We start from the raw sequence: 144,179 nt of genomic DNA on the forward strand, positions 1-144,179 counted from the left end.
TCAGTGTATTGCACTACTTGACTACATAAGGAGCAAACCCGTCTAATCCAATCCAGAGCGGGTCAGTAAATGATAAATTTTGTTTAGCTTGCAAGCATACTGATTTTCACAGTTCATTTACAGAAGAATCATGCATCTCTGTGTTTGAAGACACTCCATTTGTTGAAGTTGGCGTTTCTTAGCATTCCTAGTAAAATGTGCAAAATGAAAAATACTCTTTTAATGGCATATTATTGTGGAGATATTTTACATTGAGAAACAGGGAAAATGGTCTTGTATGGTTGACATAGAAACTATATATATTTTTTTTTAATATAATCAAGTGGTTTTATTTCATCTTGGCTTCTTAAAGCTTATTACAGTCACCTGGATGTGTGTCTGTCCTGCTTGCTGAAGACAGTCTGTTTCTAAATCCATGATAACAGGGTCTGTCTCTGCTTCCACCCAGCCTCTTATCGGTGTCCTCACTGAGTGAGAGACAAGCACCGGGGTGAGCTTGTTAGATGCTGGAGTTAGTCACCCTTGGTGGTTCTCGTCTTGTAGGGACAGGACTGTAACACTCACCTGAGTGGTGGGATGGTGTATTGGTAGAACATGTGCAGTTCTTCAGTTTTTATGTGTGGTGTTAGCATTTACTGTGATTGCTTTTTATTTAAACGGTAACTTTTTTTAGTGTTTGCTGCTACATGTGCAGCGTACTGTGTGTGCAAAGCTGAGGTTATGAGTGGGAGGAACACTCTCTTCAGTAGCCTGTGTTATTTAACATCTTGGCCAAGAGTGTAGATGTAGGTTGTAAATGACAATAAAAAGCTGTATATGCATGTATGTTTTATTTACTAGGGTAATTTCTAAAGCAGAGTATAGGTTGATAGCATTTCTGCTTGGTCACTGCTTTACCACCACTACCTCTTTCCCACTGAAGTGCATTATTCTCTGGGAACATGCTGCTGGACAATTAAATAATAACAATAAAATGTTTATTGCTCTTTTTAAAGACAAATGCTGTAAAGAAATCTAGCACAGTGAGCAAGAGCTGTTAGCCTATATACTGTCACATATGTGCATGCACTTTGAGTCTTTCCTTCCATTATTAAGATTAGTAGAAGACCATTTATGTTCTTACCTTTAGTATTTAGCATCCAAATGCTGTGGAAAATAGTGGTGAACGTTAACTCAATCCTTTGAAAGTATAAAGGAAAAATACATTTATCTTTGAGGTTATTCTGTTGAGTTTTCTCTCTGAAGTTGCAGGAAGTTATATCATTCATTGCAATAAGGCAGACTAGAGGATATTTTTAATAATTCTAAATAATCGCTGCAATCAATATACAATTTTAAACCAGCAGGATTTATAAATGTAGTAGTATGTGTAGTGTAGGGTAATGAATATATAGGTAATTATTGCACGTTATTGAAATACTGCAGGTTTCAGGGTGGGATTTTCCTGGCATTTCCAGAGTTATGGGAGAGAGCTGTGTTAAGTAAGGATCTTCCCTAACTCCTCTTGGCCATGGTTGTTTCCTTGACCATATGTTTCTGTTTGGAAGCTTATGGTTAGCTGTTGAGGAGGATTTCTCTGGGCTGTGATGTTTTGAGTCCTGGAGTAGATGCTTAGCAGTGATACCAGGAGTAAATCTCGCTTCTGCAGGTGGGGCAGGATCTTGGGGATGTAATAGGAGCATTTTTCTCTTACTATAAAGCAGTTAAATCACATTGTACAGTTTCTTCTTGTTGCTTACCCAGCAGAAAATAGGGCTTTCTTGAAACAGCTTTATCAAAGAGGTCAGTACTGTATTAACTATTAGCATTTATTGAGGTGGTGGAACAGGACTTTGTTCCAACAATGTTTTGGGTATTAAAGCCCTCTGTCCACTTTTCTCCATCCTGTCTCCTCTAAAATTTGATCTCTTTGAATACTCAAGATGATACTTGCAGAGAAACCAGAATTAGAAGGAACTGCTGGTGCTCTTTGTTTCTTCTCCTGCTGCCAGCCGTGGCTGGGGAGACGGGTGAATCAGAGCCATGGTCACAGAAGGGAGCATCTTCCATTGAATGCTGCCCTTCCTCTCAGCTATTTGACTGCCCCGAACATCCTGAATGATGTAAAAAGAGCCTCTTGCCAATCCAGCATGGTGGTAGAATGCCCCATTTCAAGCTATGAAATCTGCTTGTGTGGAACTGAGACTGGAGGAAGGGAGCAGAGCTGAGTTCAGGCTGGAATCAGCCTTTTAATCTTCATGGCGTGGGGTTTTATTGTGGTGGGGTTTAATTTTTTTTTAACAATGGAGTATATGCCTGAATAATTGGTAGGTCACTGTTCCCATTTTGAATTATAAGGGCACATTATTATAAATACTTGTCCTTGAAACATATGTGAACTTATTAAGCATTAACAATTTCTCTGTCACGTTGATCTCTGCTGAATTTAAGTTTCACTTCACTGGGCCACACAGTGGAACTGTTAATGATATCAGTTGTTTCCTTTTAACCTTGGGATTTAAGAATATATTGCCTTAGAGTTATTAAAAGGCAATTGAAAACATTTGCATTGAAAATATTTGTGCTATGTCACAGGGGATATATTTAAACATTGATTGAAATTACAGCAAGAGAGTAGCTTTGCTACCTGTGAAAGATGCTTGTTAAGTAAGCCTTAATTTTGAGCATTGGTGCAGGCTTCTGGACCATTCAGGTCTGCATCTGGCTTTTTAGGAAAACTCCTAATATTTTTGTACATAAATTGGCATTTGTTATACGCTAATGCTGGCTCAGACTCTTTCCTTTCCATCTGTCCTAGTTTTTGCTTGTGTTGACTAAATACATAGTGTGGTTTTTGACTGTGCAGTTAAATGTATGAAAATTGAGTATCTGCTTTAGGTAATCTAGGCGGACAGGATAGGTTTTTAAACTTTTCTCTGTTCTCTTTTGTATGAGGTTATGTATAAAGATGTGAATTGGATCATCTGTTAGCATAATGGCTTGTAAAGAGTAATGGGTGTCATTTATTCAGGGGTTCTAAGTGCTTTCCTGTAACTGTCTTTACAGTTAAGTTGAAGTCACCAAGGTACTGCGATTTAAAGCTTTCCCAAAAACCATAGATGAACCTGGTAGGTGAATATTAATATCAGATTATCTTTTCCAAACATGCTTTCCTGTTTCTAGATCTTATGGACTGGACACTTACAGTTGTTTAAATCAGTGGAAAATACTGCTGAGCAATACCTCCAGAAGGTTTAGTGGAAGCCCCTTGAAGGCTGCTATCAACTTGCAGCAGAGGAAAGGGAATCAGCAGCTAAGTTAAAAGACAGATTCCTAACCTGATTTTTTTGTTTGTTTGTTCTCCCGTTCAGGAGCTGAAATACTTGCTTTATGAACTAGTGCATGGATTAATTGATAGGTAAAAGGTTACATTTTATGGAAGCTCTGCTAAAAGTCATGCAGAATATTATCTGTGTGCTTGATTGTGTTGTTCCTTGTGTTTTCTTTTGTGGACAATGTCTTTTTAGTTTATTTAATTCAAAAACACTAAGAGGTGATGAGTCAGATATTTTGGAATCTTCAGGGAAACAATTTGCAGAGTATCCCGGTCCAGCTCTTCAGGTAGATATGTGTTGAATGGAGAGGATGACAGCCTACTACTGCTCTAAGTTTGGCGTATGAGAGGAGTAATGTTTGCTATTCCTTAAAAATGACATCCTGAATGTTAAATTGAGTGTAACTGTTGGAGTGGGAGTGAGTGCCAGTGAATGGAAATGGGGGAGAAATCTGTGTTGCTGTGTTTATGAATGAAGTGAATGCTTTAAAGATTATGCAAATGAGCAAATATGAAGAACTATATACTTTAAATCCTTTTAAACTTTGAGTGCCGAAATATCCAGAAATGTTAGCAGTGTGCAAATTGGCTGCATAGGGTTGGTAAGTGTTCACCTTGTGGTCTATCTAATGCTGCTTATGGCAGATTACTTCAAACACATTAAAATCTCCTACAATGTTAGCTATGAATTCTTAAGCGTTTTAAGATAACTTGTGTGTAGCTCACAAACTTTGCAAAGAGCTGTATGGGTTGTTATTTCATCTCTGCAGGTGGGGAGGCTTGCAGAGGTGAAGACAGATGCTAATGGTCAGGGGTGCTGTAAAGTCCTGAGGTTCACTGCAGCTTGTCACCCATCCTACCTCCCAGGGACAAAAGAGGAGGAAAGTGGTGTGTTAATTAATCTTTTGATTTTGAGTTGGTATCTCTAGATAGAACAGGGACCACTGCAGCTCTTTATTTTAGTACTGGCTTTCTTCTATGGAGCCTTGTATCCTCTGGCCAGACACATCTGGTCACCCAGCAGGACAATCCTGCTTCCCTGCGGCTGGAGCAGGAGCTGAGAAGGTGACCAGGGAGACCTTTGGGTCTCCTTTGTGGGAGAGGTATGACACAATGCTGAGCCTCTCTGCTGAGAATATTAAAATGGAGAAGTGTTTGATTCGTAACTTTAAGTGAATTGATTTCTTTGTTTTATCTGTTCTGTAACCTAATTTAAACCAGACAAACTAAGGCAACTTTAACAGGGAGAGGCTTATGTTTATCAACCATATGGTATATTGGGTTTTTAATGTATCCATTTCTAGCTTTCATGTTTTATCTTTTAAGATTTTTCTTACCTCTTTTTCCATTAAATTCTGAAGCAAGCTGCTGAGGACAGGAGGTTGTAGGTGATGCTGCCATATTAAAAAGGGGTGGGGAAGAGTTTACTGTAGAAATGAGAGTTTTACCTAAAAATTTGCAGAATTTTAGTTGAGGCTGAGTTGTGGTGGAAAATAACGATTGCTGCTTGTGTCTTGGAGTTTTTGCCACTAACAAGTGATGTGCAAGATGTAAGTTTTTAAGTCATCTTTATGTACAGTCATTGGTTTACAGGATAAAAAGCAAAGCTAAAGCTTGCAGAAGAGAAGGAGGGTAAACAAAACTAATTTAGCAACCAGGAAGGGAGGAAATACAGTTAAGAATAGAGGTAATTTAAATAAATTGCCTAATCCCTTCTAGGTTTGAAAGATTTTTGGGATAATGAGCAAAAACTTGAGATGCTGAAGTGGCTTAGCTGTTTCTGAGCTATAATCCTTAAGTTAAGGGAGGCATACAGAGGATCAAGTCACGTATCTGCTTAATAACCCTTTAATTTAGCCTACATCAGCTCTTTGACTTTGTTCATTGCAGGTCTGACAAATGGCTGTGCCAGCATCACCAAAGGAGGGAGTAAGTAGGTGAGGGTACAGGCTAAATCAGCATTGCTGCTGAAAAGCATCTGCGTAATGGAACCCCCAAATTTCAAAGTGATGGAGTCTTTGGGTGAAAACTATAATGGGAGTTTCTGAGGTTCATAGTCCTTCATGTGAGGTCTTCAACTGTGCAGTCCCCAGCATCCATTTGAGTATTTAAGTGTATGTTTTTAGCAATGTGCACCTCTTCCAGATAAAGATTTATTGATTCTACGGAGATGTTCTGGGTACTTGCTAGATTTGTATGCACATCATTAGTGATGTATGAACAGCCTCTATTTATATACTGAGCTTCTTCTACCAGAGAAAAATACGTGGTTTTTTGTTGTAGACTAAAGATCTTATTATTAGAGTTGGATCGGGTGACAGTTTACCTGGACCTGTGCTTAGGCCGGTGCTGGAGGCTGCAGAAGCTGTGGAGCCCAGTCCTGCTGCCCGTACCCTGCTGAGCTCTGTTCCCATCCTCACCCAGCTGCAATGGAAGGGCACTTAAATGTCTTTTTCTTCTTGACAAGATAAAGGGCAGCAGCTGCTCATGTGTAACACTTCTCCCATTCTTGGACATATACTTGTTAGTCTATTTTCTACTCTTGACTACGCAAGAGCTAGCTTTTGTCCCAGAAGTAGCTAAATTAATGTAAAATGGAGTTATTTTCCTCTTCCCCCTTGCTTTTGAGAGTCTGCATTCTCACATAGTGCTATTCATGTTGTTGCTTGTCTTGTGTCTTTCCTTTTCTAAAAATTCTGTTGAAATTATAATGGGAAAAGTGATGAAGCCCTACAGAGAACTGGCAAACAATTGGTGGAATCAAATACAGTTGCTGAAGCAGTTGCATATATGTGATAGTTTTCTTTTTGTATGTTTAGCTTAGTGTGTTTATAGATCTTGGAGTTTATCAATTTCTCACTATAATTGTTGTAACTATTGGATTTTGAATCTCATGTTGACCATCTTCACTATTGTATTGTTAAAGAAAATAAAAGTTTGTATTGCTCTGATAAAGAGCTGTGTTTCTAATGCTTTAAAAGCTGTAGTTTAGTTTACTTAAGCATCCTTTGTCCCTGATAAGCTTAACATGCAAACAGAATAGGTGTTATGTCTAACCATGCTACTCTTCTGTGGTTATTATGTGAAGAACAAGTAGGGTTTCCTCTCTTCCTATGGAGAATAATGAAAATGTGTGTCACTTGACATTTTGGTTTGTAGTCAGTTCTTCAGTGCCATGTGACTGGTTTGCACACTAAAATCCAGGTACTAAAGTTCCAGTATTTTATCAGATGCACTTGTAGACCAGAAGGCCCTTCTGCAGATGTGTCCTTCTACAGAAATGCTGAAATAAAAGTGAATCCTCCTCAAGGAACACACCATCCTCATCAAAAGCACAGCCCCCTGGAGTCCCTGCATGGAGAGGCGAGTGGTCTCAGCTTCTCTAAGAACTGGCCCTGTGCATCTGCTGTGCCCTGACCTGATGTGTGACACCACTGTTGCGTTTCCTCTGGAAGTGGTGATGGTGACACCTGGTGTCTCTCTATGAGGCACTGAGGTCTAGAAAAGGGTCGTGGACTTCCTGACCTTTTTCCATGTTTTCTTTAACAGTTTCCAGGAGAAGCATAACATCTTTTTCATGTTCATTACTCACTCAAGTCCCAGATTTCATGCAGCTTAATCAAGGCTGGTTGTAAGACTGAGATTTTTTTGACCTTGTCCCTGTCCAGTCTCAAGCATATTCTTGACTAGATCCATTTTGAGTTGATTGGTTTATTTTCAGATGAAAAGTTCCTAAGAACTTACTGTAAGTCTGTTTTCTGACTAGAATAACTGCAGTATTTATACCTATTTCTACAAGTATTTCCAGATGACTGCAAAGCAGCTTCTGTGGTTTTTTGGGGGGGGGCAAGGAGAAGGTGGGGGGACTGGCTTTTTTTGGCTTCTATCTTTGGTAAGAGAACAGAATGGCAACACTCAAGAGGCACCTGTCCTGAGTGTAACTTAACTGTTTTGATACGACTTGCTGATGTACTTCAGAGTTATAAAAGTTGCATAAGCTCCTTATCCAAAGCTAAGCAGCTTAAGGGAGTTGCAAAGCTCCACCACCTCATGCTTCTTGCTGTTGAGCTATTTCAATGTAGTCTTCTCTTCGTCTAGCATTTGAGCATCCTAATGTTACAAATATTGACACCTTGCATAGTTAACTGCTCATATATTTGTGTAATCCTGAAAGAACAAAAAGGTCCCAGACCTTTCACATAGTTATGATTTAAAAAAAAAAACAAAACAAACCACACAAAAAACCCAAAAAAACCAAATCAGTAAAAGTGTGTGAAACAGACAGAAAACAGTAGTAAAGTTTGGTGACATTAAACCTGGAGGTTCCTCCAGTCTGCTTTCATTCTGAGATGAACTCTCAAGCACTTAATGCAGAATATGCATGAGTTCTAAGGTCTGGGTTGTTTGAATTCACTTAATTCCTCATCAGGTATCCACTGCCTTTCTGGGAACCTTGGATGCTGTTGTAGAAATTTCCAGCTCTTCCCTGAGGCTTTTTACACCATAGTGCAAAAAGGATTACATTGTAGGCCTCAAACATATAAATTGCTAATAACATAAACATACTTTCCCTTTTGTGCTCTCTTTCCAGCAGATAACAGTTTACAGTGACATTTTTAAGAGAACCAGGCATGGAATTTGTAGTTGATGCATACAACATCATCCAGACGGGGAAAATAATGTTTTTTTCTCTGCAGGTATCTTGGCAGAATAAATAGAAGAAAATAATCTCCTTTATCCTTATGACCCTTTACAATACTATGACAAAGGGGGTCTTCTTCCAGCCCTTGGTTCCCTGCAGGAGGGAGGAGAGAATCAGCATTTCCACTATATTGTCAGAAAAAATTGAAGTGCATCAGCCTGGGGAATAAGCTCTGCAGGCAGTCTGCAACTCTAATTTAGATTTCCTCAAATTCTAAATTTATAAGGATCCACATTCTGCCTTTCTAAAAGACTCAGCAATTTGTCTGATAAGCCTAATTAATGTGATAATGAACATATAATTCTTGGATTATACCTGTACTTATCCCTATACTTCCTGGGATATGTATGTTAACATTAAATAGTGATTTGAACTAGCTAAATGGCATGTGTGAAAACCTGTTGGAGATACTAACAAGTATTGCAAGTATTGCACAAGAGTAATGTTAACATTGAGGTGATGTAACACACATTTACACTTTACATATGTTAAATTTAACCCATAGTGGACTAATGGAAATGCAACCTGTTACTCTGAACTGAGGGACAGGTACAAGTCATAGTGTGTCTTTTTCTTCTCTTTTTGCCCCTAACCAGGTCAGGTTTAGCTTTGGCAGCATAAATCACAATGAACTTTGACCCAGTCATTTTATAACCACCTTTTGCCATCGCTGACTGTTGACATCTCAGAGTTACCCTGCAAAGTCACAGCCCATATTTGGGTGGATGTTCTATGCAAACTGCCAACAGAGATTGCCTGGAGGATGGTGGGATGTACCTGGTGGGGTCTGTGTCCTTACGTCTGCTCAGTGGAGCCTGTTCCTCCCTCTGCCTCCAGCAGCATCAATCTGTGTCCTACAGTTCTGGCTCCAGCCCCTGTTTACTTTACAGACGCGGGCAACTATAATTCTGGGCATGCTTGTTATTTGTGTTATTTATCTGCTTTCTCTGTGAATCCCCCTGAGTCCTGAGTGATGGATTATTCTGATAAATTCCATGAGTTTTCTCTGCATTGTGTATATCTAAAAAATATGTCCCTTCTTTGTTTCACTGGGATGTATTTTACATACCTTAGACCTTTCTAAGTAAAAGAAGCTGGTACTTCATGAAACAAAATCCCAGCAAGGTTTCATCATCAGTTGACGAAGTTCTATTATGGTATTCTTCCTCTACAGTATGACAAATATATGTAGATCTAATTAATATTGTAGGAATGCGAAGAAGTATTGAAAGCCCTCTTTAACATTAGGCTTTGAAAAATCCTGCTTCCTGGATTCATTGTGTATGGTCAGATGAATTTAATGGTCTTGTTAGTCAAAAAAGGCTCCAAAAGCCTTTGAAGAATTAAAAATACTTTTTATGACTTAGAAACATATGCATTGTAATTACAGCTTCAGGTACTCTTGTTCAAGGCTTTCTGTAGATGAGTTTATGCTTTTTGTTCTTGGTTTAATGACACCATTTAAAGCCAGGCATAATATGTTCTGCAAGGGTCTGTTTCAGCATGCATTCCAATTTTCTCCTTCTCTGCCCTGTGCAATGAAGGATGCAGCAGTGTCCCAAATATTTTAGTAATTGCAGCATCTTTCATGCCATATGTCACAGATCTGATGATTTAAATTTCATATTCAACTTAGAATAACTTCTCCCCATAAAGAAGAGTAAGAACCCATCTGTGTGTTGAGACACACATGTGCCTGTTCTTCAGAGAGGATCTTTCCTCTTGATGAGGGTAACTCACAGAAAATGTGATGCAGAAGATCGCAGTTTCTGTAGGATCATTTGGAAGGTGCTAAGGGATGCTCCCCTTGGTCTTGGAGGATTAGGCGAAAGTGTTAGGTAGGGCTGTCCAGGAGCCTTTGTGCCTTTGGCTATAGCACGGGAAAATAAAAATTTGGTGATTGAAGTTATGTGGTGAGTCTCTGGTGTAGCTGTTCATAAATGATTTCTCTTGTCTTCTAGCCTCTTCTTTCCTAACTCAAAACACAGGTATGTTGTTAACTTATATAAACAGCTTCCACTCAGTACTTTAAATAAAAGGTGGTAGTGAATCTTGCTAAAGGGAGTAAAGCTGCTTGTAGCCCACTGCAGAAAGGCTGAGGTTTCTGGTTCAGTGGGTTTATTGGTTCTTAAAGAATTATGAATTTAGTTTAAAGTCATTTCTGTAGAAGTGCTTTCTCACGGTCTGCAGTACACGATTAAGAAAGAGAGCAATGCCAAGTGCATTAAGACATGAAGTGAACCTTGGAGATCCAAAAGAAAGACAGTGTCTTCTGGAGTCTGGGGCTTGTTGCTACTTTCCTGTAAGACAGCACAAAATTTTTATTCTCTGAGAAGAAGGTAAAGTGATATTTGGGAAGTGGAGTTTTTTGGTTACCAAAGCTTCAAGGGTATGTTTTCTGAAGCTGTATTTCAAACTTGCTTTGGTGTGATGAATAATTTCAGAGCAATATTATTATGAGGAGTGAATGAAACTCCTGAGCCTCAAAAATGAAATTTGGGGTTGTTTCTGCATCTGCCTCCCTGGTGCAAACTCCATGTGCTCTTTCTGTATGTCTCTTCTGCAGGTTTGTTTTCCTATTAGAGCATTTGGTATCAAGGTATTCTTAATACTTAAAAAGCCAATTAACCTCTCTCCCCATCTTCTTTTCCTTCCATGGATTTTGAACCTCTGTCAAACAGAGATTTCTGAATTTGAATTTAGTTCCTAAGTCAAGAAATTGATTTTTTTCATTACTTAGATATTCTTAGGTTCACTGTCACTGAATGTTATCTTGGTGTAGTGCTCTGCTCCTTCCAGTTGTGTTTTGGTTTTTTTAAAACCAAAGTTATCAAACTTATCCAGCAAAGCAGTGTAGTCTTTATTGCATCTAACCTTGTACATATTTAAAGAGATCTTGCTAAGTAATTTGAAAACTGTATTTCAACCTTCCCTTTTTTTTTGCTTGCCTGCAATTGAGGCTTCATTTTGTGGGAAGGATAGAAGGGGTGTTTCATGTGGTTTTTTGCTAGCAAGTCTGTTACTTTCTTTACTGCTTTTTGTGGCTATAGGTCAACTGTGGTTGCATGTGTTAATCTTGGGATAGACCTGAATATTCATGGAATCATTTTGGTTGTAAAAGACCCTCAAGAGTGAGTCCAACCATTAGCCTAACTCAAGCACTAACCCATGTCCCTAAAACCTTATCTATGTGTCTGTTCAACCCCTCCAGGGATGGTGACTCCACCACTGCCCTGGGCAGCTTGTTCCGATGCCTGACAACCCTTTCTGTGAAGGATTTTTCCTAATATCCAATCTGAACCTCCCCTGGTGCAACTTGAGGCCATTTCCTCTTGTCCTATCACTTCTTACTTGGGAGAAGAAACTAACACCCTCCATGCTACAACCTCCTTTCAGGTAGTTGTAGACAGCAATAAAGTCTCCCCTTGGTCTCCATTTCTCCAGGCTAAACAGACGCAGTTTTAAAAATTGTTCTTTTAGTATCAATGGAATAAAACTCAGTTGAAATTTAATCTCTAGTATTCCACTTTTTTTCAAATTGCGGTCTTATGCTGAGACTTGGTTTCCTGCCTGGAAACGTAACAAGGATACCCAAATATAAATATAATCTCTAAATTGTGCAAAACTGAGATTATCTGCTGTCATGTCACTGTTCATCATGTTTTCTCCTTCTTCCCCTTTACTATGCATCATAGAGGGCTGGGTATTGTCCTCTTCCAGTAGTGAGCTCACGAAGCAAGCGTGTACCTAAACTAATGTTGGAACTGATTTTGTAATATTGAAGGGGAGCTGGAGTGTGGGGGCAAAACAGAAACAGTGAGGAGTGTAAAGAGGTGGGGAAGTGTTCTATCAAAATAAAAATATTAATTAAAAATCCTACACATATTCTGTTGTCTTAATACCAGCCATAAAATTGTTCAATTCTGTTAAGCAGTGCACTGTTATGTGCAAGCTGATCAGCCATGCTAATGAACTGAACATCTGTAATGGCTTTATCATATTCTCCAGTGAGTATTATTCTCCCTGCTAGTTCAGTTTAAGTGGTTTGTTTTGTTTTGTTTTTCCCTTATAATATTACTTTGAGGTTAATAAATATCTCTGATACTAGTTTGAAATTTGGCTGAAATGCAATATTTAAGTTTTCGGGTAGTATCTCATAGTTTCTTTTTTTAAAAAAAAAAAAACAACAACTTTGTAGAAAAATATTTGAGCATTTGATTTCTATTCATAAGAGGGAAAGTCTCTTGGGCTGAATAACTTTTAAAGTAAAACTTCGTAGACATCAATGCAGATTAAGCTGCCTTGGTCTCAAGAAGTAGAAGGCAAAAAAAGTACTGAAATGGGTTCAGCAATAACCATTCAGCTGTGACTTTGAGCCTTTCTTTCCTTTCACACCAGTGCTCTCTGCTGCAGGGGATTATTTTCTTGCATGCGACTCCGAGTGAGATAATCACAGACAGGATAGATTAAGGGTACCTGTGGCCATATCTCCTGAAACTCAGTTCCTTTCTAAAATTGGTGAATTCATCTATCTCCTGCATTTCCAGGCTGTAGTTATTTCAAAAGAGTAAGAAGAGGCTGGTACAATTGTATATAAAACATACATTCACATTTTTTTACTTTTTTTTTTTTTCTTGTTTACTTATATACTTGAAGCAGTTATACCATTTTGCCCTTTCGATGTCTCACTCCATGGGAATTAATTTTTCTTTTACAGTTACACAGACAATACATCTCCTTACCCATCCTATCGTCTGTCAGGCTATAAACAAGAGTTGTGGCAGGAGCACGTGGGGAAATGGGGCTGATCCTTCAGCTTGTGGGGTGAGGTCTCAGCTGGGGACCACAATGGTGCTTTGCCCCAGAGCTGTTTTTGTCTGTGATCTTCAGCCATGCAGGGCAGTTTTATGTGAGTTACTCCCTGTGAGTAGCTCCCCTGATGTTGAGTGCTGTGCATGACCCAGCATGATGCTGATCTTCTCCATCACTGGAGGCAGCTTGAAGGATGCACTGAGCTTAGGGAAAGATGCTCCAGAGAAGCCTCTTGCTGTTGGCTTCCCCACCCAAACTGCTCCATATCTTAGCATTGAGTTAAATTTTCAATGGAATCTCTCCTATATGTGCAGAGTGATTTAAAGGCTGTTGTACTGGAAGGTGTGTTTTGACCTTAAAAACAAGAATTTACTGCTAGTACAACACCTCACCCTTGCCTACTGTGGCAAAAATTGTAGATGTCTAATAGCTAATAAAGAAACTACCAAGGATCCCCCTGTGTTCACGTGCAGGCTCTTTCCTCTGCTTATCTGACCATGAGGCAGAAAACAAGCCTGTGGGGTCTGTTTCAGGTCAGCTATGGCACTTATGTGTTCTCTTTTCCTATTGACTTAGGGGCTACCTGAACTCTAGTTTCTGGGAGTTGAAGCCTAATTAATGGTAGAATGTTGGTTGTCCTATACCATGATTTTATATAAATACTGCATTTCTATGTGGGAGAAATACGAAGGAGAATGACACATTGTGCTTATAAAATTATATTTGAGCTAGATAGTATTACTGCAGGCAATAGGATTATTGAAAATTCAGCAGTCTTTACAATTTTGATGAAGGGGGAACTGCAGACAAATTGCTTTAGGTAACACTTGAAGCCAGGTCAGCAAACCCTAATCAGCGTTTGCAGGGCTCCCAGCCGGGTGAGGCGATGCCCTGCGGGAGGTGGATGTTAATGCCAGCTGGGACAAGGAGAGATCAACTTTGTTCTGGCCAAGGAATATCAAAGTGAAATTATGTATGCAGTAGAAAGTGATGAGTTATATTTGGGCAACCATGCAGGATAAAAGAAGCTTTTGAAATTATGATATGTAGGAGATGGAACCAAAGGTGTTTTTGAAAGGAATGCTGTATTACTTGTACCTCATCGGAGACCTCTCTCTATATGTTAATACAAAGGCTCCTTACGTGGGAATGAGGAATGGCTAATAAAAGTAACCCTAACTGCCGAGGGTCAGTCTTATTTTCAGAGACTAAGTATTAGCTCATCAGCAACACCTCTTGCCGTGCTGATGGTCAGCAAGTACTCGAGCAGAGCTGGAGAGCTGGTGATGGAAATGCAGACATCATAGTCATCTGAGCTATGGAAACAGAAATCAGACAGTCAGGTCCCCTCTTTTCCCCCACTGCAGCTACATGAGGCGTGGTTCATCCGCCTTCATAGTTGATTTTTCCAACAGCTTTGATTTATTTATCATAATTGTAGAGCCTTATGTTATTTTGAAGTGACTTGTCTTTTCAGCTGTGTTCAAGGAATTTCTGCCCTGTGGAAGTTAAAGATGATGACCTATAATGTATATCAAAAGAATGTCTGAAATTGGTGAGGTACGGAGGAAAGCCTCAAACATACAAATTATAGGAACAGGGGCCTGAAAATACCAGAGGAAATACTTTACTTGTGACAGGTCACTCTTCTGGAAAACAAAAAAAACCAAGGCTCTTTGAAGTTGGTCATTGATTTGAATTATTGGTATTCCAAGAAAGAAAGAATTGATGGACAGAGCACAGGTCATGTCATCAAGGGTGCATTACAATTTTAACATTACAGTACATTAATTATAGGGTTTTGAAATGCAAGAGGCTCTTGTGCTGATGTTGTGTAGCATGGGCTGGTTAGGTATTTAATAATCTACTGAAGTACTGAGGCATGTATCTATATAACAGTTAATAAATGGAGTTAAAATAGCAGTGGAAGTTAGCTTTTGGCAATGACTGGGGAATGTGACTATATATATCTTTAAAATTTTAGTATTACTTTTAGGGAATTTCAAACTTTCTTTTAGCTAAATAGATGGAATTCCTGATTACTATAAGTAAAGAATTTTTACCAAGAAGTTTTGGCCTGAAAGCTATGGTATGTTGTAAAAATGCCTTGTGCTCCTGTGTGATTTGGAAGTACAATTTTGGCACTAAAAACAAGATTTTACTTGGAAACTGGAAGTGAGCTTGAGGGTAACTAGGGCACATGGTCTTTATGCAGATGAACACTGCAGCAAACCTGAAATTCTGCTGCTCAGGGCTCGAGGACCATCCCTCAGCAGCAAGGACAGAATGTGCTCTTGCATCTGTATTGGGACCGTGCTCTTGCCATTTGAGACCAGATTTCTTGGCTGGTGCCTGTGCAGTTAATATTGTCATAGCAGGTGTTTTGTGTAATGGATGTCTTAATTCTGTTTCTTCTGTGAGTACAGGTCTTGTTTGTTTTTAATACTAGTGGCTTATATAAGTACAGCTTTTCAAAATATTATGGGAAGAAAACATCGCATTTTTTTATTTGTTACTGAAAAACTGATTAATTCCAAGCCATGACTAGCTGAACAGAAAAAAAACCAAACAGTACCGAGATCAGCTTTAAGATCTTGAGAATGAACTTTTGTCTGAATCTGCTTTGTCTCATGAACTTTTGCATTTACTGATGTGTGGATGTTTCCTGAAGTAATGTAGAAAAGAGCAATATGATTCTTCTAATATCTATATTTCAGAGTAACACCTTCACTGTACCAAAACCAAAAAAAAAGACCTAATTTAGTTTTTAGTTACAATAACTAAACATATCATTGAATTTCACTGTGTTCAGAATGGGTCTTCTGTGTATTTTGGATCTGGAGTTACTGTTGCTTAAAAGACTTAATAACTTTAAATTGTATCATATAATTGATTAAATTGAAATAGTTAAAAGAGATTCTGAAACACATTCCTCTGTAAATCTAGGGAAAAATGTGAAGCTGGTTCTTTTGTGAAGTGTTCCCAGGGGCATCTGAAAATTGATGGAGGTGGGCTGTCTCCACAGGTGGTGCAGAGGAAAGATGTCTGGCAAGGTTTAAAGAGGCTCTCAGATTGTTGATACACAGAATTGTGGGAGGTGATCGTCTTGAAATAGAGTAGGATTCCTGAGGACTTTAAGATAAATGTCATTCCTTAATTATTTTATTTGTGCAACTTTGCTGCTTTTGTTGACATAAAATAACTCCCTGTGGTAAAAGGCTCAGCTGAGTTACGGCTTTGTTTAGTGGTTATAGCTCTTAAATGAAAGAACTGCAGATACAGAGTTCAGTAAACCTGTTGGTATATTCAGAGAGGATCTTAATGTTGTGACAAGTAAGAGGTATAAAGTGTAGAGGCTTGGTGACACTGTTCATAGAAAGATCGGTATACAGGGAGACTGGGCATTCAATTACTGCAAATGTTCTTCGCTCTGATGGGAAAAGGAGGGACTAAACTAAGTACAGGGCTGGGAAAGATGCTCTGGTAAACCAGAATTACTTGTGTTGTCTGTGTACCAGAGAGATTTAGATCAAGTGCAAGGGGTGATGGGCAGGTGAAGCATGGAACTGTGGTTGAAAGAGTCAATAAATGCAGGGAAACAAGAGAAGTTGTAATAAAACTCTCCACAGAACAGTTGCTAGTTCTATTTCAAGCTTTTGAAAATTAATTTTGTTTAAAATGGCGCTTTTAACTAAGTCTCTGCTAATGACACACTGGAGATAACTTTAATTCTATTTAGTGCTTAATAGTGGTAAAGTTTCTCTAAAACTTTTTGCACTTACAGTCCAACTTGATCAGGATGATTTGTCTATTGTTGGTATCCCTGTAGGGATGGGGAGGCTGAGGAAGAGCCACAGGCAGCCTCCCAACTGCTGCCTGCAAAAGCTGCCTGCTAATGAGTGGTGCCGCCATGCAGCTGTGGAACAAAGATCTAATGAGACCCCAAAGGAGTCAGAGCAACCAGGATTTTCCTTGGAGCACCATTTTAAACTTTTCTTTGGAACAAGCCACAGTATTGCTTAGCAGGTTTTTTTAAGACTGTTCTTTGTCGAGCTTAGCTTTTAACTGGTCAATTCTCGTTTATTTATAGTCTTTCAGGTGTGTTAGATGTATTTGCATTTCTTAGAGAAGTATGCTGCCAGTACTGACTCTCTAATATTCATTATTTCCTCCGTGTTTTGTTTTTTCAAAGCCTTTTCAATCTCTAACATTAAATTGCTCAGATACCTTAATCTCTAGATTTGCCTGTTGAATAATATCAGAGTGGAATTAACTATTTCCTTCCAAGTTACAGAAATCTCTTCTGAGTTCTCATCTGAAGCCGGCACCATGTCTGCATCAACAGAACAGATATAAGTTAAATTTTTTTTAGAAAAAAGTTCAACTCTAGCATTGTGTAAGTCTGCCTGTATCTTTACACTTCCGTGTACCTTTAGCGCTTTTGTCTTGGATTTGTCTTAACAGAGACAAATAACAGTGAACTGGGCTATCTTGGTATCAAAGCAAAGTCTGGAGCAAAGCATTAGAGAAAGACCAGCTTGATAAATTATGTGCAAATGTTAGGCTTCTATAGTGATTTTACTGTATTTTGCCTTTTCAAAAGCCTGCAATTGTAGCATCTTTGAATTTTCTTATTTTCAATTTTTTTTTTTTTACCAAGCATGTATAACTACACTCTTTTCCGAAGCTGGAATATTTTCGTCATGGCACTGGTTCCTGTCACTCTTAGAATACTGACTATAAGAGGCAGAGGCTTGGTTCAGTGATGTGGAAGATAAGAGTCCATCATGTAGGTTCCTCATTGAAACAAAGTATATTGGGTAATTTTTCATAGCAAGTAATTTTATTTTGAGGGAAATGAGATATAGGCATTTTCAGTCCGTCCGTCCGTGTGTCCCCCCCCATTAGAAATAGGCTTCTAAAGTTGAGGCATATTCCATGCTAATCAGTGCATCTTTTTATGATACTCTGTAGAGATGACTTTATTATTAACTAGAGTGTTAATCTCATAATTCATCAAGGTGAGATTGTAATAATTCTTTCCCTTTGCAAAGATACGCTGACCTCTCGTGTCAGTAAATCAGTTTATTTTGTGTTTTGTGGTTTGCGATCAATACAGAAAAATAAGTTCTAGGTCTCTGCAGCTCTCCTGAGTTCCAAGAATTTGTGATTAATTTAGACTCGGTGACATTACAAATTCCTCCAGCTCGAACTCGAAGTTTAACTTGAACTTGTCAGCCAGAGCTGACAAGTTCCATTTCTATATATAGTAATAAAAATTCCACCTTTAGGGAACTACTGCTTTTTACACTTGACTCTGGGTAGTAAAAATTAAGGTTGCTGAATAAAATTACTGACTCTTGAACCTTTCCCAAACACTCTTATTTCTTTCAGATGTTCTTGTCCATCACTTGTTATATGATCTGAAAGGGTACAGGTTTTAGAAAGCTAATTTTGAAGGAAGAAAAATCAAGTCAGATTTTTTTATGCATGTGTGCTTTCATCCTATGAAATTTGTTTAGCTGGTGCTTTTTTTTCCCCTCACCATCCAGTGGTTGTCTTCAGCAGATCTCTCAGAGGAACTCATGCAAATTTACTTATCTCTGAAAGTCAAGTAAATATATAATGAAAAAATGAAATATATTATTTTTTCCTGACGTGTTCGCACCACAGGTTTGCTTTCTTACTGTTTTGAAAAATCTGTCTTCTGAAAGCAGAACACTATCTAATACTAGGAAGCTTTCTAATTTTAAAAATATATTTACTTCCTTTTACATATTTTGGGGTATTACTCTCTTTGTTTCTTTAACATCTTTTCCAGCCACAGCAGGGGCTGCTTGTCTTTATTTTTTCTGGCCTTTACATAAAAACTGCTGAATTTCTGTGGAGGTTATTTAAGTCCATTTATTTCCAAAAGCACCAAAATGATGTTGTGGATCTGCCCCTTTGCTTCTGCAAAAGGAAGGGGAGGTAAAGTTATTCTTTGCTATTAATATTACATTAGTCTCCGTTTGTAAGATGTGACATATTTGAAAAATTACAATCAAATGGCAAGGAGCTGGGACTTTTTGGTGTGTGATCTTCCTCTCCTCTTTCTGAATGTGGATGATCTGAAAAATAGCCGGAATTACAGAGAAGACTTGAAGGTGACAGAGTTGCTCAATGTTGTAATCTAATTTTGAATCCCTGCATTGGCACTGAATAGGCTTTGATGCAGATTATTTTCACGTGCTAGATAATGGGAACACGTATATTATGAAACGTAACTCACTGTAACCTTTCTAATGTAATGGATTTTTATCTGTTACCTCTGATGAAGATCTACTTTTTAGATTAATAGGATAACCTTACAGTAAAGCTGAGCTGCAGTGGCATTCAATACTTGATTTTGGAGCCATTTCAAAGGAACAAGTTTAATCCAGGGACAAATTTCCCTTAAGGGTCTATAAGCAGCCTAATACCATCCTCCAGCTTGGTGGGGGCACCCTCAGTGCCACAGGGGAGGGCAGGGAGCCCATGGTGGGTCTCATACTTTGCAGCTGGGATGGCAACAGTAGAGAACCTTATCTTGGCTTTTCTTCTTTCATGGGAAGGCCATTGCTCAACAATGAACTGAGGGGGAATATCAAGAATTTTATACTTCGGTATTAAATTGGTGTGCATCTTCCTTTACAAAGAACTGACCTGTTATTGAGCATAAGAATACATTTATCTGGCTTAAAATTATAAATTCGAACACTACTAAGTGTCGTGTTTTAAAAATGAAATTTGGGGTATTTGGGAATAGATTCTAGAGTAACAAAATCTTACAGAACAGAGAGGAAAATACAGTGTTTAAAGTAACTTAAGTCTCAGAAGGTTAGCTAGCTGGTAACCATCATTGTGTCTTTTAGATTAAAATTTATTAAAATGTAATGTAGGTAGAGGTTGGGATGCAGTTTTATGATTTTTATACCCACATATAAAACTTTTCAATATTTTTTAGCTTCTACCAAAGCACTATTTTTCTGGCCTGAAATGGATCTGTCATGTGCTGCTTTGCCCGAAGCACTTAAAGAACAAAATGAAATTAATTTAGCTTTTCCATAGTGTGTAGATTGTGGTGGGTTTTTTTTCCCTTGTAAGACTGCAAGAAAGCTGACATGTAAGAGTGACCTACTTTAGTATTCCTACTCCACCTCCTCCCCTCTCCCCTTGCTGCCCTCTGGGCTGTCCTCACTGCTCAGGGCAAATGTTGCAGCGATGAAATCACTAGTTGCCATGGGCTGGGATGCTGATGCTTAGGCAGGTTACAGCACTGCAGCCCAAAACTGGGGTGTCTCGAGATGCTCCAGTGCCAGGCTGGTGTGGCACTGACACAGCCATGGTCACCGATGGCTGTGGGAGCAGCTGGTCCTCGAGCAGTGTATCTGTGTCCTCCATGGGTGTCTGTCCTGCCTCCGGTCTCTGGCTGCACACAGACACACTGCTTAGGGAAGGGCTTTGCAGGTGACCATTGGAAACATGGGGTGATGGGGAGAGTGACCAAACTCGAATTTTCAGTTTCAAGGACAAAGTATTTTTTTCATTTTCTGATTTTTGCAGCAGTTGTGGTTTTGGGGACTCTGTGTGTTGTGGTTTTTGGTTTGGATTTGTTTTGTTTTGTGTTTGGTTTGTTTGTTTGCTTGTTTTGAGTTTTTTGTGGGCTTTTTTGTTTTGTTTTAATAAAAAAGGTCTTGAACTGCAGATCTGATGCAAAACAAGTTTCTAACCTTCCTTCATGTGATCTCCTCAGTCCTATCCTCCTACATGCATCTGACCTTTGTATTTTTTGGCTCTGGGAAGGGAAGAATTATAACATTACCAAAACACTGGTGTGGATTTTTTTTAAATGTGAAAAATTACCAGAAATTATCATACTTACGACTCCTTTTTAAAACCAATGCTTTAGTGTCATATGCTGTTCTTTAGATCTTAGTCAATGAGAACTGGGTGTGTGGTTCCTCAGTCTGATCCAGAGAAGCTGCCTGGGGGTGAGATGTTCTCCCCTAGTTTTAGGTACCTGGGGATTGCTGTACCCCTGCAGTAAGCTTCCTTCTTGTACCAGCTTTGCTGGCAACAGATACCCGCTGAGCGATCAATACCTGTTACTTGATAGAAATGTTAGTGTTTGGTTTTGCTTGTTTTCTGCTTTAGAAAACACATGAAAGAAACAAAGCAATACCTCAGTACCTCTGCAAGGATGGTGGAGCGGATGCAGGAGCTGGTAGCACACCCTGCGTGAGCTGGGGTTGTGAGATGCAAAAAGATGCAGTTCTTGTGGCAAAGAACTATGTGATGTTTTTCTGGGGAGCTGAAATTCTACTGAGTCACAGGGTGGGAATGTATCAGAGTGTGGGATTTCTTTTTGTAGGGTGCTTAGCTTGAAATTCAGATACCTGACTTACAGCAGGATTGGAAACATTCAACTGTAATGTAAAATACAGCTCACATGGAAAAATCAAGTTCAGACATCTCAGATTTGGGTCCTCAGAATTAATGGTTGCTTTCTTGACCTTAATCTTTCTGTGCATTGATCCGTCAACTAATCCCAGAAGGAGCCATTTGATCTGGTCTGTGTATTGCAGAACCTCAAATTTTGCCCAGCTACCCTTCCTCTGAAGAAAAAGGATGCTGTGGAAGTGACAGGCAAAATATCAAGTTGTCATACAACTTAAGAAAATTTACTGTGAAGTTTTTTAGGAAAAAATAGAAGTAAAATAAGAATGTCATACCCAGGCTAGTAGACCTTGGCAAACAATTTATCATCTAGCTAGTAATAAAAGTAGGAGTGGAAGCTTAGCAATTAGTTCGTAGCATGTCATTACACCTGATGTACTGGAGTGCGATGTGCTCACTGGTGTTGTTTTTAGGTTGCTAGGTCTTCCTCTTCAGACTTCTACAATGGTATTATGCATATTGAGTATAGATCTAGTATGGAAAACAACAACAAAAAGGAGCAGGTTAGATGTGGATTTAATTAAATCAGTTATTGCACATGTTCAGATTGTTGCTAGCACAGTATATACAAGGCAAGTGCAATGCAAGCTGTTATTGTAATAAATGCATTAAAGTACTGTACTTTGTGTATGATTGCACCTAAGGTACCCTCTCTTTCTTTAAAATTATGGTTTCTTACAAATAAATGAATGCTGGAGATTGGTGAGAAGTATGAACTACAAAATTCACTTACCATCAGCTCTGCTTCTGCTGGGTTATATAGTTCCTAACACCTCATATACACACCTAAATGTGATATGTGTATGTACCTTCTGTTGAGGGTTAAGTCACGAGGAAAAAGACACATCAGAGGGTATGTCAACTTCATATTTATTAAAAAGTACATTAACAAGGAAACAAATTCTTAAGGAGCATCACGGGATTCAGTTTTATGTTTATTCTTTTAACAGGTTAAACCTTGCCACCTGGAACACTAAACATACCGTTCGTCTGAGACTGAACCTGAATTACTTAATTTAGTTGACTGAAGATGCTGCTACTGTGGAAACAGCTGTTCCTGGTGTCATTTGTTGGCTGTTTTGGAGGTAAAAACATACAATTGTAATCTCTAACTTCCAGTTTAGAGTTATGCAGAAATCTCCAGATTTGAACTGCACTTGAGGATAGAACCATGGAGACGTTGAAATGCAAATGTCGTGTAGAGTCTAGAAACCAAGCATGCAGTACATATTTTAAATAATACAAAATATTAACAGTAGATTAATTAAAATATTATTTTTTCCTCCAAAGTTACTACATAGGACTATGCTTTCAGAGCATGCAGAAGATATTTGAATACATTTAGAATATTATTAGCAAAGCGTGCATGGTAGATATGCTGATTTAATAGCTTCAACATGTATTTTTCTTTAACTGGAAACTTAAATTCTTGATGTAACTGGGGATGATGCTGCAGGTTTTGAGAAAGCTTTGTTTACTTTAGAATGGGTTTATTCATGAGGAGTAGTGCTTTGTTATCACTGCATCAATTCTGCAGTTCAGAGGTTTGTGTTTCCTACTACACCAGACAATTCTCAGTGTTTGGAACTTGTGCTGCTTTTTAGGTCCTTTCTCTCCTACCACATTAGCTCTTCTGAGTAATTTTTCTACATGTGATTGAGGTCAGTGCACATAGCAGCAGCAGTCCCTTGCTTTACTTTGTGATCTCTTCATTCAGCATGCATTCTGCTTGAGCATCCCTTGTAATGCCAAGGTTCACGTGAGGGGCAGTGGAGAGGCCCCTGTGCTGCCCTCAGGGGTTGACTCTTGGGAACTTTGGTGTGTGTTGGCATCACCAGGGCTGCAAAAAGCTGACGTAGCTGAGAATTGCCTGTGTGCATCCTCTTCAGAATGGTCATCGCTACTTTGGGAAGGAGCGTGCTTTAACTGAAGCATGTAAATCAAATGGTTTATAGCCTGGGTCTGTTGTGAATAGGTGTGTTTTCTTTGCAACAAGTCTAACACAGGGATGGATGGAGAGAGACCTTGATGCTGTGCCTGGCCTGTACAGCATCTTATCCCCCTTCCTCCTGTAACTCGTGCTTATGTTCTGGCTGCCCTCAGGAGTAGTGAATTCCTGCACGAGGTGCACAAAAATGCAACTGTGAGTAAGGATTTACCTTTATATGGGGACTCAGAAAGGCAGGATTTGCTTTTGGCTTAGTCAAAAACTTTGAAGAAACAGAAGCCATGTTATTAAACCAATCTGTAAAGTGAAAGGTGCTAATATTGCCTCTGTCAAATCCAGACGTTTTTATACAGAAAATTATTTTTCCTGCAGGACAGCTTTACTGATTGCTTTCTGAAAGAGGTCTTGTGCATTTCTGACGCTGAAACAATCATACAGGACTTGCACAGAATTATTGGTTAAAATAGAGTGGCTTTGCTTTTCTCCCCTTTAAACTGCTGGGAGCAAAGCTACCTTTGAATAATGCTTTTGAGTAGATACTGTCTTGCTGCTGCGTCTGTGCTTTCCCTGTGTCAGTCTGGCCCATCCTGCTGCCATGGTGTAAGCCATGTGGTGTGACTCCCTTTGAGCCTCAAAAATCCCAAAATATGGAGGGAGGAGATGACAGTGCGCTGTTTCCCTGTAGGAGGGATCAGAGTTAGTGCTTTGCGGTGTTCCTTGCTGCTGCTTTGGTACTTCCAGCTCTTCTTTTAGTAGCAAACGTGTGCAGCAGTGGTGCTGTGCAAAGGCAGGAGCGTGATGCTGTGAGCATCCTGCGCTAGGTAGAAACTGGAGCCGTCCCAGCCAGGGCTGTGCTGCTCTTTGGGCTGCATCTGGAAATACCTGAAGCTGAAAATATGCATGTAGTCTTCAAATAACTTGAAGGATGTAAGTCCACTCTCTGCAATACCTACTACACCTGCTATAGTTGGGGAATTACTTACAAGGCAAATCAGTGGCTGCTGCAAATTGGCAAAATTTGATGTTATAAATGTCAGCAAAACAACCTAGTGCTGCAGAATGTACGTATGTGCTTTTGAACGTCTCTTATGTAACTTTGGATTTCTGATGACTGTTTGGTACAGTTTTTATTAAAAGGAGAAATATTTGATAATGAAAATATAGACTAAGTATTGATACTAAAAAAACCTGTTTTGTAATCTGTTAAAAATAATTTATTCCTACAAGGTTTTGCATTTGATATAAGGTAAGGAAGATAAGGACTAATAACTTTTATCTTGCTATAGCTTTTGGTGACATTTATACAATTTAATAGTTATTCTTTGAATCATAACAAATATGGGAGATACAACTATTATGAGAGGCAGACTAAAACATCCCAATACTTCATTTGTAGATAGCACACAGTAAAATGTTATTTTGAAAAACAACAATCATTTTGCCTTTATTGAAGTTGTATCTTTTTTTAAATTGTGAAGCATGCAAATCTTCTCAATTGATGTGTTGTATTTAAATATGCCCTTTTTTTTAAAATGGAAAAAACCTTTGAGATAATATGTGAGGTAACATCGAGACCCAGGAGGGTAGGCACAGGGTTCTTCTGGTCTCACAGGCACTGCTGATATGAGTAGTAATATGGAGAAAGCTGTAAACATCACCGATTAGAGACTTGCAAACAAATACTTGGACTTTGAGCTGCAACATTTGCAAAACTATTGGTGTGACACCCTCAAAGCTTCACTCAGATCCCTTTGGCCTCCATAGCAGTTTATATGGAGAGGTACATAACCCTTTTCTACATGGATGAAAGGTTTTTCACCCATCTGTTGAAGAACTTTTTAATCCTTTAATCTTCCTTATATTTTTATTTCATGTCATCTCGGTTCTTTTGAGTCATATTTAAAAGGAACTTAGATGAAAGCAAGTTTTGTTTTTGCTGCCTATGAAGAAAGATAGCCTTAAGGATTGAGGATGAATGGAAAGGTTTCTTATGTTAAACTATATAAACACCAGGTCTACCAAATGACTTACTGAAAAAATGTAGTAATGAGTGTGTGGTTCTAAGCAAATGTAGCTGCAGAAAGAGACACTATGAAAGGAATGATGTTAGCTGCAAATTCATCAGTTCACATCTCTAAGTTCAATATTTTCAATAGCAAAGTTGGCATTGACTATCATTGAGTCTGCTAATAGAGAAGTGTTTGTTATTCAACCAGTTACTCTGCTAGTAGAATACTTCATTTCCCATCGCCATTGCAGTAACAAAGATAACGTTGCTAATGTTTTAAAGTGCAAATGATTCTGGTTCTCTGTAAGACTCTCCTCTTCCCATGTTCGTCATGCCAGCCCTTTTCTGTATCTAGTTCAGTTCATCTCCCTTCAATTAGGGTATGTTCCAAATGTGAGTTCAGTAGCTGTGGGGAGTTGGTAGACTGAAGGACCAGCAAGAAGGCAAGCAAAAAGCCAGATGGTTTGATGCAGCAAGATTCCTTTTTAATTTTTTATTTATTTTATTTTATTTTTATTTTTTTAATATGTATTTCCCTAACTTAATGTGTTTATGTTGCTGTCATTGAGATTTTTGCTTGGAGTTAGTCAGCACTTGCAGAGACAAGAATTTGAGCCAGATGTAATTTGCTGAACAGCCTGAATTGAGCATTTCCAGCTACCTAACCCATTTCACTCTAAACTCTGTGGAAGTTTTCAGTCCTTATATACAGTTCTGCTGTTCGGAGACTGGCATGTGTTTAATGCTAATGTTACCTCTTTGTTTCAACTGCTTGGTTGTTATTAGTAGACCTTTGGAGTGGTGTGCATCTAAAACCCACTGGGGAATCCTCTAGCTGAGTTTATTTCAAGACAGATGTTAGTGAAAGCACACTGTAAATGTAAGACAAGTTGTTAAACAATTTTGAGACTATTACTTTTAACCTATCATTAAGATAGATCGGCAGGTATTCTGACTCTCTAGAAACAATTTTTCTTGTGCTTTGCTTATGAGCAAAAAGGCTGTTCTTTCAAGACCTGTCTGCAGTTCAGTGTTCTGCAATAATATTATAGCTACAGAAATGGAGATGCTGCTGATATTGGCTTATAAACCTTAACGTTCTTTGTCCTTACAGATAAAGTATTTCAAACTAGTTCCCTTATTGCAATCTCCTATATTGAATTGCTTTTTGTTTATCCTATGTGAATTTTCACAGTTCATCAAAGTGGGGATGTTAGAATATCTAATAAAAAAAAAAAACAAAGACCTTTGGGTTTTTGTTTATTGATGTATGCTTATATCTGTATGATTAACAATCCTGTGGTCTTTTTTGTTCATTTACCTAAGGGAACTAAAAGATGATTATTTAGTGCTAAATATATATATATATATATATATACACACACACATATACATGGAGTTTCAAAATGTCTGTCTTGTTATGAAAGGAATTTCAAACCACATACTTTAGCGTTATGTTTAAATTACTCTAAAGAACAACTTCGAAGATCAAAATGAATAAAATATGCAAACCAACACGAACAATTAAAGTGCGAAACTAAGTGATCATCTGTGGCAAAGTCTTGAATTGATTACAAGTGCGTTAAAACTTCTCCTGACTCTGGTATAGACTTCCCTGTCCAGTGTGTCCCAGCTGATCCAGCTGATTTCACTGACTCTTTTGGGGAACTGGGTAGCGGTTCCTTCAGTTCTCGGGTGCTGCAGGCTGATGTGCTGCTGTTATGATGACTGGTGAATGTGCTGAACATCTCAGATAATTAAGGTAAACACCTATCATATGAAGCTGTGAACTGCTTCTCTGCAGTTGGCATGTCAGCTGGCTTTTCTCTACCCCTCGTGCCAATTTTGGCTTCGTTTTCCTGCCGCAGTTCATTGTGCTGCTGGGCTGGGAGCAGGAGGCGGCTCCACGGGCAGCGCGGGCTCCATCAGCCCCAGCTGGCACCTGTGCTCTGCATTTGCTCGCCCAGCCTTTCACAGCAGCCCTGGTGTGAGCATGGGAATTAGTTTCTTTTGCTTTCTCATAGTTTTCTACTGTTTTCAGCCGTTTTATGCTACTAAAGCTGATTGCTCTGTTCTCTTTGGAAAGGTATCTTTTACAAGTTTCTCCTGAGAATAAAGAGGAAAAGCAACTTTTGAAGGGGAAAGAAAGCTGTGAAGAAAGAGAAAGTTCAAAGAAATGAAACAATGAGAACTGTGTGTGTAAATGCATAATTTTTTTGTTCTTTGGGAGATGAAATGGCGCATTTCAAACAGTGTGTCCAGGGCGAGGCCTGTAGAATCCACTTGGACTTTCTTTGCTAAGCTTCTAACTCATTGCCACCACAAATAGGGTATCCTAACGCTGTCTTGACTGCACTTTTTTTGTTTTGCCCTATCCAGATAAATTGCCATTAAACTTATTTAACTCCAGCCACTACAAGCCTTTGCTAAAAAAAAAAAAAATTAAATTAAAATCCTATTGTAACCTACAGAAACTATTTATGCTGAAATTTGCCAACAAATAGGTTTTCCTTCTAATTCCTTATTTAATAGTCCATTTGAGTTTGAGATTAGATTATGTCATATCTATTTCTCTATATAAACTCAGAGTTTTAAATTGTTTTCATTTTCACTTTTTCATTTTGTTTTCTCAGTTAAATATAGAAGAAAATCTCTGTTAAACCCCCAGGCTCTGCAATGTCGTGTATCAGATCCACAGCTCTCCTCTTTATTAGTATTAAGAGACTTATGAAATTGGAAAGCATGATTTTTTCTTTAATTTTCTGAAGAGCATGAAAACCTTCCGTGTTCTTACTGATTTATTGTTGCTATTAAATCATGCCATAAGGAAAAGAGAAATGCTCTGTCTGGGAGGAGAGCTTGGCTTTCCATGCCTGGAATACCAGTTTATGAGGTGGTGGGTGATTTTCTTGATTTGATATGTTTAAAGGATCTCAGTCAGGTTCCTGTTTTGGCCTCCCACATTTTCTGTCCCATATTGATTTTGAGGAAGCAAAAAGAGCACCTTGCTGAAAACTGAGTGTAATATTATTGTGTTTGCCTTGGATCCCAAATACCAGCATCGTCTGAGATCATTGAGATGAATGAACAATATTCCTGTTCATGCTAGCATCCAGCATGATTGGAAAGAGGCTTGGATTTTTGTCAAATCCTTACAAGCCAGGTGATCAGGAAAAACCAGTACTGGGTTTACAGATGCACTAGTACATATATTTTCATAGAATAGTTCAGGTTGTAAGGAACCTTCAAAGCTCATCCAGTGCCACCCCTGCCATGAGCAGGGACATCTTCACCAGCTCAGGTTGCTCAGAGCCCCGTCCAGCCTGGCCTGGGATGTCTCCAGGGATGGGGCATCCACCACCTCTCTGAGCAACCTGGGCCAATGTCTCACCACCCTTGTTGTAAGAAAGTTCTTCCTCATGTCCAGCCTGAATCTCCCCTCCTTTAGTTGAAATCCATTACCCCTTGTCCTGTTGCAACAGGCCCTGCTAAAATGTCGGTTCCCATCTTCCTCATAGGCCCCTTTTAAATACTGAAAGGCTGCTCAGTCTGGGATTTGTTGTTGTTTCGGAGTGCTGCTGTAGGATCTGACCGCAGCAGGGAATGTGGCCTCAGTCCATGCTATCTTGCATTTATATGTGCAGTTTGTTTTAAGAGCTCAGTCGCTCACCCAATAATTCTGGGTGTGTCTGTCGTCTTAGTACGTGCTTATGTAGTGAGATGCTGTTGCCTTGTGGCTAAACATCTTTTGAAGGTACACGAGTGCTGCGGTTTTGTGTGTGTGTGTGTGTGGTTTCAACCAAGAGGTTTACCAAACACGAACATGTTGTTGATTTAATGTAGATAGATGAAAAAATAACTCGTGTTTCTGGTGAATGCTTTCATTGAAACTAATTGCACGTAGGAGTATATGTGCAGTCATAAATGTGTAATTCTTAGTGTAGGCTTCTTGGACTTTGGCAGAATGCCAGCAATACCTTCCTATGTGTGAAACAGATACAGCTCTTAAAATCTGCCATGATTTTGATTTAGTCTTTGGTGGGGAGTTTCTGTATGGGTGAGAATCCATTTGTAGTAAAAAAATAAACAGCTATCATCACTTACTACAGTGATACTGCTCTTGTTAAAATTCAGTTTTCATTAAGAGGTATGCTGTTCGGACAGAACCAGTCTGTATCTTAATGCATAATGGTTTTGCGTATTAATAGTAATATCCCTTTTGCACATTATACATGTATAGTCCTAATATTAAAATGCATCTATGCCAACAGGGACTGTCAGAATTGTTTAGCGAGTATTGCTAACAAGTTTCATTACACTGGTAGAAAATTTTGATGGCTTATTAGTTACAAAATGAGGAACAACTCTTAGAGTTCTGCTTTTCTATGAACTGCTTGATATCATGGGTGTTTCATACAGATGGGATATCAGAAAACAGAATTGCTGCTGTAAATCTGAAGATAACCCTTTACACTTAAACCCAACATACTATCAAGCCTAACTTCTCTGTTATGGTAAACAGCCTGGTACTTCGCCTCTGGGAGGCAAGAAGTTTGCCCCGCTGCAGGCATCTTTTGCCAATAAACTGACAGAAGGTGGTGACTTATTTGAGACCCAGTTTTACCTGTTGCTACGAACTGTGTAAATCTTGCATCTGCCTTCCTGCTGCAACTCTTGTTTTTAATACAACTGTAGTAGTCCGTACACCTGTGCCTTAGTCTTGTGAGCTTTTCTGTTTTCAGCCTACCAATGGAACACTCTAATTTTGAGAAAGGCTTTTTAGGGCTCATTTTCATTCTTTGTCAATATTGCAATAAGTTGAGCTGCAATAGAAAATGATGCTAATCCATTCCCTTGGAATTGACGTTAAAATGTAGTTTCCTTCATCAGGATCTTTTGGTTTTTTCTTGTTAACTATATATAAATATGCCATGCAGTGAGGGTAGGACAGGAACCTCTCCACAGGTGATTTTTGAGTTAGCGTGGTCCAACAGTGGCAACTCTGCCTTTCTGCAGAGGCGAGTTCTTGGAGGATGTTGCAGGACAGCTGTTTCCCACTGCGGCATCAGGCAGTCCTGCTGGCTGCCTCCAGGAGAGGCTGTCATCCGCTCTCTGCAAGCTGGGATCCCTCACTCTGCTTTCCTAAAGCATCAGCTTATCTCCTCTTCCTTGTCCCCCAGCAGCAGCTAGTAAAGTCATTCTTCTGTACTTGCTAGGCTGTCCCTACTGAAGAGATAAAAGCTTAGAGCTTGGCTGCTTTGCTTGTTTTCTGCTGGTTTGTGCAATGAAATGAAGATGAAGTTTTCACTCGTTACCTGAATAGCCATCCTGTTTTTTCCCTCTGCCTTTTGATAGCAAACCAGTCAGCAGCATCCCAGGCTTGCTCTTCAGCCATCTTCATTAATTAACCTGCCTTTTGAAGTATGTATCATTGGTTATTGCTGAAGAATAAATGATGACCAAGGCAGATGAATTATCTCATCTAGTCTGATAATTCCTAGAGGTTTGGGTACCACCTTTAATCTTCTATTTCTTACCTACAAAAAAGATGCAGTGCTGCTCATTGCTTTCTGGAGTCATTGCTTTATGAAAGCTGGATCTCTGCGGGTGAGACTCATGCTACAGAACTACCAAGGTGGGCAGGGGAAAAAGCCTTTTCTCTGCAAGCAGGAAGGTAAAAGACATAATTCACAAGGGAAAAGGAGTTGAGGAGAAGCTTGCTGCGCAGAACATGAGCTGTATCAGCCCCTCACTTGGGAAGCCCAGGGCACTGCAAGGAAAAGAAACATATTAAAGTGGTTGTGGATGACAGTTGAACACCAGAGAAGGTATACTGTGGTTGATATCTGAAGCTGAATAATTTAGCAGATGTTCTGGAAAACAACAGAACTGAGAATAAATATTTTGTTTTGTATTTTAAAGAGCCTTCCAGAAGAAACTGTTCTGATTTTGTTGATTTTTTTTTTTTTTTTTCTTAATTATCATGTTAAAAATGGATGCTTCAGATTTGTAATTTTTGGTACTTGTAAGTACACTACTTCAAGCCTCTTGCACACAAGCGGTTTTTTGCCACAATTAACTTTTCAGTTTCTTAACTACAAATGGGATAATTCTAGCTTTTAACTTTTCTGATACGGGATGTACATATCAGTGATGAGATTTTGGGGATCAGTATTTATCAGGGATCAGAACACAATTTTCACACTGGGTTTTCAGTAAAAAATAACTCAAGGTTGTAAACCAAAAGCTTAAACGCAGCTGTATTACTATACATGTTTGAAAACCTGAGCAAATAAAAGCTCATTTATATTCTTGTCTGATTAGCACAATCAGAACTTATTGATGCTAAAATGAACCAAATTTCCATAACTATAAACAGAATATTAAAATACAGCTGTCTAATGTAGCATAATATTTTTTTCCTTCTTGGGTGGAACATAGTTATGACTTTCTTGTTGACTTTTTAAGAGTATTTTAACAAAGTCAGAAGCATTTCAAACACATGCCTTTTTGGCAGGTAAGTAGATGTTTTTCTAGACAAGTGTTGCTTGTTCTCTTGGAAGAGAAAGCAGGTGATGACACACAGGTAAATGTGTTTGTGCTTGGCTGTCCTTTATCTTGTGTAGTTGAGGATCAGACATCCAGGAACTGAGAGCTCTGTGGAGAAACATTTGAATGTAGAAGCCACTTTACCTGAACCAGCCACTAGAAGTATTTGTAGTATTTTAATCCATCAGAGAACAGAAAGCCTTAGTGAAGAAGGGGAGTTATGGAGTGACTTTATGCAGTGATAAAGTAAGGAACTTTCTATACTGAAACCAACTGGATATTTCTCTGGTGTAAAATGAGGAACCTCCAATAGCTTAATGCAAAGGGTGCATGGCTGTGGGTTAAGGAAACCTGGGTTCAAACTGTGATAGCTGTGACCTTGCAGGTGACTTAAACTTCCATTCAAATCCCATGGAAAAAGCATAATAACGCTTGCAAGTTTTTGTGCAGTCCCAAGGGTCTGTGTGAAAAGAGTCACAAAACTGAGACTTACTGTGGTGTTATAAATACACTTTGGGATCTGTTCCTATCTCATAACTGTCATTTTGTTGAGAAGTACCAAGTGTGAGGAATTGATGGGTTATCGTCCCTTTTGTTTAGTTGAGGCTATGGATATGTCTGGAGCTTATTTTAAATAAGCAGAAAATTTCAGCACTCGTATGCCACCCCTTCACCATTGCGGACTTGAGTGGCTTGAAATGCCACCTTGTCCCCAGTGAGCTGCAAGTCGTGCCTTGCACACCAGGCACACACTTTGCCAAATAATTCAGTGCATCTGCGGGTGCTCTGCAGGAAGAGACAAAAAACTGCAAAGAAAAAAAGTAGCATTCATTTGCCTTTGGTGGTTGTTGTGCCATGAGAACTTCCAAATGTTTTAAAGCTGAATTGAAAACAGCTTAATTTGCATAGTCAAGGGTAATTAGTGTGTATTTTATCCTGGTTCCTCACACAACTATTTATAACTCTGAAAACAACATAGAAAATCCCCAATTAGTTCAATGTGTTAGATTCAGTTGAGGATTCTCCCATACTTCAGAGGTGGCAGATAAAGGTAGTGCTATTGATAAACAAATAAATGGCAGATTTTATGATATTGAAGGTAACGGGCAAATTCTGATGCTAACAGCCTTAGTACCAGACATGGGATTTGATTCACACTGATGTGGTTGTACCTCAACATAAATCTCTCAATGGCATCCTAAAGGAGGTTCACATCTGCTCCTTGGTGATTTTTAGGAGGCCTTTGCATAGCTTGAAAGAGCTAAAGTGCAAATAAGAACCAGTCTTTTAAAGCTCTGCTGTATGTTCAAAAATTTTTTATCTAGTTAATTCCAGATTACTTTGTGGTCTTCATGTTGCCAGAGATAATTCATTGGTAGAGACTTTATGAATTGGGTCTTTTAAAGTTTCATCACATTTCTCATTTTTAAGGTTCACTATGTAGGGGGATCATATGGCACATTATTTAATTGGTCAAGGTGGCTATGGGGATGTGTAATGGAAGGAAATGCATTTTCCCTACATTTTTCAGAATGTGAAGAAACGTTTATCCTGTTTTAACACCCTAAAAATGGAACAGATTCATTCCTTCCCATGATATTTTGTGCTAGCTGAGAAGTGATGGCAACAAGCTCTGATAAAAGACAGTGTTTATTTGAGATAAATTACTGACATTAATGGTGCCTTGACTTTCTGAGGAGAGGGGGTAGTGTGACAGTTCTCTCTGCCTTCAAAATTTATAAGAATTGGTTTTGATTGCATCTGTAGAAAACACCTAGACCTGAATTTACTTACTAGCCAATGTAAACTTAATTGCAGACCGTAGATTGTAGTTTAAAGAAATAAAATTACATGGCTGAATCTATTTTTTTAAATATATAAAATCTAAATGTTCGTTTCAAATTTTCCGTCTACATCCATTGCATTGATGTAGGGTGGGCAAATTACAGCTCTTACAAGAATTTACAAGTGAGTGACAATAATGAGCAACATATTGGCAAATATTCTGGGTTTTTTATCCTGACGTGAATTGTTGTGTTCTGTAAATAATATCTGAAGAGAAAATGAAATTACATAAAAGCATGGAGTAAATGAGGGAGAAAAAGCAGTCATTGCAGATCATAACCTTATCAGTTGGGGTGACTGTTTCAGTTCCATCTGAGTTCTCTCCAGTTCTCATCCTTTTTATATTGGATTAACTAAAAGTTTTTGTCTTCTTATTCCCATAGCAACCTTATCTTTTCTTTTTAAAAGGAAATCTGCTTGTGTCTTACTGTTTTTCAAAGCTTGCACATGAATGGCTTGTGAAGGAGGGGAGTGTTGTGAGGAGAGAGCATAGACTTTCTGCCATAGGAAATAATATTTTGGAGATAGACATGAAACTTTATTTTTTCTTTTGGTATCAAAAGCTTTTTATTGCATAATTTTTCAATGTAGATTTTTCATGAAGACTAAAACTTTCATGTTGTTGTGGCAGGCTGTCTGGGCAAAACTCTTTCAATTAGTTTAAGTCCCACCTACGTACCTAGCTGAAAATATAGGCTTAAAGACCTGCTGGTTGGTCCATGACCAGTGGCCCACGGCTCCACAGCTGGGGATGTCCTAACATGGGGAGGGTCTTTGGACCCTCCCTATCACCGGGCTGAGGCCCCAGTTGAGGTGCAAAACTGGTTTGTACAAAAGGGTTCATGTACTCTTTGAGTTGCATCTGCTTCTCATTGTAAGGCATTAAATGAGGTTGAAAAAAACAGCTGTTGCTTTGGCTCTCTATATCTTTTTCTCATATTAAATATTCCACATAATTGGACTTGCTTAATATAATAAGTGTCTGAACTGAAGTGCAATGGAAGATCGTTGTGTAAATTGATCTGAATCAGAAATTTTCCCCTCTATAGCTGTAATGGAGACATTAAACTGTCCACTGCCTCAGTCCCGATGGCTGCATCTGGCTGTGAACCAGAGATGCAGCTGGGCTGTGGCAGTGTTAGTACTGACACTAAGAAATAAGGATCTTGTGGAACTGCAGCTTTGTGTACACCTTGTTGTTCACCTGCTTTTGGTTGTCCACCACCTTTTATTAGGTACTGCCAGATCCTGCTGAGAGCAGCTTTTCTACCAAACCTCCTGTGCGTGTGCAAGGCATATTTATTGTCAGTGGGTGAGGAATGGACTGTTTATATTTTAGCTTATTCATGTTTCATCCTCATAATCTCCCTCGTTGATTTCTCTAATAGCTATTTACATTTTGGCAATAATTATTTTTGACTTAAACATTGATTTTGCTAACTTAGGTATTCTTTGGAGGACAATGATTTGTTTGCTGAAGTTATTTAGCACATGTAGCATCTAGTTCTTACATTGTAAAGTTATTTGGTTTTGGTGGTGGGATTTGGGGGGGAAGTTTTCTGTTTTGCGGGAGTTGTTTGTGTGGGTTTTTTAAGGCTTTGATAACCTAGAAGTTTTCTTTCAATGACAGAGTATTCATTAGGTATTTAGACTTTATGCCTGTATTCTTAAGAAAACTTTTGAAGTACTAGCTTCACTTTTATAGGTGTAAGAATTTTTATAAATAACTAACAATTTTGACATTTCCTGCATCAGCCTCCTCCCTCCTCCTGTGCCTCTTAAAGCTCTACATAAAATGTTTTCATTTTAAGTCTTGCAGATTTTGTGTTTGTTTCGTTTTAGAAGAGTGGTACCTTTCCTTAGGATTTTTGCACTTCAGGCCTGTTCTTAAACTTCTGGAATATGCCTTATTTGGGAAAATAGAGCTTACATTCACTGAAAAATCAAAGCAAGTCATTGCTAGGGAATTTCAGACCTTGTTTTGTTTGTCAGAACCACCCTAATGGGGTCTTGTTATCCCATTCAGCATATTAAAGATAATATTAAGATAATACTTAAAAGCATCTATATTACATTAATACCACATTAAGGGCCTGATCTAAAGCCCATTGAAGTTGTTAGGAATGTTCAGTAGGAATTTAATGCTTTGATCTTTCAAATGTAGTTTTACAACTTACAGAATCATACATAAAAATGTTTCAGTCAACATAAACACATCTGTGTTATCTGTGTTGTAGTTCACCCTTCATGGCTAATAAAACTGTTGGATTTGGAGCCTCAAACTGAAATAAGTACTTAAAATAATAACTCTGAATGCACTTTACAGCAACAAGTCCTGCAATAGAAAAAAATAGTGTTGCTAAAAGGCGTATAACAAGTGCAGTTGTCTTGTGATGTACCAAATTATACTAACACTCAATGAATATATGAATATATGTTAAGTTTTAACTGTGAGTAGCTCACAGCTGTAACACAATAAATGTCAGCTTTAGGAAGGATTGAGAATAACTGTTTAAATGTCTTCACTGTTTATCTTCTGACATTAAATGTACTTTTTCAGGGCTCTGATTTGCTGCCAACCTGCCTACTTTGCTTTCCCAATGTTTATCATTGGCATATCTACTTGCTAAGCAAAGTAGGTATTTTAACACCAAAGTGATGCATCTTGCAAAACTATTCCTGTTATGCTGCGTTGCTTCTGTCTTTATTTTTGTATCGATAATGTATTTATATAAGTGTTTCTAGAATGGTAGTGAGCAGTTACAGAGAGCACAGCCTGTGAATTGTGGGGAGTTTCATTTAATAACCAAGAAAATTCTCACTACATATGAGAAGAGATGCAGTACCTGCTTTTTATTTTCCTGTTATTACCTTTCTCAGCCCTATGCAGTGAGAGACTTTCTTTCTTTTTTATGAAACTATATTTCTTCAACCCACGGCTTTTTATTAAATTGTAGTTAACAATATGGTTTTGAGGATTACATCACCCTGTGCAGAGTAATTTGGCTTAGGCTGGGGATCAATCTGCACATAGAGCATCTGTCACTTAACGATTTTGCTTAGATACCAACAAAAAGATTTGAGGTCCCACTGTGTTTTGAGGGTTTTCTCCTTATGTATATGTCTCAGTCTATTAAACTTTCTTCAGTAGCACTGGTTTTATAAACAGAGTAGCAGAAGAACAGGTAGGTATTTCTGGGCACTTGTTTTCTTCCACGGCTGCAGCTCCTGTTGCTGAACGGTCTGATGCTGAATTTATTAATCTATGCAATTGCTCAGGTGTAATCCCTTGTTCAGCCACATTTATTCATCCACCGAAGGATGTGCGCATTGGTACATCATAGCATATTAAAGGTTTACTGCTGCCTGCCACAGCTGTCATCTCTTTGACCCTTCAGTAAACTAACAGTCTTCCACATAATTTTGCTTTCATTCAAGTGTAATGCCATTACTGCGGAGGCAGACAGAATGCAATTCTCTGAAGATCTTGTCTCATTCCCTTCTCTTCCAAGGAGGTTAATGTGCTCAAATGATCCCTGCATTTTCTTTTTTTCACTCTCTTGCTGCAAGAAGAGCAAAAAGAAAAGTGCTTTGGGTAGTCTGTTTGCACTAGATTTTGGGGGATGGAGTGAAGTGGAAGGTCTCTTTACCACTAGAATTTCAAATGCCTTCATTTGTTTCCTTACAACTTCTATTTTTGTAGCTTTTGACTTAAAGGTTATACAGAATTTTTTCTAATATTCCTTAGCATGAAAATAAGCAAGTCAAAACCTCTTTACCCAAAACCAGCTAAACCACATTTAAATGTTAATGATGTATGGGAGTAAATTATGACTTAAGTTTAATCAGTGTTTTGTTCATAGACATTTGTCTTATACAAATGGCACCATTTCAAAAGGAAAAAGAACGAAACAAAACAAACAAACAAACAAAATAACAACAAAAAACCTCCCCTAGCAACTTTATATTAATGTTTGCATTGCATTAGTACTTGCAGACAGTGCAGATAACCCTGTGATCTTGCAGAGCTGATGGAGAGCATGACAGTTTGTAGATGATGGGCTGAAACTGGTGTCTTGGGGGCATTGATTTAAAACCCCAGTGTGTGAGGCAGCAGCTGTTGTGTCATCGAGTGCAGTTTCTCTGTATGAACTCATTGTAATGTCTAGTGATTTGTATTTTCCTAGTGCTTTTATATTGATTACTTCTACTGTATGTACTAGTACTTTACCCAGTAATGAAGTTAAACAATCAAATGAGTCAGTGATTTATTGGGTTTCTTGGTTTAGACACTGGTTCTACACTTCCACAGCTTCTCTTAGAACTCTTGTACAGCACAGTACTTTTGATTAGTAATAATTAGATATTAATGGTTGTGTTTTGCATTTCCATATCTATTGTTCACACTCCTTTGCATTTGCTATTTTTGACTCTCTGATTTCTTAATACATATATCTTTTTCTGATTTTATTTCATATTCTTTTCAGAATATCTTTTTAATGTTCAGCTTCTTGGTTAACAAAGACTAGTATTTTTCTTCTTAGTATTTTGTAACTTTGGCTCTCAATAAGTTATGCTACTCTTAATTTACCCTTTTGTCTTTGTGTATAACTCTTCGGTGTGTTTCCATTTAAAAGTGACTATAGCCTCTCTTCAAGCCAGTTCTGTTTATCCATTCTGTATTTTTCTTTCCCCTAGCTTTTCTGATAGGAATCCAGCAGAATTACTATCTTGTTTTCTTTTAGAAGGCTTCTTGTCTGATAATAAATCCTCCTTTACTGAAAAAAATGTCTAGAGATTTCAGTTCTGATTGTAGTGTCTAAACTGTGGGACCTAAACATGCTTCCAGACTCCACGATTTCCTGGTTCCATGGCAAAAGTGAAATCGATTTCTCATATCCCAGTGAGAAGATGATGTTGATCCAGAGGCTGGCAAAGGGCTGCTGTCCATTACAACTGTTTTAACTTAAAGACACTGGGCCACACTGTGGTACTTGTCTGCTGCACACCCTTAATTGCATTGATGTGTCACTATTTAAGGTGCCAGAGTAGATGAAATTAGAGTCAATTCTTATCACATATCAGTGCTTTGTGTAATGAATTTATTCTAAGCGATGCTTGCAAAGGTCTTCTGTTCTTCCTCCAGACAATGCAGTATGAGATACCAATTCATTCTGAGTAAGACCAAATGCAATTTTATCATGTCTGTTTACCCATCTCTTTAATTGCATAACTATTATTGTTCCTGCTTTTATAAACCAAAACATGGGATTTGTTATCTGCATGGGATTATACTGCTTGTTTTTTAAATGTCTATTGTATCTGGATCAGAGCAGTGACTAATATCGAAAGAGGTTTTGTAACCAGACTGAAGCTCTGGTACATGTACTGAGGGGGACATTCTGGTTTTATAGAGGATATGAGGGGCAGAATTTACATGTGACAGAGCAAATGAAATTTTGACTTAATTGCAGTGGTAGACTTTGTCTGGAGCTTCAGTCAGGCCAATTAATGTGTATTTGTGTAGCTGGTAGGAACAAAGCAGTTCTTTGGTAAGATAAGAGGTAGCGTTTACAGTACTTTAGATTTGAGAAAATAAGCTGGGCCATAGGTTACAAGCCTAATAAAGTTGTTTACAATGAAAACATATTTCAGCGTAGATAAGTAGAACTAATGCAGCATGTCTTGCTGTGTGTGTTGGAACAACTGCAAGGATCCCTGCTCGTCGGGTTTCCTTAAACGCCCTACCACGAGCATAAAGTCAGAGCTCAGCAAGAGCTGCCATGCACTCCATGCCTGCTGCAGCTTGCCGTAGGTATGAAATAATTTGACACCTTCCACTGAACATTCAGACTCTTGAAAACTAATTAAATATACTCAGCAGCACTTGAGGAAAGGAGAGGTTTCCAGATAAGACAAGAAACTGGCTGCTCTAATAGCAGGAAACTGGTACAATCATTAGCCTCCCATACTGAGCAGGTCCAAATTGAAATGAGAATGCCTTGAGATGGCCTTCTGGCTGTTTCAGTTGAATTGACTCTTAGTCTTTGCTGTTCAAGAAACACCTCCATCAAATTCTGCTCCTTGAAGCTTCACTGCAGCATCCCCTTCTCCTTGTACCTTAATACAGACAAAAAAAATCCCTTTCTCAGTCTTCCCTGACATGTGAAGACTTATCAAAAGTATCCCCAAACTCTTGATTGCTCCCCTCACTCACTGTCTGTTGCTGTTTCTCTGTAATGCTCACCTAATGGAGTCTGGCGTTGCTGTTGAGGTGAGATGACCTGTCTTGAGTTCAGACCCTGGTAGCAAAAACTATGAAACACCTCTGGATTGAAAGAAAAAGCGTTGATGAATTTGATTGCAATGACTATCATGATCATAATTAAAAAGTAAGGAATTGGCAGAATGAGGTTTATGAGACTGTGGGTAAATGGATTTTAAGAAGAGTTGAAGAATGTGCTGCATCTGAGTGTTTTTAAGAGTTGAGCAGGCTGGAACTGGTAGGGAAGCAAAGATTGAAGGGGAAGCTGTTGAGAAGGGGGGGACAAACATAAAGGTGTATGAAGAATGGCAGAAACACATAGGAACTGCATCTCAAGCTGAAGTATGCCAGACCCCATGAGAGACCGTGGCACTGAGGCTTTCTGGAGCAGATGGCTTCAGTGTAGGTGGTTGTTCATGGGACCCCTGTTCATAACCTTCCTGGTGGCTTCTCTCCTGATAGCCTCAGTGCCTTTCCCAGCTGCAATGTGTCCCCAGCCAACAGGGGCCAAATACACACTCTCATCACAAGCCCTTGGTGCTGAAATCTCACAGGTTTGTTGTTTGTTTTGTTTTGTTTTTTTGTTTTGTTTTACTTCATTAATATTTGTGATCTTAAGCAACCTTAATTCTGGCATTTTCTAACTCCAAATAATTGAGTTTGCAACCTCAATATGTTATTTTAATTTTATTAGGGACTACAGAGTAATATGTTTGTACAAGAATACTGAATTAGGTTAAGCAGTGGTTTTTTTTAGAATTTGATTAAATAATTTTTTAAGAACTCATATTTGTGCTCAGGTTGAAGGTGTGGCTTCACGGGAAACTTTTCATTATTTGACTTTCATCTCCAGCATTCAAGAAGTGATCCTGCCACTTGGACTGCACAATGTCCTGTCTCCTAGTGATAAAGTTATATTTTTCATTTTTGCATATTTATGTGAACCTGGCTATTTTTTGTTGTTTTAAAGATCTTAACTGTCAGCATCAAATGATGGGTTTTTTCTTTTTTTCTGCTTTATCTGAAGTAGAATATACCAGTTTCCCTTGTCAGCTGCAAATGACATCATGGCTAGAGATGCATTTCACTGCATCCATGTTCCCTGGAGTCTGTAAGAAAGTTACTGCTTTAGCCACTTTTGGCTACTGTGAAGGAAGTGAACAAAATATATTCTGGTTTGCTTTGATGTGCTCCTGAACATCCATTAAGCTACAACTTCAGTGTTGCTATATGGTGCCTGGATAGAAAGAGGTAATTTTTCTTATCCTCTTCTCCTGAGCCTGTTAATATGGTCTAATCCTATCTAGTAACCTAAGAGATTTATAGTCATAAATGTTTGCAGCAGTTTTCCAGAATCTGTTTTATGCTGTGGCAACACCTTTGTACTTGGGTAGATACTGCAGCAGTTGCAGTGGAGCAGCCAGGGAAGTGTATTATATCCCTGTTTCAGATATGTTAAGGTTTGAACATTACAGAGGCAATTAATGTCATTACCATATGCTATATTCAGGATACTAAGTCTGAGTTACTTTACTTGTCAGATGTGAAAATTCACTTATCTGTTTCTTAAAATTGTTCTATGAGTAGTTAATACAATAAAGTAACAGCTCTTTCTCTACATGAACCAGGCAAATGTGCTGCTGTGAAAATGTATTACTTTTATTTCTGCCTCTGCATTTTTCATCTACCAGTAACTGGTAATAAAATTAAAAGTTTTAATTTCCTCTCAATTCCTCTGTAAATATTGTTTTCGATACAGTATTAATTCCTGTGCTTGCGCTCTGTTCCCTTTATGGCTTACTTGAAATAGGTTACTGGAATAACTTATGTAGAATAGTCATCTTCTCTAAGTTCACTTGTACTTCTTTTATTAAACTAAAGAGCTGTGTTATAATATACCTGACAAACCCATATGTTTTTACATTAAAAAAAACACTATACTGGAAAATTATTAAAATAAAACCAAAAAACAGAAACCTATTAGTGTTAGCTCTTCAGGATCCCAAACAATTCAAGTTAAAAATGCCAAACAGCAGCTGGAGCTACAGATAAAACCCAACTGATTCTGGAAAAGAAAATGGCAGAGGTGATTTTGGCAGGGTAGGTCATGAGTTAAGGTTTGCTCTCTTCTTCTAGGCAAGTTCCTCTAGTATTGTAGCTCATGGATGAGGAGATGCCTTGTTTCATTGCATCTGCCTGCTGGCTGCAAAGCTGGTGACAGAGAGACAGAAGAAGATAAAGCTACTTTAAACACAGCAAGAGTTTTAATTGTTGCAAGAAGCAGTGTCTCAGGGTTGTGAGCTTTGGAGAGCTTGATCTTCATAGACATGGTCCATAGGCTGTGGAAGCTGGAGGATCCTCTGGAGAGCTGGAGCAGCCCCATAAAGATGTTACAGTTTCCTCCAGGGGTTGTGTGTTTAATTAGTTGTGTTGGAATTAACGGCATTCCTAATTATCTTTGCAGCTCTGTATAAACTTGTACATTTCATAATATTTTGCTTAACCCAGGTAGTACACATATTTTGATGAGAACTATAAATATTTTGAAGGTCTGTGAATATTAGTTTTTTATGCTGACTAACAAGTTGGTGTGTTTTTACATGTGAAACAGCAGCTGTGATTAAGACATCTGTTGATAGGACACTTACTCATCTGTTATATCTGTTATTTGTCATCATTACATCTGTTATAGTCCACATGGCCCTAATTGAAGCAGTAGGGCTTTTGCCAGGTGCTCCATGCCAAGTGGGAATGGGGAAAATGATAGATTTTGGTTACCCATATCCTAGAAATACTTTCTGGTGACAATCCAGCTATATTCTGTAATGTTTGTGGGAGAATCTGTCCATTTCTTCAAGGAAGGTGAGTTTGCATGGACAGGTTTTGGTAGCAGGAGTGAGGGGCGACAGGTGTGGCTCCTGTGAGAAGCTGCCAGAAGCTTCCCATATGTCCAAGAGAGCCAATGCCAGATGGCTCCAAGACAGACCCACTGCTGGCCAGGGCCGAGACCATCAGTGATGGTGATAGCACCTCTGGGATAACATATGTCAGAAGGGAGAAAGAAACCTGTGTGACAGCAATTGCAGATGTAGAGAGGAGAGTGAGAATGTGTGACAGAAACAACTCTGCAGGCACCAAGGTCAGTAAAGGAGGAGGTGAACGTGCGCCAGGCTGCAGCCTGTGGTGCAGACCATGGTGGGGCGCTGTCCTTGCAGCCCATGGAGGACCATGGTGGAACAGATACCCTCCCAAAGCTCCAGGAGGACCACACAGCAGAGCAGGTGGATGCCTGAAGGAGGCTGTGACCCTGTGGGAAGCCCATGCTGGAGCAGGCTCTTGTGAAGAGAGGAGCCCACACTGGAGCAGGTTTGCCAGCAGGACTTGTGACTCCATGGGGTACCCATGATGGAGCAGTCTGGTCCTGAAGGACGGCACCCATGAAAGGGACACGTGCTGGAGCAATTTATGAAGAACTGCAGCCTATGGGAAGGATTCACCATGGAGAATTTTGTGGAGGACTGCCTCCTGTGGTGGAAACCCCACAGTGGAGTGTGAAGAGTATGAGTCCTCCTCCTCCTGAGGAGGAAGAAGTAGTAGAGACACATGATGAACTGACCATAACCCCATTCCCCATCCCCCTGCACCACTGGGGTGGGAGGAGATAGAAAATTCAGGAGTAAAGTTAAGCCTGAGAAAAAGGGAGATGTAGGGAGAAGGTGTTTTTAACATTTGGTTTTATTTCTCATTATCCTGCTCTGATTTGATTGGTAATAAACTAATTTCCCCAAGTCTGTTTTGCCTGTAAGGGTAATTGGTGAATGATCTCTCTGTCCTTACCTTGACCCACAAGCTTTCATTATATTTTCCTTCCCCTGTCCAGCTGAGGAGGGGAGTGACTGACTGATTGTGGTGGGTGTCTGGTGCCCAGTCAGGGTCAGCACAGGTGACTGTTTTTTGGAAAGATCAAGGAGTTAAGTAGGTGGCAGAAAAAAAAAATCTCGTTGTCATCAGCATGTTCCCAGTGCTTCAAGAGTGAACTGTTGGAGGACGGTTTTCATTGATTTATTGAAGAAAATCTTCCTGGAAATGCTGCCACTTAAACCTTCGGGTAACTAGACCTAGATCTGGCAAAGCATTTAGCCATTTATTAAAATGTGAATAGCCTGGTGTTCTTCACCATTGAACTGCTTTGTGGCCATGAGCAGTCAGTGATGGAGGTGCCTTACAGACTGTCAGGGTATTTTTAAGGATTTGCTTTAGAGAGGCAAAATCTGTGTTGCATCTGGGAACTCAGCTGTAGGATAATTTCCTTGAGCAAACATTTTCCCACCTCAGATAATTCTTAAATTACCTGAATTGCTTTGTTCAGTGCTATGTGTTTGCCTTGAGTTCAGTGATAATTCCCAGATAATATGAATTTATGGAAGGCATATTTTTTGAAATATTTGTTGGAGAATGTCTTTACTTCAAACCATGCATTTCCCTTCCAACGCTATGTTTCCAGTTCTATCAGTGCATTTTTGCCAATGCAAAACATGTTTAAAAAAAGATTCCCTCTTCATAAGATGTTGACTCAACTTTTATGCTATTAATGTTCTTCTACTGCTTTTTTTTATCCTGCTGTCTCTGGTCTCTTCAGTTCTAAACAACCCACAAAAGCATGTTGTGTCTTGCTGTCCCTATTTCTCCCTTGTTGCTGCAGACTCTTCTACCTCCTTCCATGCTGGAATCTCATGTTTACCGCATTCTGATACTGCATCTCTGCCAATTTCTTTATAGCGTTTCCTATTTGTGTTTATATAACACAGACCTTGTATAACTTTTAAATTATTCTCATTTAATTGGTGTAAATGTGTTAAATTCTTTCCTGGTTCATTTTTGCTGCACCCCAAGTGATATAAGGGGATGTGAAGAGTTTGAGAATCTTGTAAATAAATTTTTGATGCTGTTGGTTGGTACTGTTCAGCCCAGCTGGCTTTAGCAACCTGTTAGTCCCTACGCAACTTGCTCATTAGATATTCTGCTTTTCATGCAATGGAGAAATCCTGCAGGGTCTCTTCCCTGACCTGCCTGCTCTCTGTAGAAGTTTGCTGCATTTTATTAACAATATTTCTATGGATGCAAGATACAGACTCAGATGGGCATTGCTAAATGAGACTAATGTGAGCAGAGACAGGAGCAGTATTTTGAACTAAAAAACTCAAAATTGTCTAAGTACTGCTCTGGGTTGTGTGTAAAATTTACCTTGAGGGTGGGAGGTTGTTTCTGCTTGCTCTGTCCCTGAGGTTTTAGGGCACGCAGTGGCCAGGGCAGCGGGTCTGTACCAACAGCACTGGAGATGTTCTTCTCTTACCAAAATGGGCTTTAAAAAACATACTCTATAGTGTGTGTGTGTGTGTGTGTGTGTGTAACCTTGTGTGCTGTTACCTTCATACCGATAAGCATCGTACGACTAAAATGAAAGCTCAGCAGTGCGTCACAGCATTAAAGAGATTGTGTAGAAGTTGCTGAGAATTAAATGATTTCCCTGTAACACTAGCCTGACAAAAGTGAAACTGTGAAGATGGTTCCCCAGTAGCCAGCGAATCTTTTCTCAAGTGACAAAACAACATGATTCTCTGCATGCTTTGAGTAACGTTCACTTTTGCCCTGTTAATATTTTTGTCTTCTCTCCTTTCTACCTCTAACAATAATTGATGACTACGGTGATAATTTTTAGTCTTGCCCATCCTTCCCACCCCAGCATGATTCTCCCAACCTTGATCCGAAGCCCAGGGAAGGCGTCAGAAAGTCTCACTTGCTCCTGTGTAGCTCTACTGTGCATCTTCCAAGTGTTGTATGTCTGCAGGCACTGTGCTCGGGTTAACAGACTCTGTATCCCAACTGTTCTGTTGAGCAGATACAAGTATTTGTAAGAAGCTTAAAATTATGCTGAGTGTACATTCAGTTTCTGGTGTCTGTCTAAAGAAGTGTAAAATATGTGGTCATGGGAATGTCTTGGTATAACCAAGTTTGGGTGCAGAGTGATGTGGGAGGTGGTTTGCTTATGCAGTCGGTGACTTAAGTGATGGTGAATAGGTTTTTGTTTGTTTTTCAAATAAATAAATTTGCCTTATTCTGTTTCCTTCAGAAGCTGTCATTACCAGTGTAGCTATTACAACATGCTGAGGCTGTTATTTTTTTTTCCTTAAGAGTCAAGAGATTGCTATTTCATTTCATTTTAATAATGTGACTTTTACCAGGGCGAGCAGGTTGTGAATTAGTTCTTCCTTACGTGCTGACATCAAACAAAGTCCCCATCTCAGAATTACCTATTAAAGAAAGCAGTTAAGTGAGTCAGACAACCAGATCTTAGGTGCTTCAGCATCCTACCAGAAGAGAATTATACATAAAGTATATTTAACAAGTTCTGCTATTTTGAATAATAATGAGTCTAATGAATTAATGGAATAAACATTTTTGTTGCTCTTAAGGGACAATTATGTTTGTAGAGCCTGAACTCTTGTTCTGCAGTTATCAAAACACGGTAGAATTGCTAATAAGTGTGTGTTGACAGTAAGTATCAATCAGGGTAAATGTAGTAAGATGCTTCGGTGCTGCTTGGCTAGGAGTTGGAAACCTACGGAATCCTGCTTCTCTTCATGGAGTGAATGTATCCTGTGCATTACTTTAAAAAAATCAGAAAAATTCTAGCAGCCTCTAAAAATCCTATGAAGATCCTATGTACAGATATGTGTGACTAGGGGTGAAACATCCCACAGCTTTCACAAGATCTGTTTTACTTTCTACAGATGCTTCAGGAAGCATAATCCTCTCTCACCCCTGAAGTCATACATCAGTGTCTCTTAATAACTGTGGGTATCACATGAACTTCTATATGCTTCTGTTCCAAATGCATAAACAGTCATTGCAGGGCAGAGACAGTCAAAATGATGCTTGTGTTACTTTTACTTCATATTTTGAAATCTTTCTTAGCAATGTGCTTGAGACTTCAAACTTGGCTTATTAAATGGAAGGAGAGAACCCAATGGAATATGTGGTTTTCATATCCTTACTGTATGTGCAAGAACACGTTTCATTGTTCTCTTTTTTTGGAGCAGAATAAAAGATTTTTCAATAAAGCTGAATTACATTTTTGTGCTCCATTTTATTGCAATGACGTGTATTTCAGTTGATGTAACTTCATATACTTGGTACTAGAGCAATGAGGCAAACACGCATATTAGCATAGGAAGGGAGAGGAAAATGCTTTTTTCAGGTGTCAGAATAGTCTCAGTTGATAATTTTAAACTTTCCTTCTATATGGCAAGCTGTAAAGAGGCAATAAAAAATTTGATCTGCAAGTTACACAGCTTTATATTTAAGTTGACTATTTTTTTTTCTTGTGTAGTCAGGTTTTTGTAATGTTTTTACCAAAATATTTTCAGTTTAGTTTCAGATTAGAGACTTTGCCTGGTAGAGTTATGTAGTAAAGTTGCTTGTTTCCTACTGGAATGGTAGCATTTCAGATGAAAGGAAATAAGAGTGGGGCATAATAAATAATAATAAACACAAATAAGAAATTAAAATATGTAGGCAAGAAAAAATAATTAAAACACTTTATTTCGGTGACCAGTTTGAGAAAATTGTAGATAAAGTGTTAAAAAGCTGATGCTGAGAAAGACAATCCATAGATCAGTAGATAAAATGCAGAAGTACTTTACATATGTTTCTACCCTTTTCTTTCAAACAAAACAATGGGATGTTGTCACCCCATGGAGTGCTGAAAAGCGAGTTCTGTTCTGACTCATCGCTTCTCAAAACCATTTTCTGTCCTGTTCTTATAGTCATTCTTTGTTTCCAGTTATATTTTATCTATTAAGACACTTCAGCGGGATAAGAGCCTCTGATTTCAGAGATACAAATTGATCTGTAAAAGTAAACAGTCTTTTCTATTATTTGCCTACCTTTTACAGTGTTTTATTTACCCTGTCAGTTTTCTGAGAACTTAATGTTCCTTCCCAATGATTTCACGTAAAAGCAAGTTTTGTTAGAGATACAGCCCTTCTTCCTAGTGTTATTGCTGTGAGGATACTGGCTTTATAAAAAGCCAACCCCAAAGCCCCAACCAGCAAACCCAAACACCCAACAAAACACAAACAACAATGAACAAAATAAAAACACATTAACAACAACAAAAAAAACCAACTACAAACACCAATAAAAAACCTAAACCAATCTGTCCTGATATTCCACCAAACAGGATTGGCTTTGACCTCTAATACTCTGAAAATGCTACAGAGATGCCTGATAATCAGAGCAGAATCTCATAAATAGAAAGTACTTTCCAAGGTCAGAGGTTTGGACTTCTTTGTATTGTAGAGAAGGGTATTACTATTTTGCATTATGATTTTTAATAATTATTTTCAAAGTGGTGCCAGACAATGCGTAAAAAGAATGTACAAGTATGTAAATGAGTTAAGATGATATTTCTGCAGCTGTGTGATTATTCTGGTACTTAAACCACTCTAGAAGGTAGGATGGAGAGGTTCTTGCTAATGAGTGAAAAATTATTCTTTCATTGTACTATGCCTCATATTCTTTATTTTCTGATGGATTCTGCCTTGCTTCTTGTTACCCAAAAAGCTATTCCCCTGGGACATCCATCTTCATCTGCAATCAATGATTAATATAATAACTCCTGCAGTACCACATTGCAGCAGATCACCCTGCAGAGCTGCGGTGGGTCCTGCTGGGTACCCGCGGGTTAACAGGGATGTGCTATTGGAGCCCCTCGGCACAGCCCGCGGGTCACATCCCTTCCCCAGCCGCTCCCAGCCCCATCCCATCCTGCTCCGGTGGTGTATTGTGATAAATAAACATACATGCTTAGAAAGGAGAGATAAACCAGTTTATCTTAATAACAGAAATGATAGGTATTGCATAAGATTTATGACCACTTGGTTGTGATTTAAGAGGGAAAAATTTGGTCTAAATTAATTTTATATGCAAAATAGATTGATTTTCCTGAAAATTTTTAAATCCAATTTGCATAGCCATTTTCATTCTAGTGTAGAATAGCATGTCTCCACTTTTGTGAAGTACCAGCTAGAAGACCCAGACTTACTGTGTGCATGAATACATAGACCCTGACATGTCTCCAAGGAAATTCTATTGGAAAGCTGAAAAAGAGCCCTTTTAGGAAACCTTCCTATAAACTTTATGTGCAGCAACAAAAAGTAATAGAAGAGTATATTATTGCAATAATAAATGTGTTTTTTCAAATGAAGTATTGAAATTCTAATCACTTCTGCTTAGTGTTCTGACTGCAACAGCTGTTGCTTTTCAATATTCAAAAATATGTTTTGAGAAATAGCTGCTGTTGGTCATCTCACAACTCCTATTCTGTTTGGTTATAAAGGCAGCCTTAGTTTAAAGACAGTGTGTGTTTGTATCCTTTACAAGATCATAAACAGACTTTTTAAAAACAATAGTCTTCTGTTTAGTTTTATTATAGAAAAAATATACAGTTTATTAATGGAAAAATCTTTCTTAGTGTAGAACCACAGTTTGTATAGAATGTTATATCTAGCTTAATTCAAGGATATAATGAGGCCATACTTTCTTGGATCTTGAGTTGCTATTTAGAGCGAACATTCATGTAAACTTATTATAAAATACTGCTGCTCTGCACTTTTGCATTTATGTATACTCGGCAGCATTTGTTTCCCCTCTTACGCAGCTTAAGAAGCTCAGAGAAGACCTGAAGCCAGAGCGCTGGGTCAATATACCACCGTGCAAAGCACGTGCCCTCGCCCGAGCCTGGTGGTGTTACAAGGGATTCTGCTGCAGGGAGGTGGCTGAGGGATTTCTTTTCTGTGTGAAAAGATACATACCCATTTTCTGAATAGCTGTGCTGTTAGCGTTATTTTACGGTTGGTTGGAGGAACTCAGTAGGATGTCGATGCTATTTTCATCAGAGCCTTCATGTCGGAAGAAACAGTGGTTTAAAGACCTATTTTTAAGTTATGCTTATGTCTCCTTTTTGGTTATCAAAATTAGGGTAGCACAAGCCTAGCACAAGAACAAAATTAGCCATAGGATCTGTTTAATTATGTTCTTGTAAATTAGTTCACTTCAGCCCTAATTCTGTCATCCTCGCTCATGTTGAACAGCTATTTCTTTTGCAACTGATTCACTGAAATTGCTGAACTTAGTTGCATACTAGGAGACTCTATATCAGGGTTTGAGAACTTGAAACTCCTGTGTATTTGTATGATATTTTCTGTTTTCTAATGTCCGTCTCACCTTTATTTTGCCAACAGATCTTGAAAACTCCAGGACCAAGATGAGAAGCGCGGTGTCGGTTCGAGAGGGGCAGGGAGTCGTGCTGCTCTGCGGGCCGCCCCCCCGGGCGGGAGGTAAGGGACCCTCCAGGCTTCGCGCTTCAACCAGAGCTCATAGACTGCAAACTGCAATATCTGCCTGGAAATACAAGAGAAAGAACGTTCAGAGAGAGTAGGAAAAACACTTGGTTTTCATGTATTCATGTAAATACAGAGAAAAAGAATACAAACCCAAAAGTGGTGGAGGGAAGTACTTAGGAGGATTTACTTTTATCTTGAAATGCCTTTCTAGCTCCTAGTAATTTCTGATCTTGATTGTATTTCCAGTAATTAACTGAGTATCTTCTGGAGTTAAATTCTGCCCAATTTCACAACTGCCAAGCCTTAGCGAATCTGGTTTTCTCTATGACTAGACAATTGGAAAGAATAGATTGTTGTCTTTAATTATGCTAGTATCTGCCTGTTTTCTTGTAATCAAGGCATTTGATAATGTAATGTAATGATGCTGGCATAACTTAAAACACTGCTGTCTCAAGGGGGATGAGAAAATGGGATATATGGATTCTTGGCTGGCCAAAAGTTGGAATTACATTTCATAATTCATTCTGCATCTTCAGTCTTCGGCTAACTGCTATTGAGCCTCAAGTAATATTTTGAAAGTAACTGCTTTTATTTGTTTTTCATTGATATGGAGTCTCATTATTGAGGGGCTGTGATGGTAAATATTAGATTTGACTGCAAGGACAAGGTAATACAAACTAAACATTCAATACCATAGTATAGGTATTGTGGCCTCTTAAATTTGGCAGAGTCCAAGCAGACACAGCTGTAAATTGGCAATTTTACAACTGTCTGAGCTTGCAGAATTTTTCTCTCTCTAAACTGATACATACTCTTAAATCATCTTTATAGCCTTACAACAGCTTTGTCTTTTCAGCTGCTGAGAAAATAGGTCATTCTCCTAGCTATCTATAAGAATTAGAATGATTAAATTTTGCTTCTATATGCGGTCTAAAGTCTGAATTATCCTGGCCATTCTCATACTTGCATCCTGTGCGTGGGTATAGAGCCAGAGGTGGTCACCAAACTGACTACAGCTCTGCACTGAGTCTTGCAATGTTTAAGTTTTAGGTGTTAAAGAGAAGGTGATACAAAATATACGCATATTGCTAAAAGCAGAGGTTCAAATCAACACGTGGAAGAGGTGAGAGTTGTTCTCAGTCAGCAGATGGGATGTGATTGACACCCCCCACACTAACTGTATTATTCATGCAGAAAAAGAGCTGAGACCTCCCTGGATTATCAAATGGAATTGAGAATTGGTACCAGAATTATTTTAAATCCTTGGATTTGTCTGAGAGTTGAAGGATTAACCATTACGTTTTTCGAGAGACATGGAGCAAGTTAGAAAAAGTCCTTCTTTCTTCAGTTAAATAAACCTACAGCATAGTGATGTAAAACATACAGTGCCTCTAGCTCTGGCGTGGTAGGATGCAGGTCGGTAAGTTTTAGATATAATATCTGTCCATTAAGCAGAAGTAGTTTGTCAGGAATTGTAGGGATGGTTTAGGAACAACTGACCTGGCCTGAGGGCTCTGAGGGCTGTTTAGCCCTTTCCAGATCAGTGATTTGATTATTTTTTATTTGTTTCTGTATTTGTTGCACTGAGATAATTTAGGACAACACTAATTATAAAAACTTCCTCAAACAGCTAGTTTTCTTTTCCCCCTTAGCCCCCAAATTATTGCTCTGTTGTGTTTTGCCACGTTGTGCAATTTTTAAGTTCTTGCTAGTTTGATGGGGATTTTCACTTATTTCTTCCATTCTCTGTTAGGAGCCTTCAAGAAGAGACTTGGTTAAATTGTGATGAGTATTCCTCCATACACAGCACTCCAGTTACAATAGAAACCAATGTTCATCCTAAAAGAAATACCAGTTGCTTCCCTTCTACAACTTGGCATATTTTTTTCTTTGCTTGTCTTAGCCATAGATATTTAAATAAGCAATATAAGTATGCCCTTTCAAGGCTGAGAAAATTATTCACACAGTTAACAGTACATTTGTCCTTTTGAAGTTTGCAGTTCCATTTCCATCATGGTATGAACATCTACCATTTAAACTAGCATTGAAACTCCATTGAACTTAGAGAGTAGAAACACGGAATCATTTTGGTGAGAAAAGACCTTAAAGGTCTTCAGGTCCAACCATTAACCTGGCACTGCCAAGTCCACATCTAAACAATGTCCCTAGTCACCACCTCTACACATCTTTTAAACACCTGTAGAGATGGTGACTCAACCATTTCCCTGGGCAGCCAAGATGACATTTTTCTTAATATCTAATCTCAACCTGCCCTGGCACAACTTGAGGCCATTTCTTCTTGTCCTATCTATCACGTGTTACTTGGGAGAAGAGACCAACTCCCTCCATGCCACAACCTCCTTTCAGGTAGTTGTAGACAGTGATAAGGTCTCCCCTCAGCCTCCTTTTCTCCAGGCTGAACAGCCCCAGTTCCCTCAGCCGTTCCCATCACACTTGTGCTCCAGACCCCTCACCAGCTCTGTTCCCTTCTCCGAACTCTCTCCAGCACCTCAGTGTCTTTCTTGTCGTGAAGGGCCCAAAACTGAACCCAGGATTAGAGGTGCAGCCTCACCAGTGCCCAGTACATGGGGACGGTCACTGCCCTGGTCTGGCTGGTCACACAAGTGCTGATACAAGCCAGGATGTTCTTGGCTTTCTTGGCCACCTGGGCACAGGCTGTCTCAGCTACTGTTGACCAACACTCCTGGGTCGTTGTCCACCAGGCAGCTTTCGAGCCCCTCTTCCCCAAGCCTTTGTACACTTCATAAACTTCACATGCACATGGTCTCATATGCTGAGCTTGTATTTTAGCTTCGTTTCCGTGATGGCTGTTGCTGTGCAGGGGAAGGAGGACAGTGCTCAATATTTCCAGTTGAGGACGCACAAATCAGTCTTGTATTTCTGTCATTAAACATAAGCTGTATCACAAACCACTCCAGTATTTTCTTTAGAATTAGTGTGTTTTTCCTTTTGGCATTCCTTTTTTTAGTACTCTTGTTCAAGAGTTACTTAATGAGAGATTCAGTAAATGACTGGTTTTGCATGTGAAGACTTACTACCAAATGTTTTACTAATTCAACTGGTTTTTATGTTAGATGTATTATAATTAAACAGTGATTTTTGGATAATGAATATGGTCATCTGTCATTGCTCTGGATGACCATACTTCCGTATATAATTTTAATTCTGTTACAGGGAACCTGTTAAAATAACCTGGTTTTTTTCCACAAATCAGTAAATCATATACCCTACATACTCAAAAGATAAAACAACATCTAAAATTGATTTACGTCGCTCTCCTGCTATCTTTTTCAGTTGTTAATAACCATTGAATTCTGCTGAACTCTCTACAGCTACTTTGACTTTTGCTGTGTTACTGTTACGTCTTTGATGATCTTAAAGGACTGTCAATATAACAAACATCTCAACATACCAAATTTATTACTGGACACACTTAACATGCAGCTGGTTAAAAAACATCCATGCGATGCTAATTTCTTTCCATTCTGCCAACAATGCAAAAGGCTAAACATATGGGCATCTAAAAATGATTTTTCTCTTCTATTGATTTTGTTCCAAAATTGGTATCTAAGGAGTGACAAAGCCCTGAATGAAACAAATCTGCAGGTTCCTTTAGGGTTTCACCTGCTGTTACTACTGCATGTGTTTCTTGAGTATCATGTAACTTGTTGTAAGATACTACTTCTGTTTGCTAGGTATTATGATTTGTGTGTGTTTCATGCAGTCAGTTTTACTAATCTGACATTGATTTCGGATTTCAGAAAGTGTTGCTGATTTATGAGATGTGTTCTGTTCTTCATGAGAGGAGAAAGCAATGAGGCATAGCCCTTTTATATTGTCTGTGCTAGTTTTCAGGACTGCTTTACACACAGAGAAAAATATTATTTTTGATGGTACAATTGAAGATTTTTCTTGATGGTTATTCAAACTGTTCAAGGAATTCAGGCCTGCCTGGAAAAACTAGGTATTAGTTTTATGATGGTGGATATACTCCCTGTTATCTTGTTAGTATGTGGAGTAAGACTGTAAACCACAAGAACTTAAGTAAATGGCAAGAATGTTGTGGAGCTGACAAGCTGTTTCTTGGAAATTGAAAGTAAATTCTACTTGTCTTATATTCATAATTTGCCTCAAGTTATATGTGTTCCTATTTTGTGCAAAATGGCAAGAATATTTCTACATAAATAAAGCTGCAGGAATGTCCTTCATGTTCCTATCATGCCCTGAAAATTGTATACTTAATTGATGAATGAGATCATATTTGAAGGATGGGGATCAACCTGTCTTATAGATTATTATTTTGAAGTTGTGATATTCTGGTTTAAAATTGTTAGATCGTGGAAAAATAGATACAAATTTTGTTGCTCACTGGTTGGTATGACAAATCATTCAGTGAATAATGTCATGTCAGTCACAAATTATTATTTAGACTTGCAGATTTTTGCTCATGTCTCTTGTATTGCCATTTGGAGACCTGCAAGTTCCAGTGAGACTGTGATTCAAGAATAACATGGCATGGAAAGTATTTCATATGCCAGAAATATTTTGATTCTTTGATTATTTCTTTTCTATGACTCTTGAATATGCTATTTTTTGGGAACTGTAAATTTAATCAATTTTACTCACTTGGCTTTGGAAACATTTAATACCCTTAAAACAAAGCAAAACCAAACTGACAGAACTCCAGAATATGGTATCTATTCTACTAGTCACAGTGGGATTTCGGGAGGTAGAAAGCATCCTGGTTTTGCACCTCTACTTTTTGCTTTTGTTACACATTCTGGATGACACTCGTCGGAGCCTGAGGAATAAATCATATTTGCAGTAGGCACATTATGAGATTTTTGCACAAAAATGCATTCTAAGGAGAATAGTACCTTGAATATTATAAAAGCAATGGCCTTCAAAGTGGTTCCATAGTGTTCTCAAGCTGTTTGCAATATGCCAAGGAGAAATGGTATTTTTATTTAAAAATATATTTTGCAATATTCCTACTGGTGTAATTGTCATCATCTTCACAAATTTCAGCTGACAGTTTGAAATCAAATGGTACCTGACAGATGCTTATATTTGTCCATATGAGAGACAATAATACTTGTTCACAGCTGGATTTTACAATGAATTGTGTTTGTCAGGGTATTATTTTCACCACCAGTAACAAACCAGTGCTACAGAGACACTCTGGTCTGCATTTTATCAAATGCTGTCTTTCTAAAGCACTTTTTCTTTTGATAAACCCGTGTTCCAGACTGAAGTAAACCAGACTAAAATTAGCATATCCTTATTTATATATTTGTGTAACATCTACAGCTACTTTACGGTATGTGTTTTTCAGCTAGTGTGGAGGCTATAACTGGCCTAAGAAACTTGTAGCAAATGATGCATTATTCCAGTTTGGGAAAGGGCAAACTGGACAAGCAAGATATCACTCTGAATTCTTACGGAACTATTTGTTGACTTCGTGTTACACATCAGTGACACTGAACATCTTAATATATTAATATTTCTATTTTATTTCTTAGATATTTGGTCTTCTATCCTTTTAATAAGTCTTAGTTCAAGAGAGATATCTAGATTGTGAAGGATAGCTTCATAGCCAGGTAGTCAGTAGAGCATAAAGCCCAGAGACATCGATTATCGGTAATATTAACTTGTGTAAATTTTGTACCACATCTTGAATACCCATTACAAAATTATTGTGGGAATATTATGGCTTTTTTTTGGTTTTTTAAGGAAGGATTCTAACCTTCACTCCTTCATATATATATAGTTAGGATTTTTTATAGTAGCATTCCCAATTGTACAAATCAGAAAACCAAAAGAAAAAAAAAATAATCATCTCAGTATTTTAAAGCTAGGTAATTATTTTCATTAGTGTGGTGAGAGAGCATGTCAGAACCCATAGCCTGTGTAGTGGGGGGCATAATTTCACCTAAAGCCCAAGGAGGAGTTTTAGTAAGATTGGATCAGCACCTGCTAGCTGCAGTAAATTTGATTTGCACTGAAGATGCACTAAGATTTTAGTACATGTAGTAGTAGCATATATAATGTGAGTTGTTGTGGAAGAGAGCAAAGATTAGAGCAGACTTTGATGAGACTAATACTGCATAAGTTTCCTCAGCAAAACATTTGTGGGTACTCCAGAAGACCTCGAAAGACTATGAGATATGCGCTTTGTTGCTGCTACCTGCTTTCACTAGCCTATTCCTGAACCTGAATAAACTGCAAGAGGCAGCAACATGCAACAAGGGTGTTTTAATGTGGTGATGGGGGTATTTGTTGGAAGAAGGGGGAGATGGAAAGAAAGAGAGAGAGGTTGGTTAGGAAGAACAAAACTGCAAGAAAAAAGTCCAGGTCAAGCCCTTTCCCTTAGCTAGTCCCAGGTATCTCACGTATGCCTTGGGGAATAAGAGGAAAAAATTGAAGAAAATAACTGTCTTTGGCCCACTACCAAGATTGTTTTTATCCCTGAATTGTTACTGTGGGGTTTGGCTTCTCCAGTTCTTTATTATCTTCTCTAGTAAAGTGTTTGAGTTTCTCTTTGGAAACAGGATAATTGATTAGGAAGAGGCAGGAGGGAGATGGCTGCAGTCCCAGCACACAGTCATAGCTGATCATTACAGTCTTAACGAGTACGGAAAGTAATTTTTTGTTTTTCACAGGGTTTTACCGAGTACCTTCTCCTAAATGAGTGCAAGACTACTAAATGAAGTTTGTCACTAATCATTGCTTCAGCCTTTAAAGATTAGTATAATATGTTCCTCTTAAAATTGACACTTGGCTATTTCCATTAGTTTCCCTTAGTTTATCTTCCTAATATTTAACATTAAGGAGAAATCACATGTATTTTAGTTGAGCAATAAACTAAACTATCATCTTTTTATCCTCAAAATTATTATAGTCAGGAAGCAATTTAAAATACTTTAAACTCTTGAAAAAGCACAATAGAGTTGCTAGAAATGATCAGAGCAATTAAATGTAAAGTTCTAGGGAGGTGATTACAAGAACAATTTGTCATTTGAAATGGATATTGCTAATGGGTATGTATTTAAATATTGCTTCCTAAAGCAGTTTCTTACTTTTCTGCATACTGCCAGAGTACGAACAATTTGATTGGAGCCAGTACACTTTGAATGACACAGCTAGTGTGAAACAATTAGCTCAGAAATGTGATAAAGAGAAATGAATCCATCATCTTGCACTGCTACAGGGGAAGCAAAATTGGGGTTTTTTAATTCAGCAGGGGAACCCAAAAGGGCATTATGTTAGACTTTCTCATTAGCATCTGGATTTCCTTTAGAGCATCAAGGAACATTTAAGCTGCCAGTTGAGGAGCACTTTCATATTACAAGGTCATGTTTGGTTTGAAGCTTAACACTTAGTTAGTGGTCAAATCCCACTCGTGACAGGACTGAGGGGGGGAAAAAGGCAGGAAGCAAGGCCATATTGCTGAGCATCTTTTTCAGTAGATAGGCTGTTTGGAAATGTACTTAACGTGAGTTTTTCGGTTATATTAATGAAGAAATAACTCTGCTGGTCTCAAACATCTGAATTTCCCAAGGCTGAGCTTACAAGTTTTTGTTTTAATTACGATGGTGTACTTTGCTTTTGATGCTACTTTGAAAGACTTAGAAAAACTCTACAAATTGTTGAGTATAGTGAAAGACAGACCTTCAGTGGGCAATTTTACATCAACGGAGCTTTGTCACCTGGGGCACCCATTCAAAGGTAACCAGCTGGTTTGTGTGGGCCAGTCGAAGGTTGTGCTGCAGGTGGGAGGGCAATAGGGAAAAATGTAATTCATGCTGCAACTATGCTTAAGGAATTACATTTTTTTTTTACATCACGCTAGCTCATTTCAAAATCAGAGAATGAGTGGACTCTTACCATATTCCATTTAAAAATGAAAATTAGGTGTTAGCCTGAAGTAGGAACCTTGCAATTTCAGCTAAAATATTTCAATATTCTCATTAAATGCGTGGATTGAAATTGCAAGATATTACATGGGTCTCTTGCACTGCTCTTATTGTTTTGGGTTATTCCATACCCACAAGTTGCATGCCTGATTACCTGCACAGCATGCTGAAAATTGATCTTTTATATTTTATCTACAAAATAATTCACCTTTTATGCCAGAAAGATTAATGGTATACATTAGTTTCAAATCAGAGTGTTTCCATTATACTCTGGAACAAAATTGGTTTCTCGGGGTATATTCTTAACTTTTTGTAGCTGGACTTGGATTCCTATAATGCAATATACATTTTGTATAAACAAAAATATCTTCAGCCAAAAGAAGAGAGTCATTCTGAAGAGTCTGGGGAAATTTCAGAAGCATTTCTAAGTCTCTAAACTTTTTTCTCCAAGTTGGGAAGATGTTACAACTATTTTAAGCAGATACTCACCTTACTTCTGGTGACCACAATTCAAGCTCTATTATAGAGGTTTATTTTGTAATTTTCATTATTTTTATATACAAAACAGTAAGAAAAAGTAAACTACCAACCTACAGTTTATAGGTAGACTGTTCTCTGAAGTGTGACTGCAGCTAAAGACTTTTACATTATTGGTATAGCTACTTGTACACAAACAATTCAGGATCCCTCTTGGAAATACAGTCTGAGTTTTCTTCTGTTTTTCCTGGCTGCAAATACTTAGGAGAGTTTCTCAGTTTATGGGCATTTAATGTGCTCAAGAATAGACCCTAAAACTCTGTAATTATGTACAATTTATTTCTAATAAAATTCTCAAGAGTTTATCACTGCCAAAACTATCATTTTGGATAGTGGCACCTGAAGACATAATACCCAGTTTATGTATATGTTAGAGGATCCCATACTGGAGTACATAAACACCTAGTCTTATGCCTATGGTGCATAAGATTTTTATTTGTTAAATGACCTTTAAAATTTGCCGAAACAATGAGAAAGATATGATTTATTTTGTGTCAGACAGAAAGTATTACCTCTTTGTTTTGGTTGGCTGAAGTCCAGCAGCACGAGTGGCCTTGCAGCTGTTTTGCTGGCTTGCCAAAGGGAGGATGGGCTACTTGAGGCAGTGAACTAAGTGAAATAAAGTGGCCGGAGTTTTCCCAAGTGAGAAAGGAAAAGCAAGGAAGGAGGAGTTTGAAGGTGGTACATGTAAGTTAAACTGCATTATATCCCCTGGGGACACTCACATCCACAGGTACACTGACCTAAACCTATAGTAGTGTAATCCTCTAAGGATTAAGCTGCACTGAACTAAGGACAGTTGATGTCTAGGTTGAGAGCATCCTCTGTGAGTTTAATGTACTTTACCTCACACAGATTAATTTCAGATCTTTAAGTAACATGTTTGCACTTTCCCGGGGTTCCCATGCAGACAGTGGTTACAGAGCTGTTCTCAGAACTGTTGACAAAGTGACATTTCTGTGTGTGACTGCCCCACCAAACCACCCCCAATTGCTCCATGTCTTTGCCATGAGAGCTTGCTCATCCAGAGCGATGCTCATCCACAAAGCAAGAGGCTTTTCTCCATTTTCTGTCATTTCTTCACAGTTTGAGCTGAAATCAGGCCAAATGATGAAGTAATTGGTTTCTTTCTTAATTATGGAACCCATCATTATCCTCTCAAAATCAGTGTTACTTTTCCATTACTTTTAACTCTAAGGTAGATGATTCAAAATAGCTGGTTGTTACAAATTTCCATGTCTTTAATTGCAGTTTCTGTCATTGCTAAATTTTCTCTGATTACTTTCTTGCAAACGATTTTTTTTAAAGCCATATACCATCCTGTGGGTTAGGCAGAGTGCCAGTTGAGGAGAGAAAATACCAGGATATTCCAGCTTCCTCTTGCATCTTTATTACAGAATGTTGTAAAATCTGAATTAGAGAATTGTATGAAATAATATAGATTTGGGTATCAATGACTGACATGAAACTACTTTTTTTAAAAAAAAAAAAACCAACACCCTATTGTTATATCACCTCGATATGCTCAAAATCAAGTATTTTCATTTCAGGATTATTTATGGAAACATCTGCTTCACTAATTGAAATCCACTCAGTTTTGAACATAAGTTTAAATCAGTTTCTGAACAATATTGTTCACATCATTTACTTTTGGCTGTTCTAGAAATCTCATTTAGGTGTGAATTACAGGGCTAGTGCATACATATGAGGTAGAAGTATAGAAGCAGTGGTCTCAAACAAAAGGAACTAGAGATAGTGGGGAATGAAGAGCAGAGATGACCTTCAGAATTTGTGCCTTTAGTGTGTAAAATAAACTTCACGAGTTATTATCCTTCTCCTTTCAGTCCTAGGTCTAGATGCCCTTTTTTGGTTGTTTTGCTACATGTTTTCTTTGCTGACTTCCTGCATTTGTTTATAGTTTTGGATTCCCACAACTACTGTTAGGTGTTTACAAGAAATAAAATTGCCCTGCTTTCATTCTGTGGTCTCCTACTGATGTGGTGCAGCCTCTCTTAGATGAAATGCATAATGTAATTAAAAGTAATATTTTTAAAGCATGTAAATGGCCTAACTTTGAACTCAATTAAAAACCACTAAATGTGTGGGGCTTACTCCTTGATGTTCCTTTAACAATATTAAACTTTTGTTACATAGGCCCTGATGGTACGTTTTTCAAGGCTCATAGATGGCAAGAAATGACAGTGGCATATATAGAATGATACTGATTTTATTGTTGAATTTAAAAATAATCTAATTTTTTAAATGACAAGCAGTTTTGTGAGCTATTTGTAATGGAACACTTAGATGCACAAAGCACCTAGAGCAGTATGAGCATGCTGAGTATGTTGTGGCTTGTAGACTGTGCAGTAAATAATAATCAAATAATGCAAAATAAAGAGAGAAGCCAACCAAGATGTAGTAAACCAAGAAAAATTGAGTAATAACTGTGATTTCCAATGCCTTATCCATGTACAGTTGCCAAATAAGGAAAAAAATGCATTGGAAAGCAAAGGCTAAGATCTCTGAGGAAGCCCAGGAGAGACATATTACTTCCATTTATAACAGAAAATCAACTGAAAACTTGTAATTGACAGAAAGGAAGTGAGTTTATGTCCCTTGAGGTGCCCTAGGATCAGCAACAGGCAAATCATGTAAACATAATAAATCACAGAACAAGTTGTTTAATATAATTTTTTTTTTTGAACATAAGAACACAGTTTTGTAAAGTACAATAAATATAAAATGAGATATTGGCTGTGGTGCACTGGTAAAGAAACATGGTTTTTAAGAGAGCTCTGTTTTTTAAGAGAGTCAATGAAAATATATGTTGAATGGGAAATTAGGTTTCCAGGAGTGCTTATTCATAGGCTGTTGAAGGAACCAATTAAACTGAAATAAGCTTTGCTTGGCTTTCGTAATCATAATGGCTGATTTTAAAGAGTTTACTCTTGACTTAACCAAATATAATAGGAATGAAATCAAGCTGCTCATTTTCCTGCAGCATATCCAGATCTGTCCATCTCGTTTGCATGTTTTGAATGTCTTTTTAATTTTTCTTTTTTAGAATAAAATAATATTTTGAACTAAGGAAAACAAGTAATTCAATAAACACTAGAAAGAATGAGGTCTGACTTCCCACACTTGTGTGTCTCATGGATGTCTTGAGTTTGATGTAGTATTGGAAATACAGATTATTTTTTTTCTTACTTTTCCTGAATTGATGCCCAATTAGGTCTACAGCCTTGTAGCCACTCTCTTCATCCTGCTGCTCTGTAGAAATGGAATCATGCATTATTTTCAGGACTCTACCATTTAGCAAGATCATAAAATCTTTGTTTTCAAAGAGGTCATAGTCCCCTTCAGACTCTTCAGGTGTACTCTTTCTCCTTTTGTAAATTTATTTTTAATTTCTTTTTCTCTCTGAAGTGACTGATAGATATTGGATAGTGCCAGAGCACAGCCGGAACGGTGCACAGCTGCCCTCACCATGCTGCACCTCAACAAGCCCTCCCAGTTCAGCAGCCAAACATTGACACCAACCTCTTGGTATTTTTGTTGGAAAATAGGAGAATAACAGTACAGAATATTTTTTTGTTGTTGACTGTATTCTTTGCCTTGTGTGTGAGACTCTTGTGGCACATCTCGAAAGTCTTGCTGAAGTCACGGTAGAGCACAGGGTTTTACTGCACTAACTACTCTGTCTTTTCTTGGTGAATTGGCCTTCCTGATCATAAATTAAATAACACCTCTCATGCTATGTAGGAAGGAACATATAGAGAAATTCATTGTTTCACCTGAGGAGACACACTGCAAGTCCAGAAGATGCCTGTTTTCAACAATAAACATTTCTAAATATGACAAAAGTTTAACACTTGAGATAAGTCGTGAGACTGTTAATTGTTCATACTCACCAGTCCCACAAAATTATATTAATGAGAGGAGTTAAATATTGATAGAAGAAAATTAAATGCAATTATGATAAGCCATTTCATTTTATGCCCTTTTTGCATTAGCCAGTCCATAAATATTTTAATAATTTCATTTATTTTATGTATTTTTCATCTGCACAATCTTACCTTGTGTTAAATAGTCCTGTTGGCTGAGCGTTTTTCTGGCTGCATGTTCGTGCTCAGCAGTGAGGATTATGAAAATGCCTGCTCTCCATTTCATGACTGCATCCAAATTTACGCACTTTCAAATTAAACCTGTGGAATAATAGATAATCTCCATTTTGTAAGGGCAGTGTAAATGCTACAAGATATTTTAACTTGAAGGCAGGTCAATCAAGCTATAATCGTCTCTAATTAGCACTTGTAGAAGCTGTAATCTTTTTATAAACTTTCAACTGAGTGGCACTTGGGTGAAAAATTATTTCTTGCCTGGAAAACCATTAAAAATGAATTTCCTCTTATTCTGTAGGATATGAATGACACAAGCACATGGCCTTGCACAGGAAGGGGCTTTTGCCAATTAAAATTGGACACACATAGCTCAGAATGGTGTTCAGAAAAAAACAAATTGTAATGCAGTTTTTGCCAAATCTCTTAGTTTATCTTTTGAATTGTGGTTTTCCTTTCAAGTGACCATAATGAATGGTAGTGAAGGCTACTTTGCCATTACATAGACATTTATTTAAAATCAATTATTTATGGATTTTTGTATGAAAAAAAGTAGTTTTGCTGTGTGGTGAGCCCTACTGGGAATTTATGCTGCTTTTGACATTCCTTTCACTTGCATATACCTGTGCTGTTCCTATCTGCTAAGTATCTAGCTGAGTTCTTAGGTAGCTACCGAATGAATAGTGTTGTCATTTTAGCAAAGTTTGGTCTCAGTTTTTGCTGTCTCCTACTCTTTCCATGCATATTAAGCCTGGGAAAAAAATAGTAGATCAAAAAATCACCTTTCCATAAAACACTTTGAATTCCTTTCACCTTTGTCTTCTGCTGGAGGAGATACGGCTTTGGTGAAAAAATGGTTGGGTTTGTATTTCTTTGGTTTGGCTTGTTTCTGGTACCTTTAAATTTGTTTCTTTCCCTCATTGCCTCTCTGGTATTGTTTGTTACATAATGCAACACTATTGTATATTCAATATTGTATTATATATAATAAATTGGTCTTTGAAGAAAAAAAAAGTGAAAAACCATGCCAAATATGTTTATTTCGCTTTTATTACCAATTAGATCTGTCATTTGCTTGGATCTTCAATGAGTATCCGTCATTTGTACAAGAGGACAGTCGTCGATTTGTGTCTCAAGAGACCGGTCACCTCTACATAGCCAAAGTCGATCCATCGGATGTAGGAAATTACACCTGCGTTGTGACCAGCACTGTGACCAACAGCCAGGTTCTTGGGTCGCCAACTCCTCTAGTGCTGCGCACGGATGGTATGACTTCCCTTCTGTACCATCCATAAATAACACATCTAGTCACCAGTGAACATTTCTGCCTCTTACAGTGTAACCTTTCATGCATTCTCAGGATATTCATTGCTTTATAAGAAGATAAACTATTTTGTGTTGCATGCTTCTCTTCCTCTCCTATATCTGACAGTGGTTTCACTGGGAGATTTCTATGCTTGTCTTTCTACATGGAGTGCAAGGGATTAATTTTGAATTTAATGTGATGTAATGCTAAAGAGAGATAAAAGGCTTTGAAAATTAAAAATTGCCTTTTTCAATTGTCTCATATAGGTGTGATGGGAGAATATGAACCCAAAATAGAAGTGCAGTTTCCTGAGACACTTCCTGCAGCTAAAGGCTCCACCGTGAAGCTGGAATGCTTTGCACTAGGAAAGTAAGTTTTTGACTTCTCCCGTTCTGAAAGTTTAAGCACATTAGGGTTCATCTGCACAAGAGATGAGGAGTTCTGGCAGTCGTTTTGGTCGTGTTTTCTGAAGACTGTATTTGAGCATCACAACTATTTCCTTGGAATAAGATAGAAAAGATTCTTGGAGTAATTTTTCATAGAATCATAGAATACCAGGTTGAAAGAGACCCCAAGGATCACCTGTTTTAGCCTTTATTGGCAAAAGTGCAGTCTAGACAAGATGGCCCAGCACCCTGTCCAGCTGAATCTTAAAAGTGTCCTATGTTGGGGTATCCACCACTACTCTGAGTATATTATTCCAATGACTGTTCACATTGTGAAAAATTTCTCTCTTGTGTCCAATCAGAATCTCCTCAGAAGTAACTTGTACCCATTACCCCTTATCTTTTCCATGTGACTCCTTGTAAAAAGGGAGTCTCCTCCTTCTTTGTAGCCGCCCTTTAAATACTGAAACATGGTGATGGGGTCTCCTCTTAGCCTTCTTCTCTCAAGGCTGAACAAGCCCAATTCTCTCAGCCTTTCCTCATGTGGCAGCATCCCAGTCCTTTGATCATCTTTGTGGCTCTTCCCTGGGCCTTCTCCAGCCTGTCCACATCTTTTTTGTACAGTGGGGACCAAAACTGAACACAGTACTCCAGGTGTGGCCTTGCAAGCGCTGCGTAGAGCGGGATAATGACTTGTCTCTGCTGGTGATGCTCATGTTGATGCGGCCCAGCATCCCATTGGATTTCTTTGCCACAGCACCATGCTGGTCTCTCACATGGAGCTCACTGTCCACCAGGAGCCCAGGTCCCCTTCCACAGAGCTGCTCCTGTGCTGCACTCCTGGTGTATGTTTTTGATTTTGTTCAAAATTAAAATGTGTATGTTGGCAACACAGGAATTTACATTTCATTTCAAATTATCTTGAATAAGATCAGTGCAGTTTTGCATATATCCTTAGCCCTAGCTCTGCTTTCATTGTGTAGAAGGAATAGTTGTTGAAGTCACGGAGAATTTTGTTTGAATTTTACTGTTAAACGTACTTGAAGCTTTCATAATATTGTTCTTCCTTTATAGCTGAAATAAAGATGAAAATGCATTCCTCTTTTGAATGATATTTCACACAAAAGTGATACCTTTTCTCTTTCACAAATGATTGGAAAAAGCATTTATGTTTCTGTAAATGTATTTACTTACCACTTTGCTATTTATTTCCAGATAGCTTTGTCAGGTGTTTGTAATTTTAAGTGTGAGATTGATAACTTAATCACATGGTATTGCTTTGGTTCCCCAGCTGGGTGAGTGTAACTTTTAAAAGTGCAGAATGAATGGCTATTCTAGGCTGGAAATTTCAAAAGACTTGCCTTAATTCTCTTACGATGGAAGTCGCTGGTAAATGTCACCCATCTTTAGGGGAGGCCAGCTCATTTACAAGAAATTCTACAATCATTTGATATTCACACAGATATTCATTAAAAAATTGGTAGCACATCTAATAGCATATGAAACAGAACAGTACATGCAAATCAGTTGCCGTAGTGTCTGGCCATCTGTCATATACAGTATGAAAAACGCTTTTAACTCAAGCTTTTAGTCACTTCCAAATTTTGTTATATACTGAGAATGTAATTTTGACAAACAAGTACTTTAAGCAAAGCTGTTTAAAATCCTATGGTTTTCTTTTTAGCCCTGTGCCTCAGATTAACTGGAGAAGAACTGATGGTCTGCCATTTCCAAGTAAAATAAAGCTGAGGAAATCCAATGGCATGATTGAAATACCTAATTTCCAGCAAGAGGATGCAGGATTATATGAATGTATTACTGAAAATTCCAGAGGAAAAAACATCGCAAGGGGACGTCTCACTTACTATGGTAGGAAACTTTCTCTCTCCCTCTCTACCACCTTTCTTTACACATGAAATATAAACCACTCTGGGTATTTGGAGGTTTATAGCTTCTGCAGTACCCTCAAGGATTTGTGCTTAAGAATCTGTGGCATCTTAACTGCTCATAGAGAATGTGAACTTCTGCACCAGGTACCACTTGTAATAAATGCCTGGGCTCAAAAGGGTTGCTTAGTGTGGAAAGTGCTTGTACTTATTTTTCTATGATGGAAAGGCTTTTTTTTTAACACGTCTAATTGGTCCATTGGTGAAACCTTAGGTTTTCATTCAATTGGATTTATTTGTAGGATCATTTAGGCCTCATATTTATGGGAAATACAAATTTTGTCTTGTGTTAGGAAAAGATTAGTGGTGGATATTGTCAATCCTTTGCTTTCAAAATTGCCAGTTTTAGTTTAAAATGAGTAAATAAATGAGAGTATATAATCCAGTATAGGAAATGAAATAATATGAAATTTAATAGCTGGAAAACAGACAGAGTCTCTTGTGCATTTAAGGCTATAGAGTGAAATGAATTGGTGGAGTTTTAAAGCTAGAGTGATTTGCAACAAAATGGTAATTGGCAATTTTTGTTAAAGCCAGATCTCAGCAAATATAATTTTCTTTAGGTAAATGGCAATTTAAAGAGTGTTTCAGACTGTGCTTTGGGTTGCTGTTCCTCATGTAGGAATATTTGAGCAAAGATATTTATTTCTAAAGCTGTATGAAATAGCATAGAGCATAGCTACTGTGCAACTTAGTACAAATGTCCTTTCCATTTTCTACTTCTGTGTGGGAAGCTGCTGTTTACTAGAACTCAGGGAATGCAGCAGTGTGGATTTTAGTCAATGAAAGTTTTAATTTAATGCACAACAGATTTTATTAGGAGGAAGGAAAGAGGCTTCTACCCACCTCAACTTCCAAATGAACAGTTACACTGAATCAATGTCCTGTATTTGGAAATGTTTAAGGTTAGGTTACATGTGGAATTTTGAGCAACGTGAATTTTCAGTATACTAGTTGTACTTACAAGTGTTTGAGAAATCCTATGAATAACAGAGGGCAAAAGACCTAAGATGCTTCATCCACCAGGGTCATCTGTCATTCCAAACTTGGCACTATGCATTCGATTTTATAAAGTGACTTTTATTAGCTGCTTGAAAAGTTTCAAACAAGTTGTAGTTTGTTTAGCAGTTTGGCTCAGTAGTCCTATTCCAGTTTTACATCAGAGCAGTTGTGAGACTCATCAATGTAAACTACTTACAAAGTAGAGTAGATTTGTTCCTTAGTCCTTGTAATGTAATTGTGACAGTGAGCAATCTTGAGATATTTGACCTGCTTCCCAAGTTTTGTTTTGCTCATTAAAGGACACAGAGCTGAAACAAAGGATGTTGCTAGTCAATAAAAGCAAGTTGCAATTTTGGGACAAGTAAATCAGTGTGAACATTTTCATTAGAAATCCAGAAAGGGATTTGAACCCTGAGATAGGGTTCATGTTCCAGTATAAAGGTCTGCTCATATTAGATTCATCCCTAATATAGGTGTTTATCCTAAAAAGAATAATGAGACCTGTAAAGGCATTAATGGCACTCCAACTGTTTCATTTCATTTGTTCTGCTTAATGAAATCCATACTACAGAATTAAGTTAAGTAATCTTTCCTATTTTGTTACTTGCTTTGTTGTTGCTAATAGAGTGCCAACAAGTCTGTGTTCAGGATAGGATCATTTTAACGCTTTTTGATAATTTGAAGGATTTTAAATCTGCTTGTAGATTAATAATGTTCTATAACTGAAGATAATATCTTATGATGGATTGCCACTGTATCTGGTAACAAAGCTCAGAAATCTGTCTGGTAAAGAAACCTAACCATATGCCACTCAGTCTTCCAATGAAAGATCAATATTTAAGGAACTTGTTCTAAAAGCAGATGAGGATTTGGGGGAAATTAATGCAATATACTGAAGACTTGGAGTAAAAAACATCCATCTGCCAGAAGGTACCAGCTCTGGCAAAGATGACTCAAATCTGTGTGGTAATGTTAGTGGATGTTGACTGCTGTTAAGACATTTTATTAGTAGAAGTGAAAGACGTGAAAAATATACAAATGAATGAATTTGGTTTTATTTCAACAGTAAAAACATTTGTTTTTTCTGCTTGAACAAAGCACATTTCTGGCTTGCCCAAGAAAGAGTATAAGAAGAATTGGGGTTAACATTTTCCAAGTAGTCTTAGTGAAATAAGTGAAAAAATAAATCCCTTCAGGGGAAAAAAAATAGGCAAAGTTTTTCCATTTGACTGAAAATTAGAAGGTTTTCCTTTCTTTGCGGATTTTAAAGTTTCTTTCTAAATGAAACATAAAGCTAGTCCTAAGCAAAAGCTTGAAGCATTTCATTGCTTTGCAAGGAAGCAAAACACTCCTATTCTCCTGACTTGTTCTATGAGCTAGAACTGTTAAAATTTGAATTCTGAAAATTGGGTTTTTCAGTGCGTCAGTGGTTTGATTTAAAAAAAACAAAGTTTTCTGTTGCTATCCTGTGTCTTCTTGCAATAATGAATTATAGTCTTGAAACCACAAAGCACTTGAACATAGGCTCAACTTCAATCATATCCATAGTAATTTTCTCAAGAATGCTTATAAATTTTGTTTAGAAATTCTGTGCACATCTGTAACTTTCTTTATGGAAATGTCTGGTTTTTTCTAATTTCATTGTATGTTTTAAATACAAGTCTCAACCCTTAGTTGATGTTGATAATTAAAACAGTCTAAACCAGATATTTTGGGCTCTTTCATAACATTACTAACAGACGTCCTTTTTTTCTCCTGAAGGATTTTATCAAGAAAAGCCCAACATCAGATGTTCAGTTTTTTGTCCTTTATACTGTTCCAACATTTGCTTAATGACAGTTTTCTCCTCAGGGAATTTCAGAATGTGCTAAAAATAGGACAAGATTATCTAACTTTGATTTAATATAAAACCTGAACATATAAATGATTTGCTTTCGCTTTATTAGTATATTTGTTCGTCATCACTATTAGCCTTTTCCATAAAGAGAAAATAGAAGAAGAAAGAATCCATGGAGACATTTCATGGCATGGAAAAATCAGAAAAGATGAAACAATTACATTTTTGTATTTTAAGATGCAATTAAACATGTAACATAGTAGGGATACGTAAAGCAATTAATTTAAAGTATAATTGAAGAAAAAGAATCTTAATTAGCACATGCTGATTTAATGGAACTCATACTTGGCAGTATTGAGGTAAAATGTTTAACGGGGAGAAAAAATTTTGCTGTTGTTCTCCTTTTGCATTGATGATCTGCAACAGCAAAGCAAACCCCCCAGTAATACATAGACTTTACATATTTTTTTAGTATAGAAAAGAATACTTGTATATTTTGTTAATTACTTTGGTAATAATGTACCACCAAAATTATATTGAAACTGCATCATTAATATATATGGAAGAGCTTCACTGTTGAAAGCTTTTGTCTCATAGCCTCACTCCATCTTGTTCATAGAGATGTATTCAAAACATTAGCTACAAAACTACAAATGACTAAACAATATCAAGGAATTGCTGAGTTTGATTAACCTGGAGTTTAATTGTCGATGCGGTCTGATGGTTAATTTGCCTCGCTACAGAGAGAAATTGTTCATCTTTTTTACATACTAAAACTTTCCCCAATGATGTAGCAATTACCTGTTGCTTGAGAGCATTTTTATTTTTCAGTGGAAGCCGAACAGTGGACATCTTTAGGGATGTGTTAAATGCTTCTCTAGGCTCAGTTGTTTTATCAGGAAAAAGTTATTCATGCTTAAAGTCACATGGAGTTTTGAGATAAAATAAGGTGCATCACTGCTGTAGGCATCAGTATGGCTGTCATAGCCTGACTTTCAGATGGACTACCTAGAAAAATGAAGGTTACATTTCTGGTTGATTTTTTTCCCCAGTATGCTTCATAGCTGCTTTCTCTTGGATTGTGGAAAGTTTCTTTTGACTCTGATTTATTGCTCAACTGCTGAGCTATCCAGAGGTATTTTCAAAGGAGATTTCCAGTCTGGCTTTCTGACTGTAAATTTCAAAGTAAAGATTTGTATACAAAAAGACTGCATCTTCTGTGCAAGCCCCAATTAAGGGACCGTTATGGAGGAGCTTCCCGTAGCCTTCTGCCTGCAAGCAGAGCCATGGCAGACCCCAGTCTTCTCCAGGAGAGTGCAGTTTTTAGACCAAAGTCATGGGCCTGAAGCTCTGCTTTTCCTTCATGGTATTCCTATGGCTTACAGAATTAGGAGATTTTTATCAGTCTCCTACTCTGAAGGAAATCGTATCTAAAAATAGGTGTTGACATGCATCGTGCATGGTACCCCAGAAATTACTTACAAATTGGATCTCAGCTTCTGAAAAGTGTCAGCTTCTTTAGCCATTGCTTCCAGGAGCTTCGTTGCAGTCACACATTGCTGTTGGTCTACATTCACGTCAAATCCCAGAGCAGTCATCGTAAAGGGTTTCTTAAAAATCTAAAAAAATGGTTTTTGCTTTTCTTACGGCTCACAGGGATGCCCTAGAGTGTAGTAAAGCGACAGCTGTTTTCTTCAGGAAGACCTACTTGGACTAATTAGCTGGAAGAAAAGGGTGATCGTAGCCACCAAGAAAAACATGACTGAGTCTTCTCACTTGGATAGATTTTATGAAGTTATGCACTTGTATCACTTCTTGCCTGTGGGACCATGAGTACTGCAAGGAATATTTTAGGCAAAAACAAAATAGTCTGCTGCTTTTCTAAGTGACTGACCATGAGGCTGATGGCTAACCTTCTTCAGAAACTCAGTTGGCTGCAAGTATTTAGTCCCAAGGGAACTTTATATGAATCTTTTGTGAAGATATTAATACTACCACACAATACAAATTGCCATCACAGTCTCAAACCCTGCACTACAAACTCTATTAAATTAGCTTCCCACCTCTCAACTTACAGGACATTGTATTTTTTTCATCTCAATGAAGGTATGTTGCCTATTTGTCTGTTCCTTGTTTAGAGAGGAAGGAGTGGTCTCTCCTTGGGAAGACCTAACTAATACTCCAAGCCAATGCAGTAGCTTCTTCAGAGAATAAGGCTTTGTTACTAATTCATTAGTCTTCCTTCAAGAGCACAGATGTGGCAGTGGTGGTGTAATCAGATGTTCTAAACACATCATTTGTTTCACGTTGATTAGACTTCAAGAGGAATAAAGCCAATGTACAAAATCATTTGGCTACAGTCAAGCAGAGCTCAATAAAAAAGGTATATTGGGCTCTGAAAGTCGTGCTTATCTGTTGAGAGGATATATAGATCTACTGATAACATGACCTTCTGTCTAGTTTTCTCAGCTGGTGCAATGTGGACACCTTCAACTTGTCCAAAAGTCAAGAGTATTCAGTGGAATATTCTGAGCTGGAATTTCCCCAGTTTAGCTGCCTTTTCAATTTTGAGCTGGTTAGTTGAATTGTTCTTCTCAAACAGTTTCTAATACTTTTACAGCTACTTTTAAAGACTTCCAGATACGGCAGATTGAAGAGGAGATTTTTCTTTCTGCTGAATTCTTTCTTCAGTAATTTGAAGAGAAAAAGAGCCCTCCTCAAGAAAATGACTAAAGTCTACATCAGCACTCTGTTGCAAATGAACAAGCATCATAAATTTCTCACATTGTGGCTGAGGAAGCTCTTTCTGTTTGTTTCTGGTTTGAGTGCTTGTCTTGTTCCCACAATTTCCAAAATGACCCAGTTTGTCATATCTACTGTGGAGACTTGGGAAACCCTCCAATGGAGACCTGAAGGGTCCTAAAAATGAAGATTTATGGTGTAGACAATGTTTTTCTTATTAATGGAATTGAATCTAAGGTCTTGAACTTGAGAATAGACTATATTTAACTTACTTGCAAGTGGAGTTACGCAGCAGATGTGAAATATTACACATGTATGGATCCATCAGTAATCGAAGCACTGTTGCTTGTTGAATTCTAAAACCTCTAAAGTTAGTATCTCAGTGAATATATTTTAATAAGTTATTCTGTGAGAAGTTAATTGTAAGCATATATCTATCACTCATAAATAATATTAATCCTTGTCATAAAAGTATGGCACTGTACATGATCATGTTGAGATGTTATGGCTGTATTGCAGAATATATGATGGAGAGAAAATTTGTATGCTAGAAAAGAATTAATCTTTTAAAATGAAATTAATACCAAATCTCATCCAAACATTGGTCTGCTGGTCTTGTGCCTATGGCAATAGAACAGGTTCAGCTCTCAACTCCCCTTGAGGCCATAGGCAAGTCATTAATTTCCCTGGTCTGAATTAATTGCGGATGTAACTCCATTGTAGAGGGAAGTTGAGTGGGAATTAATCTGACCTTCTGTGCTTCCAAAACTCATTTATTAAATAATAATATTTTTCTGTATCACCAGGGACATTTTTTTTTCCTAGTTGTTTTGATATGAGACTATTATGAGTTTCCTAAATTATCAGTTTAATCAAATTGACTCTGGAAAATTCCTTTGCCCTTAGCTATATATTTGCAGCCAAATTTCATCCTGCTTTTTATCAGTCTTCTCTGTATGCAATGTCTAAAATATATATTTTCTTGGAAAAATACCATATCTTGGGATCATAAAATTTGTAGTAAATTGAACAAATTTGAAGAAAATTAAGACAAACTAGCTTTAAAACAGTGTTTTGCTGTTGTGTGCAATAGCACTAAAGGAATAAACTGCTGTTGTCTTTCATGCAGTGATGTTTATTTGCCAAGTGGGTTTTTTTTAAAAAAAAAAAAAACAAAACAAAACAACATGAAAGCTGTAACAGATACTTTGGACTCTATCTTTACACTTTTAATTGTATTTTAGGTAATTCTTCAGATTATATGTTATGAATACATCAATTTAAAAAACCTAGTCTTGTGGACTTTTTTAAGGTCATGTTCTGGTTTGCATCACTCAAATGCTGTGCTAATACTAATGCTTTCAAAAACAGTCTCATATATCAATATATGCATCCCGTTAAGTACCGACTAGCATTAGGAAACAATTCAAATGGTATTTAGAATAAAGGCTGAAATGCCGTTAAATCTTTTTTAGGACTTAGAAGATTCTCTTCGGTATTAATTTGATGATTTAGCTACCTCAATTATTTAATTCCAGTATTACCATTAATTTCTTTTTCTTATATTTACCTCAGTTTCAAAGTTGTGTTGTTTAATCATTAGTGATTTTAATATTGGTTTCACTAGTTCAGCTTTAGTAATCTCTAATCTCAATTTTCTTTTGGTTTACTGCTTGTAACAAAAATGTATAAAAGGACGAATGAGTAATTTCTTTCATTAGGTGACGTGAAGCAGAATCAGAGAGAATCTCTGATGGTACAAACCAGTCCATGCAGAAAACTGATGAGTGCTGGGCAAATTAACCCTTTGATTCTCATATGAAACAATAACTCATTATGGTCTTTGTTGCTGATGTGTATTTCATCTGCAGCAAAACCTCACTGGATCCAGACGATAAAAGATACTGAAGTTGCTGTAGAGGACACCTTATACTGGGATTGCAGAGCAAGTGGAAAGCCCAAACCATCGTATCGATGGGTGAAGAATGGAGAGCAGTTGTCAGTAGAGGTAACATTCTGTTTTGAAAACACGATACTGTGTAAAATTAACAGTACTTCACATAAGTATGAGAATTCACAAAAGTCCGTTTAGTTAGTCAAGAGAAATATTTGATATTTATTTTCATATGTTTGTCAGATGGAAACTTCAAAAGCGGTAATGCCAGAAACACAAAGACAAATGATGTTGCACAAAAATATCCTAGCTGAAAGGGGATTTAGAAGCAATGATAGAACCATGGAAATCGCTATGTGTGGAAAGGCTGGAGAAGGCAGTTTAGTTAAAGTTATACATTAAGAAACATAAATGACAGATAGAAAACTTAATTCCTATTGGCATTTCATTAAAGGTAATAAGAAAACATATTCAAGCTTCTTGATGGAAAAAAGACAACATTCCTAAAAATTCCTAGGTCACCATTACTTGATGCTTAGAACAAAATACTAACAGTAATGTAACATAAGTATTTGCTTTAATACAATTGTTAAAGTAAATTAGTGGAAAGTAATGCATTTGGTGACAGGGAAAAGACTGTGTACTGAGAGGATGAAATCTCCCAGATCAGAAACATGGAAAAGCATCAGATACTCATATTGATCTTAATTCTCACTGCTTCATTGGGAAAACTGCCCAGTTCAGGTAATCAGGAATATAAAGTATGGGCACTATCCCGTTGCAGGAAGGTATTTTGCCCTTGGCCAATGTGTTGTGTTTAACGTCATGGTTGAAGAAGAAAGAGCAACTGTTCAAGTGAATTCAGTGGATAGCTATGAAAAACGATCTAAGCACTGTAAAATGTTTCTTACCGTTCAGAGTGCTGTAGTTATATGCTCACTAAAAGGAATGGCAATGTTTTGTGGACAGGTTAAGTGAGGGAGTACAAAATCTCATCTCAGTGATTTAAGAGCATTGTTACCATATCACACGATGTCACTAAGGTAGTGCGCTTTTTTTATGTCAGTAAGTGCAAAAATACCTTCTCATTTGATCTTCCTTTTTCTCCACTTATGAGCATTGGTGTCCTGCCTTTTGGCATGGTGTGAGGGCATAAGCGTGACTTACTCTAGGAATATTTAAGGGCTCTAATCTATCGGACTAACTCTTTGAAAGCAGGCACTAAGGACACATCAGGAGTTCTCTGTGTATCGTTACCAGTTGTCGTGAGCTCCTTTACTGCAATAATCCTTCTTCATGGTGGGTCTTCCACAAAAATCTCTTGCTGGGGTTCTTCAGCTTAGCTCCCCTTCTCCTTAAACAAATTTCTTGTAAGAAGAGCAGTTTGGGATACTAGAGGAAGGACCAAGACGTGGCTGCTTAGGTTTGTTCCTCCTTGGGACTGGTTTTGTCCTTGGTCTAACTGACTGAGCACCTTGCAATAAACTGGGAGGGAACCTGTCAAGGAGGGAGCTGAGCTGGGTTGTCCTGGCTGCCCACAGGTGCCTGGAGTCACCTACAGTGGGGACAACTGTGAATACATGCCCTTAAAAGAAGGCAGAGTGAGTACCTTTGCCTCAGGGCTGGTGACCCACGTCTAGATTAAAAAAAAAAAATCAGAAAATGTTATTGAGTGTAGTTTGTTTTTTGTTTCTCATTGTTTCTCTGGTTTTCCCAAAAGGAGAAGCTCCTTTGGTTTTGTCATTAGGTCTTTTTCTCACCTGTTCCTGCCACTTCATCCTTCAAATGAGTCACTTCTTATAGTAATACATGTAGCTTCCCAAGAATAAGCAAGATGAGAAGATTCCTATGCTTCAGTAGCTTTCTCGGCTCTAAGGCACTTAAATATGTGTCTTCCATTTAATGACTGTTGGAAGTTTTTCTGCATAGCATTACAGAGATCTCATTAGCAAATGGCATGTGTGAAATCTCTAAATAGTATGAAATGCCAGTGCCATCTGTATAGTTTGGATACTGTGGTCTGTCATGAGGAACCTAATGTGATTTTGCCCATATTTGTGTGGAAATACAAATGTATTTGAGATTGCAGAGCCTCTGTGAAACTGAGCAAGTTTGAAGAATTGATTTCATACACTGTGTTGCCAACTCTCCTTATTTGAGCACTGATGCCATACCATGTCACTTATTTTAGAACTGTTGTAATGGTTACGCTGTTACATTTACCCCATTTATTGTATTTATACTGTCCTACTTATACTTCTTACTTATTTTAAATTTTTCACAGGAAATATATCATCAATAAAGATATTTTTCTTAATATTCAGGGAAGGATCCAAATTGAAAATGGTGCACTTACAATATCAAATCTAAATCTGACAGATTCTGGCAGATACCAGTGCATAGCTGAAAATAAACATGGTGTCATCTATTCGAGTGCAGAGCTCAGGGTTGTAGGTAAGATTTTCCTTTTTCACTAAAACACAAACCTCAGTCTCTTTCCTCACACACCCGCCACCTGCCTTGTATTCCACCTTGTTATGATGTCAAATTTAACTCCCTCAGATGCTGTCACTGAAACAAACGTTTTTGTCAGCCTAATATCTTTTTATCTGTCATGCTGAGAGGTTGACTCATCTGCTTCCAGCAGATTTGTAGACCAATCACTCATTGCTGTAAAACAGAACACAGCTAAATTATTAATGAGGGGAAGAGCGGAGATGGTAGCTTGGACACAGGCCTGGAGATTAGAACCTCTCATGTGGTCTGGAGGCCGCACTGGCTCCGCGCTTCTGCGCTCACCTTCTGCACCGCGGCTCCAGTGTTCCAGGGGACCAACACCACTGAAAAGCAATGGGCTGCTCTTGTGTACAGCCTTTCTTGATCGAGGGGACAAGGGCTTGTCATTTAGTCATTCAGTGTGTGCGTGAGTCTGAAATAGCGACAACCATTTGTTTGAGTGAAACACTGAACTTTTGGCTGCTTTATGCACTCAAACGCTTGTGTGATTTCTCCCTCCAACATAGACAGATTTCAAACTAAGCCTGTAAAAGCAGTGTGTTTTGGGGACGTAAGTTATTTTCTTTCTGTTGGTAAAGTTCCAGACAATCAGCAGACTGCTCTTTCAGCCTTGATCTCCTAAAATACTGAATTCTTCTCAAAGTTCAGTGCTAGTATGGATAGAAGCCATGTGCCTTTTCTAAACTGTTACCTAATGTAAACCGTACCCATTCAGAATGAGCCGTGCTGTAATTTTATGTCATCTGACATACCTGATCTGACATAGCACTCTCACACAAAACTGGAATCCAACCAGTTCCTTGAGTTTTAATGAACTGCTGGTGTTTGCTACCCTCCCTGGACTTAGACAAGTCATGTATGCTCATGTTCAGCAAAGCGTAAGGTTAGGCATGGGCTTAACGCTTGTTGGGTTCAGTGAGCTTCAGCTCATGTGAAGTCAGTGTGATCTTCTGGGCACGCCTCGTTAGGTGACCACTGCACAACCAAGATCTTTCTTTTTGTACCAGTATAAGGAGGAGAAACATATCATTGTCTACTGGAAGGTCCATTTCCACTATCTAATTAATGTTTTTAATGATGTTTGGAATCTGAGAAGTGTCATGTAAGTGCTAAATAGTAGTATCACTAATATAAAGAAAGGTGCTTTATTTCACTGTTACTATCCCTTCTGTTATAGCATCTGCTCCAGATTTTTCCAAGAATCCAATGAAGAAACTGATCCAGGTTCAAATAGGCAGCACAGTTGACTTTGAATGTAAACCCAAAGCTTCTCCTAAGGCCAAATGCTCCTGGAAGAAGGGAGGTGAGCAGCTACGTGAAAATGAAAGGTATCAAGTTACATTGGTTTATTTGTTTTAATTATACAAAAAGCTTATTTTTGTATTTCTATGCAGTAGTGTTATCTGTAGATCACAATATCTGTAAAGTTTCTGTCTAGCTGGCGGCGTTGTTTGGTTGTTTTGTAATTGTTACTGTATCTGAGCACTGAGACTACATGCATATTGCTTTCTTTAAGGTCAAAGGTGAGAGTTCATTTTCCATTTAATACAGAGTTTCCCCTGACTTAGAGAGAATTAGGAAACACAATATTTTTCATGGGTTCAAGTGTTTGGTAGATTAAGCATCTGTCATTCTAGAGCTTGACACAGTACCACAGTCTCACTGGCTGCATGCCTGCAAGCAGGCAAGCAAAATCTCATTCAAAATAAGCCTAGCTGTTTTTTTTTTAATATGTGAAACCTCTCATCACCTTGAAATGACATAATATCATATTGATAAATAAGTCCATAACACAGAGCCACGACATTCTCTAAAACTCATGTGAAACCTGTTGCTTTTTGATCGTTGTCACTTGTTTTTATTTTTATGGTTCACTTTTGTAAAGCACGTACATAAATTTGAAACACCTGATATTCTCCATTTAGGAAAAATCCTACTTTTTTGCCCCTATACTATTTCCATAAAAGGCAGGCAAGAAGAATCATATCCTTCATGCTCCTGCCTGTCCCTTGGAGCTGCCTGTCATCAGCCTTCAGATAACCTGTGTAGGTTTGATTCGTGATAGTCAAAGCTGCCAGGAATGCCTGGACCTTGGAAGGCTCCACACATGTCCAGGAGAAGAGCGTTGCAGACAGAACTCGTGCCTTGCTTTGTGAGATTTCTGTCTGGGAGAGGCATCAGGTCTGGTCTTAATGGTTGCTTTGGATTGCCCTTCAAAAGCAGTGCCCACCAGTTTCATTTGTGGTGACGGTGTCAGGCTAAAGAAAGTGACATTCGGTTTCTGAAAATGTATTGAGCATATATGATGCTGCCTGCTTAGAACATAAATTATGGCTTTTAGTTCTGCAAAGTGCAGGTATTTCCAAAATATGGCCTGAAGTGTCTCCTACTATATTTTTGACAGCACACTATAAATGGCTTTACAGAGGAAACACCATAACAAGCCAATAATCCCGAATTAATCTAAATGAAGGCCTTCAGAGAAAAGCAGAAATGTGATTCTTTGCAGAAAGCACTGGAGTTCATTACTGTCTGCTATGAATAATTGCAATTCATTAATTTCTTGCAGTTCTACAATTGTTGCAATTCAGGAAAGGGTTTCCAATTAACAGTACAGTTTTCAACCATTAACTGCGTTTCTAGTGGAGCAGTCTGTTGGGGAGGTGTCTTTTTTAATTGCGGAAACAAAGAGGAATGTGTTCCCAAAAGGGATAATGCTGGAGACAGAGGTCCAGCTTGCTCTTTACCTAGGAGAAGTAGGGGAGGCAGAATGAGCTTAATTACATTTGGAGCTCAAAGCTGCGGTAGGGTTCAGGCTCACAGAGTGCTCTGTAGGAGAGAGAGAGCCTGAGACTCCCCTCCTTTACAATTGCTATTTGCTTCTAAAGAGCGAGCGCGGACTTCAGAGTGCACAGCAAGTGATTTTGTCCCCATGAGTCAGTTCCTGCAAGGGAATAGCTCTCGCAGTGTATCGCACACAGATAAATACATGTATAGTTTCCCAAATCTGTTTGCCCTTGCGTTGTTAAAATCATATTCTTGTTGGTTTTGGTAGGTCTGCTTGTGGTGTCGTGGAGTTATTCAGCCTGGTTAGGGAACAGAAACAATGTAATCTTTTATTTTTCACCTAAACATACACAAATGTTGGAGCCTGTCATCTTCTAAGGACACATCAGCACACTCCACCAGCACTCTGGTAGAGACACCCTGGTTAGAACGTGCGCATTTGGGCTGTACCTGAACTGGAAAGGCTTTCTGGAAGGCTTAGAGGCCAAACATGGCTTAGCATGAGGGTGGAACTAGTTTTTTATGTCATCTGTAAAAGTGAAATGTCACACAAGACGCAACAACATGGATGGAATTGATAAATGTTAAGAAAACTCCCTTTTGAATTATAAAAATAAAGCACAAGTACACCATTATTTAGATGTATTCCTAGTATTTTGTCGTAAGAGAACGTATGTTTCACTGGAGGTAATGACCGCATTACTTTAGTAAAGCCTGAAAAGTTTTCATTTTGATGGCACTGTTGCTTGTGTTCTTAATTTATTTTTAAACAGTGCTGCGTTTTCAGTATGTAGAAGATTTGGATAATGACTCAGTAAATTTTAATTAAATGAGCTGAATATAATATGTCTTGTGGAGGGAAGAAAATATAATTCAAAATGGATTCATGGGCTCTGGACTGAGAAATCGCTCAACGTTGAAGAATGCAATCTTGCTTCTTGTTAGTTTTGCAAAGTATGTGATTTTTTTTTTTTAAGAATATCTTGAATAAAGACAGCTACATGGTGAAAAGCAGTGGAATACAGAGAGAATTGAAGGCATAGGGTCATTGTAGAACATGCAGAAGGAAAGACATAAAATGGGAACTAAATTATTTGGACACTGAAGGAAGAAATGCTTCCCACCAGAATGCAGTTTTGGACCTTTGAAATAAATATTTTGGGGTGATGTAATGAGGAAAATAATGTAGAATTTCCACAAAGTATTTCTCTACCATGTCTGCAGGTCACTACTGCTCAGCATTGCTGAGAAACTGAGATAAAAGTCTGCAAAGTGAGATGTCTCAGTTCACTTTCTAAACAAATACCAAGTTGATATGTACATGGGCTAAATCCTGCAGAGTCAGTTGTGCAAACGACCTATTGACTTCAATGCTTATGGAAAATCCCATTGCATCTTCATAAGAATGTTAGACAGTTATTTCAAAGTTATGATGCAAGAGCACACAAGGTAAACAACATAAGACAGTTGAAAATTATTCTAGATTCAGTCGGTGCAGCTGGAAAATATGGAGTCAATGTGAGATTTTTCTTTCACACGCACAAACATACCTATGCACACATATATATCTTAGAACATTGGTTCTACTGGCGTCCAAAATGGTGAGTAATACATCGATGGGTTCAAATTTGTTGTATATTGTCAGTGTATGGTTGAAAATTTTTCAAACACTAGGTTGGTAATTGATGCAGTTTGATACCTCTGAGGTAACCGTATAAGTATTAAAGCATTTTGTCTACAAACCAGTGCTGCAACTTTTAAAATATCTCCATTTTTTTAGGATCACGTTATTAAAGGATGGAGGATTAAGAATAGCCAATGTGACCAAAGCTGATGCTGGAAGCTACACATGCTTGGCAACAAACCAGTTTGGAACAGCCAGTGGCTCAACAAACTTAATAGTCACAGGTAGGTGAGCTGGAATGGGGTCATCTGTGAGGTGATGGAAATCGAATTGCAAACTCTGCAAAACAAGTCTGCAACCATGTGGAGTCTGAGTTTGCTTACTGAAAAATACTAAATGTGGTGGAGAGTAAAGATTGTGAGAACTTACGTATTTAACAATATATAAATGGATATTTGTTACAGATCTTTTATTGGTTGAGAGGAAAGAAACTGAGGGGTTTGCTCTCTTTGACCAAGATACTCCTCCAATATGAGGGAGTTCTGAACACTTTGCTTCCCTCTCTCGCTTATTTAAATACTACACAATGCAATTATGCTTTTCTTTTTTTTTTCCCCAATTTCTGGGAAAAAAAAATCATGGCAATTAAAAAAAATATTGGGAGTAATTTAAAATTCCAATCCACATCTGTTTAGCCCTAAAGAACTATATGCTGTTTGCTTATGGAAAAAGATGTAGCAGAAACTCCAGCTGCAGGCGCCCTCAGGGACTCCATGAGCAGTAAAGTCTAAAGTCTTTCAAAAGCAAATTGTATACGTAAGTGCTGCTAAAAGGGTTCTTGCCTTTTCCTCTATGTCATTCATTTGTAGCTGCTGTCTGAGATACTGGATTAATGGGACAAGTGGTCTGTGAAGTTTAGGTGAAGACTGTGTTTTCTCATGATGTCCTTTTTTTTAAAGACTGGAATATCAGAAAGATTTTCCAAACTCAGAATTCTCTAATATCCTACTGCATCACATATTCTATATATTTCATATATTCAAACAGAATTAACAGCTTTGCATTTTCAGTCTGTGCTCCTAAATGATTCATGTCCCTACAAATAATAGAATTAGATACAAAGGATTTCTACAAGGAAATTTTATTTCTACAGTATTTACAACAGTAGAAATTCTTTTCCATTAATGTGATTCTGGAATAAGAAGCAGCTGTTCTTAATGACACTATTTATGTTCTAGATGATATATGGACCTAAATATCCAATGCATTCTACCCTATGTGGATTTCCTCTAGTTTCCAGATTTTATTAGCTCCTTCTTTCTCTCCCACCTCTCAATCTTCCCAATGGCTGCTACTGCAGTTTCCTGCCCCAAAACCAGTGTTATTGCTGAGAACTGCACATGCTCTTGCATGGTAATTTCAGTGCTGTGGGTTGCAGTGTATTTAGCTTTGTAAAGCCTATTTGCCAGTACACAGCAGGTTAAAATTTACCTTGTCAGTCTCAAGTAGCTCCCACTAGTAAATGTGCAAGGACATGAAGCTCCAACAAGAGGGGTTGAGCAGTAGCATTTATAGTCCAGCTGCATAATTTGAATTGACTGTCATTAATCACATTTGAAGAACATAGTAGAATATTAGTAGCAAGCAAAGCTCAGCAATACAGGAATCCAATAACTGATGCTTCTGCTCTCAACAGAGCCAACCAGGATTATTTTGGCACCTTCCAGCATGGATGTCACTGTTGGAGAAAGTGTTGTCTTGCCTTGCCAGGTTCAGCATGATCCTATACTGGACATCAGCTTCACCTGGTATTTCAATGGAACACTCACCGATTTCAAGAAAGACGCTTCCCATTTTGAGAAGGTTGGAGGGGTAAGTGCCAAACACCTTCTCTTCACTTGCCTTAAGCAGCAGACTTACTTTTTTCTTCTTTCCACATGGTAAAATTAGGATGTTTCTTCTCTTTTGAGAATGTAGAATTTTCTTCTGTGTTGGAAGTCGTTCATTGAGCTTTCTTGCTGCCCATAACACCTTGTACTTTAGACCTGAAGTACTGCAAGTTCCTACTTCTGTTTCCACATCTGGCCCTACATGATCTTCCCCAAGATCACGTGCAACACAGTAATGACAGATTAAGCAACCTGACACAGACTTTTTGAGCTTCACCCTAAATCTGAACAAAAACATCCCATCTTTCCTTATTTTTCCTGCACTTGTATCCCAAGTGTATCACTCAACATTCCGCCTGAGCCTCCCTGGGTGAGAAGCTGATGTCTCATTAAATATTTGCTGTGCAGGATGCAGAGATGCTCCTGAGGGCTGGGGGTGGCAACATTAATGCTTTGTAGAATTTAGCCTTCTAATCAAAACATGAAAAGTAAAGCATTAAGAACAGATGAAGGATGTATCAAGAGAATGAAATCAATTACCGCAAAAGGCCTTATTACAGTGCAAGCCACGGCCGAGTGATAACAAAACAAATAGCTGAGCATCAGCATGAAACTGGCTATTATAAGCCTCCATAAAGTTTTCTTTCATATAATCTTGCCGTGTCTCCTGCTATAGAGGAATAGCTGTGGGTTAGATGCTACTGCCTGTGAAACTGTGACATTTCAGCACCTTTTTTCTTTTTTGCCTCTAAAACCTCAAAAGATTTAGCATTTAATCAGTAGGCACCAAACACACAGATTGTGCTGCAGTTTGCAATTGATTAAATACAAGTGCATGTGGAGATGATGAGATTTCCTTGTAGGAGCCATGAGATATTCATATATCATGTACATTTTCACCGAAATGTTTCGAGAATTACAAACTGACCATCTGTCATGCTGTAATGGGAATGCTCTGATTTCATAGCCTGTTACCTTCCAGTATTGCTACACGGACTTTATTTATTTAGTAATATTTCGCCCCAGCTGTACTCTGGTTGTATACACAAATAGTCATATTAGAAAGGAAAGGTTAAAAACACACCAAAGCCTGAATCTGACCATTTTACTGGCTCAATTAAGGCTTCATAAGCTAATTGGAAAATGCAATATTTCTTCTCGCTAAAAATTGTGGCTTTTTTCTCAAACAAACACACACAGGCATAATTCCAAGTAAAAGCCTCATTTAGGTGTCTTTTTGTTTTCTTTCCTTGAGGAGAAAAAACATCAAAATGTAGTTTTTCACAAAAAATTATCAGTGCTGATGAAAAAATCAGGGTGAGTATTGGCTCACTCAGAACTCTGAATCTAGAACATTCCACTTGGAAAATTGTCATAAGGGACAGAATTAGGAGGTTTTATGGAATGTAGACATTTAAGTTTTGGGGGTTTTTTTACACTCTTACTTGTGTCAAGAGGGATTGAAGCTTGTTAGTAGAAAACTTCATAGGTTACCAAATATTTTATGTCCTTTGTATCACATTAAGGTCAGTGGAATAATTTCATGTGGAGTTCTATGTGGGTCACGGTAAGTAAGACAGCATAAATACGTTGTCAGCCTTCCAGTAGTTGCAGTGTGTATTTGTTAAATGAAAATATCTGTGCAAAAATAACTTCATCTTTCTTGGTCATAACATGGCAAAAGGAATATTATTTTAAAATGGATACATTTCTCTGCAATGAAGTCCCTGTCACAAATGCCTGAGGTCTCTGACATGTAGTAGTTAGTGGGAACGTTACAGGACCACCACCTGGTCTTCCAGATGGTTAGGAAAATATAGGACGGAACACTGTCTTACTGCTCTATTTTTTTTTGTTAAACAGATGATTTATACAAAGAGTATGGCAAAGCAAGCAGATTCCAAAATTTTAAACAGACTGCCTCTAAACTGTTTCGGGTTTCACCTGCTTATAGAGCCCAGCAATGGCTGAGATAGTTCTGCAGTCAGGAGAAGCAAAAGCCATTTCAGCAGCTGTTCATACTGCATGAGGTAGTCTTTATTTCTGTTCTGTGTAGCACTGGAGAAAGGTCACCTGGACTTGTCCACACTGAGTAAGATTTAATCTGGGTAGGCAAGAATGTGGACACGCTGATGGTCTGCAGAGCCGTGGGAGGTGAGGGCGCCTTCTGTGTTGTAGCTTTTTGCTGCTGCAGGTTTCTGTGTTTTCCCCAGTACTTTGAGATTGTTCTCCAAAATATCCACAAATAATGTAAATACAGTGTTAAATTTTTTAGCTGGTTTTTATTTCAAGTAAAATTACTCTATTTGATAGTCCCTTCGTTCAGATGTTTAAAATTCAGTTTGTTAAAATAAATTAATATCTAGCATTATGAGTATGCATTGCTGCTGGTGGTCATTCCCTGAATATCTGCTTCCAATCACACAGATGGATTTTAGATTGCCTTCCACTTGCCTCCTATTGTATTGTAGGCAATCAGTGCTGAATTGTCCTGCAAATACTTACATCTTTGTTTTCATACAAGACCAGGTATTGTTGTTTTATTGTCACACGTGGAAGGGAATCAGATGGAATTTTCTTTGGGGTTTTGAGACAAATGGTCACAGGGCATTGACTTTCTTCATGGTTCCTAATAGCAGTGAGGAGGTACGTTCCCAGTATGAGTTAACCATGTTGTAGCTTCTCCCGTAAGAGGGATACTACCTCGTGTTTATTAGGAAAATGCTTACAAATAATTACCATGGAGCAGCTGATGGGTAATAACTTGCTATCCTTCAGGCTCTCTGCCAACGCAGTTTTTGAGCAACTTCATCTTTTCCATTTACAAATACAATCTTAATATTAAATTACAAGGTAGTACATTTATGTTAATAAGAACTTTGTATTTCCACAGAGTGCATCAGGAGATTTAATGATTAGAAACATTCAGCTGAAACATAGTGGAAAATATGTGTGTATGGTGAAGACAGAAGTGGATAGCGTAGCATCTGCAGCAGACCTTATTGTACGAGGTAAATTTCAGCTTCAGTTACCATGAATCATATTGTCTAACTTTTTTATATTGTAGATTGCAGAAACAAGTGATGTTGTTGATTACAAAACCAATTCATGACTTGAATTATGTGATGAATGACCATTATTTGAATTATGTCGTTCTGCCTTGCTGTTAGAGAGAATTTTAGCTCAATTTTTGGATGAAGGCTGATTTTTCCTAGAGAAATTAAGAGCTGGAGGATATAATATTGACTTCACATCTTTTCTCACTGACAGTCCTTTGAGTCACTGGTGAGAGGGAACTCAGTATTGGCAGCTGTGAGTCGGGAGTTGCTGCCACCGCAAACTGAAGAGTTGAGGTTGGTGACTCCAGAATCCTTCCTGTGAAATGGGCAACTGCTGCCAGAGCCTCGGAGGGGTTTTCTCCTAGGGACACACTGGAGTTGTTTAAATCATATAAGGCAGGCTTTTTCCTTTTCATTCAGACCTTGAATGTTTACAGTTAAGCAAGAACCGTAGCTCTTTGCTGATGATACAGCTACTTGTATTGCAAGGGAAAAGCTATAATCCAGAAAAGCACATTATGTGATCAACACTTATTGAATATATTTGAAAATATAGCAGATATTTTTTAATTGTCTGTGTACTGATAGTTATTTCAACCCCCTTTGCTGGTGCAAGTGAGACAAAATGCAGCATTTTTTCCAGGCTGCCCAGAATCAGGATTTTCCAGCAGGCAGCAGAAAGCTCGCCTGACTGAATTGCTGCTCAGGGTGCTGATCAGATGTTGTGCTGAAAAATTGCTACAGTGCATCATACAATAAAACAGCTGTAGATAACAAATTGGCAGACTACAGAGATGTATTAGTAGATTAAAAGAGGACATTGAGGACCAAAGTAAAAGACACTGGAAAGATAGAGGGATCATACTGAACAAAGTTTCTTAAAAAACAAACCAAAAACAAACAAACAAAAACCAAAAACCACAACAGAACCCTGTCATCTGTGCAGCAGTTCAGGGTATTTCAGAATTAGATTGAGTTAAGTTTAGTGAATGTAAAACAATAATTACAGTTGTTCTTTTATTCCAAGCTGAATTGTTTTCTTCCTCCCACGGCGCTGATGAAATGGGAATCCATACTGCTGTGTTAGTGATTTCCAGGGTACTGGCTTTACAAGACACTGTGTATTTTTCAATCTGATTCTAGGCTCACCTGGCCCCCCCGAACATGTGAAAGTGGATGAAATAACTGATACCACAGCTCAGATCTCCTGGCAAGAAGGCACAGATAATCACAGCCCAGTGACCACTTACACCATACAAGCAAGGACACCCTTTTCAGTTGGCTGGCAGCGAGTTACAACAGGTAAACACCATTTTTATTACAGGCTCTGTTGAAATGTGTTTCACCAGGAACATCATGTTCTCAGTTTCTATTCTTTTCTTCCTTTTTGTTTTTTAATAGTTCCAGATGTGATCGATGGAAAAACATTCACAACCACAGTAGTGGATTTAAATCCTTGGGTTGAATATGAATTTCGTGTAGTTGCCAGTAACAAAATAGGAGGTGGAGAACCTAGTTTACCCTCAGAAAAAGTAAGAACCGAAGAGGCAGGTTAGTGGGTTCTTCTATTATTTGTTTTTAATTCAAGAACCTTGAATATTAACAAAAAAAAAAAAAAGGAGTGTTCACATCCTTGGCTCTTTGCAAATAAGCTTGGAATTGCCATTGAATATAACTAGTTTAATAATTATTTTTTCCATTTGGCTGTAGGACAGTTTGTGTTGCATTAATGAACATCAAGAAGCGTAACATATATTTAAACTCTCTTTAGTATGCCAAAGTCTGTCAGTTCAGGCAGTGCTGCAAAGTCTGAAGGTATTAATGGATGGAAAGAGGTTAATTTTGACAGGGTTTTTCATTCCTAGTGTTTGATCAGTGTACGCCTTCCGTGTAACAAGCATGTGGCTCAGAACACCACATCAGTTAAGACCCCAGGAGTTTTTACTTGGAATAAGGCCATTGCCCAATACAGCTGCATAAGTTAACCTTATTAAAAAAATGAAGCATGCCTCAAATTTCCAGAAGTTCATAACCATTAGCACAGGTGGTTCAGTCTGAGCTAGTGAGGTTCTTCCAGCGCTCAGAAGAACATCAGCCTGCCCCAGTGGTGGAAAGCAACAAGGGGAACGCAGGACAGGGCTGGGGCTTTCCAGGACTGCCCACCCGGCCTCGAAAAGCATTTACCTTGATTTGCCAAAGCTATATGAATGCAGTGGGTTAGCGTCATTATATGATGTTATGTCTTGTATCTACACTGTGCAGACAGCTGTACATTTCCTTTTCACAGTTCCCGAAATTCCCCCATCTGAAGTCAGTGGGGGAGGAGGCAGCAGGTCTGAACTGGTCATAACGTGGGATGTAAGTTCTCTGGCAAGCAATTTTCTTCAGAGAATGATTGTTTTCATTCAAACTCTGCTTAAAAGATGAATTTCCCTGGCTGCAGCAGCTTCTCATCTAGGATGTATATGTGCTCGGTAACATTTTGTAACATGAGCTATGCACGTTTGCCTTCCCTCTTTCGCTTTCCTCTGTTACTGTGCTAGATGGCAATCAGTAGAAAATTTAGTTAGTCTGTGATTGCTTCTGTTCTTAAACAAATATTAACGCTAAAAAGGGGGCATGAGGGTGGGGGAATAGGAGGGGATAATGCTCAAAGGTTAGAGGCAAAGAATTATGCTTTTCAGTGCAAATTTGCTGTTCTTGCTTTCCTACCATTAGCTCTGCATGCATGTGCCAGCCAATACGATCAATCAGGTGCTACTTCATATTATGTATCCCCTTTTTAATGATTAAAAAATGTTAATGTTTTGTTATTAACATTGACAACTCTGTGTGATTTACCTACTCATAATCACATCAGAGGATGGTATAAACCACTGTATAAAGGTAGTATTTGATTCTGTCATAGCTGACTAAGCAATTAATTATTAATTGTTCATGAACTATGGATTGTAAAATTGAAAAATACTTGTAGTTACTGAAGAGTCTCCTAAAACAGTATACTTAGTAGAAAACAAAGAATATACCTAAAAGTTGTTGTCTTCTTGAAGTGCAAATGTTAAAATAGGTTCAAAAGAACATATTTTGCTCTGCTGTACCAGAGTTAATTGGCTGATGGAATGATGCCAAATGCAGTACCAGAACCTGGTTACAATCATGTAATTTAGTTGGTACTTTCTTCCTGCAAAACATGACAAGTACTGTATGCAACATCAGAGATTTCTGTTGTCTCTTGCTTTTCTCACAGCCCATACCAGAAGAATTACAAAATGGAGAAGGATTTGGCTATGTTGTTGCTTTCCGCCCCTATGGCACCACAACATGGATACAGACTGTGGTCACCTCTCCTGACACACCAAGATATGTCTTTAGGAATGAAAGCATCTTGCCCTTTTCACCATATGAAGTCAAAGTTGGTGTCTATAACAATAAAGGAGAAGGGCCGTTTAGTTCAGTAACCACAGTTTTTTCAGCTGAAGAAGGTATGTGAGCAATTTATCTCCAGATTGATTGAGTTATCTCCTCCAGATATTTTAACAGGAGATGTTTCATCAGAGAATACAGCAACAGTTAATTGAAGTGAGGTCACTTTGAATATGCACATGTTTATTTCCAGTTCTGCTGATATCTCATTGATTTCCAAATACAGAGCCCAGCATAGCACCCTCCGGTGTCTCTGCGACAAGTCTCTCGTCCTCGGTCATCGAGGTCTCCTGGACGGCCATTCCCTGGAAGATGAGTAGTGGAAGGTTACTGGGCTACGAGGTAAGCTCCCCTAAAATAAACTCCCATTTGTAAAGGGTCAGGAGCCGGGAGGGTCATGCAGGCTGCAGGACAGCAGCACAGATTTACAGAGGATTACCACATATCTTGGTTTCTTCCTGCCCCACCCACACTCAGAAGGATATTTTCTCTACGTATCTTTGAAAACAAAGAACACAGAACGAAATTGTGCTTTGCTTCCTGGGCTGATAGTCATGTGTCTAACAGTATTTTTGAACTGACATATTTTTCCAGAATTATATTTACTTCCAAAGAAAGTATTTTGTAAGGTACAATTTTCTGAGTTTAACTTGATTATTTTTTACATGAAGTAATGGTTTTTCCTCCTGTCATTTTTTAATTCAAGCAAGTTCTAATATTTCACTTCCCTTTGTCCTACAGTCACATTAAAAAGAGCAGCAAGCGTGAAAAGCAGATGGATAAGTTTTTTTTCTACATAGTAAACATATTTTTGAAACTTTAATGTATTTCTACCTTTTTCAGATGAGGAAAAAATGCACTTGAAGGAGTCAAATGCAATGCTGTGGGTGAACAGCCCTATACCATACAAGATTTCATCTGGTTTTGGTTTATGTCTACTAGGTTAGGTACTGGAATAATGGTGGAAAAGAAGAATCTTCAAACAGAGTGAAAGCTGCAGGGAACGAGACATCAATAAGAATAACAGGTTTGAAGAGCAACTTGGCGTACTACACAGCTGTCCGTGCTTACAACAGCGCTGGGGCAGGTCCCTTCAGTGCCACAGTAAACGCTACCACAAAAAAGACACGTAAGTATCTTGAATTTAAAGTAAGGAGAGACGTAATGGTGTGTTAGGACTTACAGGCAAATGAAAAATAGGTGCATTACGGGGAATCACAATATGCATAAATGACCTGAATTTTCATACAGACTAGACAAGTTACACTATTAAACTGATCATAGATCTTTCATATGCTACCGTCTGCTACTTTACCAGGATGAGTAAGTAAAACTCAGCTATGCCAGTGGAGCGTAGAAACTTTATTATTCTTCCAGGGGCTGGAAGAATTCTGAAATAACAAATTCTGGGGTTTGGAAGGAAAAAAAAAAACCAGAGACTTGTTGAATTTTTCAGGGTTTTATAACATATTTATAAGTTCTCTAGGGCATGGCTTTTGAAATGCAATGTTCCTTATACACTTCATGCAAAACAATTCTTCATGTCCATTGTTTCCCCTTAACAAATTACACAAGAGGCCACTTTACTATTAAAAGGAAAAATTAAGCTCGAGAACAGATTGTCAAAGGCTGCACTAATTTTTCTACAAATGGAAATATTTTTAGTATGCTCTTGCATTGTAATAAAATGTAGAATCAGGGTCATCAATCTTGAAGTATTTCTGTCAGACTCACAGGAATGTACAATTAAATGTGTCTGAAAGGTCAAATTCCCCGGAATAGTTATTAACATCCTTCTACAAAAGTAGTCACATCATGAATATTATGAAATAATCTAGTTTATCAGAAATGATTATGTGCAGAAATGAGTGTCACACTCTGTCACTGAGGACTAAACCAACTCAGATTAACATATTTCCTAGAGCTTAAATATATTATATGCACAGCTACCATTAATTGGCTGATATGAAGTAATTCATTGCCTGCAACCTGTACCAGATATGTGATGAATAGTTTTTCTCTAATTAATTATATATGTGGCTACTGGCTGCTCACTAGATGTTGTGCCAGCCTGGTCAGTGATATCTCAGTCTTTTTTTTAGTGACCACCTGCCTTTGGGATGTGTGAACAAGAACTGGACAAGCACCCGATCCCATGGATCTGGGTCAGGCCCTTAGACAAGATCGCAGCTATTTGGAATAATTGAAAAGAAAAGTCAGTTGCCCTATGTCCATGGATCTTGCTACTGAATAAAGAGAGCAAAACCACCGCAGTACAGTATAATGTCAATCTGAAGGATTTTGCTAACTATTAGTTGAGTTAACTGACACAAATATTCTCTGTACTGCTGAAGTAGAAACTGATTTTTTTCATTCAAATGTGTGATGTTCGATCAATCCTAATTTCTACCTTAATTTGAATTTTTGCGATTGATGTGTTTTTCACAGTGAAAAATTTCTGTGCACGCTGCATTTACATTCACCCACATGACCTGCAAGATACCTCTTAGTAACTACTAACCATAATCTTAGGTTCGATTTGCAGTATATTACAAGACTGAAAATTCAGTGTTTATCTTTGACCATTAAAGTAGGTTTGCTGTTATATTTGAAATAAATATTCATGTTCATATTCCAAAATAAGAAGTGTAGGTTTGTTTTATAAAATATTGCTATATAAAATGGAAAATAACCAGGGAAGACTTGCCTAAGTTTATAGGCAAGATTTTACAATTATTACATATTTAGAAAGTCTTAAAGTACAGCAAAATGTTCTGTCTGTTGGCTGCAGTTCACAGAAATACTGCTGTATATGGCCAACTTAAAGCATCCTGGAGAGAAACCCATTTAGCTGTTTGCACAAGTAGCACTGGACATGGAGTTAACATGATGTGGTGGTTCAGGATCTATTAGAAATGAAGTTCTGAACACTGGAGATTACTGGAGATTTTGGTATCTAAAGTGAACTGCACCCTTCTGAATCATTTCCATAAGTCAAGTGGTAGATAGAGGCTTACAGTTTTTTATATAGAATTACTCTTCATTTTTACAGATGTCGCATTAATATTTTGTTGTGGATTTAAAAGAATGACTCATTTCTTTTGAAATTCAGTTTTTAATATGTCAGTGTGGAAACTATTAATAAATGCTGTGATACTTAATTCTCAGGAGTAAAACAATCTCCTCTTACATTTACAAGAAGTGGCCATTAGCGCATCATTCTAAATCCTACTTAGCACATAGAACAAAGCACATACTGAAAAAAACCCCAACAAGACCTGAGTGTGCTTACTTGACTTTAGAATAATTCTTTTAAGTCAAGTCTTGTCCTTACATTTTTGTGTCTACTTCATGTTAAGAAGTATAATGAGCTGGGCCTTGATCTGACTACTCACACAAGGAAGGTAGGGAGCCACCTGTGTGAAAGAGTTTAACAGGAAAAACAAAACAAAACCCAACCCATAAGTATGTGCGTAGGTGTTTAAAACCACTGTCGGTGTTTGACACTGGAACCTTCAGCATCAAAGCACAGTGCAGTCCACCTAAGCAGCGGTTGCCTCCACTAGGTGACAGCAGCAGTAAATCGTTTTCCTTAACACATTTAGAAAAGATTTTAATCATTGGTTGTGTCACTGCATGACCCGTTTTTGGGGAGCCCAACTTGAGGCATCTTACTTACCTTCACCTTCCCTAAAAGCTTGGCAGTTTCAAGATATATTGAAGTGTACAGCCCAAAGCACACTGCTTCTTTTGAAAATAACAGTCTCAAATTGTTAATGAACAAAAATCCCCAGTAGATTTCCTTGGCTGAATCCCACTATTGTTCCAAATGCAGATAGTGAAATGGCACCAACTGCATTTTGAAATCACACCTTGAGTTAAAAGAACAAAAAAACCCTGTCAAGTGCTTTTATATTACAAACACGTTAAAGTAAATCAGCATTGTGTGTAGATTTGAATATTCACTAAGGCTAAATTTGTCTAACAAATAATCTATTGTGAAGTATTTGCTTATTCTTGACAATATACTAAAACCAGAAAATGGCTGTTGCCATCATTTGCTTCATTAGACTTTGTTCTAATTGATCACCCATGTCCTAAGATATATGCTTTTGTTTGGCTGTATTTAATGAAGGACCATCAACAGATAATACAAATCCAGAAATAACATTTATGTGCCATTCTATTTTTCCTTCCTTCTGTTTTCCCAATTCAGTCTCTGAACCATAAAGTATACAGGCTACAATTCAGTTGCTTTTGCATCTGAAATGTAATGACAGTCAATTACCTGAACTATTATTTCCTGCTGCAGAATAAATCAGTAATGCCAATTAAATTAAAGTCATGCTTTTATTATGCATTTGAAGCACCCAGTCAACCACCAGGAAATGTCATGTGGAATGTCACCGACTCCAGAGTAATCCTCAGCTGGGAGGAAGTAAGAGCTATGGAGAACGAGTCTGAGGTGACTGGGTATAAGGTAAGTGGAAACAGACCAGAAAACTACCTGAAAGCAATCCCCAGTGTGCTTTTGCTTGCCTCCTTGCTCAGCAGAAAGTTCAGAGGATTCACAATACCACATCTAAACCATCTCAGTAGTGCCTCCTTTTTATAGCTGTTGGTCATATTCTAACAGTGTCTCATAAACCGTGAGCCTTTTACCATTCATAGTGCAACTAAATGCCTTCTCCTCCTCATGCAAACAAAGACAGGAGCTGCAGGCATTGCAGCCAGCTCTTGGGATCCCATTCATCCCAGTGTTTTAACACTTGGATGTGTGTTATATGTGTATAACATGTAGCACATGCATAATACTTATTATAAATGTTTATCGCTTATAAATGTATAACACTTACCCAAACATATAACATTTTAAAAGAAACCAAATAAGCCAAGATTTATCTAGTGGGTAGAGTGTCCATTGCTGGCCAGGTGTATGTATTAGTATCACATATATCAAACTGATATTCTTAAAGCTTTTTCTTCTTACCTACTATAGGACATGCTCATTGTCTTGATAGAAATTAAATTGCTACATCTACTCTAATCTGATGAGCACACAAATGTACAAGTATTTAAATATGTCATATATCTTTAAAAGAATAGCTGAGGATGTCTTGATGAGCTGTGTACAGCTGGATCCCACATGATATATTTCTGCATAAAAGATTTATGCTAAAGATGTGACTATGCAGCGTTCTGAGTTGTATTGGCAAGAAATACATGTTTACAGCTTAGGTAAGGCACTGAGCTTCGTAGACAGTCGCTGACCTAAAAACTCACCAAGTAGAATTTCAAACACAGTACTGCTCTTAAATGCCTCCACTTGCCTGATCACATTGTGCAGCAAGCTGTGACGTTCAGGTGTAGCTCCCATTCTTTAAAATGTACGACACCAAATGCAGTTCAAGTTTCATGATGGAATAATGACTTGGCACTTGCAGAACATCTTCCAACACGGTCTGTAACGTTGATTAGTTTTGTCCTTCCCAAACTACATATTGGCATAAGCAGTTGACCTAGATAATGACAAGATTCCAAATGGTGAGATAATTTATAGAATGATGATTAATTATTAAGATACTCAACAGAATATATTATTCATTTGTTACCATTATACATTGTGCCATTTTAGATTAAAGCTGGAATAAAAGAGCTTGATTGATGTTACCTTCTTCCTTTAAATGTAATTTTGCCCTATACTATTAACCAAAAAACAGATCTCTCATCACATCTTTTTAAAACCTGAAAGCTTGTTTCTAAGAAACACAAAAATTGCAGGGCAGGTCCTAGTGGAAGAACTGATGCCATACAGCTCTGTGCTTGTGCTGCAGGTTTTGTACAGGACCAGCAGTCAGACCAACATGAACGTGCTGAACACAGACAAGACAACTGCTGAACTTTTCCTCCAGTTTAATGAAGATTACATCATAGAAGTAAAAGCAACAACCGATGGTGGGGATGGCACTAGCAGTGATCAGATCCTGATTCCCAGACTAGCCAGTAGGTTGATGCTGAATTACTGTTATTTCCTCACGTGTTTATAAGGGTCCCCAACCAATATCAGAACCTCCTTTTTACAGAGAAACATGTCTCTGCCTTGGTGCAGGAAATCATTTCTAAATTTGCAGCTGACACCCAGCAGTTGTCACAGCTTGTCTTTGTGGGAATTAAAAGTCCAGATTGACTAGGGGGGGGGAGAATTAATGCTTGTATGTCATATGGTAATAAGGTAATAAAAAGAAAAGCAATTAACAGTCTTCATGCCCATATGCATGACAAGCTTCATTCTATTGAACTGGTGAATTACCATGTAAATCAGTATTAAAACATTAGACTTTTTACTTTTCTCCTTTTTGTTATTATTACCTTGAAAGTAAAGACTGTTTATACAGTGTCATCATTTTGCAATAAATTTCTGTAGTTTTAAAATAGTGTATTTTTATAAATTTTAATTCCTTCTCAGAAATTAAAATTTGCAATCATTTTTGTTTAGCATCTAGGAAGAGCAGTAATTTTTCAGAGCAGATACTCATGCTTTCATTTAATCCTGACCTTCTTGATTTGTCACAGGTATGGATGCAAGAGGTTCTGGTCCCTCAGTCTTGAATATCTTCAGTGTATCCAGCTTCTTACCAACAATATTCTCTTTGACTCTAAATTCAGTGTTGTGATGATACATTTGCATTTGCTGGGGGCAGGGGGGAAGAGAATCGGTTACTAAAGTGCTTTTTTTAAAAAAACAAAACGCAGTGGTTAATGCATGTTTTTCTTCTATCCTTACGTGTTTTTAAATTCTTTATATTTCACTGTAGGTCAAAGTAAAAATAACATGTAAAGTTTAGCAAATCCTTTAAAAAGGAATCTAAAATGCCTTAATACTTGAACCAAAGGAGTTTACATATTACATACTTCAGATACAAAGTAAGAGAGAGGGAAAGCAATGGCACTATGATAGAGCTACGAGGAAGAGCTTAGCTCAGTGAGAATCTCCATTTCGGCAGTGACACTCAATTGTTTTGGGTACATTCTGCGTACGAAAGATGAAATCAGAGACATGGCACTTCAATCAGATGATAACATGTTGACCAAGCGGCCATTCTTAAGACAGTCTCATAATCCAGTAGGTTTGGATTGGTTTTCTTACTATTCTTTATATAAATTATTCTAAGTCTAGCAAGAAATCAAAGCTGGAATGCAGAGAAAAGTGACAGTTTGGACATTAGTTTTGCACAGTCCATGCTAGGGTGTCCAAGAGGCAGGGTTTCCACTACTGCTCCTAAGAAATGATTTCACAGCCATGTCACAAAGAACGTGCTCTGTTTTATCTCAGCGTACATTTATGTACCTTTTCAAGCACCTGACCTTCCTCTCCACCAATAGACTTCAAAGTTAATTTCCTTATATCCCCACCCTGTAGTTCTTAACCAGATTCTTTATTCATAAACAAGTTCTCCCACCTTCAGGCACATTTTTATCATCCTTCTCTGAACTCCTATTAGTGTGTTTCACTAACAGAAGTGCCCAGTTGAAATCCAGTTGCACCATGGCCTTACAAAAAGGGACTACTACCACCTCCCTACCTTGTGATGTGGTGCTTCCAAATATGCAGCGGCCAAACCATCTTGCTCTTTTGTCTACCACACCGCCCTGTAAACTCATCCTTAATTCAGTGTTACATTCACAACTCTCCTCCCTGCTGCTCTTTAACCAATTCAAAGCTATTTCACATGGTCTGGCACTCCCGTGCGCCCCACTACTGTCACATGATTCTGCTAAGTTTATGGCAATACTATAGACTATTATTAAAAAAAATTACACAAAGACACTTCAGGCTTGCTATTCTAGAGAAGTCTATGCTTTCTTTCATAGCAATATATTAAAGATACATTAAACCTGGTATTTGACTTCTACAGTTGTGCGTTTAGTCAACTCAGCCTTTTAGACACCTTTTAAAGAGCTGCCCACACATGGCAGAGCAAGTGTTCATGTGACATGAAGCACATCCTTTTACAGAATTTTTTTGTTAAATCTCAGAGTATTATTACAACACATAGAAACATAAGGGGACAGAACCAGGACTCATGAAATTGTGGTAGCACTGTAGGAAAAAAATACTTTGATATGCATTCAAATAGCAAATTACCTTATGAGTATCACATTCAGAAGAAAATACACGCTAACTGTTGAAGCAAGAAAGATCTGTATATACTGTACATATATAGTTATAAATGGCTAGTTGCTTTTCCATGTGGCTAACCAGTGATGTTTTCAGACACTTGCTAATGGGGGGCGGGTGGGAGATGGAAAACAGGTGTTACTAGTGAGTATATAGTTATGTTTCATGCAAAGGGTGACTCTTTCTAGTTGCACAAAACTGTAATCCATGTTCCTGTATTGCCATTTTCATGCGATGACATTGTATTATTTAATTTCTAGTTATATATCTCCATGAGATATGTACGGAGTACCTTGTTTCATATTGAAAAGTTCGAAATTTATCCTTAAACCTCCAGTTGTGTGTGTATCCTATGGTTATCTGTATGCATTTTTTTCTATTCCTCTAATAAAATATTTATTACATTGAGGGATACTAGAATATTTCAAAGTAGTATTGCTTCTCCGTATTACATATTTACACGCATGGGCATTTACTGCATCTAAAAATCCTTGTCTGTGTTCTTCACAGTATTTCTGCTAACTGGCACTTCTGGGCAGGATAGGGGTGGTTTCCCTCACAATAGCTTTGCTGCTGAAAGACTAAAGTCCCAACACAAGTCTATTTTTATGCAAAGCAGAGCAAGAGGGAGCAGTAAGGACATAAATACATCCCAGTCTGTCCCCAGAGGAGTCAGGCACACCTGGGGCAGGGACCCGAAGTTGTGCTTGAGCTTCTGAGCTCCGCCTCTGCCCAAGGCTTTGCAACACGATGGACAAAACCCTCCTTCATTTCCCTGACTCAGTTTCCCATCTATCCAATTAGGCTATTTCGCCGAAATGAAAGAAAAAAATACATTGAAAAAGAGAGTTCTTTATAACGATTTATATAGTATATCACTATTTAGCATTAAATTGCATGGCCTGTTCTCCCCTCTGAATTGTGTATTCCTGACAGACTGCAGCTTCCTGTAACGCCAGAGACTTTCTTGCACCAAAACCCTCTCACTGGCAACACAGGCAAAGCAGAACTATGTATTTTAAGCTTTTAAAGCATGGCTCTCACCTGTGTAATAGGGAGCTGATTCAGCTGCTGCAATAAGGGTTAATAATAAACACAACACATATACAAGTGTATACACAAGAGGCTCAACTGTCAAGTTTTCCCTTTCAGATGGCTGGAGCTGGACACCTGCCTTGCTCTGTATTTCCCCCAGTGTTCAGACTAGTCTTCCTTTAATCTGACCTCTGTTCCTCATCCCATGTTAATCCAGTGAATGTTAATTGCAGTAATAAAACTAACTTGATACTCCAGGGAGAGCTGGGAAAAAATAAGGTGTTATTGAGAAAGAACAGGAGGAAAAGGTGAAGAGCCAGTAAGGGATAAGGTGAGGGGTCCCCGAGCCAGCCTACCTCTTGCAAGCTCTTCCAGAGCAGCTTCTGTGACCAAGCTCAACAATTCAGTCCTGGGGAGGGAGAAGAAGAAATAAAAAAATCAATGATAACGAAAAAAAAGTGAAAAACACTGTGTGTATGAGTAGAACTGCAGATGGTGAGGAATGTATTTCTGCCATTCCACTTCTGCTTGTACTTGCACCAAAAATAGTCAGCACTTTATCACTCACAATTGCTCTTATTTGAAATCCAGTAAGAAAGAATAGCAGGCTTGAGTCATAGTTTTTAGGAAAACACTAATTTAAAGTGTATTTTTTTTTACTATGCTATACAAAAATGTAGCTGAATCCCTCCAAGCTGCCCAGGAATGGTGAAGGCTACCATAGACCAAGGCCAAAACCTGGGCAGGGGCAGAGGAGGAGCAGGGGGAGCAAGGAAGGTGAACACCCAGAGGGACGAGCCCGGCCTTTCCGGGCTCCCTGCAGCGTTTGGGGTGAGATGTGGGTGCTGCGAGGAGGGTGAGCTCCCACAACAGCATCACCCTGCGGATTTCCAGGGCTTTTGTTGGAAACCGCTAGTGCCACAAAAAACTGGGTGACTTGCTGGGTGTTTTGGGCAGTGAGTCAACTGTCATTGTGCAAAGGAGGAAACATACAAGAGTCCTGTCACCAGCTGGATGCACACAAAGAAAAAGGCAATTGATACAGCTTTAAAAAAAGATTTGCAACTGTGTTTGCCTGCTCTGGAAGCTGTAATGGCTTTTGCTGGCAATCGGAGTGCTGGGACTTGGTATTTCGAGGGTGAGGGCTGTTTGGGTTTAAAGTTTTTTACCCTGCACCAGTATGCCCCAAGATTTTGTTTTCTAAAGGTGTTCTTGTGCCACCTGAGTAACGTAGGGTTTTTTCATTCTTTCCTGGCACCTGTTTATATGACAGGATTTGATGACTCCTGTACTTCTGAAGCCCAAATTTCTCAGAGGTAGCTGGTATAAGAATTAAAAACCCCCTTTTTCTTTTGACAGTTTACTCTGTTGGATATGTTGCAAACATGCAGGATCCTCTATGAATACAAAATCAGTTAAAAACTAATAACCCTTTAGCCCTAAGAAATAACTGGAGATCTCGATTTTCTACTTAATTTGCCTTTCACTGGTGAAATGCAGAAGTGGGCAGTGCCTGTCAGGTTATATATGTTATAGCTTAATAACAGGCAATAAAGCAAGCTGTCCTGCATGAGGGAGTGCATTAGTCTGACAGCTTTCTGTCTGAAATAAATAACAATGGAATATTGTGAAAATAAAATGAGTTTGTACACAGGCACTCGATCTCTTAGGAAAAACAACCTCCTCGATTGTTTTATGCTAATGTTTTGAACTCCTGAAAAGCAATAAAAAAGGATATGTTTAGCAGAGATATAACTGAATGTATGTTATTTTGTTTTATCAAGCCTGCTTGATAAAAAGAGCCACTACTTTTCTTTAAATGTGATGCATATATAGTGCAAGCTCCAACATGATGGGGGGAGACGGGACACCACTTATACTGTATATGCAGATATCAGTCTTATCCTCTTGGAAAATAAGCTTTTCTGCAAATACTTTTCACAGTTCACAGCTGCCTCCCTGGCGCGCATACAGCTTGGGTCTCACTGGGAAGCAGGATGTACAGCCTATAAAAAAAGGACAGGCATTGTCTTTTTCCAAGCTTAAGATCTATTTCAACAGCCTCAGCAAGCGAAGGCTGCCTGCACCCAGTGCGTGTAGGAGCTGTTTCTCAGAGGTGCTATTAATGTCTCACCTTCGGCGTGGAGCTCTTTCCCAAGGTCAGCTAAAGATGTGGACATCTTGTTATCATCACCGGTGACCACTGCTCCATCAAAGTGCAGGATGCAGGATGAGGAGGTGCAGACAGATGCTCTCTGGGCAGGTCCCCCAAAGGCCAGCGTGTCCCCCAGTGCTGCCCACAGCAGGGGACATTCCTCTCCAGGACAGACCTGCCGTCCTCCCTGTCCAGCCTCTCGGCAGGGACCTGCTCTGCTCCGGCACATTTCTTCTCGCGTCCACAGCCAGCGCAGTGGGTGTGACCTGAGTACCAGGCAGCGTCTCATCTTTGCCAGAGAAATACAGCGATCTCTAGGAGAGACCCTCAGAACACATATGTCTGTGCACAAGTACAGTTTCCACAAACACAGATAGCTGGCAGTCTAAAATACCCCTTGCCTGACACCCATTTTGAGTCTATTTTCATGTTTTCCTCCTGTTGCAGGTGGCTGGGTGCTGCCAGTGCTCTGGCTCTCTCCTGCCTTGTGTCAGGTGTTCCCCTCCCCAACAGTTTGGTATTTCAGTAAGCAGATATCTGGCCTTTTCTTTCATGGGACTTCATCAGTTTTAATACTGAGCGTGTGATCCCACACACTGCCACCCTTCAGTGTCTGCAATGGCACTTATTATAATTCATACCACGCTCTTCGTTTGCTTTGGTTTTGAACTGTTTTGAGACTTTTCAGTTTGTGCATGGGAGAGTGTTTCAGTGCACCTTTCCTTTCTTTGTCCCATCTCTAAGAGTCAAGAAAACTTCATACACTCATTTTGTATTAAATTTGTTTTCTTGAGCTCCTGGCTGATCTTTATGAGGTCAAGAAGTATCTTTGAAAGTCTCTTTGTTCTTTTTATTTTTTAACGCACAAATATAGGAGACATGCCAGTAGCCCTGTCTATCATTACTAAGACACTTTCCTCCCAATGTACCCAAGATTATTTTCTTACCCTTTAAGAGCATAATTAGACCTATGAGGTCTGGACCATGCCTGCTCTCTGTGCTGTGCTCTTCATTCCATCCCAGTGATTAAATTCCATTGGGTGGGAGAACATCAAGGCAGTGGCAAATACTGAAAAAGGAAGAACCAAAAGCATCCTGTTAGGAGCTCATAGAAAGGACGCAACTTCAAGATGCTCATTAATTTGACCCATGATAATTTAAACTCAAAGCAGCTGCTATGACAGGGGGGACATCCCAGAATTGTCCATCAGGAAAGAGCAACTTGCTCCTTGCTGCCCTCTCAGCCTCCAGGCTCCCAAATCCCACACTGCTCGGGATGCAGAACAACCCAGCTGCAAGAGGAGAAGCAACTCAGAGTCGCTTCCCCGCTCCATTGGCAGCGGAGCGTGCGGGACTGGAATCCTCCAGCAGCACACGGGCAGGGTTTGCACACCCTTGGTCAAAGGTGGGACCTAAAACCAGCTACCAAACCAGCTGTGCGCTAATAATGCAAACATAAAACCATATCTTTTGAATGCAAGCGGCTGGCAGCCGCTCTCGCCAAGCACTTAACTGCTGCATCCTCCTGCTCGGGACCCGAGGGGCCTTGGAGCTCTGCCCACCCCACTGCAGTCACAGCACACGTGGGCAGGTGCTGCAAAACACATGCAGGGACTTATTTTTAGGCACTGTGAACTCACTGCTCTGCAGCCCTAAATAGAAGTGCAGAGTGATTGTATGTCACCTCCAGGGAAAGTGCTGTGAACACTCCCCTGAGATTTGAGCACCTAAATGTGCTCCCTGTCCCCATTAATTTAGAAGGAATATTGACAGGCAGGAAAGTAATTCGTTGGGATTGCTCTCCCCGGTGATTTCATTTTAGGGGATCTTTCCATTTTATGCTGGAACACAAGCAATGACCTGTTACATCAGTTAGAGACATAAAAAGAAACGAGTCAGAGAAAATAAGGGAAAGCCCTCTCTTTCATGCCCTTTATGATACAAATAATAAATCATTTTCCCAACTGAGGACCTGTAAAGGAGTCTATCAAAAAGGATGTGTGTTTAAACAAGAATTTCTCTCATTAGCAAGCCAAGAAGGGCCATGGTTAAAGCAGACAAATAATTTAATTTTTGTCACACTTCCTAACATTGCCACCAAACTGAGGCATTTAAAGTAACACTTGTCACAACACTAATTATCTATTTGAACAGCAGAGCTCTCAGCTGATTGAATGAGTTGTTCTGCACTGAGAACAGATCATCAGCTGCATCTGATCGTCATTACTTTTCAGATATAGGATGTAAATTGACTGTAAAGACAGAAAATATGGCTTTGGTACCTTTACAGCAGCTTCATATGAGACAGAGGGGAACTCTCCTGCAGTGGCCAAAAGCTTCTGCTCATGTACTGGAAAACAATGTCTTGGGGTTTTGTGTTGCCTTGGAAACATGAAAAATAAAGCACTGTTAATTATCTATTTTCAAGCAACCAGAGTATCTGGTGCTGAGGGCCTGATCCAAGGCTAATGAAACCCTTACCCCGATTTCAGCAAACTTTGATCGATCAGCCCTTCTAAACAAGGAGAGGACCGAGGCAGAACAAAGCTCGGCCGAGTTTTACTTGTGACTGTGTTTCCAGAGGAGTTGCCAGGCGGGTTCAGGCAGACACTCCAAGTGGTGGTTCGCAGGGGTTCCCTTCTTGCCTTCACATCCATGACTTTCTTAACATTGTTGTCTGTTTATTTTTTTAACTATATGCCCTCTTTTTTCAAAGAGATGGATCTGATAAACATCCATGCAAACATACATACAAGACCTATGTAAATCCCACGTATACCTTTTCTCCAGATAGGAAATCTTGCCAGTATTCCCGGCCATTGGCACAGAAGCATGAGTTCAGCCAGACCTTCTGCTATCATTTTTCTGCCCAAAACACTGCCAAATAACAAAGTATCCGCTATTATATCTTCTGTATAATCATTTTTAACTGTTAATTAAACAATTTTAAACTGCAGAGTGCTTGCCTCCTTTCCTCCCATTAGTAGTCGTGCTTTGGTCCTAATTATATATCTCTATGAAACAGGTAAAGGTTGCAATCAACTTCTTCTTGTGGGTGTTCAAAGTTGTCCTAAAATTTTATTTTCGAAAACTGTTCACCCCCTGCCAGCACAGCCCAAAGCAATCAGCTGAAACTCCAGCCACAAAGGCATGGAAGGATAAAAATAATTCCAGTAAAATCTTCTTAATTTTCTCTAGGAATTCTCTCATTTACGAACCATGCTAAGTGTCTCTTCTTTTTCATTTACAATGAATATTAATCTTTGCCTATCAACACAATTTTAGAGTATTTTCCACTCATTCATATTCACAACATTGACTGTCATTGCTAAAGAACTTTGATTATCTGGTTTTGGATTTAGGCTGGGTTTTAACACAGCAGTACTTGACACCAGTGGAAGTATTTCATTAAGTAGGTGCTGGAGCAGGGTGAAGCCCTATGTGCTGCACAGCCTGTCCAAAGACAAGCACACACTGATGAGCTGGAGAAACACCCGAGCCCAAGACTCCAGCCTTTACAGCCACGGTGGTGACCTCGTGCAGTGGCTGGAAAATGAGCCCACAACAGGGTACAGAGAAACACAGAGCACACGGGGGGCTTCTGCACCAAGGGGACCCTGCTGTGGTCCCCGGCCACTTCCTTGGGGCATACAGGGGACACAGTGAAGACCTGTCAGCTCTCTGCAATGGTGTGTCGGGCACATCTCATCCCCTCCAAACACACTGACCCTTCTTGTCTCCATGGGCAAGACCGAGCTCCAACCTCACCTTCAGAGCAGTGGGTGCTAAGAAGGGCACAGTTCAGCCACAAACCCAAAGCTGACTTCAGCACGTAAGCCCAGAAGCCTGACACACCTAATTCCAGCCATACCCACAGCTTTCCCATCATGCGTATGAACTCCTACAGAATCACAGAATCATTTAGGAAAAGACCTTCAAGGTCATCAAGTCCAATCATTAACCTGCCAAGTCCACCACTAAACCATGTCCCTATAAGGGACACTGCCCCATGACCATTGGCATTATATGAAGTTCAAGCCCCATTTCAGTGCTCGCAGGCAAAACCTACCACGCTGCAGGGAAAAGCAACACTTTCATCTTGTAACACTATGCAAACATGGCAAATGCTATTTTTACATTTGGACCCAGCTATTTTAAGCAAAGATTTGCTTAAAAAAAACACTGAAAGACAACCTTTTCCTTTAGTTAGCCATCCATTTCTAAATGAGCTGTTTGTATTGGTAATTTTGAGTTTTCTTTTCTCTCTCCAGTTTTCCTAAGGAATAATGCCACTGGCAATCTCCATGAATCTCTTTTGACTGTTTCTGAAGGTTAAACTGACTACAAGAAAGCTGGATCAAAGGAGAAGAAAACACTTTACTCTAGAAGCACAGAAATATTTACATAACACAAGATAAGTTAGAATTTCTCATTCCTACCATGTAGACACGCTTGTAAGAAAGTGTATAAAAATAAGCCATTTTTAGTTCATTTGGGAGGAAAAGAGGTATTTTGTAGCTCATGTAAGAAAAGAGAAACAAGGCTGGCAATCAGCACAGTTTGTAATGCATCTAATTGAAAAGATCCAGAGCTTTCAGGGTTTCCTGCCTGAAGGAGAAGAATCTCTTAGAGCCATTTTCATGCACGAGAGGAAAAGAGAATAAAACATCCCACCGCAGCCTGGGGCTGACACCTCCTCCAAGGAGCAAAGCAAGAGTCTGGCTAAATAACCAAAGGTTCAAACGTCAAATGACAAAGCTGACTATTGATTGGGAAATGACTGCCAGAAACAATCAGGTTGATGCAGGCAGCCCTCAGAAAGCAAGACGAGAGCTTTATTTCAACCTTCTCTTCTGAGCTGCTCTCAGAGCTCCTCAGCTGGGACCACAAATGTCTGCAGGAGTCTACTGAGAGAACTGATGAGATATAATACAAATCGACCTGGGCTTGGTCATTGCAGAGCAATAATAAAAACGAGATAAAAGAGACATTTTCTCCCAACATGCTTCTCAAGAATTGGCTTCTTTTTGGCCAGCTGTAGTAAACTCAGAATAATGGGAAGTTCAATACACTTATTGATATTTATTCTAACAAGTTCATCATCTCTCCTCACCGATGCGCTGAAACAAACCCATAAATGTTTCAGTATCAAACACCCACTTCTGCCTGCCCTCAGAGGAGCAGAGCTATTCATTTTGCAGCTAATTAGTTACCTCTAGGAAGAAAAAAGAAAAGCCATGCTTCAAATTAGACCCATCTGGTAAAGGCTTTCTTGAAAAGATTAGACTTATGTCATGTTCTGGAGCTATCGGAGGCAGAGCTTTCCCAGCAGAGGCCATCTGTCTCAGATAAATGCTGCCAGGCCTCAAGATTATCAATTAGTCCATAATGATTGTTTATATGAAAAAGGTGACTGAAGGGTCAGGAGGCTGACCTCTGAGTGTGAACAAGCCCAGGTACTGAGAAGAAGAGGGGGACATCACCAACACCTCCCTTCAAGGAAACTGCAGGACTCTTGCTCCTCTTCAAGTAAGAACTGAGATGCTGCTGCTCCTTAACAAAACTTGCACTAGAAAGCATGCAGCAGGTTCAGGTCCATTCCCTGCCCGAGGGGTTTTAACCCAATATGTCTAATTTTCTTGAAGCCTCATGGATTAGAGCCCTCTCCTACATCCTCCACTGACCATAGCTCACTGAACTCCCATCTCCACACCTGCAATGCTTTCAGAGATGAAGATACCATGATTTCTAGACCCAGACTAGCGTGCTAATTAGGCTCCACTATGCACAGCCCACAGCATGGTCACAGCCACAGCTTCTAGACTAAATTGCCACAAACTGCACTTCCCAAATCTCAGAGGAGTCTCAGACCACAGCCAGATTTGGATTTGTGTTTCCACCCCTATTTTATGCTGTTTCAATTAATTTCCAAAGTGCCACGTGCTGTACTCTCTGTTCACAGCGCAGCTGAAGTGCAGTCACATGAGTCCCATGTTACTGAAGCAGCTTCTGTCTCGCTGCTCTTATCAGGGCAGCACAGGGCTGGGACCAGCTTGTAAGGAGAGAAATTGCTTACATAATTTATGATGTCTCTTGTTGTCAAAATAATGAGACAACCTTAAAAATATAAGCAGACCCTGTGAGGATCAATATGCTTAAAATGTTGAATTATATGGTAGTGGCATAAAATGGGAAATACTTGAAATTAGAAGAGAATAAAAGTGTAATGTATTAGAAAAATGTCAAACGTTTTTCTATATCCCAGTCATCAATAATGCATCACACATTGTTTTAAAGACAGAAGATTATGACATCCAGGTGGCTCAAGGAAGATACTTGTAGCGCCAAATAAACGTTATTGCAGCAAAGGGACTCCACTGCTGGCATGTCGTGCCTGTGACCTCCAAGGAAGGGACCTGTCAGGCAGTTGCTGTACATGTGCTTCTTACGCATTTTTCATTAGAGATAAGAAAAAAAGCATTTGGACATCTATTTCTCTATGCGTGCAGAACACCTAAGTTATGTGAGCACAGAAATTCATACACAAAAAGATGCTCAAACAGACATGCTATAACACCACTGGTCACAGGAGGAAAATCTTCCCCTGCACATCTGCAGCAGGGCAGGACTCCTGGCTCTCAACTTGAGGACCCACTCACTTAAATAGATGATGACCAACATATAAAGTATATACACAGAAAACTGAGAATGTGGCTGGTTGTTTTCTAAACACCAGCAGCAGAGAAGATGCTGATCAGCAGGCTGCAGATAGACACCACACATATTAGAATTAAAACTACAAGTTGTTGGGGTGTTCATTGTGCCTTTTTTTTTTACCACATCAGTTGGATTTCTGTCTGTGGGAAACCTTTCCTCAGAGAGGCTCTTGTCACAGAAACAACAAGGTATGGAGTGGTAACAGTGTGAAATGAGAGATCCTGAAAAGCAGCACCGTTCTGCAGGAAGCCCTGCATTTGCATGTTAAGCTACATCTATTCCCTGAATGCTCAGACACATGAAAGCAACCTCAGATTTTTAGTTAGCAGCAGATCTTTTAGCTCCAGCCTGACTTTAAAGGTCATGCATGTTTAGGGTTGATTTTTTGTGCTCAGCTGGAGCTGAGCTGGTTCCACAGCTCTCCGGAGGAACAGAGGTGAGAAAAGTGCTGGCTGAGCTGTGCCAGGACGTCAGGGTCACCGTCCCATCTGTAGCAAACAGTGTCTGACATCGGCCCCCGTTCCCAGTGACGGTGGCCCCGATACACTGGGATGTTGTACAAGAGACACTTCTCTGATATCGGTGACCTTAACAAGAGCTTTTTAGCACTTGTCAGGGCTATGACAGCTGGATCTTTTTAGGCATGTAAATGCAGCGCGAGCAGAAAGCAACTGAACAAAACCCACTGTCCTTTTCACAAAACACAGCCCCGAGGGAAGTTCAAAACATTTAAACTCAATTTTAACCTTTCTCATCTTCAAAAATCAAACTTATTTTTGACCAGGCTGAAGGTTTTCTACCTTACGTGGCAATTCTGCCCTTTGGCTTTGCACTGTGCGGCTGGAGGGGTGGGCAGGGCTGACACCCACCATCCTCCCATCACCATCAGCAGGTACCACCTCACCAGCCCCAGCCAGGGCTGCAGGGCACAGATGCTCAGCTGCGCTTCTCACTCCTCCTCATCCTCCCAGGATGCCCTGACAAACAGTTGAGCATTGCAAGGTTTTCATCAACACCACCGAGCTCCCCAGCATGCTGTTCCCTCTCCTCCTTCGGCATTCAGAAGCAGGTGAAGTGGGAGATAAAGAATAAAATTATGGCTCTTGTCATCAGCTTCCAAATGAGAAGCACTGATGTGGCTGAATATTTGAATGTTCAGGAAAGGGGCAGACCTACACAATGGATTTACTGACATAAATGTTGGCCTCAGCTACTGAATTCCCAGTGCTGAAGAAGGCTGAAGAAAAATTATCTGCATATAGAATGGATAAGATGCGAGGGCTTTTTTTTTGCCTGCCAGTATATACAGAAATCGAATATTTCCTTTTTTATTTAGGGTGTGTGATTAGATAGATATGGCTTATACCTAATTATACTGCTGATATAGACAAGCAATTAAATAGCAATAGAAGCAAAGCACTTTACTTTCACCTGAAATGCACTGGGGAGCCAGTAGGGTAAGATCCCTGGAGAGACGGATTTAGCTCCAGAAGGGAGAGGATACCCTCCAGAGGGTTATTATTTCAGTTCTTCTGCACTGGTCATTTATTTTGCACATGCTGGCAAGACAGCACATGGTCCCACCTCCTCTGGAGGTGAGGCACAACTTCTGAAGCCACAAGGTAGGGAGCAGACAGAAGTGGGAACAGCTCTGGTCTCACGTCCCCCATCAGCAACACACACCCCAACACCAAGAGCAGAGGCTCAAACCCTCCAACTTCCCAGCACAACTGCATGCACTGGAACTTACACAGACCTGTTGCAGGATGCCCTCCTTCCCCCACCTCTTCTTCCTCTCATGGTACTGAGAGGCACTTTCTCACATAACTGAAGGAAAGTGCCGAACCTCAGAAGAATATTATTTCAAAGATGAACATGTCTTACTCAGAAATCTCAGATGTACTTGTTCAGCGCTTCATGGAAGGGTGAGTTCAGGTACGACAGTAGCTACCCACAGGGATACCAGTGTTACACAGGGACAGGGGGTAAGACACAGCTGTTGTCACCTGGCAAGCAGACTTGCTTAGCAAGGCAAAACATCCACCTGGGGCTTTGGAAGACTGAGGTTCTGGCCTCCCAGTTCTCTTGCACGAATGCGTTTACGCTTTGCTCTGTTGCCTTCACAACTGCTGACGGAGGCACCTGCTGTGCTGAGACTACTTATCCTGATGATGAATGTGACAAAATTGCTTGGGGTTTGGGGTTTTTTAGCTGCTTGTTTGTCTGTATCTAGGTGAGTCCCTTATCTTACAGCTGGAGGAAGTTTTCTGTTACTTTCTGCCTGTAAACCTCCTACCCAACAGAATCTTCTTTGAGTATCACAATCCCCAGGACATCTATTAGCAACAGTATTTGACACTGTGAAGTCTCAGAGGTTTGCTCTGGCTTATGGCATCTGATGCTACTTTGCACCCCTTTGCATTCACCAAGTAAGACTTGGTCCTTGGGCAGGTCATAAATCTGTTGCCATTCTGGGACTCAAATGCCACCAATGTGTATCACAGAACTTCCTCAGCACCCATCTCCTTTTCAACTATATCCTCTTTCTGCGTGTTGCATTAAGTTAGCTAAGGTTTACTACTATGTTTAGGGTACAGAGGAGAAGTTACATGAAGTAGCAGCAGCCCAATGTGTGAGGCAAAATTGACCTCATATACAGGATGGAAACATCTGTAGCTCACAACAGCCACCTGAAATGGAGCTATATAAAATTGCAGATAGTACCAAAAATTTCAAAATAGAGAAAAAATTTTCTCTGACACACCTATAAAATGGAGATATTGCATATTACTTTTAAATGCGTTATTTTATGAGAAATGTGGTCACACTGCATTTAAATGTGTAACTATCTCAGGATTTAGTGCATCATTTGAAAATTTTCATGGTCAAGATAAAAAAATAATTAAAAAGCTCTGAATCAGAGTGGCTCACCTTTGGCATGCTCATTTGGGTCTGCTCGGGCTTTCAGGCACCAACAGCTCCGTATCTTACAACACGTTAATGGCGAAGTCAGGGAAGATTGCCGCTGGAAAGAGAAGCAAGAAAAAGCAGCTGAAGCACCACAGAGACTCAGTATTTGGGAAATATTGAAGAGTAATTGTCAATAAGGCAGCCTAAAGCATAGGCAACACAAGCATGTGCAGAGGCTGCAGAGTATGCAGCTGATGTTTGCATCTGCATATAAAATATAAGTGATTTTTTTTTTACAAGGTATGGGCAGCTTGGATGCAACGGAAGTTAGGAAGTCTGCTGTCTGCTCCATACACAATTTTGGTCAAGTCCCCTTCTCCTTCATGTTTCCCAGCAAAAAATACCAGGTTACCCTCATGGGCTACTGCAATATGGATGACTTAATATTTTGTATAGCACTCTGCAGATTCAACACTTATTATTAAACCTTTTCCAGATAGTCTCACATGAGTGGCATATAATTCTGAATGATCTCTTCCATTCACAAAAAAGGAAAATGTCTCAGTGAGGCTACACAAACAGGAATTTATCAAGTTATTGATTTTGGCAGAAAAATGCTAATTCCTTAAAAAAGAATTTTTAGAAGCAAAAGTGCTCCCAATTAACAAGAGAATGAGGGAAAACTGACAAAGCCATTTAATTCCAGTTTTCACCATGGAAAGCCTGTAATTAAACTCCTGCCCTGCATCTCTTGTTCATGTTTCCATTAAAAAAAAAGTTCACTTTTGTATTCCACAGGGGGATGATAGGCACATCCACCACAATCACCATTTTTTCTGTCAGATTGGTATTTTTTTGCTGCTTGCATTGTTGCATTTCCATTTGTGCGCTGCTCCCCACAGAACTGTGCTTCAATCTACTGGTCCAGCGGCATGTTGTTACAGATCACTAAGCACCGCAGCAGTGCTCTACACTGTATATCCAGGAAACAAAACTTCACCAGGACCCACTAATCTATTATAGAATCTTTTAAAAAATATATATAAAAAAATCACAAACTGACCCAGTGCTCTTATACATGAGTCTGAGACCACTAAAATATTTGTACATCCCTGATTTTCTATAGCATTTTTGTATCATCAGTATAAACATCATTTATCATTTGGAATGAAAACATCAAAATTTGATGGCCTTTAACAAAGGACCCACTAAGCCTTAAGCTGAATGCAACTGCATATTTGCTATCCTGCAAAGGATCATCCAAACCTTGGCCAACGTGCTCCATCCTAAACAAATGAACTTGGCCCATGCAAATGTGTCCTGAGAGTGGGCTCCATTCTGAATATGGGTGAGGAACCTGTGGCCACAGCCCCAAACTGGCTTCCCTATGAGGTACTGCCATGCACATGGAGTTTAAAATTAAATAGTACAAAATGTGCATAGCTATAAATGTTCTTATGCCAACAGTTTTTACTGCAGACTTCTGTAATACAGAAGCAGCTTAGAAATGTTTTGTGTATGAAAATGCAAAGCAAGCACTTGCAATCTTAGGCTGACATTCTTATGAAGAAGCTCTTGACAATATCTTGTTCTTTTAGTGAAAGTTCAAAGCCCACAGATGAAGCCTTGGCCTATCACAGAAATATGGGAATTACTTTTATAATTAGGATTTTTTAAATTATTCTCATTGTAGGCTATTAGGCTGAGGGCTCCACATTTGTTATTCATGCTTATAATTTAATTATTTACATAACGGACAAAAACCTAAAAGCAAATAAGACATAGAGTAGAAATATTTGTGGTTTCTTATTAAAGTAAAATAAGACGACTTCAAAATACAGTTTAAAAAATGAAGGCCAAGATTATTTCTAGAGGCACAGCTTCTAATGGTCTCAAAAACACACACTCAAAACTAAATCATGATAAGCAAATGTCGGAGATGCAATACATAACATTCTGGACTAATATACATGCAAGACAACAGTCTGAATTGGGAATTCTTGCCCTGAAGCCATAATGCCTTTGCATCTGTCTCCTTTCCCTTTACCTGGAAGGGTAATAGAAAGCCCAGGCAAGAAAAAGGGCTATTTAGTGACCATCCGCATTGTCCTTTTCTTAAACATATGTAAAGCTGAATGAACAAAAGACAAAAATAAAGGCTGATGTGTCCTGTGTTTCCTATTTCAGCCTTAACTCTGTCTTCTCATCATGCATGCATTGTTAATGGAGTAACACATGGGGCTGAAAATTACCAAGCAGGTGTTTAAAAGACATCCGTAAGCAGTTCTGCTATAGTCTAATTAGTGTTCTAATACATATTACAGTGCAGAGTCATCATTATTTCCTCTTCATTAGATGCTGATATATAATGCATCTCCCCAAAAAAAAAAAAAAAAGTCTAGCCCGTTTTCTTTTTTTTTTAAATAACACAAAAAGGAGTGCTTATTTCTCCCATTAACATAACAAAGACAATAGGAATATGATTAATGCATGCCATCTAAACTATGTGCATTAAACATTAAAAACCAATGCACCATCTCAGCCTAATATGCATTTGCAAATTGTAAAATATGCTTGTCTATATTAACATTTGCACCAAATGAAATGCTGTTTTAGAAAGAAAAGAACATAAACCAAACCTTTTCACCTACCTATCTCTTTTTACCTGCTGATCCCTATTCCTCTATTCTTTGGAAGAAAGACTACCAAGTCCACCAGAATGCATCTGGATAATTTGAGGCGTGGTCTGACCTGGTGGGTGGAGAGCTCCAGGATGTATCTTGTAGTCACTCCCATGAGAGCAATCTGTGTCTACACAGTTTTACATTAGTTTTGGTTAACAATAGTGTGCTCTCTGCCCGAGCCTACAGCTGTAGGATGGAGAAATCACTCAAAGGCTGCTGTTCCTTCCAGGTTCCTCAACGGCCTTCGCAGTTGCACTGTGTTCAGTGCAGCTGAACTCCTCACCAGGATCCCAGCTGGGTAAACCACCCTCACAGCAACACAGAAAATCTTTAGAGCTTGGGCCTGCCAAATACTGATGCGTATCCCTAGGAGCACCTCTGTCCATTAGACATCCTTGATACCTCTCCCCACTAGGACAACCTGTGCCAAGGTCATCTCCAAGCTTGTGGCCCAGGTTTCTTTACATTTTGGAAATTTAACAGCTACCAAAGTGGAAGAGACTGAAGTGCTCCCTTCCTAGAAATCATCTTACATCTGCCAAAGATATTCATCCTGGAAATCTCTGTATTTACTTTGATTTTCCCTACCCAGCTGGCAGCTGAGCTTCTCTTCCAGTGGGAATTCCAGCCGTGGCTATCGGTGAACCCAGTGGTACAGAACATTTGGTTGTTGATGTTGAACAACCAGGGGTACAGTCTCTCACCAGCCTGTCCTGTCCTGCTGTCAGCACATTCCCCTAGAGAGGCCTGATGATAATTTGGGAGATGGAGCATTAAATCAAGGACACAGCTTTTCCTCCCACGCCTGCACAGACAGGATACCCACAGAAGAGCACTAAGGGATACCAAGGTCTCACTAAAATAAGACATTCCCTTTTTCATCTTGGAATTCAATTCTCCATCAAATGTTAAAAATTAAGATGAACTTGCCAGAGGGTACAACAGCTGAGGAAAGTACATTTTTATGCCTCTCTGGCCTTTGACAGCAGCCCTTTAATTACAGCACATGGCAAGTCTTCAGCAACTTGCCAATTATGCCTGATCCCCCAAACTCAGCTTAAAGTTTCTCTGCAGTTCTGCTCTCCACCTTCTCCGACAGAGCAATAACAGATGCTTCACAAACCAATCCCTCATGAAATGTAACACCAAGTCTATAATGAGGTTTTACTACAACAATAACAGATTTTACTCTTCCTCTAGAGATCTACAGAAACCTGGTCAATTTTTAGAAGAATGCAAGCTTTGGGGAGCAAAAACCCAAAGCTGACACCAGTCATGCAAGTGATGCAAGCAGCAGTGATGTCAGAGCTAGGGGGCCATGTCCTCTCACCTGCCCTGCACTCAGCAGACACAGATTTAGACCTTGAGATAAAAGACAGCGGGTGAATTCACACCCTGCCAAAGCTCACTGCCATCTCACCAGTGGCTTGGCACCATGGTGTCACTATGTCCTCACAGAGGATGAGCCAGGTCTGTATCAAAACAATGAAGCGGCTGGCAATAGCCCCAGGATTTGCTGGGCATGTTTCTGTCCATGCACAAGGAGATGTGCTCCTTGGGCTGCCCAAGCACGTCACCTGCTGTGCTGCAGACATGGCAGAGGCAAGAAGAGGAGCCCACCTGTGGCTGTCTCCTTGCTGAGGAACACAGCGCCTCACGCCACCTTGTGTGGCACCAGTGGGGAGTCCAAGTCCCCTGTTCCCACAATGCGATGAAAAGGGGGACTCACCAGCAACATGGGCAAAGCCAAGCCAGGAGCAATTCCCTGCAGTGTACTCTCCTGTCTCAGCACAGCCACGCTTCATTGCAATGTTCTGGAGCGTTGTGTTTCAAAAGCATCACACAAATGCAAGACAACAAGTGCTGTGACTAATGCTATGGGTAGGTGAGGCTTAATGCCTTCACTTTCAAGTCAGGGAATCAGCAGCAAACAGGTTAAACAATTTCGTACAAGTTGTTCAATAAATCAGTTGCAGAGCCTGGGTTGGAATCCAGAGACCTCGTCTCCTGCTATCATCTTGATTTAACTTTGCTAGAACCAGGCTAATTACTCTGTCTTCTTGTTATAGGCAAAAACTCAAGCATAGGAAATAATATAAAGCACTGCAATGCTGAAAAGAAAGCTTGATGTGATTTTGTCTCCTTTCCTGTGAATACCCAGGACAAGGACCAGAAGGTTGAAAAGTAGATGGGCCCACTGAGCTTTCTTGTTTTGTTTTTACAGTTTTTTCCTGATATTTTTTATTAGCCAAGAAAACTCCGAAGTTTCCAAAGGAAAAGGGTAATGGTGTCAAGAAAATTTAACATGTATTTGAGACAAATTCAATGCAGCTCTATTAGCTTTAGGTTGGCTTCTTTTTTTTTTTTAAGACATGTTTACATCTCAGCTCAAAGACACTATTGAACCACATATAACTGGAATGGTGTGTTATACCTTGAGGCATATTAAAGTAGCCAAGAAGCACAGTAGTTTCATAATGTCTTCATGCATCATGGACATAGCATTTGATTCCATATATTGATCACTCCATATACAATTAGTTGAGCAAGTACAAGTTTACAATTGATGCTGCTCCTTACTCATGTTTTCTGTAGTGAATAAAACTGACTGAAGCATAAGTGTGGGAAAGCAATTGTGTTTTCTGACCTTAGAAGTGACATCCATCCACAGTAATGAATCATGAAGGCTTTTTAAAATCATGCAGAAGGGCAGTCCATTGGAGTTATGCTGATTGGTCTCAACCTATGATTTCAGATTATTTTAAATTTATGCTTAAAGAAACATGATTTTATTATTTTTTAAAAATTGAGATTAACCTCCAGCTTTAAAAAAGAGAAAGAGTGACTAGTTGCTCAGATCCAGTTCCAGACACATTCCTATTTGACAAGTAAAAATTGCAAAATGTTTAATGTATTTGAAGGCAATAATAAAGATTTTCTTCCTCTTTGGTCTGATTCAAGGTTGCAGATATTTATATTGTATTCTAATTGCTGGTTACTCAACAAATATAGAAAAAAGTCTTTTATCACTGAGGCTTTTGAAGATGTTATTTTGACATTCCCACTCGGACAGAAGTAACTGTAAAATCAATTAATTCAACAGTTATTTCTGCAGCCTAAAGTGTAATTACCCATGAAATGTTGATGTTTTTCAGGATAGCAGAAATTCATCATTCATGCTTAACCTGGACCATCTTTTCCCTCCATCCATCCAAGAAGCAGAGCTTGGATGTGCAGACAGAAAAGGGCAGATGCAGGTGAGCGGGTTCTCACCTACTCTGGACCAGTTAAAACATTGTTTAAACACTTAGAAGGTGTGGTGGAGCACAGGCAGGTCTCCAGACACAAACTGAAATGAAAACCAGATCCCTACCACTAAAAACAACTTGTCCCCTCAGTAATGCCTCATTTTTTTGCCTATTTCCACCCTTCCCCAGCTTCTCATCCCACTACCAGAGGATGTGCCTGTAGACTAGGAGGCTTCTGAGTAATTTCTGTGAATACCTGCAGGGAGCCATCTCCTACCTCAATGAACATGGGCTTTCACGGCTTCAGCTCCACAGCAGCACGTTACCACCTGCCAGACTTCAAGGACATGCAATGGGGCTGGCTTTTCAAAAGCTCTCCTCACCCACCACACAGAGCTATGTTAAGAAGTTTGCTCCTGTTATGGATGCTGGTTATTAACAACAACTCTAAACATAATAATTAGTTCATCTATCTCAGGCTTACAGTAGCTTTTGTGTAAAAGTATTTTACAGTTGAATAACTTTGATTTTTTTTAGCTCTATGTAAAACAGGCAGCATCAGAATAATCCTTAGAATCTAATAATGATTCCATCAGTGTAAAATCATTATCCTTAGGCAAGAAGGAAACCAATTCAATTATTATGTCAGTTGAAAAATCGAGGGTGAAAAGTTGTAGTACATATTAAACTTGAGGCTGGGGAAGTTGTAGTACATATTAAAATGGTTACTACAAAATTTGTGCATCCAGGCTAACAAATGCTAATATGTTCTTTTGTTACCTTCTGATTTATATGATTCATGTAAGCCTACAGGAAGAAAAACTTGTTTTAAAATTCATCTACATTAAAAAATAGCAATGCAATGAATTGTAAAGTTATTAGCATTCATGTCTGGTTGTGTTATTAAGCTGTACACATCAAATCTGGTAGTACAAGTATAGAAATGTCATAATGAAGTAGAACAGCATTTAATCAGAAGAAATTCTAAAGGTCATCAGAGCATCATATAAATTCATCCATGCATGACAGCAATATGAAATAAATAACTGAAGGAACACAATAAGAATAAACTTCAATCTTTTAGCTTTGTTTCCAACAGTAGAAGAATTAGTCAGATTTTATGCTGAGAGAACAGCTAACAAAAAAATACTGAATTCTGTAGCTTTAATTAATGAGAGACTAATAAGACACAGATAAGGAATTTTACACAAGGGAGCTAACGAGGTATGTACAGTGATAGCTTCCTGTGAACAGCTGATCTCATATATCTCTGTAAAACTGAAGTGTTCAGTTCAGTTTCTTCTTCCTCATTAGGCAGATGAGCCCTAAATGATTCTGTTTAAATAACCAATCATTTGTTAATATTTTTTTGCACTCATAACAACAGTCTGACTGCATTAGAACGTGTATTATAGGCCTGACACGTGGCAGCTCCACACGCTGGAGCCATTTCAGTATTTCATGTTAATATAGTGACAGCTTCCATTTTCCTCACTGTGTGATGCTCCAGGACAGTCAGAGAAGATGCCGTGGTTACCCAGGGCCAGGCTCTGGTACCCACAGTCACGTTCAGCAGTGCTTTGCTCTGCACAAAACCTAATTGATTTCACTGGGACACTTCCCAGAATAAAGTTCAATTCACAGTGACTAAAGGCACCAGGATTTGGCTCAGAAGGTGCATTCACATGGTCTGGGAAGGTGAAATAGTGCAATGGCACACAAGTGTAACAAGGCAGGCTAAATAACTAATTCATCAAAGACTGTGTGTACCCCTGGCTTTCACCTAATTAGTTGTCTTGGGCAGAAAAAATAAGAGGACCTTTGTATTGAGCTGGTTGCCAGCCCCAGGCACCGCCAGCATGAGGGGTGATGAGCCCCATCTCCCTTCCCTGAGCCGCCACTTTTGGGCAGCATCAGGAGCACTGCATTGGGGACCGAATCCTTCATTCTCTTTGAATGGGATCACTGCTATGTTTTAACAATAAAGATTCTTTTTCATAATGGTAGTTCTTTTTTAGATATCAAGCAAATCATATTCCTGGTGCTGCAGTAACAGTATCCGTACTGGCAAAGAGAAATCAGATAAAGTGCTTTACTACTTCCATGTATTTCAGGTGGCCAAACCTCCTAGCACAGAAAAGCCTATAAAATCTCTGGGCTTTCTTAGCCTAATTGCAAATGGGAATTTCTTACAAAGCAACTACGTTGCTCCTGCTGGTCCCCTAAATCCTCTGAGTGTCATGTGCGCATCCATGCCTGTGTTGGCCCTTTCCCTTTGAAAGGAGCACTGAAAATCACGGAGGACACTTGGAACTTGGCACTATAGCAGAGACAAAATACAGATACTATATATTTCTACGGTGGCAAACCTACTAGATTATCTGTGTGATTTTGTGCATCACCAAGAGAGAAAGAGAACATGCTACTCTACATTTCAGACTAATTTGGAGAATCAGCCATTGAAGAAGTGCTTGTTTCTCAGCATAGCTCCCAGCACCTTCTCTTCTCCATTCTCGTCCTCAGCTCTGGCAACACTTGTTGCCTGTGCTGTGGCCCCAGTGGGGACTGAACATACAGCTTCAATTCACTGAAGCAATTACTACACTGGATAATAATACCAAAATCTCACACACTGGGTCACAATACTAAAATCTTAATCCATACATCACCCATCTACTAAGGCAGGACATGTCACACAAAACGAGGATGTTACACTGCCATTTTTCACCTCCTTATTTCATGTTCCCTCTAGGTCGTATCAAGAGAATAATTTCATTTATTTTTTTTAACTTCTAATAAACAACTGCAAAAGCAACAGACAACTCCAGAGGCTGAGTATGGTCTCATGCATCATTTTCATATTTTTTTTTAAATTCATTAGTGTCTGCACTAAATGAAAGAATTTATAATCACATGCGGGTTTCCTGAGAAATCATCCCAGCAGCATGTTTACCGAAACAGCAGGAAAGACGAATAAACAAAATGAAATCAGAAAATAAGAAGCAGTATCTAAATGAAAGCTAGAGGAGCTGAAAAGAACCATGAGATTATAATCTTAAATTAAAACTGCAGTGAGGGTAATATAAAAGATATTTTAATCACTACATCCAATTAAATGAAGTAAATCACTAAAGCACCTTAAGTGCCTTAACTATTATAATAATTAAGAATCAAACAGAAATCAAGCATCTTTGAAAGACTGATGATGCACATTAGTGAACAGGGAATGCTGGTTCTCATTCAAATGCAGAGGCAGAGCAGAAAACACCAGAGATTTCCCCCCTGCCTAAAGCAAACAGAGGTGCGAAGGTGGGTGTCCTGCATGGAAATCCTCACCAGGACATGAGGTGGCCTCGTCCCCACGTGCAAACGATGTTCTGCTCCCAAGGTAAATGGCATCTGAGACCTCTGCCCCACTCCTGCACAGGAACAGCAGCACCACGGTTCCTACAGAGCCCTGTGTCCTACAGAGGACTCCCACTGCAACCTCTTCTGCTGCACAGCACCTGCCAGCCCCTCTTTTCTGCTCCGTCCTCCTCAAGGAGACACACGAAGAGAGATCTGATGAGAAAGTCCATGAAAAACATGATACTTAAACCACAATGCTCTAGGCAAACACTGCTTTGTACATTTTATGGTCTTCTTGTCTGAAGTTGCAAAGAAAACATATTAATTAGAATCATAGAATAGTTCAGGTTGGAAGGGACCTTCAAAGCTCATCCAGTCCAACCCCTGCCATGAGCAGGGACATCTTCACCCAGCTCAGATTGCTCAGAGCCCCGTCCAGCCGAGCCTGGGATGTCTCCACCACCTCTCTGGGCAACCTGGACCAGTGTCTCACCACCCTCAGTGTAAAAGATGTCTTCCTTATATTTAGTCTGAATTTAACCGCTTTTAGTTTAAAATCGTTACCTCTTGTCCTATCGACATAGGTTCCTCCAATGTAGAATGGCACCCGATGGCTCAGAGATGGCATTACTGAACACTTCTGTAGAAATGTGTGTTATTGTCTCAATTCACCCAGTACACATGTAATACCTCTCCAGCACTGGAATGTTCCAGCCCTGATGCAGTGATAGATTACAGCACAACCATTCAGATAAGAATCTGCAGTTCATGTACAACTCCTCGTTAAATTAAAGACAGTCATCTTCTTATTCTAAATCAGTCTGAAGCTGTGCATGGGTGATAGATATTTTAATTAGTAAAATTAGCAACCAAGAAGTACAATTTAGATACAAGATTTATCTGCAAACGATAATTCCACAACTTTTCTGCAATAGCTGGAGCTAAGCTTTCTGAATATGAAGCACTGTTACTGTGCTAGGCTAAAATAGCAGCACACACACCGGCCTCACAGATGACCCCTCTACTTTCAGAGAGGTTTCAATAAATCTTTTTTTTTAGAGTTAGAGCATCCTTGCTAATACAGGACTGGTTTTTACTAAATTCCACGTATCTGGCGTTTCCTTGCCTTCAGAAAGCTAAGCTAAATATTGCAGGACAGTAGAAATTACAAGAACTCAAAAACTGGAGTCAAAAGTGTGATTTGCCTAAGCAAAATGTATTCATATTTGGAAAGAAAGGCTACAGATGGCTTCAAAGGGATGGAAACTTCCCCTGCTGCACCAGACACCCTGCAGCACAGCGGGATGTTTTCATGAGATGCGGTGAGCACAGGGAACAACGCACTGTGTTTTCTCCTTGTTTCACTAATGCCATTAGCTCTGATGATTATAAATAAATCTAACAGTTTATTTAGCTACATTGCCCTGCACTTCAGGGAGGAGGAACAGCATTTGAAGGATTAAAACCATAACACATTTTAAGAGCATGTAAGTAATTATTTTTAACTGTTCTCCCTCCATTTTCACTTTGCACATCCCTTCTGCATGGCAGAGGTTTCTAAATGAAAAACACACTAAGAAAAAGCAAAACTGAACAAAAGAAGCAGTGAGTTTTGTTCCCGTTCTTGTTCATATTTGTTTTCCCTGTAAGGAAAATGCATTGAAGTGCTCAGTGTGGGATTTCATATGTTGCAATTTTGTCTCAGGAAAGTAATCTCTCCCACACCGCATTGTATGAAAAGGAAGAGAATACAGCAGTAATGTGTGGTGGTCTTTTTTGGTGTGTTTGTTTGTTTTTTTTTCCTCCTATAACTTCTTTATTGCCAGCAAGTAAATACACTTACACATTTTGCACAACAATACATGCCAAAACCATAAAATATCTGCAGTATATCTAAGTCTATTTGAGAACTGTCAAGCCTCCATTCAGGCAAAGAAGAAGAAAAGAGAAAACAGTTAAGGCAAGGCGAGCTCCTGGGCTGTTCTGGCAGCAGGGAAGGACTCAGACAGGAATATGAGCAATCTGCAACCTGCAAAGGCCAGACCACCACTTACCCAGCACCAAAAGTTTTATTAACAGGCTGTAACGCTCCCTACTCTGCAATTGCATTTGCAATATTACTTTTAGAAAGCTCATTTTCACTGAGGCCAGCTCATAATCACTTTTGTGTCTTGAACCATAGAACTATTACAATTTTACAGTACTGGACTAAGTATAGGTATTTCATTGGCAAGACTGATGCTTGAATTCTTCCTTTACTATTTGCCCAATGCATAACCCACTCTGACCCCAGCGTTAAGAGGTCCTGAGAGCCTTCAGCAGATTGCCCCCCAAAAATGGTACTTATGTCCTGACTACAAAGGGCCAGCAGCCTCACCCACCTCTCCCAAGCAGACGCTCCCAGCCCGGCCAGCGATGCTCAGCCCAGCTCCCACCACCATGGGCTGGAGTTTCTTGGCCCCTGCACAAATACGAGATAAAATACAAAAATGCATTCAAGAACACAGCCTTGCAAAAGTCAGGTGAGTTGATCTGATTCAAACCACGAGAAGGGATGAACGAACTATCGTGATATGAAAATCCAGTGCTAGAGCTTGCTGCAGAGAGACACATAAGGGGTTTCACTAAGGCCTGCCAGCTAAAATCCATGAGCACCAGGCTCATTTCCCAGTGGATATGGATGTATTGCCACGTTCTCAAACCATGTGCTGTTCTCAGCCATAGCTTTCAGACCAGGCCCGCAGCAAAATGTAGTTCTGAGGGGATTTGCAGTATGATGCTGCATTAAGAAAACCCTCAAGAAGTGAAAGACAAAAAGTAACAACAACAAAGTAACAACATTAATCCAAAAAGGCTCAGCAAAGGAATCTCTTCAAAATAGATATTCTTAGCCACAATCCAGTTCAAACTTTCCCAATTTTAGCACAAATTGTTGCAAACTACATGGGGAAAAAAAATACCAGAGCCTCAGAAACAGCCTTGTTCTTCCTAAGTCTCCACTTTAATAGGAGGATTCTTTTTTCCAGGGCTGCTCCTGGGCTTCTGTGGCTTCCCTGTGGCTTCCTCCCTTGGCCAAAGCGATGCTTCAGTCCCTCCTGCCCTTTCACGACCACCTCAGCAGGAGAGTTCGGCACTAGACCCACTCCTGAGGGTGACTATTCACCTCCAGTGGGCCCTCACAACCCACCTCTTCCATTATCTGTATCATGTAAGTCTTCAAACTCTCATCCCCAAAGATTTAACCAGCCTAACAGGTCTTTCTAACAGCTCCTCACTCAAGAGCCTCTACGTGTCTGTGGAAATATTTTGTCTTTCACCATAGATTTTTCTTTGTTTGAACTTTTAGTTTGCTTTACTTTATCTTCTAACATATACCTCTGTGTTTTGTACCATTCCTGGTTATACTATTATGCATTTGAGCACGTCTCCCCGAAGGAATGACCTTATCTACAGGTATTAGAGCTTGACAGCTTTCAGCTCTTCTTTTACTGCTGGATTTGTTCTTTGGGCTGGGGAAGGGGAAGGCCAAGTTCAACAGATAACCAGTAAATATCTGCTGAGATCTCCCTGCCCAGATTTGACCCTTTTCACAGGCTCTGCCTATAAAGTGTTAGATAATTACTTTGTCTTTTCTTTCCCCAAATTATCCCCTTTTTTGCAGATCTAGCAATATTTTAGAGGTCTGGCATTTCAGAAATTAGGATTGCTTCCCCAAATGCAGAAAAGGATTTAACCAGAGCAGTGGTCTGCATGCGTGATTACTCTCCCATATCAGAGACGCTGACCAACCACTTCAGACAAAGATGCTAACAATGCAGAAGGCACTGACTGGCCTCAAAATGGGCTTCAACCAGGAGTTAATTTAGAAAATTTATTTTTCCATCTAGTTTTATAGCTATTCAAAAATATATCCTTATTAATGGAAGTCTAGGTGTTCTCATTATATATTCTGCTTTTTAGCCACAGTAATTTGTGATCCTGAACGCTGCCTAGTGACAATAAGTTTTTTAGGGTTCTTGTACACAGCACTGCTCTTCCCATTAAATTTCCAATAAAGTATTTCCATTTTTGTATCTGAAATCCAAGAAATGGCACTAGAGAAACCTAGCATTTTACTCTTAAATTTAATACAAACTATTTCACTCAGTGTGAAAGCATTTTAAAACAACTCCAGTGTAGATCGTGCTTCAGTGTTGTATTTGGTGAGCTTAGTATGTCCATGGCAACTGATGAATATTACTACTGCTATTGCTATAAATAACAAACCTATTTGGCAAAGTCTGAGATGTAAATATTAAATCCAGCACAAAGGCAATTTTCTGTTCCTTCTTTTGCTCCCTTCTGTGTTAGGGACCGATACTTGCATGTCAGTAGACTATTTCCAAATAGGTCTGCAGGTGTCACAATATTGCAGAAACCAGCAATTTTGATCAACATTGCTTTCAACAAGAACTACACGTCTGGGGTCAGGTGCAGGAGTGATGCTGTGTCACACCAGGCTGGCTGGAGCAGCAACACTCCCTGTAAATCACAAGCGCTCCCCAGTCCCAGAGACAGTACAAACAGAGAGCACATATTTTGGAGAACCATCAAAATTCATGCCCATTTGTGGCTTCATTTTCAGAAAGTTTAAGTCAGAGCCTAACCTGCCGTAGCATATGTGCAACTGGGTCACTACTTTGCATGTGCAAATTAGGCATGAGGGCATGCAAATGGACCTAACAACCTTTCAACAGATGGTACCGCTGACCATGAGCCTCTGTTTGGAAACACACTCCTTTGGAGGGACTGCCAGAAACCATACACGTGATTAGGAGAACTGAGCACAGTTACATTGGCCGGTGCATTTGGGAAGTCATGTACTATCAAATCTCTACACATTTCTCTGCTCCTCTTGGTCGCTTTCCCACTCCTGGCAAGGGAGAGGGGGACACCCCTGATATGTGCCTGTGCAACAACGCTGGGATGGAGCACGGCAGGAGTGCTCCTGTAATTGCGCTCTGGTTAGCTGAGGATAGTGGCAGTGTGCCACAGTTCCTCCCCATGAGCCTGGTGACCCCTTGGTGAGGCATGGATGGAGAGTAGACCTGTCACCTCCTCGGCAGTGCCCCCGGCACCGCTGCAGCCAAGCTCTGGCAGGGATGCTAATTGCTTTTGAGCTGCCACTTCATATGAAGAATTCAGATGAACTGTAGAAGCACTTCGCCTCAGCTGTCTTTCTGGGCTCTGCCAGGAACGCTGCTGGCTGTTGTATCTCTCAAGTAGTTAAGACTGCTGACTCGACTGCAAAGTGGCAACTCTCCACTAAGGGGTGGTCAGAAGCAGCTTCCTACATCATCTCACAGTCACTATTCTGGCCCCCACTGCCCATCGGACTGTCTTCCCTCCCACCTCTGGGATGTGGAGGCTCTATAGAGATGGCATACAGAACTACCTATATTTAATGGGCATGGCAAGTGAGGAGTTGGGGAGCAAACTTGAGCCTAGATGCAGGTCAGATATTAGCTGTAACTGCAGCAAATGCAACGTTCTCATTCCTGACCTCACTTTCCCCATGCATTCACTCTCAACAGCACTTGAAAGGGGATCAGTGTGTTGTGTCCCAGCCACATCTCACCTTCCTGCCATTCCACCAAAACAGCACCAAGTCGCTGGGACGCTGCAGCTCCACAGCTCTGCTGCACTAAGTCACCCCAGGGGCCACACCAAGACAGCAGCCAGCTGCGCCTTATTCAAAGGCACACTGAAATATCCTTTGACACGTCATCAGAAAAATCAGTCCTGAAACCACTTAATTCAGAATAAAAATAGCAGCATCAGCATAGACCTCTCCTCTGCCCAGGAATTCACTTTGCAATCTTAGTTAAATCTCGTCTTGTTGGGCACAACAAGGCACTAAGGTGTGCCGCTCTTGACATTTCAGGCTGTGGGTAAACAAGGTAAACAAGAGCGTAGGAGAAATAAATGGGAATGTGAGAGAATTGCTGCTCAGATACAGTGCTAAACCCTCCAGCACCGAATGCTACAATTCCTTGTAATAAACACACATCAATTACAGTGTTTATATCAAAGTTCTCAATATATTATACTATTATTATAAAAATGACAGCTGTCGTGCAACACATACAGCACTGTGACGATTTCTGAGCCTACAACAAAAACATTGGGTTCAATCCTGCAGAACTCAGGTATGTGCTTGGGCAAATGGTTGATAAAATTCAAGGAAACTACTTAGCTACATAAAGACCTCAAAAGCAGTGCCAAAACCATGCTATGTAATGCAATATAAATACATTATTCTCAAGCAACTTAATTAATTCTTAACATAATAAAAACAACAAGTAATTAAATTTTAAATGTGAGCAACTACGGGTTTTTCAGTGTAGGTAATATAACATCTACAACAGCAGAATCACTGTGAAGTTCACTGGACCCGTCTGTAACCTGGCCTGGTAAAGCTGCTTTACACATAGGGATCAAACCTCTTTGCCTTCAGCTGCTCTTACAGCCAGACACTCACTCTTGAAAGTGAAGCCTTAGAAAACAATACATTTAGACTTTTGTACCCGTAGGTGAAGAATGCACTTAGGGAAACACATGATGTGCTGGCTGGAGGGCACAGTGACAACCACAGCCATGACCTTACAGAGATGCACCTCAAACCAAAGGCGAGCATGCGATATTGAACCTCATCACCAAGTGCTCATGCAACACACTTATAAAAGTCCTCCAGTTGTTGGAAATGTAGAGGGTGAGGCTTGAGGAGCCTTGAAAGGGGCTCTGGGCAGCACCCGGAATTCAGAGAAAGCGCTGGATTTAGAGCTAATATTCTGCAGTATGATGTCAATCAGAGGTAAACATGTTAAAGTAAAGATGGATGAAGGCAGAGGGAGGATCAGTCTGGCTGTCCAGCCCTCAAACATAGTCAGCTCGTGCTGCAAGCGCCTATAGAAACACACTGCAATCCTTGTTATGCCTCCCTAGATGCAACTGCATTATACATATGGTTGTGTAGCCATGCAAATAATTTTAAACAACTGAGCCATTAAGCTCTGTATTTACCACCTACAGTTGAGCAATAAGACTATGTCCATGACTGCTGGGAGAATAATTCATTATGGACTATAACTGCTGGTTTGTCACAGGGGCAATTTGTTGGAAAAGAATAAGCTCTGGGTTTCTTTATAATTCTTAAAGCTGATAGCTTAAAAAAAAAAAAAAAAGGCAAAAAAACTAACCAACCAACCAAAAGAACCCCCAAAGTATTATTACACTAATTTATTTTAAAGACTTTAGAAAAAAAGCTATTTTCTTCACAAAGGTAATTGGATGGACAGGGAAAATACAGACTTTTCTAGCAATGACTCCTCTATAAATTGCCTCAATAGAATGGATGGGACATTTCAGGAATTCAGGGTCTGGGATATGGCTTGGGCAGCTGTCCTGGGAAATTAAATACAAATTGGGGTGGAGAAGAGGTAAAACCATTGATTCTAGAAATGCAAACATCAACTAAAATCCACTATGAAAAAATGTACATGAAAAGCATTTTAATTTGCATGTTCGGGCAGTAGCCTCCTCCTTACATGTGTAAATGGGTCGGGGAGGGAAGAAATAATTCATCCACATATAACACCAACTAAATTTCTTGTATAATTTTTTACTATAATGATTTATTCTCATTGAGAAATCTGCACTTGGGAACCTATTTACTGCCAAAAGTTAAAAGAAGCTGTCATTCAGCTTGTTCTCCAAGGTAAATCCTTGCAGTAATAGAGAACTTCTGACAACAGAAAACTCTGAGTTGAGATTTCACTCAGGAAAAGCTCCTTTGATGCTTGCTGTCACCTACAGGTGCTGTGTCTAAGGCAATGTAAAGCCCAACAATAAATGCAGTATCTGCATGTTTCCAGACTCTCTTCCACTGAGAGTGGAAGATTTGAGGTGGTCTATAGCCATGGAAAACATGACATCTGTTCCTTCATTTAATTACAATTAAATGCAATCAATTCAAAGAAAACTCACCCCCCACATAGAGCAAGCAGTGAGGCTCAAGGTGAGGATGTGGTTTCTACAAAGGTTTAAATCCTGTTGCACTCATCAAAGCTGACACACTTAAATCCTCCTCTGAATCTTGCCCTGGGCCATTTTAAATGCACAAACAGATGCAGAATGAGTCTTCCCACCTCTCAAGAGCCTAACCACCTTCCAAACAGCTTTGCATTTTGTTTATTGAGTTTTATTGTCCCTCCTTCCCATGTGCCTGCTTTTAAAATCTTTGCTGCTTCCTCTACTGTTGCTAATTTTACCGGTTTGGGCTATTGTAACTTTCTTTCTGCCAACAAATGTCTTTGAATTCTCTATTAATGCCAAAATATCCACATCATACTCTCACAGACATTCCCAAATCAGTAGTTCTAAAAATCTTTTCCATTCTGCTGCACACACGCTGCTGGTTTTGCCCTTCCTGCTCGCCCCAGCAGGACCCATTCCCGTCTGCCGGGGTCTGGGGTGCAATAAGGACTTTGTTATTTTGCAAACCTTCTTTTATCTCCAAGTTTCTGAGAGCGTACGGAAGCCTTTCAGAGGAAAGAGGTTTTACTGTCACAGACACTAAGGAAAATCAATTTATCTTTGTTCTTATCTATAGCCTTATCTGCAAGAAAATACCAGCCCAATATTTCAATACACTGTTGCCAGTTATCATTGTTGTGTTCAAACACTCCAATTTTTCCATAAATTGACACACTTCAAATATTTTATTGCCAGTGTTGGAAATTGAAAGGTCCCATTGTTTAAAAAAAAAAAAAGATCACCTATGCAGTACTAGACGGTATTGTTGCTTTATTAACAGAACCAAAACAAGCCCAAGAGAGAAATTCCCACCATCAGGAGCACCTGCAGCAGAGACCTCATGCCCTAAAGCCAAATTAATCTCCATCCATTTACGATTGTTTTTTGTTTCCACCCCCGCCCCTAAATTACAGGGGACCAGAAAGGAATCTGAAAAGGCAAGAGGTAGCTGAATAGGAGTTAAAACTAGACCTGGCAGCCAGCTAGAGTTGCCCCTCGCACAGGGTACATTGGTGTCCCAGGCTCAGCCCCACCAGCACACCTTGCCCTGGGACCAGGGCAGTGCCAGCCCTGCCCTCCAAATGAGCAGCAGCACGAAGGAAACAATCAGGCTCTCCCCAGGGCTGCAAACTTGATGTTTCCACCATTTGGGTCCAGAATAGGTCCATGTGTGTCAAACGGAGAAGAACTAACCCAAATGCTGGCTTTGTAGGAAGGGGAATGTGATGGGGAAGCAGGACGTGGGAGCAGACCCAGCTGCCATCGACTGTCACAGCTGCAAATACCGTAACCCAGTGTGGGTGCAAATCCTCCAAGCTGGGTGTGAACTCACTAACCCAGTGCCCAGGCAATTAGTTGTTTTGATGTAAAAGTGATCTAATCATAGCTGGTGCTGCTACCTCCCATTATTGGAGTTTGTTTCTGTTTACATGATATTTACATAACTGTATAGGCCTATTAAGCACTTGCACCCAATTAAAAGCTGAATCATTCACTGGATAATTCGCAGGCACTGACCAAGCTGCTCCACTCACAAGCTGGCAGAGCACCGGGACTATCGCTATTTGCCACAACAATCCTGCTTTCCCTTGCAGCTGGGGAAGGAGCCCATAGCACCTCTCCCAGCACAACACTCACACGTCGCTTTGCATTTCCAAATGTACAACAGTGTTTTCTGATCTCTGCGCTGTATGTCCTGAAATTGCTTTACACTCCATAAATTCCATAATGTGCCAAAGTAAAGATCTACAAACCGTCATCATTTAGGATGATATACATTTAATTTCATCCAATAAAGCTGCTAGCACTCACTACAGCGCCTTTCCTAGAAAACAACTTGGTGTCATCTAAACAGCATGTCTCCTGCCTGCAGCTTTCATCCAGCATGGAGCCAGGGGAGATGGGGCCAAATCTGATCTCGGAAAAACACAAACTCTGTCAAGACAGAAGAGCTGCAGCTGCTCACGCTGAGCCTGAACCAGCAGAGGCGGTGCTGGATCCGCGCAGCTCCGGACAGGCTGCCCTGCAGAATAAAGCAAAGGCAGAAAGGTCTGAGGCAAATGTTCAAGCCAGACATATATTTCTCCTGAGCGAATTATCATGCTGACAGCTCACACTGTCTTCTGAGCTCACGCTGTCAGCCTGCTCACTACCTTGTCTGAAACAGGTAGAAAAACTTGGGTCCAAGTGGTATTTGGACCTTTCATCTTTCAAACCTGCAAGGGGCTCCCGTTTTACATTTCCCCTAGATGCCTTGTTATAATTTCTAGCTGCTGTCCTCACGATCAGTGGTTTCCATGTGGTGAGGACATCAGGTTTCTGTTCCAGCCGATGATATGGAGGCTGCAAAACCGATACCCCGTGCCAGGACGCGGCAGCACAGTCTTGGGCTGCAGAAAAGCCAGATACATGCACTCCAGCCCTGCAAACTCAACAGACCCTAAAGGCCTCCCATATCCAGGACCTACACAGGAGACAGAGCCTGTGTCCAGATCTTGTCCAAATCCCAGGTCTGCCATACAAACAACACAGCAGGAAGGATGTAGGACCACAGGACGTGCAGGCAAACTTCAGCCTCCTGGTGCAGACATCAGGAACAGTGAAGAGCTGAGCTGCACAGGCTACCAGGCCAATAGCAAATGCTGTTAGAAAGGACAAAAAATACCCAAACCCTGACATATGAATGAATAGCAGCCATACATGAATTCGTAACAAAATAAAGCACAAAATCCGTGCCACACGTCTTCCTGCCTTGATAACTTGCCCTTTTACTTTTCCAGAGTAGCCATGTTATGCCATTTTCCTGTGGTGAACCCCTCCTTCCAGCACGCTTTTATACGTTTCAGGCCTAACTTGCAGTCAAATTTATTTCCATAAATTCACTGAACTGTAGATTACTTCACAGTAAAATGTTTCCTTTGCTAGCTAATATCTCCCATGTGTTTGAGTATTTAAAGCCACTTTTAAGCAAGCTTTGCTATCTCTCCTCAGCATGTGCAGCAAAGTCCCTGCACAGGGTTTTCGGTGTGAAAGAGTCTAGCACGGAAAGAAGCTAAACAGAGAAATACTGTCACCAAAGAGGGAAAAAAAATAAAGAAGAGAGAAGCTGACAAGAAGAAAAACTGACACTGGAGAAATGCCAGCCCTGTACAGTCAATCTTTGGGTTGGCAGCAGAAATGCCATTAAGTGCAGAAGGAAGAGGGTCTCTGATGACGGATGTATGCACAGGCTTAACACAGGGTTGATTAAAAAATAAACACCAATAAAAAAGTCACATTTCTCTCTACTTAATGTTAGTAACAATCTATTGCAATTCACAGACACGACTGTGCAGAAGTTTATAGCAGGCAGTCAAAGAGAGCCTTTTGCCCAGCCTCATGGATCAGAGAAGACACGAAAAACCATCCAGCCCAAAACACTTGGTTTTCTTCAGCATTAGCTTTTTTTTTCCCCTTCTCTGGGGCAAATCCTCCTCTCAGCACCAAACTGAAAGAAAATTTTTTGCAAGAGCAGGTCCAGCCTTGGCAATTTCGGTAGCTTTGGGTGCAGCAGTTCTCCTCCACCACAAGCATCCCACAGGGTGCATCACCCTCATCCCAGCTCTGTCCATGGAAACTTTCCAGTGATGGATCCATTGGCACTGGAGAGTCCTAAGAGAGCACCCAAGCTCTTGCACCTTTGCGCAAGGTCTTTACTTCTAGGGAAAAAGCAAACCTTGTTCATTTTACCACATAGTTGGCAGAAATGTTCTTTATTTATCAGTATCACTCTATGCTGCTATACTTCAAAAAATATCTTTGTCACAGAAAGGGAAACCGTTTTCAAAAAAGCCCATTCCAAATTCAATTTTAGGATCTTTTCCTGATGATTATGATGCTTAATCTTTTTTTCAGAAATACCTATATGAACCAAGATCTTAAGCTGTTAAAAGTGATGTGGATTCATTAAATGATTTCAAACAAATGGGACTAGAAAATTAAGCTTTTAAATGCTAGATATAAAAAAAGTATTTAGAAGCCTAAGGATGCAGACAGTCACCCAGCAGGATTTTTCTTTTGACTGCATCTGTCAGTATTTAAATATCTATGAAAACTGGCCCATTGCCACATTATAGCAATAGGAATTTGCAGCAAGATCTTTAAAAGACTTTAAATACCCAACTCCCATACATTTTGTCCACAGCTCCTAAATCATTGTGTGGTTTTGAAATGTTTATCTTCCAGCTAAACAGTATCAGTTGTCTGAAAACCATAAATGCAACAAATATCTGCCATGGTAAATTACCCAAGTAGTACAGCTAGTGCCCAGACACATGATTAAGTTGCCATGGATTAACAAGCAACTACATTTCACTAAGCTGTACCAACACTTTTAGCCCGATGCAAATTAAGAAAAATGGGTTAGCATAAAGATATTTCACTGGGGTACGAGCCTGGATTTGTCACGAGCAGAGGACACAGGCCATCAGTCACCCCAGCTCAGCGGAGCCACAGTCGCTCTCCGGGACTTCATTTGGGAGCTCTACCAGCTCCGTCGGTGGGATGCATAAACCAGAGAGCTATACCTGAGAGGGGGAAAATTTTTCCAAGAAACCAAGGAATAGTCATCACTGGGTGCCTAATATTGGGCTTGGTGAAAGGCAGAGGAGAGACAGAAGCCCAGCGGTGAGAGCAGCCTCACAGCTGGATGGAGAAGGAGTCCATATTGTACATTATTATCAGGCTGCTTTGTTTATTTAATGTGCTAAAAATAATTGAGCAAGCACGTTCCTTATAAAACTCTGAACTCCCTGTCAAGTCTTACCAGAGTAGGACATGTGTCCATCCTCATTCACAGGCATCTAAACAGATATTGCAGAGAATTAAAAAAAAATAGATGGCACACAAATTTCCGTGTGGGAGGAGAAAAAAAAAATCCCCTATAAAATTCCCCTGTGTTTTTCTCAGAAGCAGCTGGTGCTGGCCCCTGCAGGGAAAGGAGGTCTTACAGGGTATTGCAATGTTTTTGTTCCTATTCCGCTATGTCAATATTTTGTCTTTGATTCATTTATTGCACCTGGTATAAAAGCCCAGCTTCTGACCTTCGCAAAAAAGGGTGCTCGCATTATTCTAACTTTTTTTTTTCTGCACAGACCTTTATAAATGAGGGACACAAGCCTTTCTGGAGATGAATTCTTTTCTTGCTTTGCTTTTCTCTTCATCTAAAATAAAAGAGATTCTTGACAAAATGTACTTGTTTTGCTTTTGTCAACAGAGAGTTATAGTTAGAGCTGGCTGGGTGACAAAAAAATGTGGTTCATCCAAAAATATTCATATTTTAATAACTGCTCTAACTCTGCAGGAAAATGGGAAGAGGCTGAAGGATCTCAATGCCTGGCAGGGAGCTGAAGGCAGAGGTTTGTGTCCCAGTCCTAAGAGGAGGCACACGCATTGCTCCACAAAACTGCTCCCCTGACCTGGGCAGGGATTCAGAATTGCTCTAACACATAATTACCTCCCTCTGCCCCCAGCTCATCCACTCCCCACAATCAATTTCTAATACAAAGCAAGACCACCCCAATAGTGCAAAGGGAGACCAGCCTGCAAGGGCAGTGAGGTGGCAGCAGGACCCTCCTCTCCACACACAACCTTTGTAAAAAAATATTTTGACTCTTATGAATTGACTCCTGGCCCTTCCTTTACCTTCCCGCTTTTCCTTACAAATCTCCAAGTGTTTCTGAGCAGCCATGGCTGTAATAGTGATCCCAGAACACGAAGAAACAGTCAACTTGATGAATTGATAGAAGAGTCAACAACACACGTCCCAAGGGGGAAGCAAATCTCATTGCATGTTATCCAAGCAGTGCAGGGGCAAAGCTGAAGTTTTTAAGTCAAACTTCAGCCTGGAAGTAAATTCAAGTACAGTTCAGGCAACACAGAACTAAAGAGAAAACTAAAAAAAGGCAGAAGAAAGCTTTTGTTTTGGGAAAGAGAGGGATTTTAAACCAAGGGACAGTTAGCGTCCATTCTGGAAACATCTCAAAACTGCCCAGAGGCAAAACAAACAAAACAAATTCTTTGCTGGCATTTGGGACACTTGGATACTACTTGTGCTGGGTACTTAATTTAATATAAAACAAATTACCCTGGAGCAACAAACAAAAAAGTTGCTAGTGAACAAGACAGCTCTAATTATTTAACAGTGGAGTCCAGAATAATTAGCAGCTAAAAGCTAATTACATAAGCAAGTAACCAAAATATGTCAAAATATTTCAGCTATCTTTTGAAAAAACAGGAAAACCAGGCTGTTTAGTTTCAAGACCAGGGAGTAGCCCGCATGTCCAAGGACAAGGCTTCAGGGAGATGCACCTTTGCCTTTCCAGGTGGCTCTCTGGGACTTGGACTCCTTCCCTGGGGGTGCTGGCAAGCAGCTCCCATCGGAGCAGCTGGTTTACCCCAGGCACGTTGCCGGCAGCCAGGGGGACTCTGCTGCTGATTCCCTGCCCTCACTTTCTCCCTGGGATGCTGCCAGGTCTGCCCCACCACACCAGCAATTCGTTCTCCTGCCCAAGCGCCCGCCCCACTGCTTATGCTGCGTCCAGGCTCAGAGGCAGCATGGACAATGCTTTCCCTGCACGGGGCTTTGGCAGGCTCTGGGGGTTTGGACTTCGGGGGTAGGGGAGGGATGAGCTGGCACCAGGAGGGACAGCACAGCCTTTAGGTAGGCACCTGGGAGGCTGGTGACTCATCTATACAGCAGAGCTTGGACGCGGCGTTGGGTCTTCAGGCAATTTTGGCAGCTCAAGGGACAGCTTTGAAAAATGCCAGGAGTGTGATCGATGCTGGGAAAGGTCGAGGCTGCTGCCTGTGGTCCAGGATAAAGCAGCCATTTCTCATGATGTGGGGGAGTGTGGCACTCAGCAACACAAAGCCCCCAAAGAAGCCAGAATCAAGGGCTGGTTTGTGAGATTGAGCTTCATTTGGTACCTTAGTATCTGATTACCCTGCCACATGGGTAATGCTAAATGCCATGTGCTCATGAGAAAATTGCAGGCAGAACATCTAGGGATAATGCTGCACTCTCGCAGAGGAGCTGGCACCAACCTGCAGATCAGCCTGAATCTAAACAAGGATTTGGGACTCAGTTCCTCAACTGTAACACAACACGCATCCACCCTCGCTGCCTCTGATTTCAATTTCTGCAATAATCTTGACTCTTATCAGCTAATGACACCAGTTTCGTATTAACATCGCTCCCGGGACATCGTTGTGAGCCTCAGAGCCATGGGTGGGAATAGCGGAGCTCTCAGAATTGCAGCCACTCTGGGGCACAGCAGCTGCCAATGAGCCCATCTGGCTCCAGATCTCCACCTCTTCCTGTGTCCCGCTGATCAGCAGCGCTCACAGCAGCTTTGCAGATGTTTTTAGGTATCTGGGCACCGTGCCCAATCCACACACTGACCTTTGAACAATAGCTATTTTTCCATAACCGTGCTCAGAGCACCAGCCTCCACTGAAACCTTCAGTCTCAGAAGTGATGATTCAGTCTCTGTTTCCCTTCAGACTTCATCATTACAAGGTCATCAAGCACAGCATGGTTTAAAACACACATAAAGCAGCCACCAGAGCTCTGACGAATATCAAGCAGTTTCAATATCTTTCTGCAATACTTCAATCTGGTTGCTGATTAATTCCCTCTCACTTTATATTTAAAAATCTCCCAGAATGTCTGAGGGGGTGTACAAAAGCTGAACGACATGACTATAATTACAGTCAAATGGATGTTGCATAGGTAAAAAATGGGATGGCTGCAGTAAGACCAAGGGAGGAAATAAAATACTTGAGAGAAGTATTCAAAAGAACATGAACAAAGCCCCCACATTCTGAGGATTTTAGCTAAATACTTTTCAATTTCTCTAACTTGCCTTCTGGCTTTAGACTATCTTGTTCAGGTTTTTGCCTATGACAAGAGTTAGAAACATGCTTAAAAACAATGCTGAGCTACTCACCCAATCACATCAGTCAGAGAACATGGGTGTTAAGAGAGTACAAGGTATTGCATGGCTCAAACTTGCATTATAGAAGTTGGCAGTGCAACTGTGCAACCAATTTCACAGGCTCCCCTGCACCAAAGGAAAGGCATCAAAGGTTATCACCATCTCTCCTCTACTTGCTTTCACCAGTACGCACACTCTGACCCAATCCACTGACTTTCTGCCAAAAGCCACCCCTCCTTCCACCTTCTCTTTTTTTAAACTCTTGCTTTAGATCACTGCAACCTCCTTCTGTCCAACCCCCAGACTTTTCATCTCCCCTTGCAGGAGCATATGCCAAGCAGAGCAGCCAAAATACCTTTTGTTCTCTTGAATCTGAGCCCCTTCTGGAGCCAGTTTTAAACTGTTTTCCCAACACGCAGCACAGAGAAACCTGCTGATGTGGCAAATCCTGTGTGCCTATTGCTTTTCCCACAACATACTGAGTGCTTTTCCATCCTTGCCCTGCATGCTGCTTCCACACGGGACTGGGACCACACAACACGCTGCCAAGACATGGATCTGCACCTCTTGGCTTTGCTCTTGCTGTGCCCAGCGACTTCCAGCCCTTCCCTTGGCCCCTCTCACAGCACGATGACATTTCCAGAGCTGCTCCCCCTTCTGAGCCCACAAAACATGGTCCATAAGGCTCTGTACAGACCAGTGTGGTTCCCAGCAACTCAAGGGTTAGAGGCATCACTTCTCTTGGTCTGGGTTGTTCATGGCTGCGATACATTGTTGTGCTAAGCTCATTTTAGCTACCCACGTTCCTGCTGAAAGCGCACTTGTTCGAGCTGACTTACTTATTATTTGACTTGTTAATTTTATGGTTTTATTAAGTGACTCTGAATGAATGCCATTAAAGCACATGGTAGCTTGGTTGATTGAATGATTGATTTTACACAGCTGTCTTCTTCCTGCACTCCTAAGTACTTTTATTTGTGACTAACAAACCTCAACATTTTGCTATTCCACTTCATAGCTCCCTGGCTTATTTTCAGCTTCTCTTTTTCAAATGTTCTTTATGGGGCAAAGACCCTGCTTAGCCATCTCTAAACAAAAAGCCACAAGAAAGAAAGAAAGAAAATAGCAAGGTATAAGAGACAGAAGTGTATCCACACTTTCAGGAGCTGGTGAAGATGCAGGCTCTGACAGCTCCTTCTTTCATCAAACTTGGCATCTAGAAATTGTGGGAGATTCATCTGCTTTTTGCAGGTTTGGACAGAGAAAAGAGGCCTGAATGTCAAGAAGGCTTGTTTTTTCTTTGGGTGGTACTACTTAGGACTAGTTTTTAATTTTAGTGTTTAGGGGGCTTCCCGGGGTTTCCAGAACCAGTGGGAGAGGCAGGGACAGTAACCATTGCATCAGCTTCATCCCCTCCCTTATCAGTGTGAAGTGTTGTATTTTCATGCAATATTAGCCAGGGACAAATATAAAAAAAAAAGCATAAACCAAAGCCTGAGGTATGATAGCCCAAATTGCTTGTTTCATTTTCAGTAGGAAGGCAATTTACTTTGGTGAACATTATAAACCTATTACAGTGCAGTAAATATATATATATGCACACATATGATTTAAAGTATCTAGCTAAAACTAAATGCAACTGCAACACAACGTTCAAGAACAAATGAAAATTTCACAGGTTTTTGTTAACATATTCTGATATAAATGAACAACCAAGTGGAATATACAAGTAATTAGTAAAGTGGTTTTCAGAAACAAATATCCAAAAGATTTTCTCATTCCATGAGAATTTGACATTTTGGACTCTTCATGAAACAGGAAAAAAATGCAATATCTTGACATTCAGCACACCTTAGCTGCAATGTTCCATCAGGATTATTATTTTTAATTCTCTTAACAATAAAACAAATTCAGTACCTATTCCATTTTTAAAGACAAAGTTACTTTGATCTAAAAAAGGTATCTCAGAAAAACAAGGTATGCCAAGTCCAGAGCCTGAGGCACAGAGAATATGCAGTGAGCTTTTGGCAAGATGAAAGTACAGTAGAGAAGGAGCACTTGCTTTAAGAAATCCTTAAAATAGAAGAGGCACAAGATGATATCCCATAAAGAAGTGAAAGATTGGAGGGCTGCATGATTGTCTGTTTGGAGAGTGCTGAAAGCAATCTAAAGTTCTATACACATTAGAAAACTTTATACTGTCTACTCAAAAAAAAAAAAAAGGTATTGTGAAAAAATTTGCCCTCAAGTACTCAAAGAATTTAAGGGTAGAACAAAGTGGTAATCTTGGCTAAAACAAACAAGACAGTTTATATCGCTTTTCAATTATTTCACGGTGAGGATCACAATCGAGGAAAGGGAAATCACCAAGCAGAGAGAAGAGCAGAGGACAGTGGAAGGCCCATTTTCAAAATGCTACATGTGGCTCCAACCACAAACCTCTGCCTTAACACCCAAACCCTGCAGCCAGAATCTTCCTCACCCCCTTGCAGATCTAAAGCAGTAACGTGGTTTGTTCCCAGGAGGGGAAAGGGACACCAGGCAAAGATCCCGCAGCTCCTGACGTGAAGCTGTTTTAGGGAGAAGGTGGTATTGCCATTCCTGAGCAGATGATACAGCTGGAGACAAGGAACAAGCCTCTGGGTGCCCAGCACTGCGCTGGGTCCTTACGGTCAAGAGCCAGAAGACCCATCAAGCCAATTAACTTGACTAACATTACCATGATAGGAGAAACATCATCATCTGCAGCCATATGGCTCTAGATAGTATTAAGCCTTTCCCAAAACCAGAACGTGAACTGAGCACAACACCTTTCACAGGAACTGGATCCTGGATAGACTCAGCTGCCCAGGTCTGGCATTGCACAACACGCATTTTAGCCACCTGGGTACTCCCCGGGCGCTCGTAGCCCAGAGATACTAGACCAAGAGAATGCCCAGGCATGTATAGACACAGCTGAGAACCCAAAATATGACCTGCAGAGGCTGCCTGCTTAGCCAGGAGGAAGTGCCAAGTGAGAAAAAGGGTTTGGATGTTGGATGTGAAGTGCACGGAGCCAATTGCTTCATGCAGGATTCGCAGGTCTGAGCCAGCTCGTCATATCACGGAGCAAAGACCTTTCTTTAAAACATGAGAAGAGGGAGAGGGATCAGTGATGTGTTACAGCAAAGGCGAAACAGGACAGTGGAGCTGCCTTCATCTAATGGCTCAGCAATTTGGGCTCCATTCTCTCTTCTCCATTGCCGGACTCAAAATACCTTCAATTTCCTGAAAGATAGCCCTAGCTGCCAGCCTGCAGGCTGTGCTGAAGCTATTCTGCTTTGTACAGGATAACTGAGGATTTGTTTTGCCATTCAGAGTAATTTTTATCATCATCATCATCTGGCCCCTTTTCAGAGCATTCATCCAGGAAAGGCAAAGCATGGGGTCCCAATCCATGCTCCAGTGCTGATTTAAGTACTTTCTCTAATAAGTGTTTGAAGTAAAATCAACAAATATTCACTAAGGCATGGACTAGAGAAGAGGAAGGAAATCAAACTATTAATATTAATTCAAAGGGCAAGAGGAGCATTTCTGAGCAAAGTATAAAGTCTTCTATGGGAGAAAAGCAGCAGCACTGATGAAAAGGAAGAAAGGAGAGGCAGGAGATGTGATAAATTCTAAGATTAAAATAGGAAAGAGAAGAGTTTTGAAGAGAAATGAAAAGCAGAATAAGGAGTCTGAGTGTGTTGGAGTGGAAAATGTAAGTAGAGATGGGGTGATAAGGTCAGCTGGAGTGAAAAGCACCTTGGCAGCTCCATTGAGCAGGACACGGAGATGGACACAGTGGGTGTTTCTGAGAAGGGGTCACTCACTGTCACCAAACACAAGGAAAAGAGCAGGTTGCACAGATATGGGCAGAAAGAAACAACCAGAACTTGAGAGAAATGGTACCTTTTGCATGGACAAACAAGTCACAAAAATGGAAAGAAGCCAAGTGACAAGGCAGAGATAAGGGAAGAGCAGCACTGGTGAACACAGCGGGGCCAGACGCTGCGGTGAGACAGTGGGATGCTATTGCCTCCTAACTCTTCCAACCTCTAACCCAAAATGCACAGTGACACCAGTCTGTATCTTCTAACCAGCAGCAGCTCCAGACGAGAGAGTTTAGTGTTTGTTACATTAAGTTTACAACAGTGTTAAGACAGCAAGAATGAGGCTATACGGGGGATCAGGTTGATCCAGTTTACACTGGTCCTCATGTCTGACAGACTGATGGTTTGAAGGCAAGCTTGCTTTCCTAGCGAACCTTTCAAAGCTCTTTTGGCTTCATTGTGTTCTGACAGAATCCTCTTCTCCTATCTTCTGATTATAATTCTTACCCCCACAAAGACTCTGCACAAGTACAGTCCTACTAATAAGCCATAATATTAACAGCGTGCACAACCCAGTACAGTACTGTACTGCTCCATCACAGTAATTACTGCAACAATAACGCTTGATCTAGTTGAACAAAATCTATGTACATTCACCAGGAACAGAAGTTACAGCTGCTAGAAGTCAGATGAATAAACGCAGCATTAGAAAAGTAAAAACCACAGATTTGTGGAGGAGAAAAAAAAAAACAAAACAAAACCAACAACCTACTGCTGCAGATTTACCCGTGTACCAATCTATTTTTGCCTCTAAGCTGGAACAGGTTTTTGTTTGGCGACTGACACACATTTGAGTCACAGCTGAGGGGAGAGAATAATACCCACCTGCTGTCATATTGTTCTCCAGCTGATTGTCCTCTTGATCTGTAGTGCTTGCATTCGCAATGGAGAGTACACAGAGACAGAGAGAGGAAAAGGGGGTTGGACAGACAGGAGAGATCTGCTGGAGAGAATAGTCAAAAATGCACAAAATGGCCTAATCAGCAAAGAGGAAATCAGAGTGTTTGCAGGAGTGGAGGAAAAAAATAAAATAAAATAAAATAAAATGTTATTGGGTGAGATCTTTTTTATACAATAACCAGTACAAAATTCAGTCTTATATACCACATAAATAAACAGCTCTGACAATCTTGCTTTCTGAAGGTGCTTTTGTGCTTTCTCCTTCCACAATCCAACAACTTTGTTGACTTTTTCAGGCTGAAGTCCACCTCTTGTAATGCTTCAGAGTCACTCTGCACAAAGCAGGACACATGGACACCAGCACATACGGACACCCTCCCACAGCCCTGAGACCAAGGGAGGGATGACCTGCTCAGTGCCTGCAGCCACCCATCTATCTGCAAAAGGAATAACAGGAATGGAAACATCCACAGTGCTTTTTCCAGGTACCAGAAGGTGGTGGAGGCTAATCCTGAGTGGCCAAGCGTGATGGGCACAACCTCATTCTCCCTGCAAACCCATAGGAAAATGTATTCACGTGCACACAGTGGTTGGCTGAAACGGCTGAACATTGCACTCATCAGTGAGGCTGGGTGCAGAAACACAGATAATTAGCCAAATAGTCTTCTCCTGCAATAAGAGCCTCCATGGTGAGCAGTCTCAGCAGTCGGGGGGTCCTACACTCAAGGGTGCAGCGCAGGCACCCATGTGCAGCCAGGGCTCAGGCTGGGGCTGCGTCCCCACTACAACCCACACACCTGATTTTCTTTGAACAGAACTGTTCTCTACCAAAGCCCACAATAACTCTATGGTGTAAGACAGATAGCCCAAAAAAAATCACAATGCAATCTACCGTTTCACCCATCCCCCAGCACAGCATGAGGTAATGTCTTCCCAGTACATTTTTGCCCTGTGCATAATAATACAATAATAAATATCCTGTCACTGTGAATGCCATGTCCTCAGCAGTTAGCAAAATGGAAACAAAAATAATTCTGATTGTATCAGTTCAACTTGCTTAGTCCATATATTAAAAAAATGGCTCATGTACATTTAAACTCAATATTTTAATAGCAATTCCAACACAAATAGCTTTAGTAACCAGGGAAGCATATTATTTCACAGCATTTTTAAAAGCTGTGATTCTTTAGCAGGTACCCGCAAGAGCTAGTTTTCCTTTCATTGGCCTGCAGTCTCTTTCCGTAGAACCCAAATTATTATGCCGCCATCTATTCTGGATGGTAAAACAGAATACATAGTTAAGAGACACTACCTGAAACAAAGCATTAAGCAAAAATTACATTGAATCAGTCTATGACTACACAGAAAGCCTAAATCCTAGCAGCATTCACTAAAAATGAACACTTTCTTTTCTTCTTTTTTTCCCCCATTAGTATTTTATAGACTTGCCCAGGCCAGCCTTACTATTACTTGCATAGGGAAATATTCACACAACCAACAGCTAAAAGACACGTCCATGCAGACCCTATGGAAGGAGAGCTGCAGATTCAGCTCAGAGCAGGAGATGCTCAGGACTCTCCGTGCATCCTGTCATCCTGCAGGACAGTGGAGGGACAAGCATACAGCACGTTCTTAGAGCTACTCTCTGATGATGCTTTACATCTTCCTATAGTTGATGCACATCAGCAGCCCTAATACCGTGACAGCCCTTCCGCTGGTCACACAATATAGCCCTAAATTGGGAAAGCAATTAAATGCTCAAGAACTACTTGGGAACCAAGGGCCAACTAGTTCAAGTATCAAAATGAGAGCTTAGGTACTGAATTGAGAGACAGCTCCTACACTAAAGAGCTTTCCATTCAAATTTGCCAGATAAATCATAGTTTGAGAAATGAAAAAACAAAACAAAACAAAACAAAAAAAACCCAAACAAAACAAAAAAAATCAGATTTTTCAAATGTGATCAAGCTCTTAATGCAGCTGTTTGGACAGTCCTGCCATGCTGCCAGCACTGGGACTTTGCAGCTGCCCCAGCACTCAGGGGTGCACATTGTAACCGCCTTCATCTTCGAAGCAAGTGATGCCTTTGAGCTACGTTTTTACAGTTAAGCTGTTTGTACAAATGAATTGCTTTTTGAAATGCCCACGATCCCTCTGGGATCCAGGCTGCTGATCCACTTGCACGGAGCTTTGTTCAAGTGCAAGTTCAGGTTCGTGCCAAGGCAGCATGCAGTCCTGCTGCAGCCCAGTGCCCACAGTCCCATCACTATCATATCCAGAGACCCCCGCAAAGCGTCAAAACCAGGTGAGCTAGAAAAAATGAAATGTAAAATTCATGATATCCATGACAGACTAGGGCCAATTTGACAAAAGTCCAGGCTTAATTATAATGTTTCAATTCATCCTGGTCTCTTTATGGGGAAGACTCAATATATACCATCAAATGCAGGTTTCCCTATCACATAGCACATCACAGTCTTATGCTGATCTGTTACCTGCTGCACATATTCTCATTAAGTATGACATAGATTTGTTACATTGCTGAGCTGGCTGTAAATTGAACTTGTCATAGTGAAGTGCATGTTTTCCAGTTCTCCATCTCTTTGGTTCCTGTTGCTATAGTGACCATCAGAAATCGGAGCAAAAAAGGCAAAGAGAAGGAAGATCCTTTCTCTGTTTAAACAGTACCTTCCATCTATAACACCAGCAGTATTCTTTCATTTCAGCTTTACTTGTTAGGATAACCATACAAAAGAACTTAGCTCTTCCAGATTTCAGAGTCTCATCCAAACTTGCTGAAGTCAAAGGAAGTCTTTTCAATGGCTTCAAAGAGCTCTAGATCAGTCCTATACTGCCTAAAAGTAGAATTCAATTCAGATTTGCAGCACTTTGTAGTTCATGTTAGCTTAAAATCCCCAGTATAGATATATGCTGATGTCCTGCTTAGAACAGTGACTGAACAGGACACACATATATACATAAGCCTTGTGGATGAAGCCAATGTTGAATCTCACTTGTTATTACACGCCCTTTTCATCTCCTTGATTTATATACTACTTCTTTGTTTAAAAGACAGAATAAGTGCTCGTTGATATTGGGCATCAGCAAAAAGACAAAAGGATGCCAAGCTTCAAATTACAGGCCTTAGGCACTGTCAGGTCAGAGACACATAAATACTAAAACATACATTACAGCCTCAACGCAACATACACATGTGACTGATTAACTCAACCTATTTAGTACCAGAAGAGTGTAGGGTGAGATGTTTGGTGCAGAGATCTGCTGTTACTGTTGAAAATTAGGATGCACTAGGAGCTGTATACTGCTTTCACTGAGATGTAAACCTGAGGCAGCTTAAGGAAACTCAGTGTGCACCCGTTAACTACACATGCACAATTCCTGAACAGGAGCAGGTGACCATTTAACAGTGATAACTCTGCATTAGCAGTAATGCCATATTAAACACTGCCTGTACTCAGATCTCTCCTGTCTGCTCAGTGGGGATCCATGCAGATTATGTATGCACTGCAAGCCACCACACTCAGCTAAGTCTTCGTTTATTTTAGATATGTCATTTCTACCTTTAGATATCTCGTCACATGAATATGTGTGGCTAAATATGTTGATGAATTCTAATGAGTACTATCTTCTCGAGCAGTGGTACGCAAACAGCACATATCATCTATGGTTAATGAGCTATTTTTAAGCAG

The 144,179-nt window shown here is 39.6% G+C and overlaps 1 protein-coding gene across 1 annotated transcript; it reads left to right on the top strand.

The window, feature by feature from the left end:
- Positions 1-22,335: 22,335 nt before the first annotated feature.
- Positions 22,336-96,004, top strand: LOC308043890 (contactin-3-like; the record flags this gene model as incomplete). Its single annotated transcript, XM_080350227.1, has 20 exons — positions 22,336-22,390; positions 50,225-50,320; positions 63,981-64,184; positions 64,491-64,593; positions 66,295-66,479; positions 74,009-74,145; positions 76,356-76,485; positions 77,726-77,876; positions 81,116-81,243; positions 82,656-82,831; positions 85,742-85,859; positions 87,051-87,209; positions 87,309-87,458; positions 88,195-88,265; positions 89,155-89,389; positions 89,557-89,672; positions 90,273-90,459; positions 93,698-93,810; positions 95,165-95,333; positions 95,904-96,004. 20 exons carry the CDS (start codon positions 22,336-22,338, stop codon positions 96,002-96,004), a joined length of 2,784 nt encoding a protein of 927 aa, XP_080206353.1.
- Between the last annotated feature and the right edge of the window lie 48,175 nt (positions 96,005-144,179).

The sequence above is a fragment of the Nesoenas mayeri genome (genome assembly GCF_963082525.1).
Source record: "Nesoenas mayeri genome assembly, chromosome: 10".
NCBI classification, from domain to species: Eukaryota; Metazoa; Chordata; class Aves; order Columbiformes; family Columbidae; genus Nesoenas; species Nesoenas mayeri.